The sequence below is a fragment of the Lepisosteus oculatus genome, chromosome 7 (genome assembly GCF_040954835.1).
Source record: "Lepisosteus oculatus isolate fLepOcu1 chromosome 7, fLepOcu1.hap2, whole genome shotgun sequence".
NCBI classification, from domain to species: domain Eukaryota; kingdom Metazoa; phylum Chordata; class Actinopteri; order Semionotiformes; family Lepisosteidae; genus Lepisosteus; species Lepisosteus oculatus.
This window is the reverse complement of record NC_090702.1, coordinates 49,378,652-49,522,830: the sequence shown is the minus strand read 5'-3', so window position 1 is coordinate 49,522,830 and position 144,179 is coordinate 49,378,652. Positions and strand designations below refer to the sequence as shown.

Genomic DNA, 144,179 nt, shown 5'->3' with positions numbered 1-144,179 from the left:
GTATGCATCGTGTACTGTACAAGTGAAATCACGAAACCCAAGTGCAAGAGACCGGAGAGTCCCAACTGATTGGGATGCAAGTGCTTCAGGATGGAGGGATTAAAGTGAAAGGAGTTGATAATGGAATAATTAATGACTGGCCAGTGGGGCTTCATCAGCCCAGGGCAGTCAGTAATGGAAAAGAGAAAGGAAGGGAGTCATTCCTCGGAGAATCCAGCTAACTGCATCCCTGGCGAAAAGCGGCTGCTGAACACAGCCCGTCAGTCAGGAAAGGAGAGTCTTGGACACGGAAAGAAACCAAATGGCCAGCCCCCCAAAAGGGAACCGAACAGGTTTGAAGGGCAGGCTTGAGACTGCAGCTTCTTCACAGAGTGAGACCAGGGCTGGAAGCACAGGCTTATTCAGCAGAGGAATGTGGAGATAAAAGAAGCAGAATTGTAAATAGGAAAAAACACCAGGGTGAAGTGAATAATGACGAGCTGCCATCAAAGAGCCTAATAAAATTGGATAATTACTAATTAAGACGGATCACAAAAAGGGGATCTTGTCAGCCAACCCTCGAAAACCATGAGCCCTTGGGAGAATGAGACGGTTTCCAAGGGCACCCACTAGCAGAAGGATGCTGCAGGATGGCTGTCGTGACAAATCCATTTTGAAAATCCAAAGAGACAGACGTGTTTTAGACGTATTTCGACTTATCAGCTTACTTGAGAACATGTGCATTGTGTTATTACACATTTTGTGCTCCAGTCAGCAGAATGCTGGCAATCACAGAACCGCAGATACTTTGGACTAGCTGACTGAGACCAGGACAGGACAATGAAACAAATTGTGGACTGTTATCTTCCCCACTGCTTGGGAAACACAGCAAGAAGAGGACGTGGCAGACAGTGACATATGTTGGACTTGACATTGGGAATTTCCGACTTCACACTCTCTTTCACACAAAACAGACTCCTCTGGTGCTGGGGTCATCATCACACCTCCATCAACAAGGCAAGCTCATTGAACGGCAGTGTAAAAGATCAAACAGCTCGAATCTCTTAGAGAATATACCCTTATTTCTTGTTATTTCTGGGTTGAAAAGAGTTGTTAAATTCGTAATATGAAAGATGTGTTTTTTAGTTTTTAAAAACTAAACATTTTTGCTTCGGAATGTTTATGACCCTGAATGTGTAGGCCATTCATGTGGCTGTGAATGTACGAAATTGAATAAACACTGACATCACATTCAGTGAAACAGAAGTAATGAGATTTAGCTTGCTCCAGTTACATTACTGCAGATTAGTTCAACAACATCATGTTTCAAGCTTGACAACTAAAAGTTTTTGGTTTCTGACTATAAACGTTACATAAGCAGGGCCCTGTAAAATTCAGAAGTGAATGAGAATTGGCCTCCTACCATGTATATTTTTTTCTTTTTATTTTCAATGGAAAACAATTCTGTTTTTATTCTTTTATAAACCTACTTACAAAATTATGTATTAGCTGTTTTCATATATCCTTTATGAGATAGTTCACAATAATCCATCCATACACAGTGTGTATAGAAAGTCACCACAACCTTTCAAAATTTGTACCTTTTGTTTGTACTCTGAAAATAAAAACAAATTAAATTAGGCTTTTTCCATTTTTATTTACCCACATTAGCCAAGTGAAAATAAAACTCTAAAACATTATGAAAATTAATAAATATTACAACAGTTAAATGCCTTATTTGGGTAAGTGAACACCCTTTCAACTGTAAACTAGCTCAGGTATAACCAATCAAATTACAAATCACACAACAAACTTATTGTCTCCCACATGTGATCAATTGTGGTGATTTTGAATAGTTTAAAATAAAAAAGCAGCTGTTTCTAAAGGATTAGAATCCACTGTGGGCAGAAAGGTGCTTTCAAAAGAACTTTGAGATAAAGTTGTGAAAAGGCACAAGTCAGGATACGGGTATAAAAAGATTCCAAGGCTTTAAGTATCCCATGGAGCAAGGAACAAGAGAAGGACACAAGCAGGATGACTCCAGCAATGAAGACAATGGTGACAACAATGATGAAACTGACATCAGTAATATTTGAAGACAGCAACAATGGCAGGAATTGGACATTTGCCATGATGTGACTGTATGAAAATCAGAGTTGAAAATGACCTGTATGATCCACCCAACTGGCTAGATTTACTTGATAGAAAGACCAGAGACTTAATTGCAGTCTCTGAAAATATGAGATAATGATTTCCTATCCATACCTTTTGTAACCGGTTCCTCCAATTCAAGAAAATATGTCGGGTGTCTATCCCCACAAGCAATGGGTGGAAGGCGGGGTACACCTTGGATGGGACACCAGTTAATCTCGGGTCAGACCAGGCCCTCAGACCAGGGCAGTTCCTAGAAAACAGTAATCAAGGACCACCCCAATCAACTGTACCCCCTTGCAACACAACATATCCAGGTGTCTCTAGGGATGGACAGGGATAAAGATACTGCAAATCAGATCTTGAAATAGCAACCTATTTTACTGTACATGCTATGCACCCAACATACTACAAGACATAACACCACCAACAACAGGGAAATTACCAATACTTTTTATGCACACGCACACACACACTCGAACACTCACACCAGGGCAAATTTTCAAAAGACTGTGGGAGAACAACAAGAGCACCCAGAGGAAAACCACACAAACACAGGGAGAACGTCCAGTACAAACTCCACACAGATACAGTAGCATCCCAGGTCCAGAATTGAACCCAGGGCCTCAGCTCTGAGGCACCAACGCTGTCCTGATAATGATCTTGCTTTTCAGCAGACCTACAGTATATAGACGGAGTTCACTGAGCAGAGAAAGTGTCAAAGAGCATTGGTTTGTGTACTCCAGGAAACCTGATTCATGCTTTTCCTTCTGCTGTAAATTATGTAGCTCAAAACCTAGAAAATAAAATCTGGCAAAGTAAAGGAGGGGATAGTATTATCCAATGAACACATTAGAAACTTCACTAAATGGTAAGACATTAGAAAAATATTTTCTTCAAAGACAATAAGAGAGTACACAATGAGAAACAGCAAATGTGTAGTTCCTGGTGGAGAATACCTGCTTTTCATGGAACTAACACATGACAATGATAACTATCTGGGACTGAATGAGATGCTGGCACAGCGATTTGAATAAAGAGTTTTTTTTGCAAGAAAGGATTGGAGTATGCATGAAGGGAGCAACGTATAATGAATGGTGAGTTGCACATATTTTAACACTAACTTACATTAATAATTGTACTGTACAAAATATTGGTAATTCAAGGAAAATCAAGAGGGCCTTGACAGTACTAGGATACATGGCATGAATTGTTGGACTCAGGTTGAGCACATCTGCAATGAGTGACCAGTGATTCCAGATTTTGTTAATAATACTATGGAGACAGACTGGGCTATCTGCTGCAATGATAATAAGTTATTTAGTAATAGAGAGCCATCTGAGACAATGAAAGAATTTCATGGTGAGCTTGGAGGATGATTTCTTCAAATAATGATGCAGGGTAACTGTAGGGTTATCTGAACGAATGAAAATGATAATTGTTTTTAATTGTAATTGTTCAAAAGAGAGGCAGCCATGATATAATAATAATAATAATTGCTTACACTTATATAGCGTTTTTCTGGACACTCCACTCAAAGCACTTTACAAGTAATGGGGGCTCCCCTCCACCACCACCGATGTGCAGCATCCACCTGGATGATGCGATGGCAGCCATAGTGCGCCAGAACGCTCACCACACATCAGCTTTCAGTGGGGAGGAGAGCAGACTAATGTAGCCAATTCATAGAGGGGGATTATTAGGAGGCATGGGAAATTTGGCCAGGACGCCGGGGTTACACACCTACTCTTCGAGAAACGCCCTGGGATTTTTAATGACCACAGGGAGTCAGGACCTCGGTTTTACGTCTCATCCGAAGGACAGCGCCTGTTTACAGTATAGTGTCCCCATCACCATACTGGGGCATTAGGACCCACATGGACCGCAGGGCGAGAGCCCCCTGCTGGCCCCACTAACACCTCTTCCAGCAGCAACCTTAGTTTTTCCCAGGAGGTCTCCCATCCAGGTACTGACCAGGCTCACACCTGCTGAGCTTCAGTGGGTTACCAGTTGTGAGTTGCAGGGTGATATGGCTGCTGCTGATATGTGAGTATAATACGAATAAGGCAGAAAAATGTCCAGGGAGCTGTGAACTAATGACCTTTAAAACAGCTTCCAAAGATGGTTGAGGAGCTGTGTCCATAAATAGATGGACGTCTGTGGCCAACATCAGAAACTTGTCATGAGAGAAGGGAGTGTTATGGTGAGGGAAGAAGACTGCTGTTTTATCCACACCAAGATGCACTCCAGAGTTTCTGAAAACAGAGGTCAGAATGAATTAGGCTCTCAGTGGAAGTTCTTCTAAAATGTTGATAACCTTTCCTGCTTCTGCAGTGAAATGTTAAAATGCAAAGTAAACTTTTTTGTTCAGAATCAGCCAAAGGGATACCAAAGATCGGGGTCAAGAGGCGTGATCTCAAAGGATTTTGAGATTCAGTTTTGGAAAGTCACGTGCCTTCTCCTGACAACCTAAATTGCCCCCTTGGGTGTGAATAAAGCATTTTGAATTGAATTTAACTTAGTAAGGGAAATGGCATTCTTTGTAATGGTCTAGTGAAGGGGAAAATCTGCACTAGAAATCAAGCTGTAAATGCTTTTAATGGGAGAGTTATAGAAGGACTGATAAGTCAATTATTAAATGTTCCTTCCCAGCATATTTTCCAATGTATTTAAATCTACTACTATTGCATTCCCTAGGCAGGTAATTAGATAAATGGGAATTGGAGGCTTATCAAGAAGCCAGTAGTATTATTTTGGCCATAATCATGGACTTTGTGGATTCAAGGTCAGAGAGTGCAGATAGAATAGTTTTGCAGGTGACTGAATAAAGAGTGAAGAACTAACTTGCAGAAATCCAAAAGAAAGACCACCCAATAGACACTGAGTGAAGCAAGGATCAGAGAGGGAAATTAAGTCAGAAGCAAGTTCAGGAATGTCAATCAGGGTGGAGAGACGGAAGAATCATCTCTTGGGAGTGCTTGAGACAGACTGGGCTGTGGATGGGCAGCAGGGGATTCACCAGAGGAACTACCGATATGGAGGAAACAGCAAGAAGACATAGATCAGTTGACCAATTGAAATCATTGCAGACTTGGCAGCCACTGACAATAAGATAGAGTGGCCACAGGGATCTCTGGTACAGTGAGAGACTACATCAGAGAGAGAGCGTCAAAAATGCCAAGTAGGAGGACATCTGAAAGACCCGTCTGAGCAGCAGGGGTGGACAGGCAGAACGCTGGGGCCAAAGGCACAAGAAGTGTTTGTTTTCAATCAAGATGGAGAGGGGGATTGGGGCAGGAGAAAGGGCAGAAGATAAAACGAGCAATCTGCAACCACAATTTCCTGTGTCTACCTCAGTTTGCACTCAGCACGTTTGAAGTGATTCCGTTCAGTTCTCATTAGTATGCTCCACTCAAGTGTAATCAAACCTGCTATGGGGCCATATTTCTGGGCTGACAGATTGCAGCGGTCATCAGTCTTTTCTCTTTGCTATCAAAAAGGGCTCTCTTGTGAAGGGCTAAGAATGGAGGTTAGGGTCAAATGCAGGTCAAGTGGGTACTTTTTGCATCAAGGCTATTGCATCAATAAAAGTGTTTTATTATCTGGGATCTCTAGTCTTCTAATTCCTCTAATTGCAATGGCGCACAGTGTGTCCTCTAAAACCGATGCCCTCAGATATATAGTTTTAAGAATACAGTCAGTAAGGAAGATACGGGGTTAATGCCAGGAGAAAGACCTATTCATTGTGCTGCCTGTCCTTTTCCTCCACATAATTCACTGCAGCTGCTTTAAGGTGTTATTAATAAACTGATTAATTCTGTTAAATTGTCCAGGCTAAGATGTCTTTGTGCAAATGCCCTGTCGTGATGATATGTATAATAATGTGGGAGAGATACGTTCGGGCTGAGGCATCTGCATCTCCTGTGTGTTACTCAAGCATTTGCTGTGGCGATATGGACAATTCTGCGTGGTCACTTGTCTAGACATCTCAGAATGAGACATCTCTGAAGAAGGTTATTATAAATATTAATACTGTATGTGAATTCATTTTTTTTTAAATAAATGTGATAAGATGAATGTACTTTATACTTGTTAAAATGAATGTCACCTTAACAAAATAGTTCATTGGACATCCACAATCTGCTTGATTAGAGGGTTACATACACTACACAATTCACAAAACATCTGAGGATAAATTAAACATTTAAACAGGTTCCAATTAACATTGAAACAAGGCAGGATACACCCTGGATGGGACACCAGTCCATCACACAAAGGCCAATTTTCCCAGAATCCAAACAAATTACAATTACGTCTTAGAACTGTGAGAGGAAATCGGAACACCCAAAAGAAACCCACAAAAAATAAACGGGAACATACAGTTTCCAGGACTTGTGTCCAGGGCCCCAGAGAAGACCTGAAAAAAAAATATCCTTACACTTACATATTGCTTTTCTGGACCCTCCACTCAAAGTGCACAGGTAATGGGGACTCCCCTCCATCACCAATGTGTAGCCCCCACCTAGATGATGAAATGTCAGCCAAAGTGAGCCACTATGTTCCAAACACACCAGCTCTCAGTATGGAGGAGAGCAGAGTGATGAAGCCTGTTCACAGATGGGGATTATTAGGAGGCCATGTTGGGTAAAAACAATTTAGAAATTTGGCCAGGACACTGAGGTTAACACCCTTATGTTTTCGAGAAACGCCCTGGGATTTTTAATGATCATGGAGAATCAGAACTTCAGTTTTACATATAATCCGAAGGACATCGCCTTTTTACAGTATAGTGTCCTCATCACTATACTGGGGTATTAGGACCCTCAGAGACGACAGGGTGAGCGCCCCCTACTGGTGCCACTAAAACCTCTTCCAGCAGCAACGTTCTTTCCCAGGAGTCTCCCATCCAGGTACTGACCAGGCTCACACCTTCTTTGCTTCAGGTGGGTTGCCAGTCTTAGAATGATGCTATAAAATAACTTGGGGAAAATGACAACACCAGTATTATTGATTTTATATAATTTACTTCTGTAAATTATAGCTACTGAACATGATCAGAATTTTCTTACATTTCCCGTGGTAACTAACATAGGAACTTGAAGTGAAGCACGGAACCATTCTGAAGATAAGCCCAAATAATAATTTGCATTCAGTAGTGTATGTGATGTAAACATGTACTGTGTACATTTTCTAACAATTCTTAAGCGAAGTTCTGCAGGGCAGACAAACAAAATATTAAGAGCCAGAGGGTCAAAAACACTAGAAAAATACTGCATTATATAATATTGCAAAAATAATGTACATAAGAAATGTCACAATATGAAATGTTGGGGTATATTTTGGAACAGTTTTCCTCAAGAACATCTATAAAATACCACAGGATTATTTTCACAAAGGAGTGCTAACTTAACACCTGTGGTAAAATGTCCCAAAACACCATATGTGAGAATATAATATTTTCTTGAGATAATAACACAGGAAATGCTCAGTAGGGTTTTCTAAATATGGGCCATTATAACAGAGACAAATGACCCTATAAACAAAAGATTTCATCAGCAGTCATGTCAGCTTGTGACTCAACGTTCCATTATAAAGGTGGGTGGCTGCGTCAACATGGGTAGGCTGCAAAGGAACAAGTCATAGGTTTATTCCATGCTGAAAAAAAGAAGAAAGAAAACACAACGTTTCGGCCATGGAGCCTTCTTCAGGTGTGAAGAAGGCACCTGAAGAAGCCTCCACAGCCGAAACTTTTTGTTTTCTTTCTTCTTTTTTTCAGCATGCAATAAACCTATTACTTGTTCCATTCCATTATAAATCTCATTTACATTGTCCTGCTTTTCAAGTGACACAGCAATCCAAAAGCCATAGCTGAGAACCCCAACCTTTAACCCAAAGGGCAGACAAATGGTACTGTCATTTCTGTAAGCTAATTATACACATTAAAAATAAAGTAGAACCATTCCTCTATATCACATCTATACCTGTTGATAAGGGTGTCTCCTACTGTGATATGTTAACCCACATTTTGCAGGTTTACCACCCACAGATGCAGCCTTAGTAAGAAAATTAAGCACAAATCTAGTGCTGTTCAATGACGTGTTGAGATTTCTGCTGAAGGTTCCTTTCTCGTCTGTCTTGTGGTGGAAGGAATGGAGGGCAGTTATTATAGTTTGTACTTGTACTGGTACTAGTTGTCTGCATAAAAATGGACAAGAAAAGTGGGGGGATCCCTTTACAGCTCTCTTTTCCTAATAGCTCACAAGGGTTCAGAAAGCTGACAAAACTAAAATAGCCTGAAATAAACCTTTCACAGCAACAGCCAGCAGCTGAGCACGCCTCTTGTGTTGGCAACCAGCTTTTGGTGTGAACACAAATGTTATGGAGGCAAACAAGAGTTTTAAATAGAGCAGTGCACAGCTGTGATGATTTAGTCCAGTTAGATGCCAGGGCAAGGAACAGGTGTGCTAGTGAAGGGGGCGGCCGTCATCACCCACAGACCCATCTCCTTTGAGTGCAGACTGCTGCAAACGGCTGCCGACAAGGGGACACCCTATCACTGTTTTAATCCACTTCTCTTTCCTGAATCTCAGACAGTGGGATGACCAATGTGTTGTGATCTCTCAGTGCGAATGTAATTTCTTCTGTGGTCTAACTGGACGGCTGCCAGCTCAAATCCAAGACGAGACACTGCTGTCATACGCTTAAACAAGGTGCTTCATTCAGTTTGGTCCAATAAAATACCCAGCTGTATAAATGGGTGCCAATGTCAATCCCTTTGGATAAAAGCAAATAAATTACACTGTAGTAAGGAGGCATACTGTAAGTGTAGGCTTATAGATGCACTTCAGGACACAGGAGACCTGGAATTTTACGCAGACTGACCCCAGAAGATTTAACTGCTTTTTGCCATGTGAAAACGTGGAATCTTTCATTGCTTTGAGCCTTTTTTGTATGGACAATTCAATATACAATGTATAGCCATTTATTCAGTATGTCCTCAATTCTTGGACTCATTTTCAGACAAATTTTAAACTAATTCAGTGATTAGTTTGTTAAACTGTAAAATGTTTTAAAGAAACCATTTATACCTGGGATCCTCCACCCTTGTGGACCAGGACTGGACAGCCCTGCCGTAGACACGCTGACCCCTCCAGAACCGGGACTGGACAGCCCTGCTGTAGACACACTGACCCCTCCAGAACCACGACTGGACAGCCCTGCTGTAGACACACTGAACCCTCCAGGACCAGGACTGGACGGCCCTGCTGTAGACACAGCGCCCCCTCCTGGACCAGGACTGGACGACCCTGCTATAGACACACCGACCCCTCCAGGACCGGGACTGGACGGCCTTGCTGTAGACACAGCGCCCCCTCCTGGACCAGGACTGGACGACCCTGCTGTAGACACGCTGACCCCCCCAGAACCGCGACTGGACAGCCCTGCTGTAGACACGCTGACCCCTCCAGAACCGGGACTGGACAGCCCTGCTGTAGACACACTGACCCCTCCAGGACCGGGACTGGACAGCCCTGCAGTAGACACACTGACCCCTCCGGGACCAGCCTGGGGACCCTGGTTTAGACCTCACTGTGAGCACTTTAAACAATTACATTTTAAAGAAAACAATAAGGGAACCAGTAAGATGGCATTAAACAAAAACACCCTCACTCAGGTGTTGGTGTGTTGTAGGCAGCATCTTTAAAATGGAAAAATATAGAGAACTCAGCCATAAAGTACAAAGAACAACTGACTTTATCTACAGTGCTGGAAAATACAAAGCAAAAACCAGAATAAAGGAAGCCAAGCTTCTTTTTGAGCTCCTACTTTTACTTATTCCCACTTTATCAATATTGCTGGGCACTAAGCTGCTTACCGACGTCTTAAACAACTATTTTCAAAACTCCATTGTCTTTCTGAGGCTGTTCTAGAAACACTTCCAAAATTTCAATCTTAACACACAGGCTCCTATTCCTATCCATCCCTCCATCCCTGGTGATATTGCACTGTAGAGGATCTGCCTTTTGACCTCTAGATAGCAGGCGTAACCAAGAGCTGGAAGCACTGGCTTCCTACTTTGTAAACTATCACCTGACCAGTTGAAGGGACTGAAATTTGGAATAGCACACTTTCTAATCAGTGCACATGTAATCTAATGATTAGTATTAATTGAAACTGTAGTATTGATTGATACATTTATTAGTTCATTGATTACTGGTTATCATTATATCACTTTTCTATCCAGCAATATACCTGTTCTTCATCTGTATTGCTTCTGCATAAGCTCTCACTGAGTTACACCATTCACACAACAAGGTTTAGTAGACGTAAGCTGACCTTGATCAAAGGAACTTGGTGGATGGCTGTATCAGAACATATAGTATAGATAAGGGGTGGAAGAAACTGGCCTCATTTAAACCTCTAGGAGGGGGTGGGTGGGGGGTTACTACCCACACAGGTCCAAGTGAGGGACACCAAGTTCAGCATCCCTGCATCCCAGGGTTGCCATGGTAACTCCCTTATTTGGCCACAGGTTCCTGTGATGAAGCTGCGGAAGTATCATGAGGGAAAAGAAAGTATCATCAGGTGTTGTCTTATGCAATCTGGGAGCAGAGGTGGGACGACTAAATGAAAATTAATTATTGCACTGCACAATTTAGAAAGTTACAGTAGAGGTAGAGGCAATAGTTAGCCCGTCACCCCCACCTGAAAGTGTGTTTAATGCCAAGGGCTTGTTCCTATTCTTCGAGATTCCTGTGGTTTGAGGAGCTCTTGTTGTGCAAATCAAGAATAAAGGAGGGAGGATTACCTCACTACTGTCTCTGGTCTGATTCATCTTTGGGGCTGTCCTGGCTGCTCGCCCCTGATCCTAACAAATCAACTTCCAGGAAAGGGTCAGAAGACCAAAGACAGCTGCTCATTCCCCACAGCTGCCTGGACCACATGGTCCAGGCCAGCGTTGCCACCTTGTCTGAACCTGCTGTGCCATCTCAATATATAAAACGTCCTGAGGTTGCCTGCGGCAGGGTAGTTTTACCTACTTGTATTGGTAACACCAAGGCTGTCCAGGTTTTTGGATGCTCTCCAGAGTTGTTTTGTTTTCAGTTATGTTTGACTTTCTTCTGAAAATGTTCTCACACTCTGTAAGCCCTACACCCTGACGTTTACCACATGTTTTCTTAGTCACTGGACTGTGAGGTTCTGTAATTATAGTGTCAGTTTCCCACTCAAGTCATGCTTGAATAACCAAAAGTGCTATATACCAGCACTGGAGGTGGAATAAAGGTAGACATTGTTTAACTGTACTGTAGATTACACTCTGAGGTAGCAGATGGAGAACAATTTAGGCTATTTAAATTAGGCATTTTGTTAACTATGTTCCAGGCTTTGGCAATTTTATATCATTGTTTTCTTGTCTAGTATGTTCTTGTAATTTTTTAAAATAAAATGGAATGTCAAGCACAGCAGCTGTTGCCCATGAATACTTAAATGGTCCAACCTGCTTAGTTGGCTTTTAGATTAAATTGATGTGGACAGCTGTATTTTGATACCAATCAATGAGCATTGATTTACCACTTATCATTGCTTGCACATAATCAATGCAGTGAATAACTCACTGGTGATGCTAAACTTTAATAGAAGAAGACCTTTCATAATATAGCATATCAGAAACCGAATAATGTTAAAAGAATAATGTTTTAGCTTCCTTATAGTTTATTTTCAAGAGGAATGTGGAATTGTAAGGGACAAACTCATATTCTATATCTAGAGTTTTACCGTCTCTCCCACATTACAGTGAGACTTCTAATCAGGACATCTGAGGCACTGTGGCATGAATTCATTGCAGATATTGTGCTGAACAAAAATAAAATAAATACTTTAAAAAAACATCCACGATCTACGCCCTGCATCAGAATGTGTAGTATTATAATAGATACTGCCATTGCATTATAATTTGTATTTTATAATAATTAAGAGATCACTCAATACGGAGCTTAAATCTTTTTTATTTTAATTAGTTTAGCAGCCTAGCTTCTAGAATAACAGTGGTGAAGAGCATTACGTTAAAAAAAATAATATAATACTTAATATTTAAACAAAACCGTCAAGGTGCATGATAAAAATACAACTTATCTTTTGACTTTTGTCACATTACAGTATATTGCGCATTTTATTATAACTGCATTAGACAGTGACTGTTTTTTATGTGCTACTGAGCTTTAAAACACCTTTACTGATGTTGTACAGTACAGACAGTACTGGGGAACACTGAGGAATAACAGTATTTCATATCGTATTTCAGAAGATAAGTTTGCAAGAAAAACATGACCAGACCCATTGAAGGGTATTTGAAATTCATCACAAGCTAACGACTATAATTCAGTACTATAAATGGTGGAGGGAAGATGTTATTTAATTTACCCTGTGATCCCTATGAACCACATGACACAAAGATAATTCATATGCTATTATTCATAAGCTAACTGAAAATGAACTACTGTATTTTGCAATTTATTAACTTTGTCCGCAAAGCAGCCTTCAGCTCTATTAATGCAGTTTTTCCATACTGTGGTGTCTCTTTAGCATACAGATGTGACACAAGAGATTCCATAGAAATGAGAGTTATTGTTGCCAACTATAATGTAGGGCTCCTGTACTATAGCTACTGTGTGCCTCAAAAGTATCAAAAGCAAAGAGATTTTTTTTTCAAATATAATGGCAGAAGAAGGGATATTAATCTTCAATAATTAAATACATAAATAGGAAAATTAATGAATGTATAAACTACCAAGAGGCCTAGTGGGTTTTTACCAACCACAGATACTTTCCATCCATTGTCTAAGTGCTTATTCCAAAGCAGGACCATGTGGCAGTCAGTGCTCTCAGCTAACAGTGGGCGCAAAGCAGGGAACACTCTGGGAAACACACCAGTCTGATGGACACAAACTCACACCAGTGCTAATTATCCTACCAGTATAATTAAGGACTGTGAGAGGAAACTGGAGCACCCAGAGGAAACCCATGTGAATACACAAGGGAGAACACACAAACACAAATAGCACCCCTGTCCACAATTAATGTAATGTTTAATGTTGCTTTATTAGCCTATATAATTCCTTGCATTAGAAATTCATCTTTTCACATACCCCAGCTTGCTCTTCATGAAACAGAGACAGGGAGAGAAGCTTGGGGTCAGAGCACAGGGTCAGTCATTGTACAGCACCCCTGGGGCAGTTGGGGTTAAGGGCCTTGCTCAGGGGCCCATCCTCTGCCAGCTGCGGGATTTGAACCAGCAACCTTCCAGTCACAGGCACACATCCTTAGCCACCGGTCCACCCAATGGAACACAGTGCCCTGTGAGGCAGCAATGTTAACCACTGCGGCACCATGCCAACCTCTCACAAATACCCCTAGAACCAAATGCTGCTCTTGGAAGATATTGACACAGGCACTAATACAACACATTCAGGATATTGAAATGCTGAGTGTCACATCTTTCAAATCACTCAAAATGACATGGGCAACGTCCAGCCAAATTAATTGCAATGGGCATTTTCATAAACCATAACAAAGCTTCATCACTGTAAGCCATAAAAATTAAGCTGTTAGGTGCAGATCTACAGTACTGTATATTCATGTCTGCACGGTTTTCCATTGCTTTTTCTTTGACTGATTTATTATTACATTACTGTGTTGAGAGTGTTCGTTCTGATATAGCAGGTCTTTGTCAAAGGGGAGGGCAATTATGCATTAAAAAGAATTTCCTCAGAAGGATTTGTCAGACAAGCCTTCTGTATATAGGTCACATCAACTGCCAGGAAACTTTCCACATAGTCACCCCCACCGGAGGCACTATCAGTGTCAGGCTTGTATCTGCAGCTCCTCATTGTTCCCTGTCCCTGGAGTGCAGTGATAGTCTCTCAAGCTAGCTTGTACAGTATAGCCTGTAGTAATCAGAGCATGGGCAGTGTGCATACAGACCTATAAAAGAGCCTTTGAACATCAGGATACAAGGTTCACAACACAGGGATTGCCTAATCTCTAGTCACTTGAAACAAATGATGTTTTTAATGCTTAGTGAACGAAAAATTAAAGATGCATGTAGAAAGTTTTCTTCAGTGTCAAAACATTGGTAACAGTACAACATATTTTTTTTGGCATACTAGTAAATAAAAAGCATGAGTAAGAAACAAAGAGCAAAGTCCAAAGTGCTATGATACAGTTTGGACTATAAGGGTTGTAGCACCAGTGTGCTATAGGAAGGGTGTCCAGTCCTGGTTCGTCTGGCCTGTTGTGCCTACAGTATATGAGTTTCTAGGTTCTCTTTAAAGCACCAGTACCTGAATTTATTGAATTGATCCAATAAAATCAATAGCAGGTAGATTTATGGTCATTAGGAGCTGAGACTAAATAAAAAAACTGCTGACTCAATGGTTTTGTGAGCAAATTACTCTGTGGTCATTGGTCTTAAATGTGTCTCTCAAGACACTTTCCTAAATTCTGCTCAACCCAAATGTCACATGAGTATTATTTTCTTCTTAAGGCACCACATGTGTATGTCCTGTGGATCTGAGTATTTATGATACAATATATCACTGGTAGCCCCAGATACCAGCATGCCAATGGCTTCAGTAAACCTCTACATGAGAGAGAGTTACCTCTGTTCCAGAGACCCTGTATTAACAGATCCTAAGCTTGCCCAATTAAGAGAAAGAGAACAGCACAGAGGCGAAGTCTAATGTGCACTCCCCAAATTACAAATGATACAATTACTGATGGAAAGCAGTCTATCTGCAATTATGGAGCCTTATCAAAGATTCCCTGAAAATGTAGATACAGTACGACTTATCATTTGCTGTACTTTCATGTGCTGCTGTTATTTGATCAATGAAATCCAGCGGTCTAGTTTAACAAGACCTAAAAAAAACCTCTCTCAATACACGCTCTCTTTGATAATAGTGATTCCCTTTTAGAAAATCTTCTGATGAAGCTCAAATTATACTGTGCTTAATACAGAGCTTAAAATATAAGAAACATCAAGAAATGTGAGTATTGGGACAACAGAGTTGAAACTGTTACTTCTTATTTACAGTCAAGCAATTTGTGTTTGTGATTATGCGATTGGTATGAATGCTAAGTACCATATGATATACCTTTTACATTAAGTTAATTACATGCATACGTTCGATCATATTAGAATAAAAAATACTTTGTTTTCAAGCCAGTGTTTTCAAGTGACCATAAGAATATACAGATAAGTAAAGTAAATTTCAGAGTATAAAAATCAGTATTTGAGGCATACCCTTTGAGGCAATTGCTCTATTGTATCTGCTTAATACTCTTTCTGTAATCATTTGAGATGCTCTGTTACAGCTGCTTGTTTCATTAGCGTGTACCATGTATTCTCATTTGCATTTACATGTGGAGATTGTCGATGTCACAGTGCATAATGACAGACCGCCCAATATGACTGGAAGCATTTCATTCTACATAAGCAAAATGTTTCTGGAAATGTAAGAAGATACATGATCAATAATTAGCCAGTTTCACTAGGAATGACAACACCCAAGATCAAAGCATGATGAACTATTATGGAGCGGATACTGGCTTAACCCACTTGGCTGAGGGCCGACCTCCTAGCCAGAGGACAAGGAGGCCAGGACCCCCCGGCAGGGTAACCAAGGGGCAGCTGCAGAGGTGCAGTTGGGGTGGAGTATTGAGGGAGGTGGAAATCACATTGGTATTTATAGAATTGGTGGAGGAAGGATGACAGGAGCGATCACTAATTACTGACAGCTGAGTACGATTGAGCTTGGTTGTTGTCATCCCTCCCGAACTTTGTTATAAACTCCATTCCAGAGACGGCCATGCTGGCCCAGGCCAAGATGTTATCTCTGCCATGTTTCGGAATTTGCTTTGAAGCACAAAGATGAACCAGGAGAGTTTTGGTACGAGGTGTTATAGACAGATGAGACGAGTGATGTTTCAAGTGATGAAGAGGTTAAATTGTAGAGAATCTGTGATGCATGCATGGGTGCCTCTGGAACTGTATATACAGTATGTATGCACAACAATGATAAATGCCAATTATTTGTAGCTCTGAACTGTGGGTTAAATTGTTTCCTTCAGCCTCTCACACTCACCTCTCTCCATTAACAGTATTTCTGCCATAGTACCTTTTTTGTACATAAACATGTTGCATTAATCTTAGTATTAGGGCTGTTACTGAGTGTATTTACTGTATGCTTTAATTAAAACAGCATTCATGTTCAGTGGATGTTCTTGTGCATTTGCTAGGTAGGTTCTCATTACTTTCATCTGAGCGATTGAAAAGAAATTATGTTTAGCTGGAGATCTCATTCTTTCCATTTTTTTAAGATATACTGTAGCATGTCTGACTTACATCTCCTTTGAGAAAATTAAGTCAAAATGTTCGTTCATCCATCTCAGGCTTGAGTCACGCCAACAGTGACCATTATTTCCCCACATGCTGGCAGAAAACTGACAAAGTGTCACCAGAGCAGAGCTGGATCAGTCAGAAAAATCAGCAAAGATCACTTTGGGATCTTGTTAGCGACAGCTGCTCTTGTGACTTTTGTGTGACACTCCTCCAATCAACACTTCCTCTCCTGTCAATCTCTGTGCTTGTCAAATGACAAATGGCGGGCGAGTGTGTCGGAGGAAGGTGTCTATGTGTCTTTTTTTCTCCAGAGCAAGTACAGGAGTCGCTGCCAAAGAGCTGAGTCATAAAACGTTTGGCGATTCCAAATTCTGTATTGTGTATAACAAGAAAAGTGGTTGGTCAAAAGCAAAAAGACTTACAAGTGGCTTTTATGCTAGATCCAAATTCAGATAGGTGATTCAGTGGAGCACACCACAAACCTCTTTAACTTACAGGACTGTAAATTTAACACATTACTCTACATTTGTTCTGGATTCTCATCGCTCTGAAATTAGATGGTGGTTCCCAGCTCTACAATAGCATTTTATACAGTAGTTTTAGCAAATTCATATTTTCAAAATGAAATAACTAAATAATACAAAACACATTTCAACCAACATAATATTTTTACCAAAATTTGTATGAAAGAACATTAAAAAGTAAACGTTGTTATTAAAAGTATTTTTGTCATTCATATTTTATTAAACCTTACAGAAAAGTATTTTCTCAGTTTTTTTTATAATAAATACATTTAATACAAATCATGAGTAATAACTACAAGCTCAAATGTTTTTCCAATATTGCTTATTAGTGGAAAGTGGTCACATTTGTTGTGTACACGCTGTGGTTACCCCTTTCTACAGTACATCAATGCATTTCTTCTATACTGTATACACAACAAAAAATGCTGATTCTTACTTGTTGTGCAACAAAGGTTCCTATTTAGCCACAGGCACTCACTGGGGTCTTCATATTGTATGTTCCAAATTCTGAAAGCTTGCCCAGGGAGATGCTTCCTTCACACCCTTTCATCATCTCGATGACTGGACGGTGCAAGACAAACAGCCTTACAGCTGTTGAAGCATTGAGGCTGCATTCTCAAATGCTGTGGTATTCAATCTCTGAGCAACAAGGAACTCCACAGAGTCACTGGTGAAACATGAACCAGAGGGCTCAAGTGGAGAGCATGGGGACGTGCATTTAAAGGTGAAAACAGGAGTATGTTCTGGATCAAGCTACCCAGCTGGGGTTTTGAAGCCAACACCTTGGTTTCTTTTGAGAGATGACTGAATGAGATACTTGGATCAAAATAACCCTTAGCAACCAGATGAATTAGATATGCCAAACGGCTGTGATTTGTAATCTCTCTCATTTATTCTGACGTTCCTGTGATTTCAAAAGTTCAGATGATTTAATAACGATTTCCCATGTTTATGAAATTTCTGAAGCTCTAGGATAGCTGAGGGGAGCATAAACAGATTTTCCCCTCTTCTTCTTTGTCTAAACTGTCATTTCCATAACACAAAACTGCCTGGTTGAGATGACATCTAGTCCTGTTATTTTGTATGAATATTTACAGTATATAAATGTATTGAAGGCATTTCATAATGCATTGAGATGGTATTGTAAATTATACCAAGTGTGACTCTCATTCATTCATCTTTGATGAAGTACAGTATTTAGCTAATTATACCAGTATGTGATCTGTACGGTAAGTGCTGTTAGAAATATACTGTATCAGCACATACTGTACATAAAACAAAGCTCTCTGTTCTTACGGAAGCAATTTCTGAAAGTCATTCCTTTTTTTATATCCCCTAATTTGTGGCAGGAACAATGAGAAAAGAAATAGAAAATCCATATTCAAAATTAAGGTTTAACTGCAGTGAATGTTTAATAAAGTTAGTAAAGACAAATTGTGCAAATAAAATCCCCACATTCTTAGTAGATTTTTTAATTAAATAGAATTGTTTAAACAACTCATGAACTGAAGTTATGAAAATAGCTCAAAGTTAAACCCAGACTTGCTTGGAGCTCCCAGATGATTCGGTTGAATTGTAGTCAGAGCTCAGAACAAACCAATATTTCATTTTTGTGTATGTTGATTGAAGACTAGCTTTCAAGAAACTGGTCTAATGTGATTTTCATCTGATAAACAGCTACCAACTGGGAAATGACTGTTCCGCCTAATGGCATGCTCTTTTTTTGCTTGTCTTAACTTGTTCTTCAGTTAAAATAATTTTTCAATGTATTATTGATCTGATTTTTTTCTGATAAACTACATTTATTATTACATTTACATTTAAGAAATTAAAAAAGTCATTAGAAGTTTTTGAAAAATGCTTTGAGTACTTTATCTCCCCTGGCATTGCATTATCAATCTCAAAAAGACAGAGGACTATTGGGTTATTTTCATTTTAATTAGTATAATCCATTATTGCCATTTTTTATATAGGAAGAAATAGGATAGAAGCATTTGTCCCCTGTGTAAAATATTATGAGATGGTGCATTGGAGCAGAACATAGTACTTTGAGAAATGTATTGTATAAACCACTTACAAGTATATATACATTAGATGTAAAATAGATTGCTAAAGGATATGCATGTAACGTATTTCTTTTAAGTCACATCCTTGAAATTCATTTTCACAACTTTGATGCACCTATTACCATAGAGTATTTACAGCAGTGTGAACAATTCAGTATATAGTATATATAAAATATACTGTGTACCTTATGGGATCAGCCTGAACAAATCACCTGGTTTCCATGCGGCATAATATGCGATGATTTGCAAAAGTATTCAGGTCCCTGCACAGTTTTCAGATTTTGTCAGGCCATGACGCTTTGATTAATATCGGTTTTATACCCAACATGCTAAACACAAAGTAAAAAACAAAAAGTCAGAAGAGAAAATTAATAGGAAAGAAAAATGGAAAAGTCAAGACAATATTCTTTACTGTGGCAAACCTAACTTAATTTAGGTGCATAAAATTACATTGCACAATTAGTTGAGTGGCCTCTGTGTGTGCAATAATAGTGGTTTATGTGATTTCAGAATGAACACACTTATCTTTGTAAGGTCCTAGTCAAGCAGTGAATTTCAGATAATGAATCAAACATGAAGACCAAGGAGATTTTAAAACCACTCAGGAATAAAAGTTGTATAAAGGCACAGACCAAGAGAAAGGTATAAAAACATGAAAAAAACTCATAATATCAGCATAGTAACATTGTTTAATAAGAAGATGGCACCTAGTCACTGCCTAAATCAGGCTATTCTTCTTACATTCAAACTGTCTGCATGTTTAGTTGCACATTGTCTATTGTTTGTTTGTACATTGTCTTGATGCACTGTTTGCACTTTGTTTTGTTTTTTACACTTGTTTTACAATCGAGATACTTTCTGTAAGTAAGAATTCCATTGTACCAGTAGCGGTTACATATGGCAATAAAGTTCAAGTTCAAGTTAAATAAGCTTAACTAAGGAGGAAGCAGGTTAGGGATGCTACCATGAGGCCAGCAGGGACTTCGAAGTTATACAGTTCACTGGCTGAAACAGGAGAAAATGTGCATCAGTCAACAACATCCCAATCACACCACAAAGCAGGCCTGTATGGCAGACTGGAAAACACACTTCAAATGGCTCTGTGGCTAAGGATCTGGGCCTGTGGCTGGAAGGTTGACTGTTCGTATCCCGCGGCCAGCAGAGGAATCCTACTCTGTTGGGCCCCTGAGCAAGGCCCTTAACTCTAACTGGGGTGCTGTATAAATGGCTGACCCTGTGCTCTGACCCCAAACTTCTCTCTCCCTTTCTGTGTGTCTCATGGAGAGCAAGCTGGGGTATGTGAAAAGACAAATTCCTAATACATTAAATTATTTATGGCCAATAAAGTGACCTTGAATTCCACATGAAGTTTGCAACTAAGCATTTAAGTGATACTGCAAATATTGTATGTGTCAACAGAGTTTGTGGTCAAAAGAGACTAAATCTGGAAGTTTTTGGTATTAGAGCAACTTGATATGACAGGTGCAAAATCGACACATCAGTCATTTAACACCATTTCTGCTTTCAAGAATGGTGGTGGAACCGCCCTGCCTTTGGAATACTCCACCTCTACAGGAACTGGAAAGCTAGTAAGGACTGAAGGACATGACAGAGAAAAGCAAAGGCAGATGCTAGAGTCAAACCTATTTCAGTCTGTTAAGGACTTAAAACTGCCGTGAATTTTCACCTTTCAGTAGGATAACGATCCAAAGACAAAAGCTACACTGGAGAGACTTAAGAATAAGAAAGTTAATGTCTTTGAGTGGTCTACTCAAAGTCCTGATTTGAATCCTATTGAGGATTTGTAGAAAATTGTGAAAACTGCTGTCCAAAACTGAAATCCACAGGCAACTATAGAGACATTGAGCAAACCTGCATGGATGAGTGGGGCAAAAAGTGCACCAAGCAAGTGTACAAAGTTGATACAGACTTACCCCCAAAAGATTTGTGGCTGTTATTGCTGCCAAAGATGCTTTGTCCAAATGTCAAATTCACAGGTCTGAATACTGACATTTACTGTAATGTATATTACCCTTAGAGGTCTTTGGTTGAGCATTCAAGTTTTGAATAAAATATTAAGCTTTCAAAAAATGTGCATAATGTACATCATTTTGAAATTTCACACAATGGAATATCATTGAAAAGGTCTGAATATTTTGCAAAGCACTGTGTACAGTACTTATACGTATAATGTTACCCATTTGATTACATTAACAGTGTATACAATATCTGCTTGATTACTAATCTGCTACCATTACTAATGGAAATGTACAGTATTTATGCATAGGAGTAGCATGAGCATGAACAGACCATTTTAATGGTACCTAGTTAGTACATTGGTGTTGAACATGCTATTGAACGAACATGCCATCCCTCTAATGTAATAGAGACATAATAATGGAGCAGTGTGGTGGCTCTGTGTCTAAGGTTCTGGAAGGTTGCCGGTTCGTATCTCGCGTGGCACGATCACTACCCCTCCTCTTAAGGGGGCTCCAGCCCTACCTTGTTTTCTCCCATTGTCTGCACCTATTCCCTTTTAACTCCCACTCCCCCTTAAAAGCCAGACGCAGACTTCACTTTGTGTTCCTCACTGAACTCTGCTTCGTGAGAGCCCGGGGTCCTGCTGCGTCTGGCTCCGTTATGGTTTTAACCTTCTGTTCCTGATTCCCTGCCCCACCGGTCCCGACCCGGCTCATGCTTTTAACCCTTGGATGGATCTCCTGGCCTTGGACTCTACTCTTCCGTCTGGATTCCCTGTTTGGACTTTGGCTTTGTTTGTTCGCCTGGACTCACTTCCCCAGGACACCTGCTCACCTCGGACACGCCCCCCTGTATCCAGACCCTTTCCTGCATGACTTTCTCTCTAGTGTATCTTCACAATTCCGGATCGCGTCGTCTGCATAGGGCCCGGAAAGAACTGCTTTGTGACACCGCATCCGGCAGAGGAATCCTACACCGTTGGACCCCTGAGCAAGGCCCTTAACACCAACTGCTCCAGGGGTGCCGTATAAATGGCTGACCCTGCACTCTGACCCCAAGCTTCTCTCCCTGGTCTGTGTGGCTCATGGAGAGCAAGCAGGGGTATGCGAAAAGACAAATTCCTAATACAAGAAATTGTATATGGCCAATAAAGCAATCCCTTATATTGCTGTGGGGGAACCAACTGCCAACAAGAAATGGGGAAAGGCAAACATGATGAAATGAATTCCCATCCGGCATGAGGTGAATTTCACTCTTCTTCATTCTTTCTTATTCAGGTGCCTGCTTCATCAACATAGGAATCACAAAGCAGAACCACAAAGCACAGGACACAAGTGGTAACAACTTTAGGTAGAAGTGTATTCAAAACTTAGAATGGGAGGCACTTCTTTACACAAAGGGAGGTGAGAGTAGCTTCCCAGCAATATTGTTAAAGTCAATATCCTTGCATTCTTCAAGTGATGGCTGGATGAGATCCTTAGAACAATTGGAGTACGTTCAAATGGGATAGTTAACTGAATTACCTCCTCTTGGGAGTAACCCTTCTTACGTTCTTAAAATTTCAATATATTCTGTCCTCCTGCATGCACGAACAGGGATTCAAGACCAAATTTAGTGCTGACGTTGTAGAAACCTCTGGAGTCTCCAGGTGCCTTTGATGCCCCGGAATGGACTTGCTAGTGCTGCAAAAAATGTTGAATGTCTGCGTTGAGATATCTGCTATCACACATGGAAAGGAGAGTGAGCCTGCAAATAAGACAATTTGCAATGACAATTTGCAGAAAATGTAGCTGACTGTGCCACATAATTTTAAAGGTGCCAGGACCCTTCTCTCTACACTGACTATCTGATCTCATACAGCTACCAGACCACCACAAAATAGGTAGATTAAATAATGGTATTTTTTTTTCTAATGTACAAGTTGTAATGACATCAATGTATCACTGTACACGAAAAACAAACAAACAGATTAGCCACCTCATCTCAAGATAAAAGAAGTAAAATAAATCCAGAAGTCCTCACATGTGGCACAATCCTGTTATGATTCACACAAAAAACATCCAAAAGCACCACTTTCCTGAATCAGCTCAGCCTGGTTATCCAAACAAGCCCCCCTCCAAAGTATCGAAGGAGGAGAGAAAAAACTCAGCATAACACTTCAGTTGTCCATCTTCCAGCTAGTATCTTTCCATCCTCACAGTCCCAAACAATAGACTCTATTATGCCTCCTCCTGCCCTGGTGCCTGCAACAAGAAACAGTGCTAAGGAGGGAGAGAGAGCCAGTACATTTTCTGGTTGGCCGGGTAATCCACTCTCCGGACATTTGCCACATGACCTGGAACTCTAGGATTTGGATGCGGGCCAAGGTTTTTGGGTGATCACAGGAGGTAGACAGATGGATCTCCTCTCACACCCTGAGGAATGTGTTTTATGTGTTGAATGTTGTATGCAGATGACCTATGATGTGCTTCTGTTGTGAATGCCTGAAGATACTTTGGCAACACTGTAATAAACCAATAAAATTGTTTGAATTTGAACTAACTCATGGAATACGATTGTATGGAATTTCCAGGTGTCACAGTGCCCTGTCCCTTCTTCCCTTCTCCTTTGTCTTTCCTCTGTCCCAGATCCAGTCCACAACTGGCCCAGCACCTCCACTCAACCTGTGTGGTTCCTCTGACTGTGAGGTGATTGCCGTTTAGGTCATTTCACAATCTGTCACTCCATTACTGTCCCCAGTGCCAATTACATAATGGTGGAAGGGAGACCTTATAAGGAGAAACAAACCTACACAAAAGAGTATAGAAAACAAACCACACCCAACAAATGTGTTGGCTATTATGTGCACAACGTACAGTAAGTAAATATGGCACATAAAATGTTGCTCTACTCCCATTTCTTTGACAATAGGAAAAGGTGTTTGAGGCTTTTTAAGATTTTTATCAAAACAATTCAGTTAAATTGAAACTTTAACTACTTTGTAAAGTCAAACTTATAAATAGCACTGCAAACAAACAAAAACCATTCTGTTCTGTCAGGAAACAAACATTGTAAAAAGATAATCATGTTGCTTGATTACAAACTGGGGTGATTTGCATAATAGCTCTCCCAGTGAAACTACCGGTGTAATTTTAAAATTATATTTGGATAATCATTATTTTGAAACTCCATTTGTTTATCACAGTTTTAATTAATTTTCTAGCAATTAAATGTTTTTCTTTGTGGAACTCTCGTTTTACTGTGAACGAATATTTGTTTGACCAGCCAATCAATACCAGTGGTAATCTGGCAACAATAATTCAATAAAAAAGGGAAACACTGTGAGCTGATTTCTCACTCAAGAGTTAGTAACCTGTATTCTCATAAAATGCATAAGAACATAAGAACACAAGCCATTCGATCCATCTAGCCTTTTTGGTAGTTACATGTAGTAGTTAACTGATCTGAGGATCTCATACAGATGTTTTTTTGAACAAGCTAGTGTATCAGCTAAAACAACAGGGCTGGGTAGTTTATTCTATACTCCCACTACCCTTTGTGTAAAGAAGTGCCACCTGTTATCAGTTTTAAATACACTACCATGTAGTTACCATGTGTGCCCTCTAGTTTGTGTTTTTCATCTGTGAAACATGACCAGTTCATCAGCACAACCAACACAGACACTTTAAACAAAAAACATTGAATGGCAACAAAACGTCTCTGTGATCAAGATGGGGAATTGTTTTTATAATGTATTTTGTTTGTCAAATCGGTCAAGGAACATGTTGTATGTTTTTATATTAGTCAGGAAAAAATCCGGGCCAGAGAGTAATGCTTGTTGCTTTATGACAGTCATCTTCTCTCACATCTCTCAGCCAGAAACATTCTGTTTCCTCAAACCACATGATCTTCACCATTCAACCCTGACTTCAGACTACTTTCTTTGGTATCAAAACTACTCAAACAGCTCAAACTGTGACAAAAATGTGCTTTAATTTCTCTTCATTGCCTCATTATTTTCTTTTGTCTTTTTCTCTCTCTCTCTCTCTTTCAGCCCTAAAGACTGTTACATTTAATTCAGGATTTTGCTCTTTGCCAATTAGATTTTCTGACCTATGAAACATTCTGACCTGTAAAACATTAAAAAAAGTAATGAACAAGTATGGAAAAATAAGGGCAGTTAGAAGTAGCAACAATGGTATAAAATGCAGTAAAGTAAAATGATACAATTGAATTGCATACTGGAGTTAAAGTCTACAGTTTAATTTAAACACTTTGGCAGCTGCTCCATTAAAATAAACAATTATGCAGATGATTTTCCCTTCTTCCACAGCTGCTAAGATTCTTTCCTATAAGTTGTATTTCCACCAGATGTTTCAGCGTAACACATTAATTATTGAACAAACTCTCATGTATGGTGGGGAACAATTATTCTCATCTGTGCAGATCTTTGCTAGCATTTCATCTTTGTAAACCATATGATTTCATGTTTTGGATTTCCATATTTTCTATTAGGGCCCCAAGACCTTTTTTATACTTTTTTGCTGCAAATATAGAACAGGGACAAAAAACAAAACATCAGCTTTTAATAAAACAATTTCAGAAGTACATTTAAAACTAAGAATGTGTGGCACGTCTTTACACAAGTGGTTTTGGGAGAGTGAAACAATGTACCCATGGTGTTGAAGGCAATGTCCTGGCATCTATCAAGCAACAGCTGGATCTTCTTCTTGGATCCTGTACAGTACCAAACAGGCTAGATGGGCCGGCTGGCCTGCTATCATTTGCAACCCCTCCCATGTTCTTATTACTCTCTCCCACTGGAGTGCTGCGGAGCAAGTTAGGGCTGCCATGGCAACCAGCCACACCTCCACTCATGTATCATCAGTGCCAATTGCCATGGATACACATCTGACCTGTCAGGAAAGCCTGTTTCACCCGTGGGCAATTCACCACAACTGTTGTCTCAGGTGAAGCACGCTATCTAAAGTTTGCTCTGGTCTCCGTCATCGAGTTTGCTGCGACCCTAGCTGTACACTTAGTTTTCTTCTAAGAGCATAGTTCTCGCTGTGTCTATTTCTGGATTCTTCACCTTTGTGGATCTTCCTTTGTGCTGCATTTCTGTGGATACCTAGCTTTTAACTTCGCCTGTTTGGATGCTCCCTATTCATGCTGCCTGGCTTGCTCTTATCTCGTAATCCTAACACCTGCCGTTTCATTTCTCAAACTATGATCTGCTGCTTATTTCCATCTCAAACAGTGGACATTGCACTTATGCACCCCCAGCACCTGAGAGATAAAATAAATGTTTTCATGGCACCACTCAAGTAACTACCCTAGGGGTCAACAACATACGGTATACAAAGGCATTTATCAAAGGCAAGTGCAATGAAACTGGCATATGCAATTAAAGACAAAGAATCCACAGAGAAATTAATTAAATAAACAATTAAAACTATGCTTGATTGTTGTGTAATTCTCTACAACTTGCCACTCAATGCATATTAGGCATAGAAAAATAAGATTCACAGCATTTTTTTTAGTGGGGCTAGCCTATTGTCTTCATAGGAAAGCTTGCATACTGTACGTGCCTCTGATCAAATTTTTCATGGAAGGGAAAGTTAGTTTGTTTTCTAGGTTACGGTCTTTCCTATGATAGTGACAATCTAGACTTCCACTGCTGACACCTGTACTGTATGTCTAGCAGAGATCCATAAGCACATCTGAACATGGTCTTAAAGTCGCAGGGCACGGTCAATCACCCAAAGGAAGATCCACCAATAAGTGATCTGTAAGGTGGGTACCAGAACCAAACCTGATAGCACCTCAGTCAGTCATTAACTTGTGATGTTGTGTTATAAATCTGTAACCCAAGTCATTTTTTGTTGGTTGATGAAAATTCTGAGCAAAACTATAGCTGGAACAAACAAAGTTCCCCTTTGTTTGCCTTGTGGATGGACCTCAAGAAGACAAACTGTGCATTAAGGCCAACATAAGCTACTAGCAACACCGAGTAAAAGCTCTTTTTCTCTTTCCTGTGTTAGCACCAGAACCCTCCCCACACACAGAAACTGTCACAGACCAAATCCACCCAGCTCCATCTTATCACTGTGAAGTATAAACTCATCAAGAAAGTTTGTGCAACGGATCTTTTGAGTATAAACTTCATTTTTCACATTATAATTCACAAGAGTTTAACAAATATTAAAAACGCATGTTTGATGTTTTACTCACAATAGTAAATGCATATTTACTTGTGCCTGAAAATACAGATACGATTTAGTTATATGAGACTGATAGAACCTACAAGCTAGAATGAAACACGTTAATAGTTGATGCATATCTTTGTAATCCCCAAGGGAACAATCAGCTTTCAGATCACAACAGATTGTTTCACAGATACATTCAATTGCATTTGTTGCTTGTTATGCATGTTTTTGTTATATTGTTACAAATGGAGGGTAAAAAAATGAGAGAAATATCAGAAACCAGCTGAGCAGATAAATCAATAAGTAAAATAAAAAATCATAATCCCCAACTTGTAAAGATTTTTGATAATATACCAGAGAGGTTGGTATAATTAGAGGCACATGATGTCTTTGTTTTCTGGCATAGCTTTGGTGAAAAGAGTATGAATTCAGGCTCACTGGGTTAAACAAATATTTATTAACAATGACAATGCATACACTAAATACAAAACATAATCGCATATCACATAAGATACACTATGTACAAATCTACAAATAAGTTGTCCCAGAGGCCTAATGTACTGACCATAAAGAAAAACCCCACACTGTCACTGAGTATTCAAACTCATATCTAATGCCTACAAAGGATAAAAATAAGAGAGAAGCTGCTTTCTAAACTCACCAGAATACAACCTGTGGTTAAATCTCTCTCTGTGAACCCAAAAGGATAGGGAACATATCTCCCTATTTTAAAAATGCACGCGCAAACCAAGTTTTTAATGAAGTGATTCTTGACACAGGAGTTCCCTAAAAACCACTGAATAGCAAGCTCACTTTACAAGGTTCAAATACTTAGCTCCAATCTGGTTTTCCAGGTAATTTATTAATTTTCATATTTATATTAACATAACACAATTTATTAACTTTATTAAAATGTAAGTAGGGTTGTTATTGACATTACAAAAAGTATCAATGGCATGCAAATCTGTTAAAACCTGTGCATGAGCTAACTCATGACATACAGTACAGTACCCCTTCTGAAAGGCTGCCAACCCATGTTGTAAACATGAAAACATTTCAACTTCTTCTAATTGTGTCAGCTTACCATTTAAAGGGGGCTTAAGTCCATGATTCTCATAGTCAGCTATTTTGATTTTGGGAGTGCAATATTGTTTATGCCATACACACAGTCTCATTTATATCAAGATTTGGTTCTTCTTTTCTTTTGTTATCTGAAGGAATCTATATTGGATTCTGGGTGATTTAAATAAGCCTCTGTCTTGTCTTCTAGGAAACAAAGATCCTCTTATTATCAGTGATCAATTAAATACAGGACTAGCATAAACATAGTCCTCCTCATAAATAAAAAAATAATGTAATTTGATTAATAAACAGTGCTTTATATTTGGAGGATTTATTAAAATATTATAATATTGAGATTTTAATATATGCTGGTTAGATTCGATACTTCAAAAGCTGTTGTTCCATGAAAAGTAATATGTTATTTTTCTGTATGCTGATTGGAGAGAAGTAAGACCACATTTGTACACCACTGAAGAAATAATTTTAAAGTTTGTGCTCTTCTATGGTTGAATACATCCACATAAAACCACCCATAATTTGATCTTGTCCTATTTAATTGAAAAATGATTTTTCACAGACATCCTGGATTTCCTGGTTTGTAGAGATTTTTTTTTAGAGGCCTTAGAGGGTGGTGAGCTACTGTACATGTTATAGTCTTTCAGAACTCAAATCAGGCTCCCAAGCTCAACAGTGGGGAAAAATACTATTTTTTTCTTTCCAATCCATCCATTCCAATGTGGAATCAGTGATTTATAGGTTGCTCAGAGCTCCTATCACGGAGTGGATAATGACTGTGATCACTTTCTACCAAATGTTATGCCAAGTCAGTCTGATATGTTTTCAGCAATGAGCTACACGGCACCTTCCAGGAGAGTCTGCACTGATCGCAGGAGGGATGTGACTCTTGCTAACAGCATTTTACCTGCTTTTCAGTACCATATAGCTGCATTTTTATTTTTAGTTATGATTGATTTTAAACATTTCACCTTAAAGCTTTAATTCAGTTGTTTTTACCAATTAATAAATCCATCTCGATAATGAAATGTATGGCACTACAGTATATTCACTTTGGCATGCCAGGTGTAAAACTGGTATTTATACAATCAATACTATATCAATAATTTGCTCTCAGGCTCAGCATCATTCCATTCGTATCTCTTTGTAGCCAGTGCCTTCATTTCTTATAATCCTTATCAATTTAATTTTTTGTCTACGGCACTGACTAAAAAAAGTCTTCAGCCCAACTAATTACAAATACCAAGCCCTGCCCAGCACTTAGAAACTGGCCTTCACTGCATAGGCGCCTGCAGCCTCTAACAATCAGGTAGATTCTCATCACCAAAGTCTACAGTATGTTTCCACTTTGCATTTGTCCTGTGTGTCAAAGTGTTTGGTTTAACCTCGCAGTTTCTCTCTAACCCTAGCCGGGGTTTCAACAGAGCAATCCTGCACTATCTCTGAAGCCCTCCAGTCATTAGGTTTGAAAATAATCAATAATAAAAAATAATATTTACAGGTTATAGCGATGCATTACAGGTAATGGGGACTCCCCTCACCAACCACCAATGTGCACCCCCCACCTGGATGATGGGGCAGCAGCCACAGTGCGCCAGAACACTCACCACACACCAGCTATCAATGGGGAGGAGAACACAGTAATAAATCCAATTCAGAGATGGGAATTATTAGGAGGACTTAGTTGATAAAGGCCAATGGGAAATTTGGCCAGGACTCTGGGGTTACACCCTTGCTCTGATCGAGAAATGCCCTGGGATTTTTAATGACCACAGAGAGTCAGGACCTCGGTTTTACATCTCGTCCAAAAGACGGTGTCTGTTTACAGTATAGTGTCCCTGTCAGTATACTGGTGCATTAGGACCCACATGGACCACAGGGTGAGCTCCCCCTGCTGGCCCCACTAACACCTCTTCCAGCAGCATCCTGAGTTTTTCCCAGGAAGTTTCCTATTCAGGTATTGACCAGGCTCACACCTGCTGAGCTTCAATGGGCTGCTAGTTGTGAGTTGCAGGGTGATATGACTCCTGGCTAAAATGTTCTGCAAACCAAAAAATAGGAGTTTAAAACAATCAAAACCATTGAAACCCCTCTTGGAAATTTATCTTCTTCCATACCTTGACTTCTATAGGCATTTTTTCAGTCAGTCAAAAAATGCTATAAAATGGTATTGAAATGAACGTCTACTTCACAGGCAGTGTTTAGGCTACATGAAACATGAAATGTTGATTACAGTTATACACCCAGATGTTTTCTAAAAAGTGCTTTTATCTTGAGTTCAGTAGTTTGGGAAAACCCTATGTCAGTAGACACGTGAATTTTTGGGGGGGCTTTATTGGCATAACATGCAGTCGAACAACAATATTTCAAAATCTATTGTTAACAACACCTGTTAAAGCCTCATGGATTTCTGGAAATCAATCTGGGCAAAACATGGAAACAATTTTAATCTTCACCAACAGTGTTAACAATGTGTTCAATTAAGAGACTAGTTCCTCAGCTGGAACAAGAACTAATAAAACCCACTGTGTTTGACATATTCTATTCGATTCATAAAGCATCACTTTAAAACTTCTTAAATGCTTTGTTTGAGTTTAAGGATTATAGTCTTTTTTTATTAGGAAATCTGTTCTCGCTCATGTTTTCTCACACTTGCTTGCTTTCGAGGCTGTCCAGGGAGGTCAAAGCCCAATACTGCACAGTACAATGGGTCTCTGGGAGCTATTGGAGGTCTGAGCTGCAGTCGTATTGTGGCTACCTGATGTGTCAATGCCTGGTGAAAAGATAGGGGTGGATTTCTTTTCAACATAGCCTGCAGCAGATGGCAGAAAAAAACACATCGATACCATGTGTGTGCGAGTGAGCTTCAAACTACATAATGTTTCCTCCAGTGGAAGATATTTTTCATGTTGGTTGAGGGTCTGATGCATCTCTGGAATGTGTCTGCCTTTTTTACATCAACAGCAAGTCCATGACTGGACGGGCTTGACATGTTCCCCGTAATTCAGACTCTGCCTCACAGAATTACAGATACGTAGCACTTTGTCCTCTGTACTTGAATCCAGGACTTGCTCAGGCTTGATGGGAACAGGTATGCAGAGAGTGTTGCAGTTGCACAGTCTCCTGGGAGAACACAGGAGAAACTCAGCCACATCACTACTGAGTAAAGCATCTGAAATATTTAGTTTGTGTGGCACCACCAAAGAGTACAGTGTGTGTGTGTGCGCTAAAGTAAACTGTCCCTGTAATTTTCTGGCATGAATGTATTGGTTAGATACAGTGATACGCGAACAATGCTAGTTTATGATGTGCAATTATTTTGTTTACTCATCATTTAAATGACCCTTTTACGTTCCAGTCAAATGTTCTTCCATTCTAGAGGACATTTCACTACACAATTGCCAGGAGTGATTCAGCTCTAATCTAACCAGAGAAAGAGATGAACAGAACTGTGGGACTGTACACAGGCTCGACAAAGGCAGCTTCTTCAATGGCCACTATGCGGAAACACACCCATCTGCACTGGGAATTTTAATCCCAATGGCAGCTGTTATGTCAGAATGAAGACACTGTGGCAGAGTTTGATATTCCAGTTCTTACCTGTTGCGTGGTTTTGTGATGAGAGGTTCCCTTCTTCAGTCTTTACTTGAAATTAGTTTGCTGTGCTAATCAAAATTGTCAACATAACCATCCATGTTAACTATTTCAGCAACGATCACTTACAACACAAACAACAAAAAGATTTTCTGCTAGTAAGATGATAAGGGAAGCATATTCACACAGCAGGGGGCTGTGAAACCTACAGTATTTATGGAACACTGAAATACTTCTTAAACGTAGTCTCTCTCCTGTCATTCCTTAGTTCCCAGTCTTGGGAAAGCAGTTCAAAGAAACATGTTCTGAAATATTTCTTATTTATACGAAGAAAAATATATTAAACCAGATACCACAAACCCCAAGATTATAACATGACATGAAGATGTACTTTAAACAAACTGAGGCTGAAAAAAAATCAATTTCATTTTTATAAAAAACTGTACTTTTAATGTGCTCTTAGTATTATTTCTAACTTATGATATAAAGCAAGATTTCAGGAGATCCCGGGCTTATTTTAATTTTTAAAGAGGCAGAGATTCATTTTAAAAACAAAATATCACTACAAATATTTTCATAAAATATTAAATGTTGTCTACAGTTGAGAAAATCAGGATAACAGTGCATGTGATGTGTATGATTTAAAATACTAGTATTCCTTATATTAGTTAATAGGCAAAAGGGTAACATTTATTGAAATAATTCTGTCCTGTGTAGGATTATTAATATTTATTTGCCTTTTTTGTGAATTTGAAAGTAGGACCTCATCTGAAAATAAGAAACTTGCATAGCATTTCAAGAACAATTAATTCCAAAAATACATAATATGTCAAAATGCATTTGAATGTCTGCTTAGCAGGGCCAAGGCCATTGCATAACAGAATCAAGACCCTGTATGTTTCAGACACTTCCTCATGCTTACGGTATGTTCAGGATACAAGATGCATTCCTGTCAGAAAGAGGTGTTATCTTTCATTGTTTAAAGAGGTGCACGAGATTAATTGGCCTTTTATTGTGATTCCCAAAATTAATGTCTGTGTCTTCTGCTGTCATAAAAGTGCTGTTGCCAGAAGAAGGCTCCACAACCAAAACACAATATACTGTAATGCAGAGCTTCTATTATTTTCCTTACCTTTCAGCATGGAATGAGTCTTTACCTGTTCCATCATTAAATCAAGCCATTTAGGATAATTGCACATACAGTTCAAACCACAGGTCACCTGGATTTTGTCACTCCCAGCCTAGCTGGTTTTGTAGGTCACCAAGAAATCATCACTCTCTAAGGACTTGGAACAATTTCATTGCAATCAATAAAGCACATGGTATACTAAATGAAACTAAAATCACAATCAAATCTTTTACCCCTCAATGGCTAGAGTTTGTGTGTTTAAACAGAACATTTGCTTAATTGATCAGGAACTGACAGGTAGTCTTTATCTATAGAAGTAGGTGACCTGTAAGCCCTTCCTGGACTGGGGATCTTCAGGACCAGTGTTTCCAGGACCTGCTTTTATACACAGCAGCAGTCTGATTCTTTAGCAGGCATGAGGTGGAGGTAGTGGATGCATCATCCTTCAACCGCCCATAAACACACAAGGTCATCTTGTCATTAGCTGCTTTGTCTCTCACCACTGTGTTAGTGCTGATTGTGACAACAGGTGAAAGGGATGGCCACTGTATACTTATAGACCAGAGCAGGCAGCCCTGGCATTTCCATTTCATGCCTGTTACTCTTAATAATAATAGCTTAAACTTATATAGTGCTTTTCTGGACACCCCACTCAAAGCGCTTTACAGGTAATGGGGACTCCCCTCCACCACCACCAATGTGCAGCACCACCTGGATGATGCGACGGCAGCCACAGTGCGCCAGAACGCTCCCCACACATCAGCTCTCAGAGGGGAAGAGAGCAGAGTAATGAAGCCAATTCAGAGATGAGGATTATTAGGAGGCCATGATTGTTAAGGGCAATGGGAAATTTGGCCAGGACACCGGGGTTACACCCCTACTCTTTTCAAGAAACACCCTGGGATTTTTAATGACCAAGGAGAGTCAGGACCTCGGTTTTACGTCTCATCCAAAGGACAGTGCCTTTTTACAGAATAGTGTCCCCGTCACTATACTGGGGCATTAGGACCCACATGGACCGCAGGATGAGCACCCCCTGCTGACCCCACTAACACCTCTTCCAGCAGCAAACATTTTTTCCCAGGAGGTCTCCCATCCAGGTACTGACCAGGCTCACACCTGCTTAACTTCAGTGGGTTGCCAGTTGTGAGTTGCAGACTGGGGCATCTAGCAGCACTGCAGCGGCTGGTGGTCACACCTCCGCCCTGCATTGACCACCGATGAGGCACACCTGGCTTTCATCAAAGATCGCACACTAACAGGGGCTCTGGGGTATTTAAACCCTGTTCGATCTCTCCTGAAGCTTGGTTGCCAGAGATCCAGACAGTACCTTGACAGAGCCCATGACCCCTGGCGGCCCTTCCTCCTGGAGTCCAGCGGCTGATGCTCCAGACAGCGCCGCCTCAGGCTGGCCCTGCTCTCCTCCAGAGGTGCAGTAAGCCTGGACTGTGACACCCTGGCTGTTGGGTCCATAACATCTCTGCATCCTCCCATGTTTCCTGGGGAGAGTTCATCATGAGACTTTGAGCCTTGCAAGACATCAGTCCATTTCTGTTCAATGTCTTAAATTAACCTTAGTGCAAAAAAGTGCTTGGTCAATTAGGGATTTGCTGAAGGAAAGATTTGCACTGGAATGTAGAGTAATGCTGGTGTTGCCTCACCTGCTAGGCCCTGAGAAAAGGAAACTTGGGCTAGATTGGATTGGATTAGGACTGTTCTTATGTCCTTATGTTGCTTATGTAGGGAAAGTGCTGTACATCTAAATCAATGGAATCTAATTTAACAATAATATTAAAGTTACCAAAAACAGGTGCATCACTTCTTTGTCTCTCATGGTTTTGCTGCTAGTTAAGCGGCTCTTTTAATGAGAAAGCATGTAGATGAAAGTCAGATGGCCACATGTGTGAACATGTGAAAGCACAGCTGACCTACACGCAGTTTGTACAGTAGCTTACAAGTTACACAACTGTGGTCTGCAAGGGCCACAGCCCTGAGGTTTAAGCAATACTTTAAAGAGATCACCTACTGTGTCTCTAAAATTATCCATATAGTGAGGCACCAATTTAAACTGCAGAAAAAGTGAATAAAGACACTGAAATCACAGCATTCTAGGGGCTCCTGTCCAGCAAAGGAAGTCAAATGAAAACACATGGTTTTCAAGATTGCCTCGCCCCAGCCTTTCTGCTTACACTTGGAAATACAAAAATCTCCTTTATTCATTTTTTCTTGTTGGGGGCAGGGGGGAAGAGGCAGAGTTTGTTATGAAGAAAAGGACAGAGATTCCTTAGTGGAGTCTGGATTTTTGAAGTAGACAAGACAAGACCTACTGTACATTAACACAGTATCCAAGCTGTAGAGCTCTACCTAGAATCCAGCAAGGAGCTTTTACTCCAGGTCCCTTAGGAGTCCTAAACAATTGAAGCTTTAGCAACAGGAACAGCCTTTAATTTGCCATAGCCAAACACCAGTCCTAAAAAACCAGAAGAACCAACTTATTCCATTCTCCCTCCATCTTTTTATGTGTTGGTTGCTAAATCAGGCATCTCCACTTCTGACATGAAAACACATTTAAAAATATGGGAAACATTTTCAAGGTTTACAATTCAACATGTAATATACAGTTCATGTATTTGCTGAAGCTAGGAAGGATAGTTTTTCTTCCACAGAATTGAATTTTTATATTCACAGTAACCTTAAAAATGCATATCTTTAATTCATTAGCCAGGTAACAATAATCTGGCATTCTTTCAGTTCCCAGTACAAGACTCCAGACATTGGAAGACCCTTGCAGACCCTTTGTATCTGTTCTGTTACTCTAAGACTGTGGTCTCACAGCCAGTATTGTTAAACTTGTCCACAGCTTAGAAAAACAACCTAATCCAGGTAGTGAGGGAAAATCCAAGGCCGGGGTCAAAAAGGCAAGCAAAAGTCTAGAACCAAAAGTCAAATTAGAAATCAAGCACCAGAGATACAAACCAAGAATCGAGATCAGAAAACAGGCCAAATCCAACAGCCAGGCAAGGTGTCCAGAACTCTCAGTGCTGACACAATACTAAGCACCACCTGACCGAAGAGCAGGGTTTAAATAGGCTTGGGGAGGGGAGGCATGGCGATGAAGGGTCATTAGGCTAGCAGGGATTGGCTATTGCCGTTTGGCTGATCTGCGCCTCTGCTGAACAGAAGGAGTAGGCCCTAGAGGGTGAGGTGCCCTCTGCTGGAGGGATGCTGTAACACATATCTGTTCCTGCCAGTCAGTCAGCACTTTCAAATTCTGCCCTCAAACCCACTTTTCTTTCTCTTCTGATTCTGTTAGAATTTGTATGTGCCTGTCTCTTTTGTTTGTTTTATTGTACAGCACTTTGAGATGACGTGCCGTGAAAATCAAGGTTATTATTAAAACCTGGAGAAAAAAGAATCAATTAGACAAATGTATAGCTCCAGATCAACTAAGCGATTCCCAAGGAGAACCTTAAATTCACTGTCTGGCAGGACAGGCTGACCCACCTGTCATAGGCCTGAGCCTCTGCTGTGTTGTTTTACCTCCTGAGAGGCACTTCTCAGCAGGCGGTTGTTACGTAATCACCTACTTGATCCTTGCAATGCCTCCAAAGGCAGACATCATAACACCACGCTTTTCCTTATCCTCATTACACTAGTGGAGAAGAGAAGCATAGCAGTTGTCGTCATGAGATATTGACTGATCTGAAGTGTAGCGGGAACCAGGTCTCATTACTATGAGGTGCTCCACAGAGATTAAATAAAAATGGTAATTACATTCTGGTTAATGTTCTATTGTACTCATTATCCTGGCTAAGAGTGGGAGGATACATTGTAATTGTCTTTAACTGGTAACTAAAGAGCTTTAAGGGACTAGGTGTAGAGAATGTGTCTAAGACAAGCTTCAACAAAATGTTACTGCCCTTCTTTGTGGTTCTGTGGCCAGCAACGTGACTCAATCAAGCTGTCTGCAGCTGAACCACAGAACTGCTGTTAAATCTGATTTCAGATATACAGTAGCTGGGTGCCATATCTGTCTTTAACTCATATTTTTTTCACACTCAGTGTCTATGGCATATCTGCATCACCTTTCACTGAGCTCTAAATAAACACTTTTATCCACCTCTGTCATATTCAATGCAGTATAATTTACTGTTCAATCGTTTTAGAGCTCTCTGTCCTGTTCAAGGTATAAATTCCTCTTACTCCCACACACAAAAAAGAAAGATCTGTACACTAGATTACACATGTACTGTACCTGTACTGTATATCAATTTCAAATCAAAATTCCCTAGCTGGAATGTTTGTATTTGTTGTTACTGTATCTCTAAGCATAAGAATTTAAGCTTTTGCCTATTGTACAAAAGACAAAGATCAGATATCCTCCAATCTAATTGAGACCTTCTGCAAAGCAGACATTAAGTAATTATTTAGGTCCTTTACAGCTCAGTTCTCATACAGTTAGTGTGCTCAGTCTGTAAGAGATTAAGCTACGTGCAGCAGAGCTAGTTTGGACACGATGACATCACCGCCCTCCCTGGGCATAGCAGGGACCTCAGCCGCCTGGGCTGGGGGAGGTCTCTTTAACACATTCAGCTGTTCTCTTGTTTCGTAACGCCGGGGACCCGGGTTCCCGCCCCAGGTGTTGTGGGACGAACCAGCGGGGTGGAGCGGCGGAGGGCTCATACGCACATATGTGAAGACACAAGGATATCCCATACACCATTTCTTGCTTCCTCCCTTGCCATAAAACACTGCAGCTTACCCATGTGTCTGCTAGTTGAGTCCATGCTTAGAAACAGAATCGCAAGATGATTGCGCAATAGAGAAATAAACACAGAAACGTTTATGGCCAGCAACCATGTCACCCTGCAACTCGTAACTAGCAGCCCACTGAAACTCAGCAGGTGTGAGCCTGGTCAGTACCTGGATGGGAAACTTCTGGGAAAAACTAACGTTACTGCTGGAAGAGGTCTTAGTATGGTCAGCAGGGGGCACTCACCCTGCAGTCTGTGTGGGTCCTAATTCCCCAGTGTAGTGACTGGGACAAAACAAAAGGTGCCGTCCTTCGGATGAGATGTAAAACCGAGGTCCTGACTCCGTGGACATTAAAAATCCCAAGAAGCTTCTCAAAAAGAGTTGGAGTGTTACCCCAGCGTCTTGGCCAAATTTCCCATTGGCCCTTACCAATCATGGCCTCCTAATAATTCCCATCTCTTAACTGGCTTCATTACTCTGCTCTGCTCCCCACTGAGAGCTGGTGTGTGGTGAGCGTTCTGGCGCACTATGGCTACTGTTGCATCATCCAGGTGGGGCTGCACAATGGTGGTGGTGGAGGGGAGTCCCCATTACCTGTAGAGCACTTTGAGTAGAGTGTCCAGAAAAGAGCTAGGCCGACAGAATTAGAAGGAGCTCAACTTGGACAATGTTTAATGTCTACAATGTGATGCTTGATGAAGTGCCACGAAATGTCACTGCTATCTCTCAGGTGCTGGGGGATATACAGTAAGAACAGAAGAAAGATTATAGGAGAGAGGAGGCCATTTGACCCATCCAGAATGTTTGGTAGTTACAGTAGTATTTTATTAATGCAAGAATCTCCTGTGGCTGTTTCCGGGAAGAAGCCAGGACATTGGCTTCAACAACATGGTTAGGTAACTTGATCCGTACTCCACCAATCCTTCGCATTAAGCAGTACTTCTTGTGTTTCTTTCAAACGTACTCCCATGTACTGTAGTTTCCCCTTTTGTCTCCTGGTGCTGTTTCATTGTTCATTCTGAAGAAGTCCACTGAGTTGGCTTTTTGAATGCCTTTGAGGGAACAGTTCTGACAGCCAATCGGATGGGCTTGAAGTATCACTCGTGCTGTGTAGTCACGTGTGAGTTTTATCTGAAAAGAGAGCAGTGCAGAGGACTTCAAAATATCAAAGTGCAAAACCTCTACAAAGGGTGAAAGGGCTGCATTGGGTGCCCTCACAGCACCCCCCCACCCGTTGCCCAACCACAACTAGCAAAAAAATGGTTAAACCACAGGCACCCTTATTTCATTTAAGGTGTCTTATTATGAGAAAACTGTTCGTGATAGTGCTTTCAGCACTCCTAACGTATATATAACATACTGTATATTTTAGGTTTTACCTTGGGTGGCCAAAATATACAGTATCTGTCAAAGGGCAGCATGTGACCCACAGATAACAGGTTGCCACCAGCAATGAGAAACAGGAGTTGAGATGATAAACGTGTTGTAGAGGAACGGATAAATGTGTAATGCCTACTTGATAAAGATGGTTGAGGCTCCAGAATGTGTGAATCTTTTAAACATCGGTGTAAAGCAGTCAGAGGTTTTAAAATACTTGGATTTGGTGGTTGAATGGACATCCAAGCAGTTGGTCTGCAGGGATGGAGTTGGGAAGCACTGCTACAGTGCTATGAAGGCTGGCAACATCTGACTGGGATCAGGCCGGAGAAAAGGATTCGGCTTTGATCAGACCGGCTCCAGCTGGCGTCTTATTGCAGCGGATTGTATTTGCAATTTGTTGAAGGTAGATCTTCCTCAAATGATTGCCACTTCAAATCTTTAAGAAAAACACTAATATTCTTATACTATTTTAGATTACTGGCGCCCCAGCTACAGTAGCTCTGTCAGTAGAGCACCAGACTCATAATCTCAGGGAAGTGGGTTTGTGTCCCAGGTCGGGTGCCACGTCCTCCATGTTGGAGGTTGGGCACCAGGCTAATCGCCCTGTCCCGTTAAAAACTAATGTTACGGTAACAGCGACAGGATGTTGCTGCCCCTACATGTTGGAAGGCATAATGGGCAAACATCCATCCATCCATTTTAGATGATTTACACTGTGCTCCGATTTAGCCCATCAGTACACTGTCCCTTGCTTCTCTGTTGATGTTTTGTGACATACCGTATGGAGGCCAACGACACCAGCAGTACTGGGGTGAGGTCCAGCATGGGTGGTGAAGTAAGGCAAGAACACCTTCCGCACACCGCAATGCTTTCGCCAGCGGACTTCAGCTTGAGAGAAAAACGACAGCGCCTTGGACTATCTGAATAAACATAAACTGAATAAGCTGAAACATCTAAAGGAAATTAAAAACATTTGAAAGCCTTTTGATATTTAGTATATTCTTTTAAAGCCGACTGATTATGCTTTAAAACAGTCAGTTTCAAGTATGTATGCTTGGTGATATAAAGCATATACAGTACATTAAAATAAACTATAATATCTATAATACTGAAGCTATGCCAAGAATAGTGTAAAATAAAGTGCATCTGACCAATAGGTACTTTGCTCTCTCCACATGCCCTTGTGTAGTAACAGCAAGACTATTTTGGCTGACAATCTAACCTTATGGACATGTCCTCAGATACAGTACGAACACTCAAACACTCTGCTCCTGGCTGGATCACAGAAATCTGTGCAGCAGCAGTTGGTAATAATATTCAATGAATCTCGGCAGCAGATACTGTATGACTGATAAGACTTTAACAAGGTGATTGTACTGTGAATGTTGCTTGAAAAAAGTCCTCATTGCAATAAAACTCCAGCTAATTGCAATGGCACCTTTAAAATCTTAAATGTATAACTGTAATATTACACATACTGTAGTAGATGTGTAAAACAGATATGAACTGTTTATGTACAGTGTATTTTTCTAGTTAAATTCCCAATAAAGACACAATTTTGAGTTGGCTGCAAATCTAAAACTCCGGACCTAATGTATGGCACTCCTCTATTGGTTAAACACAAGACGCTTACTGGGGATCATAAGAATAGACATCAATATGTGTGGAAATGTCAGTTAATACTGTAGACCTAAATTGATTCACACCATTGGATGGTACAGTTTACTGGAGTTTTTTTTTTTCCTCCAGAGGAAAAAAAAAAGAAGAAAAAAGAGATCATTTAAAAATTGAACTAAAACAATTACAGCTTTTAATGATAATAGAATACTATTTTCAGTGCCATTTGTTAGTTTGCAAAGTTGCTGGGTGTGGGTACTGTAGGTCTCAACGTGACTGTAGACAGACCTACAGTCCTGTGTTCCAGTATGGAGAGGGCAGTCTTCAAAGGTTGCAGGTTTTCATTCCAGGTGAAGCTCATCCACTCATGCCAGACAACTGTTTACATAGCTTTAGACATTCTCCCCCAGGTTTTAAGCAGTTAATCATTTAAATGACATTCAAGATCTAACGTCAGATAAACAGAGGATTTATCCCATTCTGAAACAAAACCCTGGGTGTTGTAAGTGGCAACATATGCCCTTATAGAAAGCTCTACCATATGGGTGTGAGTCCCTCAGGTCTTCTCATTACCTAAAAGCCAATATGTTACAGCTGAGTCACTATGCTTCAATGATGAGTGAGCAGACAAGGTGTCTGTGAGAAGGAGGTGATTATCCCCAGCGCCGTGCACTTAGAGCGGTGTGGTACTATAAACATTTTGTTTTGCAAACCTGGTGGTGCTGCAAAAATACATGCTGTAGGGGCAACAGGATGTCAGGAACAATCCTGTCCTGGCATGATTTATTCACCTTTGTCTGGAAACACATACAGGATTCACTCCATTTGAAAGTCAGGAATTGGTAATGAGCTTAGTAAATTAGATTTTACATGTGATATACAGATTAGACCTTTTGACACTTTTTTTTAGACATTTTATTCACTTTTGGCAAGTTTGACTACTGAGTTCTTTCAGTGTGATTTCATTGATACAGACTTAGTCCCCCAAGATGCCCCAAGATAAAGGCTCAAAAGCTATATAAAAGCTTTCTGAACATCCTTATTGTATGTGTATTTACTTAAGGCAATGCAAAATATAAAGATAGAAAATAAATATATATACAAAACATAAATAATGATAAAAAAACTACTAATAATGAAGTGAATGTTTAATTATTTTAATTGCTTTGATACTTTGCGTTTAACAAGCAAAGAACAAAAACTTCAACATCCTTTCAAGAGTAGCTTCAGAAAGAGAAGGTGTGCATCCAAAGAGATCTGTTTTTACTTGTTTTTTAATATTGTTATGAGTGTGTCTCGTGTGCCGCCTCCTGGCTAGCGGTTACCCTGGGAAACTGTCACCTTCTCAGGAGGGTTCATGGTTTTTCCTTCAGGTGATCTGCCATTAATGTCCAATTATTCCATTTCCTACTAGTTACTCAGTTTCTCTATTTGAAGACAGAGCCCGCCACCCCTTTTAGTTTTTACCTCTGCACTTTTTTCCTCACTCCTGTTTTTATCTTTCCACCGTTCTGCCTGTTCTGATCTGCTCTCCGGTACCCCAGGCAGATGCCTCAGCAGCCTCTCCAGGTGGTCATCTCACCCGGGATCCCGAAGCTCGTCTGCACCCCTGTCTGCGGTTCTCGACACCGGGATTACACTCCGAATCCTTGGGGCTCGGCAATAGAATCCCACTCCACAACCGAGGTATAGTACCTGAGCATTCTCCTTTTTTTTTCTTGGGAGCTCAGCCCAGGATTCCACTCCTTAGCTGATGTTGCTCAATTCCGTTGCCGGGCTGCTTCGCCAGGGGAGAGATCTCCAGTCTGGGCGCTGACCACCCATGTCGCTCGCTGCTGAGGCTGTCTGCTCGGACTTCGATCCAGATCACTGTGGTTCCAGGACCTTTCTAACACTGCCACCTCTGTTCCAATTCCTGACTGCGCGGCGATCCTAGACCTCCGCCCTGGATTCCCTGGCTTCTCATTACTGTGGTTCCGTCCATGTTCTGAAGGCAGCTTCTGTTGTCCAGGACCCCAGGGCTCTTCCCATGCAGTCCTGCTTCCCTGATCCAGATCATTCATTCCACTTTTTTTGCTTCTGAACCGGACTGCACACAGGCGCCTGACCTCCACCCCGGGGATCCCAGACTCCTCCTCTGCTGGCCTCCCAGTTGTGTGGTTCCATCCCACATTCAGGTGGCAGCTTCTGTCTGCCAGGCCCCCAGGGCTCTCCCCCTGGAGCCCTGTAAATCAGTCCTTGTTCTGACTGCTTGATTTCCCCTGGCCTACACCCTGGAAATCCTGGACTTCTCCCTGCTGGCCTCCTTTTCTGTTGGTTCCATCCTGCATCCAGGAGGCAGCTTCCGTTGTCCAGGACCCCAGGGCTCTGTCTGTGCAGTCTCCTCACCTCAGTGCCCAGGTTTGGTTCCTGTTTAGCCCTGTCCCTGGCACTTTTCTTTTCTCTGCCCTCTTCCTGGGCACCCCCTTGGCTTCTCTTTGGGGCAACTTCCTCACTCGGTTCAGGACTCTTTTCTTTCCCTCACCCTCCTGTTTCTCAGGCTGTCTGGGTTCTATTATTTCTTTCCCTTAATTTTCCTTAGTCTCCTTCCAGTGTCCCTGCACAGCCTTTTTTTCTGTCCTGTGTCCGCTCTGTCTGGAGAGCATTTCCCTGTGAGCTTGGTCTCCCTGAGGAGTCCTGTTCCTGGGCTCTGACTGGGACCAATCCTTGCAGCTGTGCTGACTCAGGGCTCTGAGAGTTGAGATGCATCTTCAGACGTGTCCTTGCCTCCCGTCCTTCACAGATGCCTCCACCAGCTGGTCCAGAGGATGCCTGATTCCGTTCACACCCAGACGCCTCAGTCAGAGAGTGAACCTGGCCTGGCCCCGTCTCAGAGGAGACCCCCCATAAGAACATGCACCTTGAATCACAGGCTCCTGGGCCCTCCAACTGGACCGCTCTGTGGGGATTTCCTGCCTCTCCAGCTCGGCGAGACACCTCTCGGTAGAGCCCCTGGGGTAAAGCTCAGCTGTGCCTTGAGGAGACTTCTTTACCTGTCTCTCGCACCGGCCTGTGGATTTGTGGCCTGGACCCCTGGCTACTTGGAGGGCTGCCTCCCAGATCTGTGCTTCAGTAGCTTGGTAGCTGGTTCCGTCCCAGATTCCGGTTGGCAGGCTGGGATGAGTGGTCTAGTTTGGGGAAGCACTTTGCAGTGTCAGCCTCTATCTTTGGTCGCCAGGTATGCAGAGAGCTGGGATCTCCCGGACTGTTGCTCTGCACTTTTCCTGCTGACTGGCTGGACCCTTTCCTGCTCTGCTCGCCAGTTCTGTTCTTTCCTTTTCCTTTCCATTAAGGAAATTCCAGTAATTCCAGTAATTAATTACTGTCCCGTGGCCTGGGCTGATTAAGCCCCACTGGACAGTAATTAATTACTCTGTCATCACCTTTCTCTTTTTTTTTTTACTTTCCCTTTCTCCCAGAGCATCCCAGCCCTCAGTCAATAGACTCCTTGAGTCTCCTTGAGTCTCCGCCACTCCCCGGTCACTTGCACTTGGGCTCTGACACATCACCACCCTTGTGGCAGTACCAGGCCGTGGCATTACAAATACAGGACAGAATGTCCAAGGCAACATTCAAACAATACAGGAAAAGTGGTCCCAAATTTTTCTTAATAAAGTCGCTTCCCTTAAAAACTCCTCCTTCCCACTACTTTAGGTGGAAACACCCTCTACCCATGCTTTTACATGACCTCTCTTGTTGTGGCTAATGTCAGTGTCCATGCCTCAACCATCAGGAAAAGATTGGGCAGGAGTTTTATTTTTTTATGGGAGGATAGCCAGGGAGAAGCCCATTGCTCCCTAAAAAGACCACTGTTGTCCAATGGTGTCTCAAGTTTACCAAAGAGCACCTGGCCAACCCAGAAAACTAAAAGAATAATGGACAGATGCTTCACAAGCCTTTGGTCACAATGGGAACCATTTTGTGTGGTTAAAACCGAACTCTGCCTTTCAACAGAAGAACCTCATCCAAACCAAGCTTTGTGGTGGGATTATCATGGTTTGGGACAGTTTTGCAGCCTCAGGACCTGGACAGCTACTACAGCATTCAGAGGTTGGTCTAACCCCATTATACAGCCCAAGCAATGACAGAAATGAATAAATTACAAACTACCATTCATACTCAGAAAAAAAAAATTTCTGTAATAAAGCAATAATCTTATGTATTAGTAAAGATTGAATTGGTAATCACACACTATAAAGAGCTTTTGTTCCATTTATGCTATGTACACTTTAATACTCTGTGTAGTAATGTTGAGCAATTTTTTTTTTTATCTTTGCAGCCCATAGAAGGCGATCTTAAGAATATTTTATGGTTTAAAACATAATCTGTCCTCACCTTATAATGAGTAAAAAAGTTGTTCACAGTGGAGAGTATGCTTTATACAGTAGCCAAATGGGAGGTTTGTCTTATGTACTGTAAAATGGAAACAGGTGATTTATTCCTAAACACCTCCATAGAAAATGTACATTGAAGATTTTTGCACCTTCATTCCAACAATACCAAACTCATTCTTCTGTTTTGTGTTGTTTTCTCATGTGCTACTTTCTTGTAGTTCTTATTAATTTCTGATTTAGGCTTTTGACCAGCTGTGCATAAAAAGTGATTAAAATACTGTAAGGCAAAGCAATTAGAGAAGCCAGAAACTCCTTATAAATCAAAGCCACAACATGATACTTTTAGGCAATATTACCTTCATAAATAAATAAATCCTATGGTGGTAGGATTTGATTTTCAAGATGCATCTGTATCACATAGAATGGAAATATAGCCTTTCTTTAAATACTAAATTAGACAGTAAAGAAGCAAAAAAACAACCCCAGGGAAGACGCTATTGTGTATTGGGTGTAGCACAGATGTGTATGCTACTTATTGTTATTGTCCTTCTTCTGGAAACTCATTCTGGCTGATAAAGCAAAGCAGATATCTGTTGAAGTATGTTTGGACAGCAGAAGAATTTCATTAAATCAACAAGGTCGGGGATATCTCACTAGATAACAGCCCCAAGTAAGTGGGGACCAGATGGCATAAAAGTTAACTGTTTTCCCCACAAATTGCAATACCAGCTTGTATCAGCAACACTATCTACAGTATAAAAACACCAAAAGCAAGGGATGAGATAGGAGAGACAGGAGAGTGAGTTACAGCTTTACAACCCACCTCCACAACTGGGTTTCTCCATGATGAACCTAAATCTATTAGATATTAGTCAATGAAGAACTCAAGACTACATTTAAAGAAAGGATTTAGATGTTTTCATATTTGTGGTAGTGAGCGCTTTTCAAGAGGCATCTGTATCACATAGATCAGAAATATAACCTTTCTTTAAACACCAAATTAGACCGTAAACAAGCACAAAAATCCCAAGAGAAGACACTATTGTGCATTGGCAAAATGTATCACTCTTGTTTAAGCATTCATTTTTGTCAAAGTTTCTGTCTTTTATAGATTCAGTTTAGAATACTTCACATGTGGTGAATTAGGTATTTTATTAGTTGTCTTACTTCCTATTATATACATTTATGTACAAATTTGAAAATAATTATATTACTATAAACAGCCCCTAATTGTTGTAACAAAGGAGTTTCACTTTTTAAAACTACAACACTTATTGTTTATCACTGCTGTGTTATTGTTGTCATAGCAACAGAGAACATCATAATGCAGTAAAGATGTTGTTGAAGATGTCAATAATTCAGTATTTTTCTAGTTCACGGAATTGAGTCCAGTTGTACATATAAACTTTGCCATACATCTTAAGGTTTTTTTGGAAAGTTCATCTACTGAATATTTTGTGAAAATCCTCCAGAAAAGTGCAAGTAAGTTAAACATACTGATACTGTCTAATCCATCTTCCTTAGAAGTTATACGTTTAAATGTTATATTCAAAGTTTAAACAATCACTTAGTTCAGAGCTTTAGTAACTTAAATCTTGTGTACAGCACGAAAATGTCATTTTCTTTTTCACTAATATATTTATGCTGTGGTTCAAAATAGTCTCTAAATGAGTTATGTGTATGAATATAAATTGGCCTTTGTACACTTACCATGCTACATAAGATAGAACTGTTTTTATGAATTCCTATTCAGTCTTGGTGGAATATAAAATCAAATACTTTAGTTAAAACTCAACTAATCTTAGCTTTTTAAAACTCTGTATGCACACTAGGACAGAGTAGGAAGTTAAAAGGCAGTTTATTCTTGGACAGCAGCTAATTGGTATTCATACTTATAACCCATTGCTACTATATGCTCTTAACACACACTTCTAACCTTGAAAGCTGTTTCTCCTGCTGCAAGCCTCTGTCTTTGTCTTTTTGTCTGTTCTATGGTTGTTGCAAGTTCAGGAATCTTACCATGTTGCTCTCTTGTGTGGTTGAGAATGGCCAAAGAGAGTGAAGTTTTGTAAGATTTATTTCTTCTTTACATCTTTTACTGATGTCTTCCTAGCTGGGTTGACAGAGCCCACACAGAGGACCTGCAGGAAATGGACAAGATATTTTCTAAAGACATTGAGGTCGCTTTCATCTCTCTTGACTAAACGGGGTCAGAAAGAAAACGTCTTGAAACAGAGTAGGTGACAAACACAGCTGGGGAATTAATGAGAGCTTAGAAATCTCTTCAGCCCTGAGAGCTCATTAAAGAACACATCAGCTCAAGCAGCAGCCATTAATTTAATAACAATGTCCTCTTTAAAACATTCGAGAAAAAATGAGGAGTTCTTGACCTATAAGTATTACAATCACAAACATGATTTTTATAATGTCTTTGTTTCAGAACCCTGAAAAATAATAACCATCATCATCTAGACTTTTGCAATAAGTGCTATTTTTCACTGTACTATATACAAGTATATGGTTTTTCACTGCATACTGAACACAAGATTTTTTCACTTTCCTCAGGTTTTTATTGTGGTTTGACTGTGCTTTACTCCATTTATCCATAGGAAAGACTTATACAGTATGCTGAAAGATAAATATAGAATGTGTTACTATGGTGCATCATATTATTCCCATGGTCCAGTCTAGTAAATTGTAGCAAAACCCCTGAGAAGCTATGATCAAGCCATGGTTAAATTATGATAATAAGTATACTTCAGTAAACTTTCATTAGGGTTGTTCTACATGTTTTAGAAACTGCTGTTTACTTTTGCATTATATACCCACTGGATTTGGTATGGCAAATTGTTTCTTTACTTCTGAATCCCAGTTCAGATGTCCCAAGTCGAGACATTTGAACAGATTGTCTTTCTGTTGCCCTTTTCCTCGCTGTTTGGCTCCAGGCTGAGTGGGAGAACAGAAAGGATGAGGCGAGGAAAAGCTCCCTCTTCGAGGCGCGCGGAAATCATGCACATCTATCGCTGCTACGCCCCTGGAGGGAAGGAGCTGACGGCAAAGAGCTTGCTCGAATTCCTCCACAAGGAGCAGATAGAAATCGCTGCCAGTGAAAGGACTGCGGAGCAGATGATCGACAAGTACGAGATTCATGAGAAAGGTGAGCTCTGCACCCTCTTACAGGTGATCTAGAGGGTGATCCTTATCTGTGGCTTATGCAGAGCCCATTGTTTTGAAACCAGCACATTTCATGTCAGATGTGCAGGACTGCTCAACATTAAAACGTCCTGAGCTCTCTCACAATCCCACTGATAAAGCACTCACTGATACAGTCAATCCGCTAGTGTCATTACCATTTTAAAATTATTTCTTTACTGGCTTAGCAGACGTCCTTCTCCGGGGCATTTAATTAAAATTCAATAGAAAAAACAATTCAAATTTAAAAGACTGAATAATCAATTTAAGTGGCTTGGAAATATAAAACCATTACACCATTGTATGACGACTCTTCACAGCTCTTAACCCAAGGAATTTTGGATTCATCTATTATGTTGACTGTGAAAACAAAGGAAGCTGTCTTCTGTTTTGCTCCCAGCTGTGCCCTGTGCTCTTTCCACACAACTGTTTCACAGTCTGGCACACTTATGCTTTGATCCTCAAAGTCTTGAGTTGAAGAGCCCAAAGGCTGATGAATATACACTGTCTGGAGGCCATATTCATAAAACATGAAATACCAGGATGTTTGTACCTGTCTTCAAGTGTATATTTGGTTTTGTAAAATAAACTTTATTTGAACAAGAATATTTTACCCCAACCCACTGACAACTGTATGTGCAATTTCATCTTTTGAGTTTAATATACATGGGAGCTCATAACTGAATGATGGAGAAGCCAATCTCACCCAGCTGTTTTAAATCACAATCATTACTGACGTTTGCTGTATATATTTAACTCTTGCACACACCTCTACTCACATTTTTGCCGTATTCATTTTATATGTGGACTATACAAACAACAAGCGGGAAAGTAAGAAAAATGACAATAAAACACAACAGTATGCTAATTGTTTCTAACCTTCCTTACGTATGGTCTCACTCATTCTATATGTGGACCTTTCTCCATACAACAAGCTGAAAAAACAAGACAGAACAAAAGAGAAATATTTTCGTTTCACACTCAACTCTCAGAGTCCCTTATCATTTTATTGCATTAGTTTATGTGGACCATGCTCCAAACAACAAGCAGAAAAAAGACACTACAAAAGAGAAAATATCGTACTTGTCTCCCCTTCACCCAACTTCATTATTCATCTATACAGTACATGAACCATGCTCCTCAGTATTTCAAGTCACATGCCTTCTTCCTTCCTTCATGTTCTTTAATTTGATCGTGACTTGTTGTTCTGTGCTCTATTCTGCTTCTGTTGCTTGGTTCTTTCCTCTCAGTCCCTGCTGCTCCCCCTGCCGTACCCTCTGTCCCAGGTATGTCCGGCGTCCCACCTCCAGCTTAGTCAGCAGGCGTCCTACAGAAGTTTAGTGCCTGCATTTTCTTTTACTTATAATATCCTCATGTCCATATTGTGCCTGTACGTTCCATCTATCCCTGTTTCTGCATTGGTGATTTTGGGCCTCACTTATGTTTTTGCGGGGGTTGAGCCTCATTGTCCCTCGCCCAGGCAGCTACCTCTTGACCAAGCAGGTCAAGCCAAAACATATTATGCTTAAATGCTCAATAAACATTTGCAAAGCATCTTATGCTTGGGTGTTGGTGGATATTGTCTGCACATAAGAGCTGACGTCTACACGGTAGGTGTAAAATAATCATTATATAATAATTATATACAGTAGTTTTGAAATCTTGCCCTGGCAATGAGAAATATGATAAAGGCAAACCAAGCTGAAGTCAAACCATTTGCACAAGAAAAATGGATATTGGAATGGGAAGAATGTACAGCAGAAAGCCGATTGAATCAAGCAAATCACTTTCATCCCTAAGAATTGCCTGCAGTGCTTAGAATATTTAAAAAGATACACGGAAAAGAGAAAAGGGGCAGAGTCAACAGTGCTCCGCTTCCCGAAACCCAACAGTTCACAGGTTCTGCACCTCTTAATCACAACAGGAAGAAGAGAGATTAAGTGCCTTCCTGAAAAGGTCACCCTCAATTCCAGCCGAAAGACCTGCACCTCAGACAAAGCACAAAACACGCATCAGGAGGATGTCAACCTCAAAAAAGCCAGTGAACATATTAACCCTAAATCTCAGATGCACAGCATTTGGGGAAGACAGTCAGAAAAATATGATGAATGATGGAAAGCTCTGGATTTAAAAAGTTTCCAAGGGTTAAAGAATCACTTCTGTGACTGGATATACAGTAGCTCCTGAGTTACAGTATTGACAGAAATCAATATTTATGACTTTTGTCTCTCTCTTCAGAGTTCAATCGCTTCTTAAACCATTATCATTTTTATGCTTTTATTTCAGCTTTGATATATAAAAACAAACACAAGAGAAAATACCACATATTTGTCTAAGGACTCCTTAAGACGGGAAATCAGAATTTCCTAATGTAATGTAAGACAGAAAGCTCTATGAGATAATGTCAAGATTACTTTGCAAGAATCTCTAAGTCTGAACTGAGCAAGGTCTTTTTTGACATGGCACAAGTCTTCTCTTCCCTCCATCTGCTTCTCTCTCTCCCTCTCTCTGTTTTATGACTCTGTTCTAATGATTTACAGTAACATTAACTTAATTTACTATAGTAATTCACCAGATCAGATTTGATTATTTGTGTTTACCTGCCTCTTAGCTCACCTGCAGACAAGCAATAATTTCAAATGATAGCCATTGTCCCAGACGTTCTTAATAAGGCCTTGAGTAGTACAGTAAGATGTGACTTGCAAATGTTATACTGCATATTGTATGGTCCCACACCGTTGTAACAATACAATGATGTGTCCTTGACTGTTACAAAAACACTAAATCACACCATTTCATGTGTAGAGAGTTGAATGGGCACATGTGATGAGACAATGTATCCCAATGAATGTCAAACATGGTAAAATCAACAAAGTAAATCCCAAAGGGGCCCCATTAATGAAGAGAATAAAGCCATTGGTTGGTTGGAGACTCAACTAAGGCAGCCCACTGTCACTGTCCATCTTGGATCTTCAGAGCTGGCAATTTCTAACCCCACAGGATGTCATAGCCAAGCACAGTTCAAGAATGATCCGGAAGATCAAAAATCATGGCATCTCACCATAAGCGATCCATCAACATCCTTCTTATTCATGACAGAAAAAATGCCCAGCAAAACAAACCACACATCAGCAATCCATCTGTGAGGAGGTGTGAGAGACACGACATGGCTGCCTTATGTAACAGAAATTAGCTTCATTGAAAAATTGTTGGAGGAACCGAGAAGATGTGTGGCATCTAGGGCTCAGAGACCAGTGAAAAAACATATGCTTGTCCAGGCAGTTCAAGAGGAATGGGACAGAATCCCACATGACAGTGTCTGTAACCTGGTGCAAAGCATGCGCTTCAAATATACAACTGGTATTGCTTCCAAGAGTGACAACATCCTGTGAATTTCGCATTAGAATCCCTGTAAATCATCCCTGTTGGTTACATTTTCCAGCCTTCATAATGAATTTACCTCTCTCTTGTGGGCTCAATAAAATGTCAGTGCACATGTTTCAGTGTACATGAAAGATTTTGTAAATTTCTTATGATGACACAATAGATGAATTTTTTTAAGGGATAATACATTTCTTTTGGTGCAGCTATTTTATGGTTTAAGAAATGGCTGGTTGAGATCTTGAAGGATGTCTATGATCCCTTCTTGTTTGTAGCTGTTTTTATGTTCAATGTAGATTCGGTTATGAAGGATAATCCTCTGTTTTTCCTTTATACATCTGCTTGTTTTGTTCTGTAAAATTCTATTTACACACTGTAAACGACATGAAAAGGTATTTCTGTTTCTGCTCACTTCATGTCAGAGATTAGCTTCCAGCAGACCAAGAGCTCAATCATCCCTTCATCCCTGAGATGTTCAATCTACAGTCCTATACTAGCAAAGAGAAAAAGCGACATGTTTGAATTATTGGAAGGCAGTCAACTCCTGTCCCTCAGCATATGTTTGTCACCACAGTCATTTGAAGTCCTAAAATATTATGTTTGCTGGCAGAGTCTATAGTGTTACTATCAAAACAGACTGACAGGGGAGAAATCCGGGTTCCTTGAATGCACAAATAGTGACCAACGTGCCTCTGAATCAAATATTACAAATGAGAACTGTTGAGAGATTACAAAGATGATCCCAGAGTACCTATGTGTTAAGGACAGGGTCTGTAGTCCGTGTCGGGTTTTCCTCTCAGTCCGTGTCGGGTGCACAAAATAACAGTGACAGTCCGTGTGACAGTGAGTAAGGGAGACAAAGAATGGCGTCCAAATCCAAGCAGGTCCAAAGGTAGGTCAGGGCACAGTCCAGGAGTTCATCAACAATAAATCCATCCTTTGACACAACAAGGTTAAAATCCCCGGGAAGGGGGAAAACATGAACACACGGAAAACATGGAGGATGACCGGGCGAGATCCTCCAGACCCCGGGCTCAGGAAACGGGAGGTTTCGGGGATGAGACCTATGACCTCAGGAGACGGACGTAGGGTATCCTGGTGCTAGGCGGGCCTCACGACATCCGTACCCTAATGTTGAGCCCCGAGGACTGGAGGAGCTGGACTTTAAATAGTGGTAGGCATAACAGGCTACACCTGGCTAACATAGCAACAATCATGGAAATAATGACAGAAGTAGTGGAGAGCCCTCTAGGGGAGGAATGTCGGCCGTGACATTATGCAGATGTTTACAAAGCCTTATAATGGAGTGTGATGAGTACTGATGAGTTTGATGAGAGCCCCAAATCACACATCGCAGGAGATTTCCATCAAGCCGGTGTAACTGTAGAGAATTGCTTGTATTTGCTAAAAGGAACTCCAGGACGGTTACTGTGATGACTGGGGAATGAGAAGTAAAAGAAAACCAGAGGACAAACTCAAATGACTTGGAAAATAATCCATCAAGCAAGGAGGCTGGAATAAGTGAGGAATTACAGTACAATGCTAAAAGAAACCCTCTTTTATTATTTATTTTGCTGTATTTGTTTTTGTGGGGAGTGAGCTGAAGAATTGATATGCTCAGGTTTTTGAGGGCCATAATGTTTTTTTTTTTAAACTTGGTACCATACTGTACCTATTCAAGGTAAACTTGTTTACAATTTATTTTGTTGTGTTCTCTGATATTATGGACCCTTAACCCATCACCCACGCCAGTACATTAAGTCCAGGGAGGACATAGCTGTGCATTTTGCAGATAAAGCTAAACAGTTGTGGATATCTGGCTCTGGCCAGGGGTCATTGACCTGGTCTCCTGACCTACTGTAGGTATAGTTCATTTTGGAGCAGACATCATCTGTTGTACGTGACACCACAGCAATAGATGAAAGGTGGGGCAACATTTTCAAGAAGAGCCACTGGACCATAAGTAGAATGTGGACTCTCAAACCCCCATTCATGGCAACAACATGGCTGGACTGAAACTACAGTATATAAACCTGTAAAACTGTTGCAATGCGGGATGCTGTGGGAGATACACCCTATGTGTGTCTTCTTCAGTGTTCTCCTCGAGAGACCATTTTCGTTACACTTAAACTCATCTCAAACCATCATTGGACTGTCCTGTGACTCCTTGAATCTCTACAAAGTAACCCTTAATGTTTACCTGCTATATTCAGACCATTTACACACCTACAATAGATCACAGAAATGCTCAGTTGACACCCCAAGTAAAGGTTATGTCTAGCATTCACACACTACTGTACATTTAGTAGACAATTTTAATGCTCAGCACTAGATTTTGGGAACCAAGTCAGGTTTAGGACGACTGTTTTTTTGCTCCTTTCTGAACATTTTTTTTCTGAGACTCTCTGGGGTCTGCATGGCGCAGTACACCGCACGCTGATTGTATCCCAAAAACTATGTCGGTCGGATCATGAGATGTAACCAAGCATTATTGAATCTCATTTACTTGGAAGAGCTTTGATCAAAGGTCTTGGTTTTTTCCCACTCATACCTTTAGGTTTGGGGAACATGTCAAAATCTGATGCCCAGAGAGCCTCAGATACAGTATAGATTGTGGAAATACTCACTTGACACCCCAGGAAGGGTTAGGATTGGCATTAACACACTGCTTTGACAATTGTTTAAGCTCAGTGCTGGACTTTGGGGCTCAAGTCAGTTTTAGGACGGGACATTTTGTAGTCCTATCTGATATGTTTTTTCATAAACTCTCTGGGGCCTGGGCGGCGCAGTGTACCACGAGGTAGTTGTATCCCGAAACTGAATCGGTGGGATCAAAAGTTGTCTCCAAGCATTATTGAATCTCATTTAATTGCAAGAGCATTGATCAAAGGTCTTGATTATTTCACACTCATACCTTTAGGCTTGGGGAACATGTCAAAATCGGATGCCCAGAGAGCCTCAGATATAGATCGCGTAAACGCTCACTTGAAACCCCAGGTAGGGTTAGGGTTAGCATTCACACATTACTTAGACAATTTTAAAGGTCAGTGCTGGATTTTGGGGCCTAAGTCAGTTTTAGGACAGGTGGTTTTGTAGTCCTATCTGAATTTTTTTTTTCAGAAACTCTCCGGGGCCTGGGTGGAGCAATGTATCGCGCACTAGATGCATCCCAATCTCATTTAATTGCAATATTATATATGAAATGTCTTTGAAATTGTTTCCCACTCATACCTTTAGGTTTGGGGAACATGTCAAAATCGAATGCCCAGAGAGTCTCAGATATAGATCGCGGAAATTCTCCCTTGACACACCAGGTGGGGTTAGGGTTAGCATTTACACACTGCTTGAACAATTTTTAAGGTCAGTGCTGGAATTTGGGGCTAAAGTCAGTTTTAGGATGGTTGGTTTTTTGCTCCTGTCGTAAAAAGTTTTTTCAGAAACTCTCTGGAGCCAGGATGGTACGTCGTACCTCACGGTTATTATATCCCAAAACTGTGTCGGTTGGAACAAAAGATGTAACCGAGCATTATTAAATCTTATTCACTTACAAGAGCTTTCAACAATGGTGTTGACTTCTTCCCACTCAAACTTTTTGGTTTGAGGAACATGTCAAAAGTCGATGCCCAGAGAAGTTCAATTACTGTATGTTGTACCTGGACTTTTTCTATATTTGAGACAGGTTGTTTTGGTTATAGTTTCACTAATCGTTCCCTTTAATACAATGACAAACTGGTGGAATATTTTGCTTCTGTGAAAATTGGCTCTGGTTTGAGAGTGTGATAAATATATTAACTTTAAATCTTTAGTTACTTGATCATTCTTTTTTTATTGACTTTTTATCTACTCGTTTCTATTTTGGCATTCATCGCTTCACTTTTGATATTGCTCTTGCAGCTCGGCAGGAGAGAACCATGACGTTTGAAGGATTCCTCAGGTTCATGGAGTCAAAGGATTGCTCGATCTTTAACAAGGAGCACACTACTGTCTACCAGGATATGGAGCAACCTCTGTGCCACTACTTCATATCATCTTCTCATAACACTTACCTCACAGGGGACCAGCTTCTGGGACGAAGTCATTTATTTGCCTATGTAAGGTACGCCCTCAGGATGATTCATAATGCAGTGAGAAACAAAGAGGAGCTCCACAGTTTCAGAGCTATTAACAGATTTGATTATATGAATGTTGCCTCTACTCAGGGAAAACTATTACAATAGTTTAAAAAAATAAACAATGCCGAATAGAGACACAATAATTATGCCATAAAAAATTAGGAATTTACATTTTTATTGCATGCTTTCCCCCTATAGATTAACAGTATTATTTCTTAGACCAGAGGGACAACTATCTAAGTGAATGCCTGTAAACAATATCTTTCCATTACTGTAATGTTTTCACATTCTCAGAATCTTTATTACGTATCTTAATTTGAAGTTATGCAAACATTTGACAACAGGGAATCATGAGCCAACAAAGACTTTTCACCTGGCAGGTTGACAGCGTGTTGATTTTTTTTGTTGGTCTTGTAGGTTATTAAGCCATCAATTAAATAGTTTGTAAAATCCATCTATTACTGTGAGACCTGCTACCTAAGCTGGTATGAGCAGCAGTCTGGAGACAGGGACGAAATCCAAGAGTAAGCCCTGAGCAGAGCAGACTAAACTAACTGGCTAAAGATATGGTCAGACAAGCAGAACAGAGAAGAAGTATAGGGAAAATCCCAATACAAACCCAATGAGCAGGCAGGGTCAAAACACAAAAGTCAGTTCAATCGAGGTCATGGGGTGTAAGGGTCAAAACACAGACCGGACAGCCAAGTTTCGGGGAGAGAGTGAGAGACATGGTTGAAGACAAAAAGGAATTTAAACCATGAAAAACAAGCAAGCCGTGAAAAACAGGTCAAGATTTAAGAAATTACCTGATGACTATGCATACCTGCTGGTGCAAGTGAATTACTTAATAACTAATTAGGGCTTGATAGGAGTCTGGGGGTTTTGATAGTTGTCCTGCTTCAGTGACTGAATAACTGGCAGACTGAGTGGTGTCTCAGCCAGTCACAGCGGTACTAGCGCTGCATGAGCTAGCGTTCTCACTGGTACTGTATGTAAACTGTATTATTTTTAGAAATCCCTTTATTCCTGGTAAGAGTGGTGGCTTTCTGCTTACGAGAGTCAAACCTACTGTATAGCCCAAGAGCTGGGAGACATCTGGGCTAACCTTCATGAGCCCTATTAAGCTTCTAACAATTTTTTGCTTCATTTTGTACCTATGAATTTAAATGTGGGTGTTTTACATGGTAGATCATAGCCTACCTTTACCGAAAAGTCACTTTTGCGAACTGTGTACATACAGCCGGGTTCAGAGAGACTTATATCTGATTTTTCAATATATTGGATATTCCAAGGGGTATCTCAACCTCCATCCACGACTAGAGTGGCAGTCAGTTGCCATAGATACGAAAAAAAAAAGGAAAAGATTTTGTTGAGAGATGAGTGTAGGGTCTGTAATGTGTTGTCTCATACCTGCAGTAGGTACATTATGTGTGTACAGTAGAATACCCAGGAAATTCTTTTTAGTACTCTTGCAGATTTAACAACAACAGGTTTTTCAAAGCCCTGACTCATTAAAATGAACTCCCCCCAGATAATATAATTTTTGCAGCTGCCCAACATTTCATTCTTGCCTGTTCGTGCAGAGTGTTTTGTTGTAAATATATTAGCTCTGTTCAGAGAACATATTTTAATACTGCAGGAATCCTTGCTAGATTTTAAATCTTTGAAATTAGATCCAATTGCTAAAGATTCAGGTGTTAAATAAATATGTTCTCAGTTCATGGAAGCGAACAAGCATTGAATACATAAAATAGATTAGTTAAAAGAGGGATACTTAAAGAAAGCTTTCTCAGACAGCGTGACCTTGTACTAGTGGAGAGATGCAACTACAGTACATACTTAATAGTGTGGTCAAAAACTACTGTCATAGTGTAACTGTCAAAACAGCTGCATTAAACTAATTAATTTGATGCAGAGACAAAACAGTTTAAAGTTGCATTATTTAACAAATAAAAGATTATTTGGTGTCACTCACCTGGCTGATGGAACGGCAGGCTGCCAGGACCCACCTCTCTTCATGAGGAATGAGCCAGGGAGCTGCTACGAGGGTGAAGATGGGGAGGAGTGTGAGAAAGAAGCACAGAAGGGACGCTTAGCGGTAAGATATGGCTGTGTCAGAGACTGGGAGCAGGTGATTTTAGAAATGTAGCCTTCTCTTGAACTTCTGTTTAAAACACCATGAGGTTAAAATGTAATTTTTAACCATTGTACCAAGACCCAAGACTGCAGTCACTGTTAATGCAGTGTTCACTGCTGATTCAGTGTAGAACAGCCTGTTCTATCTACCTAGTCTTTGTATTCTGTTTACTATCACACAGTATCCCTGCTGTGAGCAGAATGAACACTTCAACGAACTCACAGATGTGTAAGTATGAAGCATTTCAGTCAGCAGGATGGATTATTTTTTTCTATTCTGATCTTTTTATTTGTTTCTGCTAGTGAAAAAGTGACTGAGATGCATTCAAGACCTACAAAATAGGCTGTCAGTAGAATGGTAGAATATAAAGAAAGAAAAGTACAAGACGTTTGACAGTGGATATTGGTTCTAAAATTGCACATGGGAAGCACTGCGCTTTTGATAAACCTATTAATGAGAGTCTAGGGCTGATAAATTGAAGACTCTCATCACGGGTTCTGAGCACGCACTGCAATACTCCCTAGTCATCAGACAACTCTGCTACAGAAGAATTATACACGACAGCAGTGTCCTGTAGTAAGGCTGTGCTCTGCCCCTGCTGGGATTCAATCCCGGTCACTCTGTAGCCAGGGGAGAATTACGCTGTGACACAAAACTAGCTCCTCTGCCACAGCAGAGCTCTACAGTGTCCTGACTTCAGAGGGGGTTGATGTCACATCTGTAATTGGCTCAGTGGATGACCTCTGTTACATCTGGACAACCGAACTACTTTTGGAGCAGTATTGTTATTTTCAGAAACAGTGTCCCTAGTTTGTAGTGCAGTGACGACTTCAGTAAAAGCTTTCATTAGAGTCAATCTCATGAAATTACCATTCATCTATTTTCTAACTGCTCAATGCAATACAGGGTCGTGGGAAAGCCAGAATCTATCCCGGCAAACAACAGGCACAAGACAGGGAACACCCTGAACAGGAGGCAAATCCATCACAGGGCAGACATAGACACCTACATGCATATACTCAGTCCAGGCCCATTTTTCCCAGAAGCCTGTTAACCTACCGGTATGTCTTTGGACTGTGGGAGGAAACCGGGGCATCTGGAGGAAACTAATGCAAACATGGGGAGAACATACGAAACACACACAGGTCCAGAATCCAACCCAGGGCCCACACTCTGGGAGGCAGCAGTACTTACAGTACCACTGCCTTATCCGCATTAAATTACCTTCTGAAATATTTCATTGTTTTTTATAAATGAATATAGACTTGTCTTATTAATCTTTATTGTCAGTTGTAGTGTGTCACGTTCGTAAACCTCTCCTCTTAAGGACGCTCCAGCCTTTCCTTGTTTTTTACTCATCTCCTGCACCTGCTCCCTGTTCCAGCCCCCTTTTCAGTTCCCCTTAAAACCCAGACGCTGACGCTATTCCGGGCTCTGCATTGGTTTCCGTACCAGGCGAGTTCCGGACCTGGAAGCATCTGGTACCGTTAAGGTTTTAGTTCCTGTTCCTGTTCCTGTTCCTGTGCTGGTCCCGACCCAGTTCCTGTTTTTAACCACGTTTGTCTTGGATGGACTGCCTGGCTTTGGACTTTTGCCTCCTTTCGGATTCTACCTTGGACTTATTCCTGGATTGTTTGCCTCGGCCACACCTTCCCCGAACACCAGCGCACCATGGACATGCCCCCTGTTTTCATTCCCGACTCCCGCATGCTTTTTCCCCGTGTTTTCCCCACTCATCCGGATTGTGTCGTCTGCATAGAGTCCTAAAAGAACGCTTTCATTACATAGTGCTTTGTTATCACTGACAGAGAAGAATCTGTCTCCCAAACCAACACTTTTTAACATGATAGACTTTTCTTGAATTCTAATAGAGAGTTGTGTGGTGCGGACATTTACTGTATAAAACACATCATGGGCAATAGCTGGTTAATATTGCGGAAAAATTGTTTATATCAAATAAACAACTAAGCAAGAGCTTGAAAAATTCACTTTATTTGCAAAGGCTAGATTAGATCAATTCCAGATTTATCATATGCCCTCACTGTCAGCTCATTGTAATTATGTAAATATTTATAGTCCATTCATTTAATTTTTTCACCCCGATGTATTGGTGAGAGCTCCAAGGTAGAGTGTCTAGTCTGCATTTTTGAAGGTACATTAGCCATGAGTTATAAGGGTGTAATTATTGCTTCATATTTTCTATTTCTAAAGTGTTAACCCATTAACCTTGCCACTCTCTACTCCATAATCAAAGCAAAGAATAAAAGAAAATGTAAAGTAGAGGAGTGTGTTAACTCCCTCTCACTCCAGCCTTTTCATCTGCTCTGCCATAACTTCACATGCCAGATTTCAAAGAACCTTCCTAATTGAAAAGAACAACCTAAAACGGGCTGATTGTAGCAGAAAATGAGTTTTATTGCCCTTAGACTCTGGGGACGCCATGCTCCCAGCTTGTGAAATACAGCTTTCTTTGTTATTCTTGTGAATGCAGTTTACTTAGTTAATGAGTCTTTCACAGGGTGCTTACCAATTTAAGTCCTTGGATTCAGTCTCTGTCCTTGTTTTTTTATCTTCTGTCATTCAGATTTCTAGCTAGATATGCTAGCAGTGGTGACTTATACTTACCAAAATAAATGTATGTTACACATTATTAACAAGGTCTGGGGCATCTTTTTTTCTGTCAAAAAAAACATTGAGCTGTTAATGTTTCAAAAATTAAAAAAAAAATCAGAATAACTGTAATCTCCCTAAATAGCTTAATCGATTCACTTTGTGAAGATTCTTTGAGACAGTTCCAAGTTACGACGAATGGTATTGATTTATTTGTATAGCATCTTTCACAAAATGTTATTTTAATTTTAAGAATGCATGAAGCAGAAGCATTAAGGTTTTAAAAAAAAGTTATAGTACAGGTTCAAACATACAAGTTAAATAAATATAACAATCTGAGTACAAAACAGAAATATTAAAACGCAATTTTAAAATAAATTTCAAAATGACTCTGTATGAAGAATGCATCTGTTTTACTTTGGCTTGTCATTTCTGTTGTGGCAGGTTGGGTGAGAGAGACATGCAAAGTAAGAACAGAAGTGGGTGAGATTAGGATCTGACTCTTTTTTTTCAAATTACTGTTAAAAAACTACATTTCTTGAGCAAATCATGACTGATATGTACAATTAATAAGTATCATATTCTTAAAAATGTCAATTCAATTCTAGCCTCTTGGGTATTTTAAAGAAATAGAGTTTTGAACCTCTTTGGTTTGATCATTTGTCAGGTGTTGTTTGGTAATTAGACACTCATTAAAGAGCAGGGAACAAGAACTTGTTTTGTTTTGGCTTCAGTCTTAAGAGTCTTTGTCACTTACTTCATCCCACCACATTCTCACACGGAAGCGCACTCGTGCTAATCCCACTTCTGAGCACTTCTGCTAAACGACAAGGCTCCTGCCAATCTGCCAACCACGACATTCCACCAATGAGCACACCTTCTCCCTCGCACAATACTTAAACCCTCCAGAAGCCTCTGTTCCTTGTGTGGCATTGGTTGTTCTTTAAAGCTTCTACCTTGCCTTGTTGCAAACCTTTATTTGCAAACCTTCTCCCTCGCACAATACTTAAACCCTCCAGAAGCCTCTGTTCCTTGTGTGGCATTGGTTGTTCTTTAAAGCTTCTACCTTGCCTTGTTGCAAACCTCAGAACTTTCCTTTGGCCATGTCTACTGTCTTGCCCTTTTTGGATTGGAAGCCCTCTTGTTGACCTTCACTTTTTGTATCACGGATCTTGCCTTACTTTCTCCCGGACTGGGAACCTACTCGCTGACCTTTTGTTACAAACCTCAGAACTTGATTTGGATCTCGCCTTGCCCTCATACCCAGACCCCCTAAGTTACCGCATAGGGTTCATCTTCCCGTTTGCTCAGTGGGTCATCTATGACGGTCTTTAGTTATCAGTCAAGTAGAATTAAAAAAATAAACTATTCTGTTAAAGAATAGCAGGCAACTCTAAAGCTGAAAGTAAAAAAACCCATAGCTGAGAACCTGGACATACCAAAATGAGGAGTTTGGAAGGCACTGAAGAATGGGGTGTCTAAGAGAAACATCTACAGCTGATGACGGGGGAGAATGATCAGAGTTGTCAAGGACAGCCTTTTCATCAGCGCCATGAAAATCCGATTATAATTTATGGACAGAGGAGAATACGATAACCTGTATTAGAGGTAATGTCATGACCAGGGCATGCATGGTCACCTCTGGAACTGGTTTACCCATCTTTATTGATGTAACATCTATTCTATTCAAGTAGGATGAAGTTTGTAGATTGTAGAATCATTTCTACAGTACATGGGTAAGTGTTCTTAATACTTAAGTTCAACTTGAAATCTCTGGTGTGAACAAAAGGTAGCCTTTGAATCCTCAAATTCTAAGGACCTTAGACAATGTAACCATGAACAATTACATGGGTAGAGAGTTCTATTAGATAACTTAGAGTCTTGGAACAAAATGCAGAACATCCTTTAGCCCTCAAGGACCAATGTTCCCTTTATTGAATCATTACCTCTTTAATTGATCAATTGCTTAAATAAGTGTTCCTGATCTTTGAATGATGGATAATTTAGGGTCACCTATAAGAATAACTAAATTAGGGCTCTTCAAGACCAGGGCCTGATTTAGATTAGTCTTTTTTTCTAGTAGTGGGAGGTGGTCATAAATTAATATTTATATCCCATTATTCTTAGCAGCTACTGCTTGCTCTTAAAACTGTCAATATGCTAGAAGATGTAGGATTGATGTGACTTTGAAATCTTTTGAACCTAACCTGGAGAGTGCACAGCACATACTGTAGAAGTATAGATGAGTGACTGCTTAAGAATTGTGATATTTTTCCTAGTATTTTGATTATATATATATAATAAATGACCTTTTTGAAGTAAATACTGGATAAACCAAGTATGACCCACCAAAGCAAAAGAGTCTGACACCCCTGGCTTCGGTAGACAAAATAAAGGACTGACTCAAAACTAGTAGTAGCAGTAAAAGGCTCTTCTCATACTGCTTGTGCTGACTTTTTTAAAGTTGCTTGTTGTTGCTGCTGCTGTTCTGTGTTTGTTTTGGTGATTCCTTAATGTCTTTGTATCGGAGCATACATGTAAATAAGCATTTCATTGCACTTGTGCATATGACAAAATAAACTGAACTGAAAATTATATTACTGTATTTATGACTAAGCCTATAAGTACAATCAATTAGAGGATCAAAGCTAAGCACTAATGCTGTGCAGTTTTGCTGCTGTTTCTATGAAGTGGATTTCATATTTGTAAGCTTCATTACAAAGCTAATGCAGTCATGAAAGACACATTCTGGTGAACTCAGGGAGTGTTACTGTCTATTTCTCTCTACTGTTCTGCCTTTGGGAAAGCTGACAAAACTCTGGCCAGGTTCCAACTCCTTTCTAGCCATGAAAGATTGCTCCTGTGTAAAACACTGACAACCAACCAATAACAGAAAGATATTGGCGACCCAGGTTAAGGGCTGTGAGAGACAGCAGGTATACATTTTCCAGTTCCCTGTCTTACATTGACAAATGGTCTGGGCAGTAAAATCGGCATTTTACTGGAAAGATTCAAGTGAAATACCCGGCTCTAGAGTTCAACAGCAGTGTCTCACCTGGAATTTGAACCCACAACCGTCCATGTTCAAGTCCCTAGCCACTGCTCCACACTATTGGCCTGTACCATGATGTGTTCCACTGATTATTGAAAGAGGGCCTTGGGCCAGTTTCTCCAGTACCGGCCTAAGAGTGAGCTGAATTGTGTATGCTGTTATAATAAAACAGTTTCTTGGCTTAGTGTACATAACAGTGTTAACATAAGCGTGAGTGTGGCTAGACTTTGCAGGAAAACGATGTTGCTGCAGCAGGTGTTGTTGGTGACCCACTAGATATTTTCCCCTTAATGAAACTAAATATCATTTTTTACTCCATCACTGATCTGCTGGTGTATGAAATGGGTCCTCTCCTATACTGTATGTGAAAGCATTTCAAGATCCTTTGGGATGAAAACTGCTGTACTCTACAGCTGTAAGTTATCATGTTATCATAATTTCAATGAAGGATATTACCATATAATGTGAAATAAAAAAGCACGTTAAGATAATGGAGATGGACAGAGGCCCAAAAGTACAGTACAGTACATGCCACAATGGTGTACTCACTCTTAGTAACTCAATATGGAAAAAAGATACTCTTAACATTGACCTATTAGTATTATAAGTGACAAAATCAATGATGGTTAAAGATGTATTAAAGTGAGAGAAGAGCTAATGATGCCAAAATTAAAATCCAGGAGGGATGTCCTCTTATCATCTTTTTTTTTTCTGTAAACCACTACAAGAGAAAGTGTATTGTGGATTCATATGAAATCTTTCAAAACTCTGGGTAGGGAGATTGCTGTATGTGTGAAGCCATTTCTGCTACGTTAAGGCAAATCTCCAAAAAAAAAAGTCAGGAACAGCTTCTTGTCTGTGTCAGCATCCCCTGGCATCCAGGGTGCAGAGGTTGAAGGAAACTTTTCAAAGTGCCTCTAATACCGCAAGTATTAAAATAACTCTTTAGGTGCTGTTTGACTCAGAACACCTGCACTGGAAAGGATAAGCTCTGTATTACAGTAAGTTTTTTTTTTCTCTGCTCAGCTCCCTACTTTATCCTTCGCTTGTGATGTTTTTTATTCCTTTTTGTCCCGATGCCCAGTGCTCTGAGGAAAGGCTGCCGGTGCCTGGAGATAGACTGTTGGGATGGGCCTGATCTGGAACCTGTCGTCTACCACGGTTACACTCTGACAAGCAAAATCCTGTTCCGGGACGTCATTGTAACGATAGAGCACCATGCGTTTGAGGTAGGGGGCGGCATGCCTTTGTCTTACCGCATACAGAGAGAGGAGCACTGTGGACTTGCAGCATGCTGTATTTGCTCTGCAGGTGTCTGACTAGCAATTGCCTGCTGTCTCCTGATTATAACTACTTTTTTTCCCCAAAAAATTTCATTATCTCCTGTCTGATCGTTGCACAGATTACTTTCATGGTAAAAAAAAGATGAGACATGCATGGAATTTAGAGGATTTTTTTTTATCCTGCTATGTTTTATTTTGCCCCAAAGTAAATCTGTTCAAGGAAATTAAACCGTGTGGGTGTCAGTGAGGGGGGGTGGGGGAGGGCAGCTGAAGCATGTGTTGTTGAATGCCTTTTTTTTTAAGATTCCTTGTGGATTTATGCAATTATTTCCAAATCAAGCAAATCTTGGTTATTTTTCTGTGTGTTAAACCAATTTGGAAACATCAGTCCTTGACTGCCAACTTATACCAGCAAACAAGAGGTGCAGAAATCCTGTCCTCACAGGCAGGCACTCCCTCTCCCCTTCATTCCACATAGTGAAGACAGCAGCTAGGTTGATGCAGGGAGAACAGATGCGGTTCTTTCTGACTATGCAGCATCACTGGCCTCTGCAGCTCACAGAGCACTGACCAGGTAATTGGGGACAGGTTGAGGATGCATCTGGTGTTACAGTACCAGCATCCAGCCACCAGAGGGCACCCATACCGCCACGGCCTACCTCATCTACTCAGAGGTGTAGAGCTGCCAGGCTTCATTAGCCAATCCCAGTACTCTTTCATCACCACGCCTTCCATCTCCAGCCTACTTAAACCCTGTGCTCGGTGCCAATCTTGCTCAGTATTGGGTCTCACTTGGTGAGCTACACAGTTGATACCCCAGCAAGTCTCCCTCGACTGCTTCTTGGTTTATGGACTTTGGGATTGTCTTTTGACCATGATTTCTGGATCTTGTCTTGGGTATTGTATGATTTGTCTCTCTTCTGGCTTTTGACCTTTTTGCTAGTCTTTAGACCTTGTATTTGGATTTCACTAATCATCCTGTTAATGTTTTCCTTGTCACCTGCATAGTGTCTATCACTTTCTGACTAGCTGGTCTCCAGCATAACGTCTGGTTGACTCAAGTCCTTTCTTTATTCTTGAGGAATCTACTGGAAAAAAAAATCTTGTCATAGATGGCTAATGACATTGAGTGGCAGTGTGGAGATCTAGAGAAATGTGGAAGATATATTCTGAAACAACCAGATGCATCATAGGGCTGAAGAGAATGTCCTGCATTTCCTGGCTGAAGGAATTACAAGAGAAGCTGATTGTAAATTCATTTTTATTTCCCCAAAAAATCTGGGTAGGGGATTGTTTGAGGCCAATTCTGTCATGTTCTGCTACTGTTTTCATTAGAGAAGATGTGCAATATCAGATGTGTTTTTTTAAATCTTATATAGAAAATTATGAAGAGATAGCCCTTATACAAGTATATCCTTAAAGATAGTCAACCTGGCAGACTTCTTGAGAGCCAACAGTGAACCATGAGCCAGAGGACACAAGTGAAAACTGTTAGTGCATTTAAAAGTGAGAACGGGAGGCACTTCTATACACAAAGGGTTGTGGGATATCCTGGCTTCTTTCAGGAAAGAAAGGCTGAGATCCCAATTGGGTTCTAACTATCAAAAGGGCTAGATGGGTCAAATGGACTCCTCTCGGTTGTAGCGTTTCTTCTGTTCTTGTGTGATATGAACTAGTGATCTTAGGTGCCTTCACAGGCTGAGCCACATTTGATACTAATGATCTGAAAGATACTGGGCGCTCTGGTTTCCTCCTACAGCCCAAAGTCAACCTGTATTGGATAATAGTTAGGAGATGGATGAAAAACGAAGCTAAAGACTGTTCTTTTAATTAAGATCTCAGTAGATAAACCTAACCACATAATGCATAAAATTGGTAGATGGAAATCGAGGAGCTTTTGACATTATCCTACCGATCTCAGTATCTCACTTGAAGAGGAGTTCAGAAACATTATAAAAAAATAGGTCATAATTAAGTAATCTGATCATTGTGTGGTTTTATTGCTTCCAGAATATCATAGTCAATGATAAATGTACTGAAAAGTTTGTTTTGTTAAACTGTAATCAACATTGTTTTGATATCATTAGGGAAGGTGTACAGTATCAGTTGCTATGCTGAAAAATAGTTGTAATGCATCTAGCAATTTCAGTAGGTCCTCATTAAATTTTAGGCAAACTGAGGCTAGCAGCAGTGGACACAGTGCAAATGAGAGAAACACTTGATGAAGGTCACCTTGGACAGACTTCCACTACCACAGTGGTCCTATGCTGTGGCACCCTTCTCTACAGACCTCCTGGTAGGAGGGCTGGGGCACAAAGAATGCTATTGTGAGGGGTTATTACAGATGCAAAATAAGCACTCGCTCCACATGCCAGCACCACTGCTCCTGTGAGTCCTTAAATCTAGTGGGAGGATGACCGCTACAATATAAAATGGCCATATTACAGCTGTAATAATGGAATATACTGTAATTGATATCTGTTGGAACTTACCACTTGTTTCACTTTGGTGAAATAAGTAAGCTTTCACAAAACCGAGACTTTCACTTCAATGTTCTTTTTCCAGTGGGAAAATCAATACTGGCACTCAGACAGATCTGTCTTCAGCATGGCCTGGCCATCAAAACCGCTCTGCCTCAACATTGTTTTATTTGAAAACTGACAGGATATGGACATACTCCGTGTCACCTGACTTTCTTTCATATAATCCTCTTACCTGTAAGTCCCAGAGAGGGCTGAGCTGGGCGGACCCCTGCGAAAAAAGATTGAACTCGGCCTCCTCGGGGCCATTAGCCCTACTCCTTTCGGAGCAGGGAAAGACTAAAGCCAAGAACTGCACACCCCAGAGCTGACCGTGATCTACAAAACCCGATTCGTGCTTACAGCTCTGGAAAATACCAGTTCCTTCTACAAGCAAACGCCAGTATTGCTGAGATAAGTGACATTCTGTACAAGCAACAGTGGCTCACGTACAGAAAGCCAAGGGACAAGGGAGCCATTGTGAGAACCCATGTGAACAACATAAATTAGTATGCGCATCCTCTTAGGAAGCACGGTTTCACAAGCAAATACACCATAGACAAGCCGTCATTTAATGTAAGTGAATTGATTTATAAACGTATTGAATTACAGGAGGCACAGTGGTCCTGGAATTACAGGAGGTCCCTTGCAACTCTGGGGCCCTGAGGTACTGTGTGTGTGTGGAGTTTATATGTTGTCCCTGTGTTTGCACGGTTACCACTTGGAGCTCTGTTTTACTCCCACATGTCAAAGACATACTGGTTTGAGTAATTGGCTTCTGGGAAAATTGGCTTTGGTGAGTTCCTGTGCCTGTGTGTTCCCTGTGGTGGACTGGTATTCTGTCCAGGGTGTTTCCGTCCTTATGCCTGTTTCTTGCTGGGATAGGCTCCGGCTTCCCCCTGACGCTGTATTGGATAAAGTGGTTAGAATATAGATGGATGTATTGAAGTGTTCTAGATAGAATAACCATTAATTGAAGGGATTTTAAAAGGATTTTTGAGGAACATTTTAACACTACTGTAGGTTGAAAATTAAAACTGCATGAACTGTTCAGTCGGGTGATTTTTAGCAAAATCTGTATTCTGGTAATTCTTATTCTGAGAACTTCCTTCTGCTCTTGCACGTACCTTGGAAAGCTACAGTGACATGTGCAATTATATGAATTGCAGGACTGCCTGCCTCAGTCCACTTGCATTATGAGTTCGCAAATTCCTATTAGACTCACAAGTCTGCTGAAATTTTCTTTTCCAAAGCCTTGAAGAAGACATGACTGCTCTACAAGATTTGCCTCCAAGCAGATTTCAGCTGTGGCTTATGTACAGTAGTTTTAAGATAGTCCACCATGCTTCACACTATTCTGTTTTCTCTGTGCTAGTGAAATTCTAGTAACACTTCCCAAAACATTATACAGCTTGTAGGCTTTCATTCATCAGCACTTAAACAGAAAATTTAAAAGAAGCTATTAAAATTAACCAGCCAATTAATCAATTAATGAGCCAGTCTCTCAAATGAAATGCAGGCGCAAATTAAATCAAGACGGACTCGCTTGCACATAGGGAATTGCACATTTCTGGCTTAATGCCAGCTTTCTGTTTACCACTAAGTGCCTTTTTTCTGTTTCTTACAAAAAAAACGAGAGCAAGAATGGAACTACACCACACCCAGTTGAGTGAAAGTACAGCATGAAAAAATGCACTAGAAAATCAAAGAAGAAAATAGATGAAGTGGAACACTTAATTAGTCAAGCTAATATTGATGTTTTCATGAGGCAATTAAGGAAATAAGCCTCTGCATGTGGAAGTGCCAATATTGAATGGGGGTGGCCAGGATCAAATACTAAGAATAAAAAGGCAAACAAAAGCTGAGATAAACTTCACGACTGAGCACACATAGCAGATGACGTTTTGAGCAAACAAAATGGGGAAACTCAGTGAAGAAGCTACTTATTGGGGGAAAAAGAACAGGGTGTTTATGTTGACACATTATTTATATCCTCTAGACAATGTAGTGAAGGCAAACAAAAAATGCAAGGGTATACAGTCAGAAGCAAAGAATTCAAATTGACGGATGTTACGTGAAATCGTAAAATAAACTAGCAAAGCCTCGTTTAGAGTTTTAAGTGTTTTGGTCACCACATTATAGACCAAATAACGCTACTCAGGAATCCATCCAGTGAAGAGCATCCTGATTCCTTCTAGGACATAAGGGAATGTCCTGCACTGACAAGCTGAAGGAATTAAACCTTTCTCCTCTCAAAAAGCGGGGATTACAAAGGGACTTGATACAAGTATTCAAAATCCTTAAAGGCACTAATTTAGACAGCCCACAGGAGATCTTCCAAACAGAACACTTTACACAGAGTTGTCCGAGTATGAAACAAGCTACCCAGACATGATGTTGAAGCTGATACCGTTGTTTCTTTTGAGAACCCCGTTTCAATTAACGACTGACTACCAGACAGACGAGATGGGTCCAATGGCCTTGTTCTGTAACCATTAGTATTTTCTTATTGCTGGCATGAAGAAGGGAAGGGAGCAGAGCCAATGATACAATATTCCAAAGGGATAAATTGTCATAGGCGGGCCGAAGTTATCCTTGCATAATACTTGTATTGGTGGTGGTGGAAGGGAGTCCCCATTACCTGTAAAGTGCTTTGAGTGGAGTGTCCAGAAAAGCACTATTTAAGTGTAATAAATTATTATTATTATTAAACTAAGACCCCAGGAAACAGGAGTCAGATGCCTTTATTCAGCTATTGTGCCAGGATGGAAGGTTATAAGACTTTTTATTTGTTAAAAAGCAATGGGGGAGTTTAGTATAATTCAGATTTTGTGACACCACATTGCTGTAAATGGAGGGTGGCATAGTGCTAAGGTTAAGGCTTTAGACTTATAAAAGAGGTTATATTCAAGTCCCCACTGCAGACAGTGTTATTGTGCACCTAAATGAAGTCATACTGTAGTTACCACAGTTGCTCAAGTCCATTCAGCTGTATAAATGGGCCTAGCATTGCTGGGAGGGGTTACTGTTACGACCACTGTCTGTAGTCCGTGTCGGGTTTTGGTGCAGACCCTTACTGTGATGCAGTAAGAGCTGGAGAAACTAGGAGGCGTGGTATGGGAAAACACACAGAGGAGACAGTGAACAGGGGAGACAAAGAATGGCGTCCAAATCCAAGCAGGTCCAAAGGCAGGTCAGGGCACAGTCCAGGGGTCCATCAATAATTAATCCATCCTGGGATACATCAAGGTTAAAATCCCCAGGAAGGGGGAAAACATGAACACAGGCAAAACATGGAGGTCCTAGTGTGTTGAGCCCCGAGGACTGGAGGAGCTAAACTTTAAATAGCAGTACACATACTGTAACTGGGTACAGCTAGGGAGCTTAGCAACAATCACAGGACTAATATCTGGAGAAGTGGAGGGCCCTCTAGGGCAGGAATGTGGGGTGTGACCGTTATCCGGTTGCTGCTGGAAGAGGTGTTAGTGGGGTCAGCAGGGGGTGCTCACCCTGCGGCTCATGTGGGTCCTAATGCCCCAGTGTAGTAATGGGGACACTATACTGTAAACAGGCACCGTCCTTCGGATGAGACGCAAAACCGAGGTCCTGACTCTCTGTGGTCATTACAAATCCCAGGGTGTTTCTCGAAAAGAGTAGGGGTGTACCCCGGCATCCTGGCCAAATTTCCCCATCGGCCTTTATCAATCATGGCCTCCTAACAATCCCCCTCTATAAATTGGCTTCATTACTCTGCTCTCCTCCCCACTGATCGCTGATGTGTGGTGAGCGTTCTGGCGCACTATGGCTGCCGTCGCATCATCCAGGTGGATGCTGCACATTGGTGGTGGTGGAAGGGAGTCCCCATTACCTGTAAAGCGCTTTGAGTGGAGTGTCCAGAAAAGCGCTATATAAGTGTAAGCAATTATTATTATTATTATTATTATTATTATTATTATTATTATTATTAGGGATAACCCTGTAATGGACTGGTGTCCTATCCAGGGGGAGTCGTATGCTTTCTTGTCCACTTAACAGTACAGATATTGGGATGAACTGCCCTAACTCTTGAATTTACTTTTCCATTTTGTGACTTAATGGTTGAGACACTGCTACTGTATTTTTTTTTTGCTTTGGATGGTTTGAATTGAAAAACAAGTTCCTGTAGTCACATGGCATTTAAAAAAGTTATTATGAGCTTGATTGATATTCATATTTATACTGTGACAGTCCAGTGCAGTACCAAGTAATTACTGAGCAGTTACACAGCTAGTTGTCTCATTTGGTGCTAAAATCCAATTTGAAAGGTAGAATATCTATCAACTGGCTTAAAAAGAGCCTCCGGTTTCTTCCACATAAGCTTAATTGAGTCCAAAACATCAGACCTATAGTACAGTATGATGGTGATAATGTTAAAGAGCTGAAGTGTGTTCTGTGTTCTGAAATGTATATTTCCTTTATAGAAACAAAACATCTTGCTATGTTTTGTGCTTTAGAGCTCATAATGAGCTACATATCAAAGTATTTTGAAATGGAACTATCAATTTTAAATTATATACACTCTATATTTTATATATTTTAAGCTCACAGAGTACTATTGGATAACTGTAATGAGTATCAGCATTAAAGTCTGTTCAGTACCAAGATTCAGACGAGACTTACTGACTCTACAATCTGCAGGTCTCCCCCTACCCTGTGATCCTTTCCCTGGAGAACCACTGTACACCTCCCCAGCAGGAGATAATGGCTCGCTACCTCAGAGGAATCCTGGGAAACAGACTGCTGGACATGACTGTCAACAACAACTTCTCCAGAGAGCTGCCCTCCCCCAACGTGAGTCTCTCCCCACCTGCCCCCCAGTTGTTCATGTCTTCCTCTTCTTCGTTTTAGAGAACCTTCGATTTGTCTTCACTTTGTATACAACATTGTGAGAATCCTGCAAGTAAGGCAGATTTTAGGGTTATCTGTTCAAAAAAAGTTTTTTTTCCCAACTTCTGATTTAAAATACAATCATGGGTAAAATCAGAGGGCTTTACTGTGGTGACACAACGAAAAAGATTTCCTTCTTTGATTAAATGAAATATGGAACATAGATATAGTATATCTCATTTTTATAAAAAGGAGGAGTGATAGTATCTAGCATTATTGTTGTTCAGTCGTGGTTCCTTGCGGAATATTTATTTTAGCTCTGAAAATGTAGTGCTTGGAGATATTAAAGTTTGAATGCATAAGGCAAGCGATACCATGTCTACAGAAAGACGTGGGCAGCTATGATGTCTTGGTGCTTTATTGTGGTTTTGTTTTGTGTGGTGTTATTAAAGTGTTTTATTCTAATACTATGAATGTTTCAAAATCTATTTTTGATCTCTTATGACTTACAGTGTAGTTTGTTTCTTCCTCCTCTGATACTCGTGGAAGTTTAATTTTATTTTATCGACTTGGGGAATTTCTTTCCCCATTCTTTTACTGTGTACAATTCCGCAGATTGAGCGGCACTGCCCAGGTTCAGCACTTACTGCATGTAATCTCTTAGTGCTGAGCTGCAGATAGGGTGCCTTGACAACATTGTAGAACTCGGACCCCTAGCAGCTTTTATGAGCATCTCTTTGGTATTTTGAGAGTAACAGATAAAAACGCACAAAAGGGAGAAGGGAATTCTGCTCCTTGTTTCACTGGTGGCTATTTCTCAATTTACAATAGGTTTAAATTGAGTGGGTCCTTCAGATGTTATGAAGAGGTGCCCCTCGAGGCTCTTTGGAATTACTGTTCTATACCCACCACTTTGACACCCATGCACTGAGGCCTGAAGCTTCTGCTGCTTATTTGAAAGGAATGCCTTCTGCTCCTGCTCCTTTACGTAGCTGATACTTGGCATCTGTAACGAACAGTTCTTTCCGGACCCTATGCGGACGACACAATCCGAAGAAGTGGGGGAAACACTAGGAAAACGGGGCTGAAAACAGGGGGGCGTGTCCAAAGTGCGCTGGTGCACGGGGGAGGTGTGGCCGAGGCAAACAATCCAAAAGAGTAATCCTTAGAGGGTATCCAAAAACACACGAGTAAGTCCAAAGCCAGGAGATCCATCAAAACAAGGAATTAAAAACCATGAACCGGGTCGGAACCGGTGGATAGGGAACGGGAACGGAGATTAAAACCTTAACGGGACCAGGCGCTTCCAGGTCCCGGACTCGCACGGTGCAGAAACCAGATGCAGAGCCAGGATGAGCATCAGCGCCTGGCTTTTAAGGTGGGCTGGGTAAAAGGGATCAGGTGCACAGAATTAAATCTAAAGTGAAAGGGCTGGAGCACCCTTAAGGAGGGGGGACTATAATCGTGACAGCATCTCCTGTTCAAGGGCTAGTATTGTCTTTCGTCTCCTGATTTTTTTTTAAAAGTGCAGCCAGTTTGGATGAAGGTGACCAAAACACATCAAGGTGTACTGCCATGTTTGACACTACTGTACTGTACATAAACAGTATACTGTATGTGCAGATGCCTATTTGTATCCCTGTGTTTGGGGTGCAGCTGTTAGCCTTGCTGCCTCACAGCACTGGGCTCTGGGTTCAATATTGGATCGGGGTGCAATCTGTGTGGAGTTTGGATGTTCTCCCCACGTTCACATGGGTGTCATCCCTGTGCTCTGATTTCTTACCCCAGTCGAAAGGCATACTGGCTTCTGGGAAAATTAGCCCCGGTGTGGGTTTGTGTGTCTGTGCTTGTCTGTGTGTGCTCTTGCTCCAGGTCCCCTGTGACCCTGAATTGGATGAAGCAGTTAGGAAATGGATGAATTGATGGATGTTTGTGGGAACTTCCCATTGATCTACATGGCAAGGACAACCCGAAATTGTGTATTTGTCAGGCATGTCATTTTAAGAATCCTTACACTTATATAGTGCTTTTCTGGACACTATGTGATGGCAGCCATAGTGCTCCAGTACACTCACCACCCACCAGCTTTCAGTGGGAAGGAGAACAGAGTGGTGAAGCTAGTTCAGAGATGGAGATTATTAGGCAGCCATTATTGGTAAAGGCCAATGGGACATTTGGCCAGGATGCTGGGGTAACACCCCTACTCTTTTTGAGAAGCACCTTGGAATTTCGAATGACTACAGAGAGTCAGGACCATGGTTTTATGCATCATCCAAAGGATGGCACCTTTTTACAACATGTCTCTGTCGCTATACTAGCGCATTAGGACCTACATAGACTGCAGGGTGAGCACCTCCTACTGGCCCCTCTAAGGTACTGGCCAGGCTCCCAACAGCTTATCTTCAGTAGGTTGGGTTGCCAGTTGTGAGTTGCAGGTTAATATGACTGCAGTTTAGGGAATGACACTAATAGACTGAAAAAAAACTGAACCTTTTCAGTCTTGAACAGAGAAGACTTTGAGGGAATCTGGTATTAGTGATATTTAAAATCCTCAATCCACCCAGAGCACTTCTTCAGGATGAGCATTTAAAACCAAAGCAGGAGCAGGTCTTTACCCAACAAGTTGTACAACTGTTCTCACAATGGTTTCATTTAGCTTATGTCTGGTATAAAGTGATTCACAATAACAGCTGGTGTTGAAACAGGTACTCTGATGACCCTTTTGTATATACTGTACACGGAAGAACTTCTCAGTATTTTTCTTTCCATTGTTTTTTTCCATGTCTTCAGGCCCCATGTGCCACCTGAGGAAAGGTTGGTCTGTCACAAGCATAGCTTTAAAATAGGCACAGAAGGCAGCTTTGTATGCAGCACAGCAATTCCAGTGAGGCTGAGCCTTAACACAGAAGACGGTTTTCTTTTTTTTTTTCTTTAGCTTGACCTTCAGAAGGTGGGGAAAAATAAAATATCTCTGCAAGATAGCCTAATGTCCGACATTATGTGGAACACACATTAGTAAAACAAAATCAAGACTTTACTTACTGTGAGTGGAAGCCAGTGTAGAGCATGAGAGTGAGACGTCCTTTTTTGTTTTAAATCTGTTTCTCAATCTGTCATCTTCTGCACTAGCTGTAACTTTGACAAAGCACAAGATATTCCAATTAAATTTTTAATCTTCAAAATCTCTCAGAAGTTTTTGTCTTTGTCTACAATAATAATGGAGTATTTGTTTTCAATTTAGCCATCAACTGGAATGAGAAAAAGGTGTAATTCACAAAATACTAACAAAAAGGTCATTAACTCTTAAGGTTAACTAGAAGTACTGTATAAGTGTTAGAATTAAATACCTGAATATATTTTGAATGATTAAACCTAGGTTTTAGGTTTCAAAACTTATAAGTTGTTTCTGTTTCCTAAATAAATACCTCTTATATGTTGTTGAGGTAGAGAGCAGCTTGTTATTGACAGTATAACGAACAGTTCTTTCCGGACCCTATGCGGACGACACAGTCCGACGGAGTGGGGAAACACTGGGGAAACGTCATGCAGGAAAACGGGGCTGAAGACAAGGGGGCGTGTCCAAGGTGCACTGGTGCACGGGGGAGGTGTGGCCGAGGCGAACAATCCGAGAGAGTAGTCCTTAGGGGAAAATCCAAAACGCAAGGGTAAGTCCAAAACCAGGAGATCCATCAGAACAGAGAATTAAAAACTACGAAGGCCGGGTCAGAACCGGCGGACGGGGAACGGGAACGGGAACAGAGGTTAAAACCTTAACGGGACCAGGCGCTTCCAGGTCCCAGACTCGCACGATATGGAAATCAGAGCAGAGCCCGGATGAGCGTCAGCGCCTGGCTTTTAAGGTGGGCTGGGAATGAGGAACAGGTGCAGAGAATAAAGTCTTAGTGAAAGGGCTGGAGCACCCTTAAGGAGGGGGGACTATAATCGTGACAGACAGCATATTTCATATTTGATCAGACACTTTTTTTGTGTGTCTCCGGTAAAGTAAAACAGGAAAATAAATTCCTGTTCCTCTGGCTCAAATGAACATCTAACACCAGTATTTTTTTGATCCTGAAGGGATGCAGTCCACCTGGTGTTATAGGTAATTTTTATCCTATGATATTGATTCAAATTAAGTGGAATGAAAACCACAAGACTCAGTGACCTTCCAGGAACAGGAATGAACACTAATGCCCTACACTGACATAATACAGGAACTAAATATTTTCAGTCTTAAACAGAGATATGACTGCAAGAAAACCCGATCCACAAATTCCTTGACAGTCAAAACACTGGACATTTCCAGAATCAACAAATTTGGAAACTGAAAATTAGAGGCACTTCTTTACACTAGGGGTTGTGGGAGTATGGAACAAGCTACTCACTGATATTGATTAAGCTGATGTCCTGTCTTCCAGTAGAAAGTGGCTGGATGAGATGCTTAATTAGCTACTAAAAACCAAACAAGCTGTAATGTAATTTTCAGCACTGCAGATTAATCTTTTAGGGCTTCATTTAGCTGGTTTAGGAAATAATCCATAGTTTGCCTAGTTCTCTTATACTGAAATCCATACATTTAAGTCTCATAATCAGTGTAAACCAAGTAATGCAGTAAGAAGGACAGTGCTGAGTTTGGCTTCCTATTTAAGTACTTTGATTTCACCCTTAATCATTAAATGCATTTAAATCTAGCCATCCCACATAGAGGAATGTAATAGAACAGACAGATTCATGAATGCACAATGACAGCTGCACAGGAGCATGCAGTTGGATCTATTGGTACTTTATGTAATGGCCTGAACCTGCAGGGGGAAAGACTCCCATGTTGTTGGTCATAAAGGTGTTCCATTTCCATCCCCCGTTATACCAGTGAGAGGCACAAAGGAATAGACAGAAGAGCTGGACCTAAGAGTATTTAAAATAAGTTCTGCTTTTCTTTGTTGGTGGGATGAAATGTGTATGCTCCCCCTTCTGATGATCAATCACAAGCCTGGCTCCAGACCACTTTCTAGTGACAGATGCTCAAGGTGCTTATGGCATTCTATGTGGGGGCGAGATCACCCTGATAATGGTTTCATTTTGAACATGACATCTTTCATTCAGACCTTGTTTGTAGTCTTAGAAACTTGCTCCATACTTGGTCTTTAAGGCAAATGAACCCCAGCGTGTAACTGACAAGCACAGGGACAACTGCTTCTTGCATAACTGGTAATTAAATTCAATAATATTCTCCCATTCCTTCTTATCTCCTCCTACCTCCCTCAGTGCCCTTGCAGCTGCCTTTGGCTCTACTGCACAAGGGGTGGTCCTGGCTTCAATGTGTACAGAACTAGGCTGTTGTCTTTCAACCGAGTATCTTGAGCCACTGAATAGCTGCTATCTCTTTGCCTTCCTGGAATACTGTATGATTCATTATGTTCTGAGGTGTTGTCTTCATTTTTTTTTAATTCTAGCATGCTGGCATGTGTAACAAGTCAACAATCTCCCCTTGCGAGGAAGATTTTCTATGCTTTCAAATATTGTGTTTATGTCTAGCAGTAGAAAAGACCAATAAAACCGAAAAAAAACAAATCAACAATACAAAAACACAGGTCAAACCTCTACATCATATTGAAAGGGTATTATTTTCATTGTGAGAGGTATCTCAATGGCTTTGTGAAACTCTATTCATCTGGGGCAAAGACAGATTTGAAAGGCTGTAATTTTTTACTCCAAACAGCTTATCTCAGCTCTGTAAGTAAGTTGTCTCGATGGGTAGTATTTAAATTGTTGATCTTGTTTAGAGGAGAAAAACCTCTGTGTTACATTGAACGCATTGGTGCTCTTCAATAAAAGCGAAGCAGGACTCTTCAAAAACAGAAAACCTCTGAAGAAGTGAAGGTCACATGTACTGTGTGACGTTTAATTGAAATTCCTCTTGTTGTGATGAAACCATGTACTTTTTCCCATTGTTCACATGATTCATTAAAAAACGGCTTGGCTGGTGTTCAGATCTTCTAGGGAAGGTCCTTAATTATTAATACATGAGGTCTTGATCATGTAGTACCTCTCAACGGTACAGTAAATATGCTCTTGGTAAGACCATAGGCAGGCAAGTTGGCTGTTTTTCTGACCGAAAGCTGAGAGTTTGCAGTGTCAGGTTGCTTTTGCTATGCTTTCCTATTTTCTTCAGAAAATTCCCAGGTTCTTTTAAGGTAATAGAAATGTTTCTGGTAATCCAGATTTGGCAGCAGCATTGTCTATTTTCACAACTAATTATTGTTACAAAGCTTCCATGAATGATTAATTAAATAGATGCATATGCAATATTTAGGACATTAATTCAGAAACAGACTGTGAAAGAAAACCCCCATATGCGTAGGCTGTAAAGGAACAAGTAATAGGTTTATTCCATCCTGAAAAAAAGAGAACACAAAGTTTTGGCCGTGGAGCCTTCTTGAAGTGTGAGGATAATTAAATAATTACATTAATTTAAGAAAGTTAATTTAAGAGTGGGTGGGGGCACTATGCTGTAAAAAGGAGCCATTCTTTGGATGGGATGTAAAACCGATGTCTTGACTCTCCGTGATCATTAAAAATCCCAGGGTGTTTCTCAAAGAGTAGAGGTGTTACCCCCATGTCTTGGCCAAATTTCTCCCCGTCTTTTAACAATCATGGCCTCCTAATAATCCCCATCTATGAATTGGCTTCATCACTCTGTTCTCCTCCCCACTGATAGCTGGTGTATCGTGAGTATGTGCCAGGTGGGGCTACACATTGGTGGTGGGAAAGGAGATTCCAAATTACCCGTAAAGCCTTTGAAAGGAGTATCCATCATTCCGTTAACTTATTAGAGTGCTTTTCTGATGTAAATGATGATAAAGGTTATTATTAGTAGTAGAAGTATTAATTTAATAATAATACAGCTCTTCCAGAGCCAATCTGCCAGCCACAGTATCTAACTTACATGATGCCCTTTAAAAACCAACATCAAGATTGTCCATGACTGACCGAGTGTTTCATATCAGTCATCAAACACCTATTAATCATTTAAGCAGCATTGATAAATGGCCCAGAACACAAAACTCTCCCGAATAGGGACAATGTACAGTATGTTGGAATAAGAACTATTTCTAAAAAATATAATTTGTTCTGGATGCAGAAATTTCAACACTGTACTATGAGTGGCCAAAACTAAAGAACTCCGAATTCCTTTTGTATCTTGTATCTGTGTATTCGATAGAATAGCGAGTCCTTTATTGCAACCTGCCTCAAATCTGATGAAGCATAGTGCTTTGTGATGATTATGTAGTATTTTGAGAATGCTTAAAAAATAGTTCTTTAGTCTAAAATTGTCAATGGCCCTAGGACACAGTTGCATTAATATTCATCCTGTGTTCAGTGCAGTCTGCCAAATGTACTTAGCTGAGAAGCTAGGCAAGCCCACTCAAGACTAGAAAGTGACTTGACTTGGCAGGAAAACCCTATATTTACTTAGCACATTTATTCCACCCACACAATTCTTCTGTCCAATTACGAGCAAACCCAGTAAAGAAAAAGATGAAAAAAACATAATGTTGTGGGATTTTTATTTATTTTTTAAAAATTGTTCTTAGACAATAAAGGCCACAATTTAGTGTTCCGCAATAATGGAGTGTGAGCATACACTTTAGTGACAGTCAGAGCTATCAGTCTCGCCTTTTTTATGGCATAGAGTGCTTTTTTTCTTCCTAGTTGATCAAAACATTCTTATTTTATTATTGTTGAGTTAATTTTGTTTCCATTTATTGTTAAATGATGTACTGTAATTCTAGAACAGTACAGCTTCCAGAATAAATTCAGCATTCTGGCAGTATTGGAACCCCCCATTGTTTAATACCTGTATATCAAATACAAGATTCTGCTTGAAAGTGTAAGTCACTTTTTTTTCCCCACATGAAGGCCATTGAGATTGTTTAGATCCATAATCTTCTAAATTGTGAACTGCAGCAGTCTACCAAGAGGGATATTTGAAACATGTATTTCTCTTCCTTGGTGTTGAAAGGAACAGGTTTTAAGACACTTTCTGCACAAGACAAGACCTCAAGACAACACTCATAAGGATTTAATTGGTTTGGTGTCTTGACTGCTGGATTTACTTCATCTGCAGGATCTGAAATACAAGATACTGATAAAGAACAAGAAAATTGGCCTCCTGCAGGACAACGTTCTGAGGACAGGAACAGACAGGCAAGGGGAGGTTGGAGAGTGTGAGGAGAGTGAAGATGAGGAGTCTGAGGAAGAAACACCTAAGAGAAAAAAGCATTTTTCCAAATCGGAAAAGACGGTAGAAAAGAAAGTAAGTCAGTGACAGAGATAGACAAGTGACAAATACTCAGTTTGTGTAGCTTGTTAACATACAGTATCCAATACTGAACAAGGTGAAAACTGTCACGAACAGTTCTTTCCGGGCTTTATGCAGACGACACAATCCGGAATAGTGAGGAAACAGTGGGGGAAAAGTCATGTAGGAGGAGACGGGAATGGAGACAGGGGGCGTGTCCTTGGTGTGGAGGTGTCCAGGGGAAGTGAGTCCGGGGCGAACAATCCAAGAAGTAGTCCAAACGGGGAATCCAAAACACCAGCATAAGTCCATGACCAGGCGATCCTTCCAGGAGAATAAAAAAGGGAACCGGGTCGGGACTGGCGGGGGGGAACAGGAACAGAAAGTTAAAACCTCAGAATAGGGACCTGAACCTCAGATGAACCTCTCAAACAAATTTGACAATTTTTCAGTCAATCAGTTTTTCGGTTTTGACAGATAAAAGCTTTAGCTCCTACTGTTTCACTATATTGGTAGACAGAACTAAAGAGATTTCTTTCTTTTTTTCTGTATAGAAAGTGAAAGACAGTGAACAGCTAAAGTACAGTAATTCCTAACTTCAGCCTAAGACATATAAAGGTGGTCTTTTTAGATCATGTGTGCACAACTGACTTGGTTTATCTACAAAGTACACATTCTACATTCACCTCCTGGAACACTGCAATCATCTTTTGTCTGCTCGCTTCTTACTCAAGATGTTCATTTTGAAAACAGACGGATGTTCAGCACAATTCTTCTTTCTGGCACTAAGCGGCCCGATCCATTACAACTCCAGTCTGGTTGTGCCTACTGTATGTACCCAAACTTATGGAAAACAATGACTACTCCAGCACTTTCCCTTGTTCACCAGCTCATTTTATTTTTCATTTGCTTCTCCATGTTACATTTTCAAAAATGCTAAATTCTCAGCCAGACAGGCATCCCCACTCCTTCAAAACCATTAAAAACTCTCTTCTACCAACCAGCAGTGTAAAACCTAACACCTCCTCCAGGAATGGAAGAAAACAAACTGTAGAAAGGAGTAGGTGCTTATGACACCTTGGGGCTGAGAAGCATAGTGATCACATCCCTGGTCTCATGATGGGTGGGTTGTGGGTTTGACTCCCTGCTGTGGTACCCTTGAGTGAGGTAGGTACCCCGGTTGTGCAGTCCAACCATCTGTATACGTAGGGACCAGCTTTGTGAGGGAATACTCACTGCAATGGAATGGTGTTCCATCTGGGGTGTGTGGGGGTGGGTCATATGCTCACTAGAACACCACAGCAACCAGGGTAAGCTCTGGCTTGATGAACCACTGTGGCTCAGATATGGAAATTACCAACCCACTCATGACACTTCTTCTCCTTCCATATGCCCATATATCTGGTGAAACTCAATACATACTGTACTGTATGAATGTCCAGCTCACCGGTCAATGTGAGCTATGCTCTTATACGGGTGAAACCATTATCTGTGGCTTTAACTTCGACTATATGTACGCAAAAGAAGAAATCTCTCCACCCCCTCAGCACTGTGAAATAGAAAAAGTTAATTAATATTCATTCACATAATTTATAGTGACTGCATGCTCTTAACATGCACCATAAACCTTAAACATGTTCCTTGAAAGAAAGATTGATTCCATGCTGAACAGTAAAATAGTAAAAGACCACAAAACTTAATTTTGGCTGAGGAACTCATTTTTTATTTGACTTTCTTTGCAGCTCACATGCTGACACAGCACCCCACTTGTACCTCGATAGATAGCCCACAGTTCTTAATCATTAAAAGACCTATTTTATTCCCCCTTTAAAAATATAAATGTGTCACAGCTGAGCTTAGTTACAAGGTGCTGGCTGAATAGTAAATCAGAGTTGTCTTCTGAGTAATTAAGTCAGTTTTTTCAATATCAGTTCAGCCCCATCACCCTTATGCCACAGACTTCAAATCCACTCCAGCTGTCTTTAGTATTAAATGACCCTAGAGCCGATGCCCCAGAGAAACTCCCAACTCTCTCAGCTTCAAAAGAATGAGAGAACTGCTTATACTTCCATTCTCCTTCCTCACTCCAATCCAGCTTGTGAAAACTCATCTTTCCATCAGTGGCACATCAAAGGCCACGGCCAGTGGGGAAAAAGATGTTTTGTACACACATCCAAGGAATTGGGAGCTTATTTAAACCAGCATCAGAGGTGCAGTGTTTGCACTCTTAAAGCATGTGTCGGCAGTCACTGTTCATTAAACAATCTGCAGAAGACAGTAAGGGGGTTTTCAGACAACATTCATTTCAAGGCATTGTTTATTAGGCCATTGGATTGTGCTGTCATATTATTTTTCCTTAAAAGTTATTTTCATCACAATGAAAATGCCTTGAAGTGAAGGGGCTATGTTGCCTCAAAAATATGAAGTGTCAGCTCTGGGAATCTCATTTAATGCGCCTGTTAGTTCAAATTGTGCATGAGATGTACAAGTACTGTTTGTGTTAGTTCTTACTGTACATGGGGAAACAGTTTTATTTGCAAGTGGAGTGTGCTTTTAACACTTAATTCTAGATTGGAGTGGAAGCTTTAGTTGGTGACGTCAGGGCCCCAGCAATCCTAATACTGTATCTCTTTTTAAAGTAAAACAAACCTATGGAACTAAAACCTAAGGAACTGTACAAAATGAATTTGAATAGCAGGATTATCGGTAGCACTACAAGAATGGCAGAGTGAAGGGAGCACAGCCTCAGTTGTTATATGTTTTGCGATCAGAAAGCAGATTTCCAGGGGTACAAAGTTCTGTCTACTTAAACAACTCTACAGAGTCCTGACATTACCCAGTGTTGTGGTTGTGCATCACATATTAAGGAAGAAAACCATGGTTCCAGAAAGTGATGTCATTGACACAGTGAGCTCCCTCACAGAATAAACAGCACTGTGACCTTAAAGATAGCTTATTACAACCAGAAATGTCAGCACTGACATCCCAATTGGCTTGTAAAGGCTGCATTATACTGGATGCACATTTCAGCTCCCATCAACCGTATTCACATCTAGTAGAATTGAGAGGCAGGACAGAGGCAGATAATGTCAGGAGAACTAGCTGTTTTCCATGTGAGGCACAGCCAAACTCCTAGCCAAAGCTTTTTAATTCACTTTGTGTAACTATCCTTTTCATGTGGTAAAAACAATTCCCCCATCCCTCCTGTCACCTGTGTATTCACTTTAAGGTTGCAAGAGACAGTCCGGCTGCCAAAACAAAGAATGAAATGATCTTTACTCTTGACATGAAGAACAGGTCGAGAACTGACAAATTACTCTACCAGTTGAATTAAAGGTTTTAAGGGCAGACTTTAGGAAAGCTGGTTGCACAAGCCCAAAAGGAATTCAGTTAGGACACAAGATTCAGTAACACCCCTACTCTGACAAACAGTGTCCTGTGATCTTTAATGACCAAGTAGGCAGCGCGTCATTGCATCATCTCTCTCAGCGCCTGCCTTGAGTCACCTCACCGGGGCATTGATTGAGAAATGTTGGAAAAAGTAGAAAGAGCACCACCTACAGATCCACTAACACTACTTACCCTTACAGCAACCACCAGGCTATCCTTGGAGGTTTCCCATCTGGGACTGACCAGGCCCAACCTTGCATAGCTGTTATGATCCAACGAGATTTTAATATACTGAACAACATAATGCTACTGTACTTAGAGTTACAGTATGTGCAATCTGTCGGTGATGACAAGTGGGGAGCGCATAGGCGCAAAAATAAAAAAAAAGGCACAGAGACATCTTTGACTGGGCAAATTAATGAGATGGGGTGCCCAAATCCTTTTCGCACAGGTATTGGAGATAAAACCCCCGGGAGAGGCAATTTAAAATATCCAAACAAACTTGTCCTACACGTATTGCTTAGTAAACCAAAACACAGGCACCCAAAGTCAGAATTGAACGCAGAATCCTGGCTCTGTACGACAGCAGCAGTGTCCACCACAATATCCTGCTGCCCTAAATGTAAATTTAAGCTTTGAGGAAATAGGAGGCAAACTTTGTACTTGTATCATTGCCAAAAATATTTGTATTCTCCGACATTCTGAATTGATCTAATCTGTGCTGGTGTTTAGATTTTTTGTTAAATTCTATAGTAGCATTTATGAATTCAGGAGAGAGTTCTTCATTTCTTTCATTCTTAAACATTTCTAGCTCTCAGAGGATGTTGCATTGGAGAGGAATGTGCAGTAATTCACTTCTACAGCGTTCACTACATTAACCCTTCATCACTTTAATCGGTTCATGTGGTACTGCCAGTTTTATTAAAAAATGTCATCCAGCCTTTTTCCCCCCCCACAGAGGTTAACGTTTTGAAGCGTTTGTGAACACAAATAGTGATGAGCGCACAGAAGAATTTTGAATCTTTCATCTTTTTCTGGTCCCATGTTGTTATACCCAGTTTGAACTTTTCCAGGTTTTTTTATGCTGCTTGTACTATAGATTCTGAATTATTCATCTATTCTGCATTCCCCATACTTTATGACTTTATGACGTTTTTTTGATAACCTTACTTGGTGCAAACATTCTGAGAAAATAAAATGGCAAATAACATCTCTTGAAGCTAAATTGAAATAAAAGTCTTTGTACAAAGGTACATATACTGTTAACTTTTGTACAATACAGCTGGACAGAGTTTGATGGCAGAACTTCAGAGGCTTTCCAACTCACTAGCTGGTGCACTTGTTTTTAAACTCATCTTTGCTAGCATTTATCATTTGGAGTGTTTCAAATTGTGCATTTTTTTTCCTACCTATTAGGATTTTAGGATTTCTCTCTTTTCTTGTCTTTGTCTTTCCTGTATCTAAGCAGAAGAAGAAAATCACAGTAGCCATGGAGCTGTCTGATCTTGTCATCTATACAAAGTCCGTGAAATTCATCAGCTTCAGTCATTCCAGTGGGAACCAGAAGTTCTACGAGAACACTTCGCTTGGGGAGAACAAGGCCCGTAAACTGGCCAGAAACTCAGGTAGTCATGGATACTGTTTGGAAAGAGCAAAAAAAAAAGGCATACCCTTTACAAATGACAGGATGTGCAGATAGATGTTAACTCTTTTTAGTGACACGTTTTAGTGATTATACACTAGGTGTTCTTGCTACTGCTTGGATAGTTTAAATTAAAGGGTTTGTCAGAAATTGTACAAATATAAAGGTAGGTGCAAGAACAATAATCTAAAGAATAAAAAAATATTAATTGATGGATAGATAAATAATAAAGAAATGTCCATAAATGCCATCTTTCTTGCAAATTATAACGTGAGGCATCACCAGTCACATCTGGCTTCAGCGTGTGGTACAAGGGGCACTACTGTGCAGGTAAACCGATAAAGCTCTTGCTGTTTAGTGCTCCTTACATCACAAAGTTGGCTTTCCTACAAATGGTTGACTCTCCAAAGGGACCAAACGTCTCTAGACTGTCACGAACAGTTCTTTCCGGGCCCTATGCAGACGACATGATCCGGTAGGTAGGGGTACACGAGGGAAAAGTTCATGCGGGAGTAGGATCTGAAGACAGGGGGGCGTGTCCATGCAGTACAGGTGTCCAGGGGGGAGTGAATCCAGGCGAACAATCCATATAGGAAATCCAAACGGGTAAACAGAAACAAGGGCTGAAGTCCATAGCCAGGAGATCCATCCGGAGGGGGGGAACAGGAACCGGGTCGGAACCGGCGAGGGGAACCAGGAACTAGGAACAGAAAGTTAAAAGCATAACGGAGCCAGACGCAGCAGGACCCCGGGCTCTCACGATACGGAAATCAATGAGGAACCAGGAGTGAGGTCCACGTCTGGCTTTTAAGGGGGAGCGGGAATAGGGAACAGGTGCAGACAATGGGAGGGAACGAGGCAGGGCTGGAACGCCCTTAAGAGGAGGGGTTAGCGATCGTGACATAGACAGCAGGTACTTAGGAAAGTTCCTGATGCACATTTTGATACTGCCAGTTGATGGCCTTTGTTCCTATTTTAAGTTTATAAACCCCTACGTCATACAGTATGACATACAGTACTGATTAATTCTGGCAGATCTCTTTGTCCAGCCAGTCAGAAACAGCACCCTCCCAGTGCTTTCACCAACAAAAATCACTAGCTCTCTCCTGGCTTAAATACCTGACAGAGACAAACCACTGACCCACAACATTTCATTGACAGTGGCATCTTGTGACAATCACTGCACTTTCCCTCAGCATGATGCACAGCATGAGTTATCCAGTCTCCGACTTCAGATAGGATTACTGTATTGCTGATTTGTAACAGTCTTTGCTGGAGGAAAAAGGTCTGATACGAGATTGGATGTTGTCTGTCAATCTCGATCTATTCTAAAAAACGGTAAAAAAGAAATTCAAAAACTTCTTTAGTTAAAAAAACACAAAGAAGCACTCCAGCAAAAATTGTCCTCAATGACAGTGGAGTAAGGAGAACATATTGATTGCTGCTGTACTCATGAACAGTTTTATTCTCTGAGACCACATGAATTTTCACACATGGTGTGTGAGTGTGTAATAATGTTTAAAGGGTATGGTATTTCCAGCTATAAATACTGATCACACAAAGTACAGACAATCTAATACCATCTGCTGATGCATCTCAGGCTTGACTCATCATATTCTCTCAAGCATGCTCAGTGAAGGAAATTCAGTTTTTATGTGTGCTGTGGATGGATTTTCTAAAAAACAAAATGTCAGCCAGCTATGCTGAATTGAAAGGGGTCTTTTTTTGTTAATGTAATTATCATCCTTTTTGCAATTGCTTGTTTTCTCCTCTTTGTTTTGATTACACCTTAGCTCAGAGTCCGACAGAATGAAACTGTGTTATAATTGTTACTTGAGTAAAGCCAATGATATTTTCATATTTTTTTAGTGATTATACAACAGTTCTTTTCGCTGCTGCTTGGACATTTCAGATTATGAAAGGGTTGTTACATTGTGACTATTTTGTCCTTTGTTCTGCAGGCTGTGAGTTTGCGCTCCACAATTCCAGGTTCCTCACCAGGATCTACCCAGCTGGATCTCGAACGATGTCTTCTAACTACAACCCTCAGGAGTTCTGGAATGTTGGGTCACAGCTAGGTAGACATGCGGCCTTCCCAGCCTCTACAGCCTTTTGTTTCTTAACTTCTATCATTCACACCCAACTTAATCTTTAAATTCACAAAGCAAACCTAGCTTCTGCTTAAAAAAAAACCAAACATTCAGCTGTCAGTTAAATCTACATACTGCACGCAAACATTAAACATCAAACAGATCGATGTGAATGGTGGCTGATAAAATATCAGAGACGCTTCTATTCCGAGAAACACACAGTTACTGCAACGTCTTTCAGCTCAGACTTAAGCAAGTTTTAATTGCTTAAGTGCCATAGCTTCTGGGATTTTATTCTCTTGTTTTGTCACCAAATAATGCGCTACTGTATGTAAGGACCATGTGTAGCATAATTGCCACATTAAGTTCCTTGCTTTTAAGAACATTTTTCATCCCTGATCACATAGACACCCGATGTTAATCTCTCCAACACCACTGTGAAAGTGAGAAACCTTGAAAACTCCCAGGCTCATGTCAAGCCTAAACTGCTCCTCACTCCAGGTCTTTGGCAGCAGTGAACTCCCTCCTCTGTGTGCCAGGCACAGGGGATAATTGTTCATTAGTTTCAAAGCTTCTGCCTTGGGAATTCCAAAGGGAGCTTTCATTCCCTTTTCTGAAGGGAAAAAAAAACACCGGGTCCTTCAGTCACTGTGCTTTAGCCAGAGTGCTGGACATAAGTAACCTAACTTGTGTGTGTTGGCAGGTAATCTGACCAGCCCTTTAACTGTAGTGCCCGTGACCTTCACAAACTCCAGTTGTATTTCCAAACTCTACAGTGTATGATCAAAGATGTGTCATCATGTATAATAAAAATGGGTATGAAAGAACACCATTGGATTGTGTGCAAAACCAAGACATCCATACATTTTCTAATCTGCTTATTCAGCACAGGGTCGTAGGGGAAGCAAGAGTCTTTCCCAGCAAACAACGGGCCCAAGACAGGAAAACCAAGACATATGTCCCTTTTTTACCCAAACTGAAAAGCATTATAACTAGGAAAGTATTTCAGCACTATAAATATATGGATTTGAGCTCAGGATTAAGGCATCATCATATCTAATGCATTTTTTTAGCTTCAAATGATTTTTTAAACTATTCTGAAATATATTTTTCAAACCTCCCTACCTTCTATGCATGTACTATCTATCTTTTTGCGCCTTCTCAAATTTACCCAGAAGACAGCATCTATCTTTTTCTTTGCTGAAGACTGCAGAATACACTTTCATGCTCTGTTACACTTCTGACGTATGAAGGCAGTGCATTGCCATGCTGTGAGGGAGAGGAGAGAGATCAATTAAGTATAAATGATTAATAAAAATGAATGGAATATCAGGCAGTACATCAAGCACAAAACACTGATCACAGATTTACATATTCTTCAAAGATAGTTTCACAATAGTACAGCATAATGTGTATCAAATGTCAACTCTATTAGAATTGCAACTCATATATCTGGAAACACAAATGTTCCTCCCCGATCAAAGGACTGAAACAGCCCATGGATGACTAAAAGAAATGGCTTGATGGGATTGTGAAGCCAGCAGCCAAATCCAGCCATACCCTGCAACTCACAACTGGCAGCCCACTGAAGCTAAGCAGGTGTGAGCCTGGTCAGTACCTGGATGGGAGACCTCCTGGGAAAAACTAAGGTTGCTGCTGGAAGAGGTGTTAGTAGGGCCTGCAGGGGGCACTCACCCTGTGGTCCATGTGGGTCCTAATGCCCCAGTATAGTGATGGGGACACTATACTGTAAACAGGTGCTGTCCTTTGGATGAGATGTTAAACCGAGGTCCTGACTCTCTGTGGTCATTAAAAAATCCCAGAGCGTTTCTCGAAAAGAGTAGGGGTGTGACTCCGGCGTCCTGGCCAAATTTCCCATTGGCCTTTACCAATCATGGCCTCCTAATAATCCCCCTCTATGAATTGGCTTCATTACTCTGCTGTCCTCCCCAGTGATAGCTGGTGTGTGGGGAGCGTTCTGGCGCACTATGGCTGCCGTTGCATCATCCAGGTGGGGCTTCACATTGGTGGTGGTGAAGGGGAGTCACCATTACCTGTAAAGCGCTTTATAAGTGTAAGCAATTATAATTAGGTTACTGGCAACTAAATTAAGAAGAATAGAATAGAATGGCATCCATTTCCAATCTATGTTCTTAATAATACTGTAGAATGTACACCTGAGACTATGTAACAGGCATAGTTAGGAGTTGTGTAAATTTCCTCTTTAATCCAGATTCAGCCACTTGATTCTTGCAACAAAAAATGAATATAAGAATGTACGAAAGCTTGCAAATAAGAGGAGGTCATTCAGCACATCTAGCTAATGTATAATTAGCAACTATCAAACTCAATCAGTTGTGTGACATAATTTCCCATTGAATGCATCGATTAGAAATTAGAAATGGTGTGCTATTCCCTAGAATGCAAAACAAAAGATTATGGAAAGGCCAGATCTACTTGGAAAATAAAAAAAGAAAGACTTTGAATGACAGTGTGTATTTACTCTGCTTGAGCAGCATTATAATCAGAAATGGTCATATTTGTCAGCATGGTATGGTTGTCATCTGACAGTTCAATGCTAAGGAATGTGGATATACTGTAACAGGAATGTGCCTTTGAATTCTAATTGGAAATGTGTACCAAAACTGCCAGGCCAAATGAGCTTGACAGCTACAGGGCAGTCACTCTCCCATCTCTCCCAATGAAAAAACGGAGAGAACAGGAAAGCAACACATCACAAAAAGCACACAGAACCATATTGAAGTCCTACAGTTTGCATTCAGAGAAAGAAGGGGAATTGTCGAAGCAATACCCGCAATGTTAAATCTGTTCTTTCAGCATCTTGACCAAGCAAAGGTATTTATAAGAATCATGTTGATTTTTCCTCGACATTTAATATAATACACCCACTGTTGGTTGCACAGTAACTCTCAAAGAGCATCAATTGAAACAGTAACTTAAAACAATGGGTCCTATACTTCTTAACAAACAGGTCAAACTGGGGAAATAGTTATAGTATCAGACACTACACTTCCACTGGATCGACACAGGGCTGTATCTTGAGAGCAGACACACAAACATCTCATCAAGGCCTGCTGACACAGGCCAGCCGACACTGGTCAGCTTTTTAAAGGATCCGGTCATGGGCCCAGTTTTAAAGATTTTATTAAATGGTGTGATGACTTGTCTTTGAAGTCAAATGTCTTGAAAATAAAGGATCTAAAAATAAGAAGCAAAAATAATCGGGGGTCTATCAGATCAACTTAAATAGCCTCTACCAGCAAAGGGTTGTAAAGAGAATGATCAAGTGTGTGGCTCACCCCCTCAATTGTGAATTTACATTCCACCTATCTGTGAGCTGCTTCTGTGTCCCCAGGTGTAAAAGTAATAAGCTCAGGATCTCTTTCATCACCACTGCAATATTTCTGCCAAACTACTGTAAAAGTAACTTTCTTATCTCCTGTAACACTACTGGACCATCTTCCCTATTGGTAGTGTTTGTCTTTCTTGCTGTATTGTTGTATTGGACTGCGCCGTAACATGAATTTCCCCCAGAGGATAATAAAACCTGAACTGAATTGAAGTGTATTTTGCTGTTCTTGTCCCTCATCTCTTGTGCTGTCCCAGTATGGTCTGTTTTTTTGCCAGTTGTACTCTATTCCAGTGAGTTAGTATGCAGACTGTGTACAGTGCTATGCTGTGCATGTAGCTGAGGGGTGCCATTACAGCAGCTAGAAAGCTGAAGATCTAACTTAGATTATGCTATATAAAAGGCGTTGAATCCCATTATGGTGTGCTTCATTAATACAGTCCTACTGGTGCTTTCTAGTACCATAATGTATTCTTAAAAATACAGAATAGAAAAGGCAAAAAATCTTATAATTATGAGAAATTAGACACTAGGCTGTGCTTCTCACCTGGTATTACCTTTTCATTCCAGACTTACTACAGTACATACAGGTACAGTATTGATAGAAGGCACTAAATGGAACTGGTGATGGCTTTGGAAATCTGGTTGGAGGACACTATTATTTTGGGTGAACTAAGTCATAATTAAGAATTCATTATTTTTATAGAGCTTTTTTATCCCACAGGATCCCAAAATGTTTTACATACTGTAGAGGAAAGGACCTTCTTCAGCCACCACTGAAGGGCAACACCCAAATGGGTGGCACATGGTAGCCATTATGCATCAGTAAATCCACTACTTAATAAGTCAGGTAGAGAAGGGAGAAAGGTTTTCCTTCATCAATTGAATTACAGTAGATAGCAGTTTTAAGAAGACCGTATTGTCATATATGGGTAAAGTGGAATTTACCCAGGATACCAGGGCAACAAAGGGTACTGGCCATTGCATACCACTTGGAGCTGCAAACTGGTTTCGTTCTGATGACTCTCCACTACTGACCAGCCCCAACCTTGCTTTGCTTCTGAGGTTACAAGGTGGGCAATGTTGCTAGCAAAACAGACAGCCACTTCAGGACAAAGACATACAGTAGAGCCACTGTTTGACAGTCTGGATCTGAATCCTGGAACGGGTTCTCTGCTACTGTTTCTAACAGCAAACAATCAATCAATCAAGGATTTATTGATCAATGTACGAACAGTCTAGCATACAGCGGTGTTGTCGGCAATGAAATGCTTTGTCCGTGAGCTCATTAAGAGGGACAGAAGAGTAGAAGGACAGGAATTTAGAGGGATTAGATTTAAGGAAAGAAAAAATAATAGGATACAATAAATGACATAATTGAAATTTACAATACTATTTACAGATTGTGCGAAAGTAACACAAGGATAGGAGGTATTTAGCGCTCTTCATATGTGCAATAACAGACAATGTGAGTGGAAAAAAATTATGATCCATTTCTTCTTTCTTATGAGATTACTGCAATACTAAAATCAGAAGTGTCGATAATTGGATGTCGAGAATTGTAGAGGTATTTGTAATTGAATTGATTCTAGGCTCTTTTAAATGTGTTATTGCAGTGCAGAAGTGTTCCGAGTCCAATTCTGCTGCTCCTACTCTCACTGGACATGACTATAGTAAATGTGCAAATTAAATCTGTGAGCAGTCAAAGAGCATTTCTCCTGTCACACCCACTTAAGAGGTTTTCAATAGACTCTAAATGTGCTGCGTGGCCCATGTGATCATCCCTGTAATGGAGCAGGACTACACAGCACTACTGCCGTGATAAAGACACTAAACAGCAGGCACAGACATCCTGCTGCAAATATACTGTACAATAGGGCTGGCGAGGGATCAACTGGGAGTAAACGAACTATGCCAGCCTCCAGAGCATGTGAAAAAAGGCACTTATCACCTCTCTCTGTTCTCTTCTGCCTGTGAGGCTCAGTGCTACATGCTGTGCCAAGCTACACTAACCCCTAATACAACAGACAGTACCTCCCTGGTGCCTCCCAGGCTTGGCTTACAGCCATAACCAAAGCAGCTGTTCATCATACTGTAGCTCTTGCTCTGCCAGTCCTACTCATCGAACACTAAAGGTTACAGCAATGATTCCTAACATTGGAAGGCTGTGGTTTGGTTTATGCTAAAATGTTTTCTTACAACATTAGCAGAAAAGAGCAGCAATGTTAATGTTAACAATAATGTTAATGTTAACAACAAGCTTTTTTTTCCCCGTAAAATCTTTCTTGGATTGTTTTTAGTAAGTTATTGGGATGTCTAAATACTTTAAAATTCCACTCTGATAACTGGACAGTGTTTTAATGTGACACAACTGTGACATTTGGACAATTCTTGTAGTGTCTTTTTTCATAGGAAAACTTTCTCTGTCCTTCTGTCATTTCCTGTTAGATTCAGTTGGAGTAGTTTATGAAAAGGACAAATAATCTTACAGTGGACTTTGAGGTGCCCCAGGTCTCTCAACAATGTGAAAAAACTGCATTTTATTATACGTATATTTAACAAAATATTAACTGAATATTGTGTCATGTATTCTGTACTCTACTTACAATGCTCTACCTGTTTTTAAAATGGAAAAGAAAAACTGTTGACAAATTGTGAAAGAGTTTCTGATATATTACTTGTGTATTGGGCTGTGATACATTAGCCAGTAGTGTGCCATGCAGTTATTTTAAGATTGAGCTCAAGTTAGGAATCATATTTTGACTGTTGTCTCATAGGTTAACTGCTTATTATGCCTTATCATAGCTCTGTTATGATTTCGCTCTGCATCAATATCCACTGTACTGTGTTTTTCCATAGTAAGATGTAATTAATGGAGAGTCAAACTCTTGGTCATTGCCTTCAGTTTTTAACAAAAGTTCCTCTGGAATGATAGCAACTAAACTCTTCCTCAACTTTGTTACTCAAGCTCAGAATTCTCCATGGCCTCACTTTCTGAAAGAACTATCAGGACCATTGTAAGCCACTCTTTTGCTCATGTTTGTTTTCCTGCATCACTTCTTCTTCCTGTCACGATTGTAGTCCCTTTCCCTTAAGGGCGGTCCGGCTCGTTCACTTTTTAATTGATTTTGTGCACCTGCTCCCCATTCCTGCCTCCCTACAAAAGCCAGATGCTCACTCTGTTCCGGGCTCTGCATTAGTTTCCTGAACCAGCCGAGTCAGGGACTTGGAGCGCCTGGTTCCGGTCCCCCCTTTCTTCCCCCCGACTCTTCGCCGGATTCCGCTTCTTTGCTTTTAACTTTGTTTGGTTCGTCTTGGATTTATCACCCGGCTCTGAACCTTCACCTGCACTGGACTCCCTTTTGGACTGTTTGCCTGAACCATGCCCACCGGAGCACCTTCGTCACGCGTTCCCCTGGTTCCTCTACCAGCCCAGTTCCTCGTCTCCCTCCCTTCCGGATTGTGGCCTCTGCATAGGGTCCTGAAAGAATGCTTCGTAACATTTCTCATCTCCACCTCCAAAAGCTGCCCCTTAGTTATCTCCTCACTCTGCATGGTGACCCTGCCCTCCTCGTCCTTTGGCCAGGAAAAGCCAAGAGGATTGAGATAAAGGTTCACATGCCTGATCACCCAATAACCCATACAGTAGATGCAGAAGTACCTTTCCAGCCTTTACAGCTATAATGAAAATACGCAATGCATCTAATAGGAATTGGCATGAGTACACCTGGTTCAAAATATCAGTACTATTATTAAATGAAAAGAACTTAGGAATTTAAAAAATACGTTTGGAATAATCACTTCTGTTATGACTAAAACAAAACACCAATAAGTACTAATGATCATGGGAAAACAATACAATTTATACATTTCTTTTTATATGTAAAAGCATACTATATGTTAACCTGATGTGAACTACAGATACAGTACATAGAAGATATAATATCCATTTCTGCAGTGCAACAGATATTTTGTTCAACTTGTAAAATATGAAGTTGAACCTTTTTTGGTATTTTAAAAGAAAGACAGACAGTGCTTTTAAGAAACCGATTTCCTAGCAAAATGTTGTCAAAGGCACTCAGCTTGATGTGTTCATTCTTTTCTTTGCAGTGGCACTGAACTTCCAGTCCCTGGGACTGCCGATGGATTTGAACAACGGAAAGTTCCAGGACAACGGAGGTTGTGGATACGTTCTGAAGCCACATTTTCTGAGGACTAATGAGACGGGTTTTGATCCAAATTGTCTACAACAGAACTTCAAGCCTGTATATCTCCTCATCAAGGTACTGCCTGCATTACAGTGCCTGTTTTTAACTGACTGCTTTATTAGGTATGCGAGTTTACAAAAACATTATCCATTGGCTTTGGTAAACAGTTTTCCAATCAGTGTAATCAATTATTGTAGACATTGTAGATATTTGTTGAAATATGCACATATATAGAAAATTAATGGAAATTGCATTACACATAATTTGCTTGTTTAACTTTAAAAGATGTTGTTTTTAACTTTTGAGATGAGCTATGTTATAAACAGTTTGGAGCACATATGCTTAATACAAAAATATACAGTATATTTTCTAATTATTGACAGTTAAATGTGCTCTCCTATTGACAGGATCTGGATTCACTACTAACATTTCACCTGTTTTTACTAATTCTGACTCATTTACTGAATTGTGAATTTGACATTTGCTCCGACTGCAAGTCAGTTAGTCTGCATGGGAATAGGGATATTCACATGTGCACATTCAATAAAAAGTCAAGGATGCTGACGCAACACTGGAGCAGGAATTTACAACATGTGTACCTGGTACTGTAAGTGCACTAGACCAAGGCTTTCCTGTTGCAATTCAGTGGTTCAGTCAAACACCAATTAAGATGGATAAGAGCTGTGAGTCAACTACTGAGCTTTCGTGGAGTAACTCACCTGGCTGAATAAAATGACAGCCTGTCCATAGGGACAGTGATATTAAAGTTTAATTTCCTCCCAGGTTTTTGTTTAAAACTCAATTTTTCCAAAGAAACATTGGAGTAGGTTTCGTAGGCCTCCTTAAACCAACAAAATCTTCAAGCCTGTGCAGGAAGGTTAAATTAGTGCATTTAAATCCTCACTGAGGTACTGTAACACTTTCCTGAGGCATTGTGCTGTTGATGATTTAATGTGATCTAAAACTCCTGCTGCACTGCTGCTCTTAAGGACTTGACTTCCAGTCACAATGGTCTTATTGCACCTGAGCAACATTTGTGCCCAACTCTCTGAAATTAACATTAAAAAGATGATGACCTGGAAAGACATGAAAGACATGAAATAGCTCTGAAAATGTTTGTGATTGTTAATATTTTTCACTTATTTCTAGATTTGGTATTTGCATTATGATGAGTTTGATTTTATCTGTAAATGTATGCTTTTACAGATCTGACGTGTTGTTCTTCTTTAATGTTTGTTGATGAATTGTATGTTATTTGTAAATGGAGAACCTAAGACACAAATTCACTTTTAGTGGACAACAAAGTTAGTCTAATTTAGTTTGCAATTCTATCTGCAAGAATAATAATTGCTTACACTTACATAGCGCTTTTCTGGACACTCCACTCAAAGCGTTTTACAGGTAATGGGGACTCCCCTCCACCACCACCAGTGTGCAGCCCCCTCGCTACTCCCCCTCTTAAGGGCGCTCCAGCCCTTCCTCGTTTCCCCCATTGTTTACACCTGTTCCTTATTCCAGCCCCTCTTTAGTTCCACCTTTAAAGCCAGACGCAGGCGTTTGCCCGAGGCTTCTCATTTAATCCTGCTTCGTGAGAGCCCGGGGTCCTGCCGCATCTGGCTCTGTCGTGGTTTTAGTTTCCTGTTCCTGATTCCCTGCCCCGCCGGTCCCGACCCGGTTCTTGTTTTAACTTCGGATGGATCCCCTGGTCTTGGACTCAACCTCCCGTTTTGGATTCCCCCTCTGGATATACCCTTGGACTGTTCTCCCTGGATTCACTCCCCCTGGACACCTGCACTCCTCAGACACGCCCCCTGTCTCCTGACCCTTCTCCTGCATGACTATTTTCCCTATTGTATCCTCACAATTCCGGATCGTGTCTTCCGCATAGGGCCCGGAAAGAACCGGATCGTGACCGGTGCCTGTTTACAGTATAGTGTCCCCATCACTATACTGGGGCATTAGGACCCAGATAGACCCCAGAGTGAGCGCCCCCTGCTGGCCCCACTAACACCTCTTCCAACAGCAACCTTAGGTTTTCCCAGGAGTCTCCCATCCAGGTACTGACCAGGCTCACACCTGCTGAGCTTCAGTGGGCTGCCAGCTGAGTAATATGGCTGCTGGCAATCTGTAAGAATATTGAAAAACAGATTTCTGACTGGACCAAAAATCTTTGAAAATCCTCTTCTAAATCACTTTAGAAGAAAGTTTTGAAATCTCCACAACAGGATGGCATTTCAGTCTTCATCTGCAGTTAATTGAAAATTGTCTACCAATAGAAAACACTTCTGTTCAGGCCATTTCAAAAGTAATGATCAGCAAAAATAGTGACCAGGACACAAACTTCTGATTTTTACCAGAATCATTCTCCAGGTTGAGATATACTGTTTGAAACTGTTTGAAAATCCCAAGTCTAGCTTCTTTGATCTCCTTTTAGATGAGTCAGTTTGTCACTTTAGAGGACTCAAAAGCAATTTAGTGTTACGTATATGAGATGTGACTTCAATAGAAGCACTCAGTTAAATATCTTTAGAATTAAATATACGCAGAAAAAAATAAATAAGAGCCTAAATATGACACCAGCAATAAAGATAATTTTAAATGATCATACAAATAGTTAACTCCAGTAAGCACAAGCATGAGCCAATCCAAGCTGAAGGCTTCCCTCATGATCCCTTCTGATCATAGACTTACAATCATTGTTTCTTGAACCATGATTTCTCTTAATCTCATAAACTACGCTAGACTGATAAATGGGCAGGAGGAATCTAATGAAAAGTAGGCTGTTTCCTGATTTTGGTGGATGGCTGGTTGACACTGTTCCCTCTGGAGCTGAAACTCCAAGATAAATCACTAGACTGTGGCAAGAGGTGCCATCTTTTGTACAAGACAGGAAACTCTCTGTGCCCATAATGGTCATGAAAGTTCCCATGGCACTTTAAACTTGCTATTAAGAGCTACATCCAAACTACTCTCATAAACATGGTCTTGCTTAAGAGTCATCTTACTCTTCTTGCATAAAAGACCCACTCCGGGTCTCCTTTCAAACAGACACCTGAGTGTCAATGGGAATTCCAGACTGAAAACAAATCATGAAATTAATGGTCTTATAATGGTCACAATTTCTTAAAGTTGTACAAAGCTGTGTAATGCATAAGTGCATCATTAAAACATAAGTGCAGCAATGTGAAGCAGTGAAGGTCAGGAGAACATATGAAAATGGGTTTTAGCAAGTTCCAGATTACTTCTGTTTTTCACAGCAGCCCACCTTAATTTTCTCTAGTCGGATTCCACTGAGCTTTCCATTATGCCTCCCAATACATTGCAATTTAGAATTCATCGTACAGTGGGAGTAAAGGAAAGGAAAAATGTAAAAGGCTAAGGTAATCACCTACTGCATGTTATACCGAAAATGTCCCACTGTATTGCTTGACAGCAACCAAAAACAAGAAACAGTTTCATCATTTATGATGAAATTTATGAGAATGTCTATCACAAAAGGACCAGAAAAATCCAGTTACATAACAATCAGATTATCACTGTATTAAAGACGTAAATAATGCAAAGAGACAGATTCTAACTGGGATAGGGATGTACAAGCAAACCTGCATTACAGAGCTGCTCCACTGACGACCCCCTGTCTGTATTGATAAGTCTGGTCTCATCTATATATTCTCTATAATAAATAATGTGTTGGCAAGTGATCAAGGGAAATAACGAAGTCATTTACTGACTGATATAAAGAGTTTTAATCATATTGATGCAGAGCAATACTCCACTTCTTGTTCCCTATAGGCATGAGCTTTGAATGTCAACATCTATTTTTATTTCAGAGCAATTAGTTTCTTATATTTTTAATAATGCTGGAGATGTCTAAGAAAACAAGAAAACACACCAGTGCGTTTCATGCAAAGAGAAATGACAAATAACTGAAAATGTTTCTTAAATGTGGTGGCAAAACACCTAAAAATAAATGGGATTCATTTATTTGATTACATCTTACCTCCTATTTTAGATATAGCATGTTCTTAAGAATACTAGGGATTTCCGCATTTCAAAATGTTCAAAGACAACATTTTACACTTGACTGAACGAAAATGATTTTGAAAGACTTAACAAGACTTGAAGCAGTTCAGGTGGGGAGCTCCGTCAGCATTTGTAGGCTGCAAAGGAACAAGTAATAGGTTTATTCCATGCTGAAAAGAGAATAAAGAAAACACAACGTTTCGGCTGTGGAGCCTTCTTCAGGTGTCACACGTCGTGTTTTCTCTTTTCAGCATTGAATAAACCTACTGTATTACTTGTTCCTAAATAAGACTTGGCGATTTATTATTCTTTTATTATTCTTCACTGTATGTACTCTTCCTGTTTGTAATTTAAGAACATTGAAAAGCTTAAGTGAGAGAATTCCAGTCTGCCTAACTACAGGAAGTTCATTTAGTAGTAAGTAGCTAATTGATCCAGGAGGATCTCATCCAACTGTTTCATTAAAGATGTCAAGCTACTACAGTAAATTGGCTTCCACAAACAGTACTTTCCTTTTATATCCTCTGGTTCGAGCTTCCCTATTTATTCTGAGGAAATCCACTAGAGTGACTTTGTCCATGCCTTTGAGGATTTTTAATATTTGGATCAGCTCCCCTCATAATCTTCTCTGAAATTCGCAAACTATTCTCTCTTTCAGTCTGCCAGTATCCAGTAGGACCTTACGTTAAGATCTGGAATGTATCTTGTTGCTCTTCTATGGAGTAAATCACTCATTTAAAGGGGTGACCTTCATTGTACTCACTATTCTAATTTATGTTTACATCTTACAATTCTACCAAAGCATCCCTTTATTTATATTCTACACCTTCATCTGTATATTTTGTTTGCCTTTTAAAATTCCTTCTCACATTGTCTATGTCTTTTTCATAAATAGTCTCTTGCCTCTCCATGTGAAGTGGTCTTCCTTTTGTATTGTTTCCAATAGGGGGTTAAGAAAATTGAAAACTACAGAAAATAGTGAGCAGGATAATCAATAGGTAAAATCAATAATCATAATCCACAAATTTTAGAGATCATGCCAAGAATATACGTGAGTGGCTGGTACAATTAAAGGCACCTTATTTTTTATTCTCACAGTCACAGCTTTGGCGATAGAGTAATAAATGAGGCACAATGGCTAAAACACATTTTTATTAACAACGACAATGACACACACCTAAACAACACACAACAACATACAAGGTACCCTCTCAGAGGCCTACATCCTGCCCAATGAGAAAAAAGCCAAACTTCTACCAAGTATTTAAAATCCCGTGTAACGCCAAAGAGGCCAACCAGAGGGATAAACCTGACTTCTAAACCAAACAGGGTACAATCTATAGTTAAATCTTTCTTCCTATAAGTCCGGATCCTACAAAGTGAATAGGATTCTATCTCTAAAAAATGTAGGGGTGGTCACAGATGTCATAAAAATGCAGGCAAAAAGACTGTGTAAACATGGGTCTGTACAGCTAAATTGCTGTGTTCCGAAAATGATAAAAACATTCAAGTACAGTGAACTGCAGTCTTTCAGGAAAAGTCATATAGTAGTTTCAAAAGACAGCATACACCAGGCTTTGATACAGTCACACAGACAAAATTCCTGTCAGACTAGACTCCTGCCAGACTGGACAAAAACTAACATGCAACCCCATGAATGCCAAGTAGAATACCTTTATCTCCACCCCCATCTCCAGCTGATGGACAGGAAGTCCATTTAATCCGTTTACAAGCTCTGTAATTCTGACACAACGCGGTTGTGGACAAGGACAAGGTTGTGGATGCACAACAGGTAAGACAATTAAAAACAACCAATACCTGTTCATACCCATTAAAAGCACAAAGAAAGTGACGTTGCTCCAGGATGATAAGGGCAATAGGAGAACAAGTGAAAAAACGTTTATGGCAGACTTCCACAGAGACCATGTGACGAAGGTGTGCACCAGCTCTTCTTCACAATTCTGTGTTGTTTAACTATTTTATAAAGTGCTTATTCCTCATTTGCTCATTTTATTTGTCTTAATTGATTTGTCGCGTCGTTAGGCATACTTGTTTCAATTTTAGCGCTCAATTCACTCTTCTTTGCTGTAAGCAGCATCTCTTTAAATCTCATTCCTTCAAAATCTGCTTTCCTAAAATTGTAAACTTTTGATTTGGACTAAATCTTAAAGTGTTGAAGTGTAGTTCAAAGAACACCATATTAGGATCACAGTTGCATAATGGTTCTCTCATCTCTCTTTGCCTCATTCTGTCTCAATTGTTTATAAAGATGAGATCAATATAATATTTTTTGTCCTGTAGTTGCTCTGACAAACTGGATAGGAAAGCATTACTTACTGTGTCTACAATTTCAGCGTCTGCTGCTAACATTCTGTTACTAACTTTCTTTTATTCTCCCAGATGGGTAATTTGCTTTGTAAACAGGTAAAAGACATAACACAACGCAAAATACGTTTAACACAACCTGAACCAATACACAAATAAAAGACAAGAAACAAAACAGAAATAAAGTAAAATATACAATCTGTGGTCCAAATTAAATGTTAAATGCTGAAGGAATAAAGGATAACTTAGTTCTATTGTACTTGAATCTGAGTAGAACAAATCTATTCCCAGATGGAAGGCAATCAAATTCACTATGCAAGGGGTGGTCATGACAGTTAGATTATATGGGCCTTCTGCACTATTTCTTTGATGTAGAGGACTGTAAGTGGTAGATATTGTGCATAAGTAAGTTTGCTGGTCACCATTCTGCTCAGTCCGTTTTTATTGTGTATGTTAAGCTTATCAAAACCAGGCTACTGCAGTGAATGTAAGCACATTCAATTTAAGTTCTATAGAATAAAGTTATCGTTGAAGCAAACACATTAAAAGAGCAGAGCTTTCTAAGGAAGAATAACTGTTGGCTCTTCTTATATATGGCATCTTGATTTTCCTAAGAGGTTAGCTCGTAATCAACAATAGTGCCAGGATATTTATAACTGTTGACTATTTCTCACTCCTCAATGACTTGGTTTTGCAACTGGTAGTGCACCTTTCTACTGTATATTCAATTATTATATCATAGGTTTTCAACACAGTTGAAGGAAGAGTTGTTACATCAGTCAACAAAATAATCCACCACGGGCCCTTGATCTGTGTCTACGTTTTGGAGGAGTCTGACAGTGACACAGGCATCAGCAAACTTAATGATGTATCTGTCCTCAAAAGAGCTTCTACTGCTGTCTGTATAAAGAATGTAAAGGATAGCACACAGCGCTAAGGAGACCCAGTGGAAAAACAAAGCTACTTTAATATACAGTAACACTATTTTTCCTTAATCTTTGTGATCTGTTGGTCAAAAGCCAAAGATCCCACCTATGTATAATATCAACATCTACATTAAAATTTGAGAGTAATCTCTCCACTAATATACTGTATGTGGTTGAATGGTGTTAAAGAGTGATGAGAAATTGATAAATAAAACCTGACATGTGTCTTGGGATCGCAGTCTTCCTTCTACTGTAGATGTGAAGAGATTCAATGATGTGAATGTAGCATCTTCTCAACTCCTCTGTTAGTCCTGTAGGCGAATTGCATGGAATCCAGTGGTTGTTCTACCTGGTGGTGCACATGCCCTTTAACATTGTTCATTACTAAAGAGGTCAATGCCACCAGGAAATGCCACAGGCTATGAGAGGAAAGTTAAAGACTCCTAACACTATGCATGTGTTACAGTCCACAGGGCTCAAGGGAGATCTTGGAGAGTTGAGCGGTAGCGAGAAAGGAAGGGGTGATGGCTTCAAGCAGGCAAGCCACCGACTGAGATCAGAAGTTAGTCATCAGTCAGAAAAATAAACGGAGAGTAGAAAATCCGTCTTGTTTACTGGTGGTCTCAGAAAAGGTCCTGAGAGACAGCAACAAGTTAGCTGAAGCTAACAAGGTAGCTTGAATGCCCGGGCTCCGATGAATGGGAGAATCCTGCCTTAATGGGATGATTGCCTTTTGCATTGGCTGCTGGATTGAAAGATATTTGGCTTGATTAATAGGCAGCCAGATCTAGTTCGGGGCTGCATCCACATGTGAATGTGCTGGTTGCCACTAGCAACGGCAGGATGCAAACTGCTTCTAGTACAGGTGTAACAGAACGTTTTTTAGAGAGTCTTACCCATTTGAATTGAGAGACTCTTCATCCCTGTAGGTGAAGCTTCCCTGACATTCGGTTATCTATGTTTCTGTAATTCCATTTCCATCATTTGACATCTGTGTGTGGCTTTAATAATCACTTTCCCTGAAGAATACTGGCCCATAATTGACAAAATGAGGACCAGGTCATCCTACAAACCAAGATCTCTGTCAGTTATTGAAAAGGTCAAAAGGCTGGGTTTTAAATGACAAGATCAACAGTCATGCAGTAATGTGTTCTAAGTCTTAATCTGTTCTGTGTAGATTTTTTTCAACCTGGCAGTCTTGGTGCAAAGTGTATGTGTAAAATAAGTGAAATATTAGGGTTTTTTAAACTGTTTAGCAACAAAATGACAATTTCTTTACTTTTTTAAGGGTTATCAGAATTTATCTCAACTGACTTTTCCCTTTTGTCCTTCATACTGTACTAATAAACATCTGATAATAAAACTCTTCTGACTGTTCCTTAAAGTTAAAATCATTAAAGGGAATGGAATTCAAGAGATCACTGTCTCATGATCACATGTGGCATAGAACAGAAAATGAAACTTACAGGAGTGACTTAGGGATGGATAATTCACCTACTCAGATCCACTATGGTGAATAGACATAGAGATTTAAGCTTTGCTCTTATGATCCTACTTATGAATCATTGGTTTGTGACTGGAAACCAATTGAAACACAATCCAGATCAGTGATAAAGTGCTCCAGCAGCACTCCATTGGAGAGGACACAGGGTCAATGATTGAAGTGCCTCCATGGAAAAATCCAAACTTTTGTAAATTCCTCAACCTTTATTAAGTGATCAGAGATTTCATGTTCCATCTGGTGATGGCTGGGTCCGAACTTATTAAATCCCAAAAATCTTCAGTCCTACAGCATGTGTCCATGGATTTGCTTTGCAGTGAGTCCTTCTAGGAATGAAACATTGATGAATGCTGGTTGATCAAGCTTTGAAATTTCCATCAATCAATGGCCCTCTAAAGTGCAAACCAGGGTTCATCATCCACAGACAGTGTTATAAACAGGAAATTAAAAATTGTAAGTAATGCACATGAATTGCACTCTCCAAGTTCCAGAGCTTTCTGAACAGACTTAATAATAATACATAGTTCAGTTTCCAATTCCTTAGGCTTCACAAGGAGTGTTAGTCTGTCTTTTTAGCTCTCTTATCAAGGGGATTGGCCACTTTCTTTTCAGAAGAACCAGAAACCATACCTTTCTTGTATGGAGGAGGTAAAAAAAGACAAGAAGCTTTCTGTAGAATCTTTAGAATCCGAAATCAGTCTACATACTCTCCTTCACCAGTACTTCGCACCTGAATCATGCTGCAGCAGGAGATTATGTCAGGTCTCTGAATGTTTGGTATTGAGAACAATTAAACTCTACTATTACTATTATTATTTGTCAAATCTAATTTAACAATAACCTGAGCCTCGATAAAATGAGAACATTTTATTTTAAACCAAGTGTAAACCAGGTGAATGCATGTATTTTTTTATAGTGTTAAAGCATAGTCACTAATCTTTGAACAGGGAAAAGCTGAAACTATACTGTAGGTATTTCAATTCCCTGGTGCCTCACGCAGGAGCTATGAGCACTTAGCAAAGCTTTACCCCAGTCATTTTTCACAGATAACATGTACAGTATGCGATCCATACATAATTAAATATCTGTTTGTGACCGGCCCTATTCTATTCATCTTCCTGACTCATATCTAAAATAACATACCCAAATGAGCGGTTTGTATATAAAGAATTATTTATATCCTCAATAAAAAGTCAGCAATAAATATGAAATCTCCACTTTGTATATTTATTTTATGTGAATATCAAAAATCCTTGGAGCACTCAGAAAATATGTCCTGTATATCGTTGCTTTTATTTTAATGAATTAAGCAAATCCAAATTTCAAGGGTTTTTTAATGATTGCAAGTCCAGGGGATGTCAGTTTGGGCATTGTGTCATTTTGCTCCAATTATAGTATTTGCCTCTGCTTTGGATTCCACTCTTTAACTACAGTAGGTCTGGAGGTTTTCACTCCTGAGAATAGAAGCCTAGAGTTCTAGAGTTCTAGAGTTTCCCTGAAGACATGACGTGTTAAACCACGACTCTCAAAGAAGAGTATTTGAAAAGGGGAAAAAACTTGCAAAAGGTTCCCCAATGGGCATGTCCATCATTGTGGGCCCACCTGGATCAATGCCCTTTAGTGGTCACCACCCACTGTGGCATCACAAAATGTAGTGCTGATTACAGATATTGTAAGGCCCATCAGAGTAGGCAGGATTATTTTGTTTTAAAAAAGGCCACACATTATAAGTTGTGTTTTAATGGGTAAATCGATGTTTTATAAAACAAGGTATTGTTCTAAAATACAAATGAATTCATTGTGGAAAGCTGTAAGGAGGCGATGGAGAAGTCTAAGGTTATACTCAGATTATTCTTTTCATACCCATAACATGCTATCTTTGTACTCCTCCAAAAAAACGTAGTCATTTGCATCAAACAGAAAAGTATTTTCTGTGCTTGGTAAATGGCTATATTTAAATGACATAAGATATGAGATAAATGGTCTTTGGACTGTGATTTATAAGGAACTGTTCAACTGAAAGTGACAGGACATAGTAGCTTTGATTCCCATACAGAGTATGAGATGTTACAAAGTCCAGTCATTATGCCCAACGTAAGGTCTAACTACAAAACACTGGGTATGGCTTCTGGGGGTTGCAATCGATAATGAGCCATGTGTATATTCTTCACAGCATTCTTTACATGTGTGCTTCAGTCTTCCACCCTGAGCTAACTGCCCCTCCACCATCAGCAAGATTCTAGATACAGCCATAGTGTTGAAGCGTCATTTCAATCCTTTGAAACTGTAGAGCCTGGGAATCACAGACTCACATGAAATTCACTTGACAGATCACCACCAGTCAGTCCGATTAAATGGTAAAATCGGCCTAACCCTTTTAAAGTGCAGAGAGGCACGTTACATCCTGAGAAGCTCAATGACTCTAAGTGCTTTACAAAACTGAAGCACATCGTATTTGGCTCAGATTGAAGGAGTGCTTGAAGGATTATGCATACCCTCTTTAGACGCACTTTATGTTTGTATTTCTGTATTCCATTAAAAACCTGGTCCACATAATGAGGTTGAATTTGTCTTTGAGCAGGGAGACTCTAGCACCTCAGCTGCAGATAAGACAAGGCAGCAGACTCTGTAATTACTGTACCAGGATGCTTTTCCTACACTTCTATTGTGCTGTGCTGCTCACTGCAAGCCTGCATGTGGAATACAGTATTAAATTACCCAGGACACCTGATATCACATGATTCAGTCCTGCTATCTGCAGAACTGGTGCAGATACAAACTCAATTTCTAGCTGGAAGACTTGCGGTATTAGAATTTCCCTTGACTCTATTATTCATTGTACCTATGTTGACTGAGAGAAAATCTTGCACCACTTCGGATAGATAAGACAGATATACAGTAAACCCCTTTGTGTTAAATCCCTCATAATTCTGTATTATACAATAGTCACTTTAATACAGAAGATGTCAAACGTATTGAGGACTTGTTAAACCACTGTTCAGTTAGGGAAGCTCAACAAATCTGAATTTAAATTTCTGTCTTACAGTTATGCAAATTCCATTCTTCTCATACCTACCTTATCATATAGAATTGCATTCATTTGGAATGATGAAATCAGACTCTTTAAGCTAATTATTCTGTAACCCTAAGTAAAAAATACCAATAAGCATTGCTTGTATTGTGTGTGTGGTGTCTGAGTGAAATCTTTCAGAGCTCTCTCTTTAAACTGCGTTGACATCTACAACATATCATACCAACATACTTCTGTCCTGAAGTTCCAGATATTTTTTTATTAGTAAACCCAGCTTTCTAACTGTTGAAGAATAAAGTGCCTTTTAAATTGTTTTTTTTAATCTTTATTAAGGTTCAGTGCATTGAAGTGGATACTGTTATCACAACATACTGACAACCTAATGTAGGAAATGAGAAGGAAAGGATTTAGTTGACTATTTTAGCCAACTTTTGCTAATATGGTTATATTTTGTGATACTAACAAGAAAGCACACGTAAAACTATTAGAATGACAGGTAAATGAAATAACATAAGAACTCAGCTCTTAACCTTTCATTGCAATCCATCTGAGGGTCTATGAAAGCCAAATTAGAAGGATGGTGTTTTGTGAATGAAATAACCACTTTAATTAAATCCTGTGAAGCACAGGAACAGAATGCAATACATTATGTTTGTTGGCCATAGGGTGCCTTGGAGCATTATGGATCTTATAATGTTATGCATTCGGTACATGGATGGAATATGGCATGTAGAGAACTACTACGACTGAAGACTAATCTAACGCCAATCAGTTTTAAGAAAAACGGTTTATTTGTATTCCAAGTTGAGTTCAATGTCTGAGGATACACTAATTTCAGTGCTAAAATATAGAGATTTCTTCGTTTTTAACTGAACTTAATTGTTAAGGAATTGTCAAACATTTTTTTTAAATAAAGTACACATAATATATATGTGTTAAGAGAAAGAGGTTCAAGTTTCCTTTTTTAAAGATTTCATTAAACTCTGGTTTTTCACTTTATGGGTGATCATACTGTACTGCTTTCATGAAACACAAAAATATTGAGAGTCAGGCTTTGATGAACATATGCAGTTATTTAAAAAATGAAGTCATTGATGAATAATGGGCTTCTAAGTGCTTCAGGTATTCATCTACTTGTGCAGTTCTTTCTTGCAGTGCTGATGTCATATGTTAAAACGGATTTTGTTGACAAGATAGTAAAACCTCTTAACCTTGAAGCTTTTAGGTTACATTGCAGTTGACAAAATAATGTCACACTTATTAGCATAACTGCAGATTCCATTTACAGCTTTCGCCACGTGGAGAAATGGTGTCAACCCAAATGCGAAACAACATTCTCTGAATACTAAAGAGCAATAACTCACAATATATCCCATCTATTGCTTAGCTGGATTTTATATTCATTAGGAAAGCTGAGAATTGTGAGAAATCATGAATGAGAAAAGTTGAAACCTCACATGTGTAATATATTGTACAACTAATCTGTATCCCAAAAGAGTACAGTACATCAGATGCAAATAGTTTTTTTTTTTTATTTTGTGTTTCTGTAGGTTATAAGTGGATATAACCTTCCTGTCCCCAAACACAGTAAAGGAATCAACCCTTATGTCCGTGTGGAGATTCATGGAGCTCCTGCTGACAACTGCAGGAAACAAACAGACCCTGTAAAACGCACCTGTGAGTAAGAATGTGCCTCTTCATCTCGGAATGTTGCAACTGCCTTTGCTTAATAGTACTGTATTCCCTTGCAAAGCTGTAGGTCTAATGAAAGGTATTGTAAGCTTGTACTTTAAAGGAGACAATTCAAAAGCAAGGTTATAGAAATCTGGTCTGTAGCAGCTGTACCCATAGCTCAGGTAATCCTGCCTTGAAATATGGTTGAAGGTTTATGATAGTGTTCAAATGGCCAAAGAAATTGTTTACTACTTTTGATGGGCAGATCAGATCGTTGTTGGCTAATTAATATAACACAATTCAGCAAGCATCACCAAGCATTGATTGGATTGTTAATAATTAACAATTAACAGTCCAGTTGTGAATGTGCTAACACAGCTTCTGACCGTTTAATGAAAGCCTCTGCCGTCTGTTTCCATTAAAACCATTTTGACATTAGTACACTTAAAACTCCTATAATCCAACTTGATTTCGTCGTTTGTGCTGGGTTTCTTGGGCAGTTTTGCTGAACAGAGAAAAGAGCACTTTTTACTAATCTGCAGAATTAGACCACAAAGATGATGACATTGTAGGCAAGACAGGTCTCAAGGATTAAGTGCTGTGCACATCAGTAAGTAGGTGAAGCCTATATTATGAGCCTCATAGAAAACATCCAAAGAACAACAGTAATTACACCAAGCCACAGCTGGCAGTCCATTCCTCAGTATTATTATATTAACCTTAATTGGATAAACAAGGAAATTCTTTGGGACTAAAGTACCATCTTACACTAATTAATAAACAAATAACCTGGTAACAAAGTCTCTGATGGTTTAATAAAGCTTTTAATTGATTGAGAGATGACTGGATTGTTGCTTTACATGAGGACAGCAGTAAAGCAGTGTTTAAAGAGCAGCTTTCAAAGAAACGTGCAATCAACTGACTCATGAAAAAAAAGTCATTCATCAGCAGCAACAAAGTTCTAGTTTCTATAAACATCATTTGATCATGTGACCTGACAGTGTTGTATTACTTTAGCAGTATGATCAGCAAATAACAAAGAAACATTGTCATGTGTTACTGGGCATTAGTACAGTATGTAGGAGCTGATCAATAGAATTCAATGAGCTGTGGAACACTGTAGGAAATATAATCCATATAGTTATATAAAGAAGCATGAGAATACTTCCAAACTTGAGAAGACCATTTGGCACATTTATCCTGCTTGGGAATAAGTGGATGGGATACTATCCAGCCATCTCCTGAAGAAGGAAGGGAATCGGCTTTAGCAACATGGCTGGGTAGCTTGTTCCAGACTCCCACAACCCTTTGGGTAAAGAAACGCCTCCTGCTCTGTTTTGCTCATAGGTTCCATTACAAATAAAAGGACCCAGCCCCCCAAAAAAGCCAGCATTTTAAAATGCTACTAATTTGTTAGACCACATGTAGGTTGCTTCACATACAGTATTCTTATGTCTCTTTTAGAATATGTAAATTCTTAGAGTCTAAAATCCCGCCACGAGCAGTGAGTTGTGGTATGAGCATAATTGCTGGTGACAGCAGGACTTTCCTTTGAAATTGGCTCTAAGCCCCTCTTCTCTTTTTATTCAGAATTTAGAATCACCGATTTTTTTTTGTTATCCATGAATATGATAAACTCATGAAAGGCTCAGAGATACAGTCCCTGAGATCAGACACAGGCCAGAACAAGGACGTCTAGGCCAACTCCTGCCCACCTTTGACTAATTCACCACCACGCATCTATGGATGGCGTTGAGCTCTGTGCAGGAGCTCCAGCGCTGATTGCAGAAGAGGTGCCTCCCTCCCAGGCAGCAACACATGCATGCATGTGCCCATTAGGCCACAGGGGGCGCTGTGCAGCTGTGAGCCAAGAAACATGGAGGTTGATCCTACCCTACCCTCGCTGGTGCTCATCTAGTTGTGCACAGGAACTTGGGGAATCCTTGTTCGTACTGTAGATCATAGAGTTCAGCGTGTGCTCAGGAGGGTACCTTTTTCCAGTTGAACTGTTCAGAGGACTCCCAGGTTCTTCTTCCATCCATCCATCACTTTTGAAATCCATCAAAGTGCTCAATGCCTGACATATCGGATGTTGGTACATTTTTTTTCCTCTATACTATAGATTATGACATTTTTACAGGCTGACACAGGCATTGCAGTCTTTATTGTCCAGTGATAAGATAAACATGTAACAGGAAGAAATAACCTACAGCAATATGGTCAGTCAGACAGATTCATGGAAGAAAAAAGGTGGTGTGAACGCGAATTACTTAATTTACAACCCTGTGAGATATTTATGGAATGGGTTTATATCGCTATAAAAGTAATTTATGTTCTGTCCAGTCTCATCTAATGAATAAAAGCTATTTTGCATTGTCTAAAGTACTTGCACAGACTTTGCTTGGTCCTCTGGGCATGAAGCAATGTCAGAACGAGGTTTGATGCAGCAGAAGAGATTGAAAATACACACTAAGGCCGTCACTAGAGATTAAAAAAAATAACTTGGTTTGTTTTAATTAGATATTATTATTCTTTTGAAATCTTAGGCTTTGTTTCAAGATTTCCAAGTCTCTGAGCACTACTTCATCTTATTAGGCCAGGATGCTCTTTCGTCATTGGATGTGAAAACTTTTGTATTTATTTTTAAACCGATTTAACCTTTTCAAATCTTTCAATCTGAATCGCTCTCCTTATTGTGCAACTTTCAAAAGTCAGGTTTTAGTACAAACGTGCTACAGGCTGATTTGATTGTAAACATATAAAGTTGCATCAATGCCTTGGAGACATTTTCTTACAGGAACAATTTTGTACATTTTCTGTTTCACTGGTTCTGCTGAGTCATCTAAATTATCCCAGTCCCCCTGTTTCTACAGAAATAACTTTAGAAAGGAAATTTAATAAAAGCCCTTCACATCAATAGTTTATTTACTTAGTTCTTTATAAAAAGTTTGCTAGGAAAATTAACAACAATAGTAACTGTTAGACAGAGCTTTTCAAGGCACATCATTTCCAGGGTCTGTACAATAACACAATTAGACAAAACACTGAAGGCATACAGTGTTAACAAACTGCTGACAATTTTAAAGCTCACATATTTTTTTCCCATGAATCATCTCCTACATGATAAGCACACATTGAAAGTATAAGAAAAACTAAAACATAATTTTCAAAGAATTGTGATTTTGTCATCGTTCGTTACACTGACGGGGCATTAAAACAATCACAAACAACTGCAATTTCCCTGATAGGCCAACTGAAGACTGCCTGTCTATCCCTACTGCATTAGATTTGCATTAATCTAGAGACATTATTCCAGTGTACTATGCAGCGCAATACATTCTCACTGGTACAGCACAGTTGCATGCAATGAGTTAGGCACAGCAAGGATTATATTTTAATACCATCAACAGCACTAAAGTCACCTTTGCATGCATGTTGGAAGCCTGTGAGCATAGCCTTGGTCTTTACTCAAAATTGTTTCCATATATCAGACAGACATCTGCAAGATGCAGAATCCATGTGACATTGGTCATCAGCATAGCTGTGGAACACAGGTCCATGATGGCGAATGATTTAGCCAAGAGGCAACATATACATAATAAATAAAAAAGGCTTCAGTATAGAACTGAGTAGAGTCCCCTCAACAAATGGAACAACATCAGATTTAACCTTAATGAATAAGATTTATGAATAAGATAATAAATAAGTGAATACAAACAGGAGCCAGACTAATGAAGGAGTTACCTTTGAGTAGGTGAGGTACCAATGTTAGGAATAAGTTCATAGCAGGCTAGTGCAGTCCTGTCACTTTAGAGAAAATGCAATCTAATCAAGATATTTCATAGCTCATACCCAGCATGTTCTACATATATTCCAGGGAAGGGGCTGGGTCACACAAAGGGGAGAGGAGAGGTTTTCACTGAAAAAAGGAAGCTTTCATTTAGTTTTCTTAAATTGAAATGCCAATCAGTTCACAGCATTTCTCAGCACATCCAAACAAATGCTGTGGCTTTTGCAGAGCAAACAGAGGTCTTGTCTCCTGCTCAGGTCTTTCCTCTTAATCCCTCAGAACAAAGCACCCAGTCATGCATCTTATTTAATGTGCTCAGTCACGCTATCAAAATTTTAGTTATTTTAATATAACTTCCTTTCCTTTCTAGACAGAATGGTGAAGAAATCAAATCAACTGCTGAACCCTGAGATGCTTTCAATAACCTGAAATTAGTACAAATTCTGTTTCTCTTTTATCGTAGGTGAAAACCGCAGTAATTTAATCAGAAATGGGACCCAAGCAATAAACTAAATATTGCAGAATTGAAGAGGCCAGTGTTATTTTTATGTCCTGAAATGTAACGCTGACGCCTTATATCTTGAAAGCAATATTGCAAATTGTGAGCTGCAATTTCTAAAAGGAAGCCAAGAGAACTTTGCTCTTTTTCCAGCAAAACTATCATCTGTGAATATAAAATTCATTCAAATTAAGTGGTTTCTATCTGCAAAAACTAATTGTGCCTTTTAAAACACTGCAAAAAGGAATAGAGCTATAAAAAATGCTTTGTTTTTCCATTTCAATTGGTACCTTATTTAGAGCCGGGAGATCTCAACAGAAGTCTATCCCCTTTGCCTCAGGAGTAGGTTGTGATTTATTTAACCCACAGTACTTGTATCTTTAAAAGTGACTTCCCAGTAACATGAGGCTAATTTAGATGTCTTTTATCAAAGGAGTTCATTTTTAGCTTTCTGCCTGCAGCAGAGACCTGGTGTGTGTTGGGAAAAAGGCAGTAAGGACAGTCCTGTGACTTTTTTGTGTTTGTATTAACTCTGTGACTTAGATAGACTGACAAAAAAAGAAATTCTCCAGAGATTTAACGTTACAGTACCTAAATAAATTACTGGGAGAGGTAAATTTAAGCAGCTACAGGTAAAGTCTCCTCAGTACTGAATTCCTAACTTAGCTTTTTCTACTGGTCTGTAGAGTAATGGGTGAGTCCTACTGTCTGTGTTAAAGTAAAAGCTATTTATTGCTGACACCTTCCTCTTAAGCCATTGGGCCTATCTGTAAGGCCAGGGACTCTAAACTCATGTCTAGTAGAGCTTAAAAATTTAATACATTTTAAGCTGATAAGATAAACATTGATCATTTTTTTCTCTTATTTGCATGCAATCAGCCTTAAATCCACGTTGGGATGAAAACATGAACTTTGCTATTCAAGTGCCAGATCTTGTCCTAGTGCGCTTCGTTGTCAAGGACCAAAACAGCATCCTGTCTGACGATTTCATCGGACAGTACACTCTGCCTTTTACCAGCATGAAGAAAGGTAAACTCGCTCCAGCCATCTGTACATCCTACTTGGCGTTCTAATTATTTTTGATAAACAAGTTTGGGACGTTCCCTAACACTGGTCTGCAAAACCAGCCAATATTCCTAATTTTAAGATCCCCAAACCTGTATTTCTTTGATTTAGAGAACATGAACCAGGACTGCATAGCAATGCAAACACTCTACTATATATCACTGTTGAGGATTAATTTTCTATCAGTGGGAAGCTGGTTGCATCATATTTGCCTTCTAACATCCTCAGTGCAACGTGTCATTTTAGCGTGTTTAGACAGGTAAGAGGTGCAAAGCCTTTTCCTGTTCATATCTTTGCCATCAAACTAGGAGACCTTGTTCTTCCAGTTACCTTCTCTCCCTGCTTTCTTTTAAAATGTTAGTCATCAAGGTTGAGCCTATCTGTGAATCCCACAATGTGCCAAATATTTATATGTTCGTGAAAGATGAATAGTGTTCTATTAAGTTACTATTTTGACAATGCCATTTCCTTAGGTTAACAATTGACTTCTTCACAGCATCCTCTTGGGACTTGCTAAATTTATGTGCTGGTCATGTGCTGCATACAATATCTGGCTTTCAACCTGTTCTCCTGTCCTGCACCTCTGTTAAAAGAGGGTGTGTCAGGATTAAATATTCCAATATTTTTTGGAAGGGTGCTGTCATAGGTCACATTTCCCTACTGCAGTCAACTTAGTGTGCACCATTAGCAACATCCTAATAATGCTGAAACAGTTTTGAGCAGCAGCTGATATTGTAAGCACTGTTCTGTCGGCTTCTCATTCTATCAACAGTCCCAAAGGTACTGTATTTCACACAACTGCAGTTGATTTTATTTTCTTATCTTATGCCCATCCATGCATTCTGTTTATGGAAAGGCATAGCCTGACTGTGCGGTGCTTTGGTCTCGAGGTTTCCTTGATTACAGGAGACGTGCAGAGCTGTGCTCCCAAGGACAACTGGTCGGCCAGGAAACTCTTGATTCCAGAGCAGCTTATAGCTGTGCGTGCTTAGCCAGACAGAGTCCTCTCTCATCACTTTGTATTGTGATTGCATCCACAGGTTACCGCTGGGTTCCACTGAAGTCAAGGGAAGGTTACAGCCTAGACCCAGCTTCGCTCTTTGTTTATGTGTGGTACTGTTAATAATGCAGGTGCTCCACACATCCATCTCCTGGACTATGGGAATCATACTAATGTTCCTAAGGTCCTTTTCACCTCTTCACAGAAGGGAAATTGTACATTTCCTTCTTTGACACTTGGCATTTCATTAAAACATAAGCCATGCACATCCACTCCTCCAAAAGTGTATTTTCTTGTTGTTGTTTATAATTACAGTTATTTCTGCCCATCTGTGTCGTCTGCTTTCTGAAGCAATCCGGAGGTTTGACACACATTTAAAATGAGGTCCTTGCTGAAGGTGGCTTATTTAGGGTCTCCATTGATGTATTACTTTTATGTAGTATTTCATTCATGAAAATTAGACAAAGTATAAGGATATGTTTGCTTACGAAAAGAGCAGGATAATAGTGGTGAAAATCAAGGAAATAAAATATACTGTAGGTAAATTGAACGCTATCATTTAAAAAACAAAATAATACAGATTTGAAATTGGAGTTTTATGCCTCCATGTTAAATTACTCTTGGACCAAAACGATATTTTGTGAAAGGGTGCAACATCCGTCCTAATATTTACTAATCTATCACACTGGACTTTATGTCACGTTGTTGTCATGGAGTGAACTTCTTCAGCTTTATGGTGAGCTGCCATTCCTTCCATATAAGCACCACAGGCACAGTTTGTCTTGCACATTTTTCTTGACAAGAGCTTTGTAAATCCAGCTGATTTTGTTAAAAATACTGAAGAACAATATGCTTTGTGCTATCATTAAGGAATAAAGGAAAAAGGTCCCTATTGTTAAAAGATAATACAAATACACTTAAATGTCAAGCTTTTTATTTTTTATTGGTAGATATAAAGATAATACCAGTTTACTAATTTAATTAAAGTATATTTACATGATATTGAAACCTAAATATTGTGCACTTGCACTTGCTTTATAGGCTTACAGTTAGATGCAATATAGTGCCTTTGTCCTTTTTATATGTGTCCAAAAACAACCTGTTGATTATTTTGTGGTTGGTAGTCAACCACTACCAGAGAAATTCAGCTATTGAGGGGTTTGTGTGAAGTATCACGTTTTTGCTAAATTTCCAAAAAAAGACTAATTCAGAGCAATTGCCCAGAGAACAAGAACTTGGATAGGGAAGAAAACTTCAAGATGTCAGTTAAAATACACAGCACGGTGTTTAAGACTGAGGGAGGAAATTGGAACAACAGGAGAAAACCACATGACCTCTGACTCTTAAGACAGGGTAACATGCAAAGCCCAGAGGCCGGAACTGAAGCCACGACCAGTAACAAACAGTTCTTTCCGGACCCTATGCAGACGACACAATCTGGGGTTGAATGAGAATACAAGAGGGGAAAAGGGCATGCAGGAAGCGGGGGTGGAAACAGGGGGGCGTGTCCAGGAAGTGCGGGTGGTCAGGGGAGGTGTGGCCGAGGCAAACCATCCAAAACAGAGTCCAATGCGAAATCCAGGAAAAGCAAAAAGTCCAAAGTCGGGCGGTCCATCCGAGACTGACAGTTAAAAACTGGAACCGGGTCGGAACCGGCAGGGAGAACAGGAACAGAAACTTAAAAACATAACGGAGCCAGGCGATTGCAGGTCCCGGGCTCGCACGATACGGGAATCAATGCAGAGCCCCGAACTGAGTGGGTGTCTGGCTCTTTAGGAGGGCGGGAAGGAGGCTGGAACAAGTCCGAAGTGAAAGAGCTGGAGAGCCCTTAAGGAGGAGGGACTACAATCGTGACACAAGGGCTGTATGATTATCACCATCCATTCTATTCTGGGACACATCGATGGTGAACCCAAATTCCTCATTTATATCAGCGACTGCTTTGGTATTTCTGAAATCACAAAGGGGATGTTTGGGGATATTTTAATTACAAAGCCAAAACACAAAAGAAAAAAAGCCTCAACTCAAGTGCATTTAAAAAAAAAAAAACATTTTCTCTTCTGCACTCACCTGTAATTAGAGTGCTGTAATCGAGTACAGTACATGTCAAGAGCTCAGGGGTATTTCCCAGTTAACGGTTTATCGCTGCTTGAGAAACTGAACTATTAGGTATTTGCCTGAAGTATAATGTGAAATATTTTAATAAAAAAAAGAGTTCTGCAGTACAGCTAGCAGGTATTTTTTAAATTAATATCATATCTTTTTTAAGACTTCTCTTTAGTCTCCCAAAAAGTCAGACAGTGTCCTCTAGTGTTTAAGCAGTAGACATGCTAGTAAACCCCACGTTTCTGAAATACTTTTAATTCCAAGAGAGTAAAACTCACAATAAATAAAAAATAAAAATAGGTATAATCTGTGTTTTCTATGAAACAGCACAGGCTTTTAATACAGTATATGTTTTCACTTCTGCCTTTAAATATAATCAACACTAACAGCAGGAGAATTCTAATGTAAGAACTTGAGTGCTTTTTGTGTTTTTATTGTGTTTCTGAAGGATGACTGAGTTTATTAAAAGACTAATTGGGGCTATTTTTATGGATTTTGGTTCTGGCTATTTGTCTCCATTAGTTTGCTTCTGATCCACTATGGCTTTGCCTCCGACACACTGAAGTTACATAACCCTGCTAGGAAACACTAATAAGAATGAGCCACTGGTTTGAGGTCTCTGTTACTGGTTCGTGCCTTGCTGCACCAAAATGGACATCAGGTGCCACTGAACAGCCTGCAGAACATACAGTACAAACATAAACCATCTTGGTGGACTAAAGATTTGGCGATGTACAATTTCTGAAAGGCCAGGGCAGGGGGTTGAAATGCCATTGGACAATGCTGTTTGCATGCTCCTGGGTTAGCTAAAGAGTTGTAAGTCATTCAGCTCTAATTTTACATTTGCAGTGGCAACAGGTGCCCTCCTATTTTTCACTGTGACACCATACACCATGGAGAGATGAAACATCACAATACTCATTCTGAAAGGGCATACTGTACATACAAAGGACAACAACAATGAACTCCACTACAAACACATTTGGAACCCTCCCCTTGGTACAATCCTTGTGGCAGTGCCCAGTTAAACCAACACATCTGTGACAGAGGCTGTCTGTGTTATGTCCTTCAGGAGGTACTGTACATTATCACAATAAAAACCAGATGGATGCCCTATTTAGTCCTAACCTGTCAGATCAGGTTTTGTAAGAATATGTTGCATATGCCATATGGGATGCACATTGAAAATGACAAAACCTTTGTAGTGCTCCCTGCAAAACAAATTAAACAACTTAAACACATCTATGGGTCATTCCAGCCCAAACAGAGTGTGTCCTCACAGAAGGCCTGGCAGATTTCCAATATTGAATGGCCTCTCATTAGCTAAAATTAAACCCACATCAATTGAGCAATACTATTGATTGGCTGTAACATCAGATTATTAAAATCAAATAGAAAGGAAACCATCTAGAAAAATTATTGACAAGCAATAGTATCTTTCTTTCCTCAGGTGTTAAGATCTTGGGCAGAGTACAGGACCGAGCTTTTCAATGACCTTCAATTTCAGTCATTGATGGGAAACACTTAACTTTCAAGCAACATTGCTACATTCATAACCTACGCAGAATAATAGCACACAGAAATACTAGTTTTTGCCTTTTAAATGAGGTCCTTTGTAGGTTATTCTTTGGATGCCGATTGGCCAAATTGTAAGCCACAAAGTTGCTGCTAGGCTGCTGCTCTGCACACATCACTCTGATCACATCACTCCTATGCTTAGAACATTGCACTGGCTTCTTCTGAATTTGTGAATACACCTGTACTTTCTCCATCTTTAAACAAAAAATCAGGTTTTCGCTCTCTGGCTCCACTGCAAAATTGTATTCTGCCTGGCAGCACCTTTTTAAACTTCTTTAAGAATTTGCAGCTGGACCCAGACATATGAAAGACCTTGAAGACTGTGACTTCTCTCTTCTCTCTTTTCACTACCTTTTCTATCTGTCTTTTCTCTTTTTCCTTTATCTCTTCCAGATCCCTGGTTTCCTTTTTTCTACTGCTTTTTTCCTGTTTTTTACATTATTGTTTGATTTACACAGTTTGTTTAAGAAACAGGTCTTTCATGCCATGATGATTGGTCACATTTTTTCATTATTGTACTGTATATGGTACCACTTAACTTTCTTTCTTTTCCCTGAAAAACCAATAAACAAACACACTGGAATATATTGGTTGCTCTTCTGGAATATATCAGTGGTTGCACTGATTCCAAAGTAGCAATATCTTCCCTATTAAGTAATAACTAAAACTTACTAGTGTACTATTGATTTGCATTGTACTGTGTAACTGTTTTACACAACACCCCTTGATTTAAATTCTACATTTCTGAGTATGTATGGTATAGCAAATAAAATGTTTTGTCTGCTTTATATTAAATGTTCATATTTTATTGCTTCCCGATATTATCTAGAAGCTGTAAATAATGTGTCAACATAAACAGGCAAGTCTCTTTCATAAGAACCCTCTTCAAACTTAATACCCATGACATTTTAATGTCAGGGGAGATACAGCTTTAGTCAGTGTGCTTACTGCCTCCCAGTTGACATCAGAACATCTGAGACACTAGATTTATTTAAAAAAAACTGAAAGCGTGTCTTTTTTAATTCCAGTCCTCACAATTAATGGTAGACAAATTTGTTGTTGCAATTGCCTTGTTTTCACAGTATTCTAGGATCATGATGCTATGATGTGTGAAGAGTGTTATATAACATCAAACCTGAATTATATTGATGTGTCATGAATCTCCCCAATGCACTCAAATCAAAGCCTCAAACTAAACTTGTGTATAATACATTAATAGCAGAAGTAGAATTATCAATCCCTTGTGCTTTTGTATTTAAATAGGTCAGTAAAACCTCTTCCTGGAAGGAGTAAAACAGAAGGATTTCAGAACTTTGGGGATGACCTAACATGACCTTAGAAAAGTATAAGTGCTGATTTTCAATGCCTTGTCCTTTTACGGTAGACCCCAGAATGGTAGCTTTCTATTTGAAAGAAATAGGAATACACATTCTATTTGAATGTGTATCCTTTCGAATTTTTCAATTCGCCAGGCAGGTGTGCAGGCTGGTGTCTGAACCAGGCTGTGCACCAGGAAGGTCGCTTGCTTCTGAAAACTTTCCAGACTCTCCTCGATGTTTCTGGTGATGAAAATGTACTAAAAAAAACATAATCGTGGAAATGCCCAGAGAGTAAGAACCATATGCTAAGCATTCTTTGTATGAAGCCACACAAAATTTGCATTTTCCCCAGGAGAATAAAAAATCTGAATTCTGAAATGAACATGAAGCTCTGTGGAGTATTCAGAGGTGAAACAATATAACAATGCTCTAAGAAGAATGGAAAGGAGAGTTAGAGCAGTGCCAAAGAATACAACTTTAAATCATAAGAGTAGTCTCATTTTGGCAAGCAGATTTTTTTTTTTTGTGGCTACTGTGTTTTAACGCTCAACCCTCAGTGCACCAGCCTTGGCAGGATTTACAGACATCTGCTGTGCCGCTGGAATAATGCCCAACTGCCCTACAAAGTGAAGATCAATTGAAGCAGTAACACTACAGATCCCATAAACATCAGGAAAGCCTTTTGAATTAGCAGACACACTTATCAGGTATATGCAAACAGAGATGCAGAATAACAGTAAAGGAAGTACAGCTCAGGTCAGAAACAACGGGTACTTTGAAAGAGTAAATTGCAAATTTTTAATCACTATAAGAGTATACGAGAAAATAAAGTGACTACTTTTATTCATGCAACACAGCACAGGAAAACAGTGGTTCTGAATGAAAATGGAGATGACCCTGATAAAATTAATTTCCTATTTGATGTCTCTAGAGGCTGTAGTCAAACTTAACACAGACTGCAGCTTGCAGAATGTGGACTGACCCTGATCCTGAGTCTTGTGAAGGAAGACATTGCCTATATATCAGAGTCACAAACACTCAGGTCCTCTCTGGCCATTTCAGCATCTTCCCACATCAGGCAGGACCTGAATTAGAGCTACAGTATACTTGATTTATTAAATTAGATAATAGTTTAAGGCCTACGTTGCCAGCTGTTAGACAAAAGCTGTCTGTAATAACAACAACCCAACCAAACAAGTGCAAGTTTGATTAGTAATTAAGCCATTTTTGACAGCAAAATTGGTTATCATCAAAACTGCATTATGCTTAATTAAATTCTGTTCGCAAGACACCTGAAAGTTGTCCCAAAGGCCCTTATTAAATCATAGGTTTCTAATCAGCGTTAAGTTAAAATGTGCAGTAAGGATGGAACTTTTTGAGTCTTTTTTTTTAGTAGCACAACTGCTTACTATTTCCTAAAAGTGTGGTCATCTTAAACGTTAATGATGCAAGCCCATCAAGAAAAACTGATATTAAAAAGAGATTTTTCCCCCTCTTTTGTTTGGGAAATGAGTAAGGATTGCATTTGTTATTAGATCCTTTGGGGAGTTTTTTGTTTGTTTTGCACCGTAGCCGAAATCTCTGAAAGTCACTCCAATGGTTTGAGAAAAGCTTTGTTTTGTCTTTCACAGCCTGCCCATCATGATCTGTGTGTGTTTCTTGGTAACATTGTAGGCTGTGCATCAGCTGTGCACCATAAAGAAGTGACGAACCTACTGTACTGGTGAACCGGTGTTAAAGTCCTCCGTCTCGAATGTGAAGACGAAAGGGGATCTTTCCCTGTGATTGAAAAGAGGTTTGAAGGGTACTAGGAATGGAAGCTGGGAGATTATGTGGAAATTGTCTTTTCCCCTTTACATCACATAACATTATACTCCTTTTCTATAAGAAAATGTTAGTCTAAAGTTCTGTCAAAAATCTAGTCATGTTGGGTCTATGTTGGATGTGCAGGTGAGACCGTTGCGGTTCTGCGCGGGCTCGTGCCCTCACCACCACCCCGCCAATTCATCCTGCAACACCTGGGGCGCGATCCTGGGTCTCCGGCGTCACGCAACAGGGAACCAGCCGCATGAGCTAAAGGGGACCTCCCCCAGCCCAGGCGGCTGAGGACCCTGCTACGCCCAGGGAGGGAGATGGCGTCACCGTGTCCGAACCAGCTCCACTGCACTGGACAGTTTTGTGCTCAGTGGCTCTGATCTTCAGAGGAGATGCCTCTGTGATCTGGTCTAATCTGAATTGGTTCATCTGAAAAGGTGGGGGGGGGGAGGGGACCTTCTGATGGGCTGTCACAGCTCACGGTAGACTGATATGACCAGCAGTTCCCAGTGTAGGAGACTGGTTATGAAAAAGTCTTAGTATTTATGGCGACCCATTCATTCCATTGTCTAGTTAAATCGAAGAAGCATGAAAAAGGCCGGAAAATCTTAAGGCTTAGTTGAAAGTGTAGAATTGAAATCAAGAGATGTGATGTTAAAAGTGTAGCACGACAGACATAAAACTTAAATCAGCTCAAGCATTTGGCTGCTACTGAAAAAAGAACTGGCTTTGAGCGACTTGCAAAATCTGCAATAAGCTTTTCTTCATAAAAGCAGAGCTGAAGTGACAGGCTCATAAGGCTTAATGCTGACTAGTGTCCCTCACTTACAAAAGCAATTGTGACCACGAAACAGCTGAACTTGAAAAAAATATAGCAGCCAGAGAAAGATCAATATCCGAAAGCTACAGTATTCTAAAGGTAAACTGCAGAACCAGAAATTCATAGAAATCTTCACCGTATCTACAGTAGGTCCCACAAGAATAGGTGGTGGTGAATTTGATGATTTCTTAATGACTAACAAGTATTTAGAAACGTAGAATACAAAATGTTCAACAAACACCAGCACAAACACAAAAGGCATGGCATTCATAGCATACTGCACATCACAAAACCCATCTTATGGGTGGGAGCAAGTGTTTCTGATCCAACATCCCAGGGCTTTAACCTCCATTGGAACGTAGCTGCTGAATTTCTGGAATATTTGCATTTTCTCATCTTTGACTAAAATACCACCAGTTAAGAAAGAAAACATGTTGAAAAGATCACAGAGGGATCACGAAAGAACACCAGCGATTCAAAATATTAAGAAATGTTGTGTAATTGAAAAAGTTTTTGGACTGGGGTATAGTACGGTGTAAAAGAGCTAAAAGAACAGAACAGTGCTTTCATATAATTTTAATGATTCCTGCTAAAAAAAAAAAAAAATTATACCGATCAGAGTTGGTACGAAGTTTAGCCTTCCCCACTTACACTCTCCCATGTAAAGTATAAATACAGTACCTCACCTCCTGAGCTACCCTATACGTGTCTTTCCTCAGACTCCTCCCTGCACCCCATCTTCATTCTCACAGCGGCTCCCTGGCTCATTCCCCAAGATGTGAGGAGGGTCCTATCAACCAAGCAGGCGAGTAAAGTCAAATAAACACTCAGTATCTTCTCGTAATAAACATCGGCACCGCATTGCATCCATTAAATTTGACCAAACCACTGAAAAGTGGGTTAAGATAGAATCCAAATCTGTTGGATCTTTTGCTGCCTTGTTTAATTTTTCTAATAAGGCCAGTTGTGTTTTATGTAGTTCTTCCCTAATTTAAAAAAAGATTAAGTTCAGCAGCAGCAGCTTTCAGGTTTTCGGGGTTTTTTAAGATTTATTACTAAGTGGGAAACACAACCTCTGAGGCACAGAGGTCATTTGCTGCCGGACGGTCACCTCATCACACAGAAGATCCTCCTCAGCCAGCTCTTTCACAGTTCTGTTAGCCAGGAAGGAAATCATGGGACACGTGATTTCTATGTCAGCCATATGAAAATGAGCACCCCACAAACACAGCAGAAGTGTCCAGTTTTGCCACATCAGTGGTCAAATTATCCACCTTAGGCAGCGGTGTCTGCATCAGGTCTTGTATGAATCAGAAGGCCAGAGGTACCAAACAATGTTGTGGTGTATCTTATAAATGTTGTTTTGACATCACATACTCTATTTGTAAGTGTTTATCGTCATTTTCCAGCAATATGGGGAAGCTGAAAGACTGTAGCCCATATTCATAATTGATAGAATAGATATATACAGTACACTGCAGGTATACTCACATACATTGTGCACTTTGACTATGAGGTCATGACAGTCAAATAATCTAAGCATAAACAACCGAGAGCTATTAATTAAATGAATCACCCAGCTTTGCATGAAGCCACAACTCTGAAAACAGAAAACCACCAATGATGTAACAAATTAATCTTCAAAGGTGCTGAAACACTGTAATCTCAGAGCCACTAAGCAGGTTTCAGTGTGGAGGAGTGACAGCTCTAGACCCACCCTGAGATGGATTTCTTATCAAAGTAGGTCTTGACACCATTCTGCAATTCACTATAATCCAAGGAAAATAAGTGCTTTGGATGGAAAATAAAATGCAGGTTCAGCAGTGTACAGTATGTGTTGCACATCTCCATTATGAACTGGGGGTTTAGCTATGTAAAGATATAATTAATTTTCACTTTATGTCAATCTTGACATACCTTGAAACAGAACTAAATATAATTATATTGAATATTTTTGAGAATAATAAAATTATAACCCGGCAAACAGTATACAGTATGTTGTACAGTACTGGGAAGTTGTTGTCAAGTAGAATGTAGAATAAAGCAAGTCTATCTACAGTATCAAATGCAGCAAGTCAAGTCTATTTGAATTATCTGAAATGGATACAGTTTCAGAAGAAGATTACTATTGAACAGTTTTTTTTCTGCATAAATTGAGTGAAAAGAAACGAACAATATAAACTGTCTAAAATGTTTACACAGCAGTGGACATATAATGTCCTTTTCATTTTGTTGCAGGAGTCTGCAATGTTGAATACTGTTTGAAATGAAACAGTCATCTCTATCTGCTTGGAACTAACACTCTGCATGTTGGATGTTGGAAGTGCTGATGGCAAAACTTCGACTTCAATTAGAAGTAAAGGAAATTGTGGTCACAGAAACCACTGTAGCAGCAGCAATAAACTGGAGTTCACCCAACTGTGATGCTTTGACTTCTTAAAATACAAAGGGAACCAATCTACAATCCACAAACTCACGTGCAATCTCCATAAATGTAAATGTTTCCTGACAAAGAAATGTATTAATTCCATTCTCAGTATATTGAAATGCATAGGGGATCCCATGAAGTAGTAGTAGTAGTCAGAATTTTCAACTACTGGAAGTGCAAAGCTATAAAGTGTAGTATAGCTGTGGATTATTAAGATCACTTTATTGGCCATATACAATTTCTTGTATGACGAATTTGTCTTTTCGCAGACCCCAGCTTGGTATGTGAAAATGAGACACACAGACAGGGAGAGAAGCTTGGGATGCTTCAATGCTGCTAAGGTCAACCTTGTTTATTTAATCCGGAGACTGTGGGAATGTGAAAGCTGCCATGCTGAAGTTTTCTCCCTTGTGGTGACACAGGATGTGTCATGGTTTTTCTCACTAGTCTCCTCTGTTCTCTGACCTCCAGCACCACAGCCTGCTTTCTCCAAATGGTGTGTCATCCAGGTGGGGCTGCACATTGGTGGTGGAGAGGATCCCCATTACCTGTAAAGCACTTTGAGTGGAGTGTCCAGAAAAGCGCTATATACTGTAAGTGTAAGCAATTATTATTATTATTATTATTATTATTATTATTATTATTATTATTATCCCGACCTGAGCTTTGCTGACCAGCTGCCCCTGCTGGATACTGGCCAGAGAGCACCTCCCCGAATGAATCGTACAGGCATCCTCTCTATGTCCACTAGAGAATGTAAGTCATGAAAGTTTACTAGCACTGCTGGCAAATTGGTTGAGGATTCTGTGGCGTCCAAAGGCTTTCCAGGTGCTTTAAAAAGCACGGTTCGTTTCTCTGTCCAGCTTCCCTCTCTCTCAGTGCAGGACATTTTATCTATCCAGCCATTTCCTAATCCAGTGCAGGGTCTCGGTGGGGGAGCCAGAGCCTATCTCTCCAAACAAAGAACACAAGGGGAGATACACGCCGGACAGGACACCAGTCCATCACAGGCCACACACAGACACAAACACACTCACACCAGGGCCAATATTCCCAGAAGCCAATTAAGCCACTGTGCCCTCATGTTTTTGGACTGGAGCACCCAGAAGGAAACTGTGTTTGCATGGGAGGAACACACAAACTCCACACAGATAGCGACCCAGGTATTGGGCCCAGGACCTCAGTGCTGCAAAAAAGCAGTGCTAACAACACCCACCATGCCACCCAACGTCTGATCAAAACCCATTGAAACCAGCTCTAATCACAGACATAGCGAAAAACGCAAAAAAAAACAACAACTAGTGCACAACGTCAGTTTAATAGCAACACACTCTTGCAATTATGTTTCTTCAGTTCTTCTTCGGCTACTTTCAACTTGTAAGAAATAAAGGGTCCAGTTAATAAAATAGAAATTGAATGGAATAACTGGTTGAAGATAAAGCAGAAACAGTGGACCTTTCCTTTCATGAGCATTGTGTCTGTAATCACCTCCACAGATGAAACAAGGCAGCCTATGATGACTTGATATACACTATCTTTCTGTGGCAAACAGAAATGCTGGAGCCAGAAAGTTAATGCGGAACTGGAAGATGTACATTCTTCTTCCACCATATGAAAAATGTTTTGCTGACATATTGTTTTGATATATACATTATTATAAATGACACCCTGTAGGGTTGAAAGCCGAAATTTGTATTTTCTTCTCTCAAAATATATATACATGTTATTTAAGAGTTCTTCCAACAACAAGAGAGAATGTTCAGAATCCATCTGAACAAATGGTGCACAGGTATAAATGCTCCACATACTATGTACAGTACATTACTACTGTACCTACAGGACTGGCATGACCTTTCGATCTCCTTGTCCTACTCAAATATTTTTTCTGCATCTTTCATTGCTTTTCTGCCCAAGACCTCTTCTTGATTAGTACAATGTTTTGAAGTTGGCCTTCCACTTACCGTGTGACTGTATTATTTAGTATAACATCTTCTTTTTAGAATCTTTTTTTATTAGGTTTTTATAAAGTTTTCCTGTTCATTTTTGCAACAACCCTTGTTCAAATCAAGACCAAAGTTCAACCACCCTGCCAAATAAATGAATGAAGGTGACGAAATATATATTTTGAAAATGCAAAATCCAAGACAATTTTTAGGAATCCTCATGAGTGAAATATACAAATGGAAACATTATTGATAATCTAACAAAACCAAAAGCCTGTCTAATGAATATCTTATCATGCAACTGCTTTTGTAGAACTATCCAAACATTGTCAATCCACCCACTGCCAAGAAACCTCGTCTTGATGGGGGTAAAAATGTGAGACAAATGTCTTTTTTCAATTCAATTCAAAATATGATTGAAATGAGTACAATTCATCCCCAGGGGGGCAATTTAAGCAGCAAGCGGTGCCATATACAGTACAACACAAGACCAAAAAACAAACACAGCAAAAAACATTGCTAAGCAAAAAAGTATACATACAGTAGATACTGTATAACAGCAAACACAGAAGTAATTGAAAGTAACAGTGTGTAGTATTTGGGAAGATTTTAGGACGTGCACATTTGTGTGTGTGTGTCAGGTGGGTGGCGGATCTGCCCAATAGATATCATGTTGATAAGACTTCTTCACAGTCATTGTTTGCATTCCAGACAGCCTCTGGAGCAAAGCCGAATTTTCTTCTGTTTGTCTTGCATTGTGGACAGCGAAAATGTCTTCCTGAAGCCAAAAATTCAAAAGACCAGTGAAGGACATGAGATGAGTCTTTAATGATGACACGGGCCTTGCTATGGATCTAATGGACATATCAGGAGTCGTCAAGGCTCACCAATGATTTTGGAGTTGAGGTTTACAACATTTTGAAGGTGATTTTTGACTGAGTGAAGGGAACCAACCGATAAGAGGAAAGTTTGACTACTTTTGATAAATAAATGTTGAAAGTTTGATAGAAAATGTTGAAAGAATTATTTTATGGACACCAAAATGGACTCAGTTTTCAAGTCCTGCTGGGATTTTTTCACAATGACATCTGTGCTCTCAGTGAACTTAAGTTTATCATTAAACATATCTGTAACCTTGAACTACGATACGGACTCACCATGGATTGTTGGGGGAATGGTTTTTTTCCCAGCAGTTCAAAATACTTGCCGAACAAAGCGGTGATCAAAATGTTGCTTATCACATGAGGTAAGAATTTCTCAAAGGCTGCCCCTGCCTCTGTGACCTGTATGTAATATGAAATAGGTGTTATATTAAACTACACTGGGTAACGCTAATCTGAAAATGTTGCTAGTGTAAGAATAATAATTTTACTGTTCGTTCCACATCCTTTTGGAAGGGTTCTGTGTGACACACGTGCTCAGCATACCCTTGCTTTTTCCCATTGTTTGGATTCGCTGTTCAAGAAATTGTATTTGAACCAAGTAAATGTATTTGTCATTATTTCTAACATAGAGCATGCAGTTAAATTTGTTTTCCAATTAATCTTCAAGTGCACCAAATTATATATATATATACTCTGATTTTAATGAATGAATGATGAGCTTATATTTCTATTGCCAGTTTGTTTAGAAGAAGGTAATTGTTTATTGTAATGTACTTGATAAATTTGTTAGGAAAATGGATGGAATTGTGTATTGGAAATAGGAGTTTTGGAAGTGATTAGCATTAGCCCACATTAACTTGAGAGTTTACTGCGTTTAGACCTTTGGTTGTATATCCAGACTGTTTATTTTAAGATTAAGTGAATGAGTTGGACAGTTTTAATGGGTTTTCAATATCTTTATACCATTACACTGCGCACTCTCGCTGGTTGACTCCACACACAGAGATTGACTGCCCCCTTGTGGAGCAAAATAGACATGGTCTCTGCCGGGTCGGAAAGAACCTGCCTTCCCGGGTCGGGGGTCAGTAACTCAAAACCCTCGTCCACAGTATATTATTTAATCCCGTTATGTATTCCTATCCTATTTAAAGACCTGAATTAAGAAATTAAAAATTAATTCCACACATATTTACAAGAACTTGCATGACGAAACAAAATTCACAAACCAGAAGATTATTCAGTCCATTTGTCCGGATGAGGATTGATAGTTTCTCCACGTTTTTTAAAATTCTTGTTCAACCAAATTATTTTTTTAGGTCGTATACGCATCAAGAAAAGGATATTAAAAATATATAGATTTTTGACATACTTTCCCATCACGCGTTGTTCCCAAGTATTTCTAAAATAAGAGAATTAGCCAACAATTTGTTTACTAAATATAGAGTTGTATATACATATATTACAAAATAAATTATAACAAATTTAGACAAAATTAAAAACTGGGAAGCAGGCAGATGACACTAAACATAGACAAGCGCAACATATTGTACGTGACAAAAACTATAAATATAAATTAGGAACAGGTAAATACAGTTAAAATGGTACTGCTGTTCAGAAGTTATCCAAGTGAAAAACCAGAAAAACTCTCGGCCACTGCTGGGATGAAGAAACATAAACTACGGTCTTGAACAGAGAGGGCTACGAGGAAACTTGATTAAATGTATTTCAAACTGACAAAGTCAAATCTTTGTACTTATTCTAAAGACTGCTCTTTCGCATGTAAGTACTTTTGATAACTGATTTAAAACTACAAAACCCCATTCTCTTAACGAACTTTCTACGCTTTACGGCAACTGCCCTTAACCTTTCGGAAAAAGGAAACACTGTCGTAAAGCAAAGTCACTGTCGTGCTTGCAGCTCAGGAGTTTACGGTTGTAGACGAAATCCACGTGCGTGCACTTCTGGAGGAGCAGGAGCTGGGGTAAAGAGATCATTACAAATAAATTAACGTATGGTGCCAAACAATCATACTGATAATAGAACAGTTGAAACTAATTGAAGAAAAACTAAACCTTAAATCTGTCAAAATGCTTGATTGGAAACTCCGATAGGCTGGAAGTTGGTTTTGGGAGTGTTTGAAAATATTCCCTTATGTTAGGGTCGTAAGAGATAGCTAAAATATTGGATGACTTTTTAGTAATTTATTTAATAAATGTGATTCGTACCCAGTGTGAAAACTAAATATCGCTCTCTAAGACTCTGAACTGTATTATTAGGTCAGGCAAGCGATCTGGCTATACTGTACGTACTTCTATCAGCATTTTATGTCTGAATCTCATTACGTTTTTTGCGATAGTGATACCTGGAGTAATAGCTGGCTCGTTTTTATCCAAAAGTAAGGGTGACGTTAGTAAAGTATTCGTTGGGTACTGGTCAGTTATAAGAACAGTTATAATTGAGAGAAACATTATCATGTGTGTAAAAGCTGATAATTACCTTGTACTTATGGTACTTGACCAGAAACGTAATCTGTTTAGTGCTCCTTGGTCTCATTTTAAAATCACCTCCACATAGTTTCCACTTTTGCTCTGTGGTTCGTGTTTAGCTGTTAATTCTGAAGAAATCCGCTGGGTTAAACCGTTTGGTTATTAAAAGCCTTCGATTCGGATTGTTATTTATTTAATATATTTAAAGCTAACTTAATCTGTCATATTGAAAACGTTGTTGTTTTACTCTCTTCTGTCTTTGTATTTATCCCATGAGTTATACAAAATGTAAAGTAGTAGTATATTTCTTTCGGCAGTACAATAATTGCTTACACTTATATAGCGCTTTTCTGGACACTCAAGGCTCTTTACAGGTAATGGGGATCCCCTCCACCACCACCAGTGTGCAGCCCCACCTGGATGATGTGACGGCAGCCATAGTGCGCCAGTACACTCCCCACACACCAGCTATCAGTGGGGAGGAGAGCAGAGTGTTGAAGTCAGTTCATAGATGGGGATTATTAGGAGGCCATGATTGGTAAAGACCAATGGGAAATGTGGCCAGGATGCCAGGGTTACACCCCTACTCTTTTTGAGAAACACCCCAGGGTTTTTAATAGCCACAGAGAGTCAGGACCTTTGTTTTACGTCTCATCTGAAGGACGGCGCCTTTTTACAGTATAGTGTCCCCGTCACACAGGGCCCACACAGACCGCAGGGTGAGCGCCCACTACTGGCCCCACTAACACCTCTTCCAGCAGAAACCTCAGCTTTCCCAGGAGTCTCCCATCCAGGTACTGACCAGGCTCACACTGCTGAGCGTCAGTGGGCTGCCAGCTGTGAGTTGCAGGGTGATATGACTTCTGCAAAACCTCCATCATGTTCTAGTCCTGAAAGTTCGGCAATAATATAAAGTTATCTTAATATCAATTTGGTCTAACCAGCGAACCCGGCAGATATTATATTTTATACTGTAATGTTTGTAATGTCAAAACGGGTACCATACAAAACATTTAAAGAAACCTAGCCTTTCTACAGACAAACAGAATATGCCCTCTTATTGATCTTAAACTGGTAACATTCTCTTTTTTGTCAGTTTTATGCAATACAATCTGCGGGAAGTTGTACCCTAGTTTTCTTCTCTTATGGGTTCCTGGGGTAGTTCGGCTAAATTGGCGCGTCTGCGTATCGGAAGAGCCGTATTCTCTGAATCTTCCCCACCATACATCCTTATTCTCTTACCTGAGTTTAGGCGGATACAGTGAACTTGCCTGAGACGCCGCCAAGTAAGAGCCGGCTTCCATTTCCAGACGACTTCAGGATGGCGAAAAGCTTGAGGAGCAAGTGGAAGAGGAAGATGCGTGCAGAGAAGAGGAAGAAGAACGCTCCGAAGGAGCTGGCGCGCCTGAAGGCGGCCCTGGCTCTGGACGGGAAGGGCGACGTCTCCATGGGCGACATGAAGGAGGTGGCCACGGTGGTGTCCCCGGAGACGCTCAAACACAAGACACGGGACGTGCCGATGGAGGAGGAGGCCGGTGAGTCGTCCTGTTTCAGCATCGTAGGGCTGTTGAATACTTAAGAAGAGGAACTCGATTCAATTCAACTTTATTGATCATTGTACTTACGCCGGTGCATGGAGCAGTGAAAAGTGTTTCTCAGTAGTCACTCAGGTGCAGTATGTAAATAGAACAGAAGATAAGACAATAGACAGTAACACAATAGCAATGACAGTGTAATAACATAATCTGCAATCAAAACTGTGCAAATAGAAGCAGAAAAGGAACAGGTAACAGTGCAGATACATTACGAAGTTCAAGTGTGTAGGCTGCATTTGGCCACTTGGGAGACCATGCCTTCTTTCTCATGGAGAATTGATGTCTTTTGAAGTTGTTGGAGTGGTAGCCCTTTTCACACATCAAGCCTCTGGATGTGAGCACAATGTCATTCCAGTTTTCAAGCAGAACCTTTTAAGTCTGTAATTTACATGCAAATAATGTGCTGCTTTAAGTCCTTCCGTTTAGCTTTGTCCTTTTACAGTAATTGAGGAAATTACGAAGCTGTCTTTCCTCTAACAAAGGTATGCCAGCATGTTTAGAGTTTGCTGAAAGCAAGTGTCATTACTGTATGACCTCAAAAGAGTCGGATCACACTGCATTAGCCTTTTCTGTTATAAGGTTAATTCATTAAGATTTGTTTTAATACTTGGTAACAGATTTTCACTGGTAATAAGCAATCAGTAAAATAGACGATGCTGTATCTTTGATGTAAGAAGTTTCATTCTTACATCTAAATGATAAAAAATCATGCTTTACCAGCCAGCACATAGAATTCCACCAGCCGGGTGTCTAAAAAAGTGAATTTTGTACTTTGTGCAGCATTGCTGCTACAGTACCCTGCATTAAAAGCACCACACTATTTTTTATATTTTCATTCAATGTTTTGAAACCATCCTGGCCTCTTGCATTTATCGGAATCTATCTTTGCAAACTTAATTTGTCCTCAACATCCATGTTGTGACGGTAGCACACAAAACATTGTCAGTTGCCTACACATCAGATCACTTTATTGGCCATATACAAGCAGCTGTAATAGTTTCTTCAAGTGACAGACTAAATACAACAAGAGCTGAATTTCTAATTCCCCAACCTGCTGCTTTTTCTAAGAATATAAGAAAAGCAACCAACTTGTTAGTTAAAAACGAATTCATCTTACCATGGCATCTTTCAAGAACCATCTGGATATCATCTTCAACAATATGGCTAGGTGTCTTGTTCCATAATTCCACTACTGCGGCTTAAAATGTCTTCAGAAGCCTTGTGTATCCTGCCTTATATACAGTATATACATGCGACAGTGTATATGTGCATTGTATTTGTTAAATATAAGTTCCATATTCTTTTTTTCATGATGACAGATTAAGGGCCCCGACTGTAGTTTGTGGGTAGTTCCCAGTGGCAGACTGCAAAAACGCCATGCGGCAGGCTTTCACAGCTGGTATTTGGTACTTAAGGTTTAATCAATAGTCCTGTAAGGTCAGGGTGTACTGCTTAGCTCCAGCTATACTGGAAACAGGCCAGAGTATTGCCCAAAGAAGTTCTGTTGTTTTCAGTGCTGCTGGCATAAAGTCTTAAAATATTAACAATTGAGTCATGCATCGTACTTCTATGTGTACCCAACTTGTTTCCTTTCACACACGTTTTCGTCAGTCTTTAGGAAATAAGGGGTAATAGCAGTACCCTGAAGTGTGAAATGCATGAAGATTGTTGTGTGTGTGTGCAGAGTTGTGTGCGCAGGGGGATTGACGTGCCCTTGCACGTCCTGGCGCAAGCCCCATGCGGTGGGCACTGACCCTCTCTCTTTGCCCTTGGCCGACAGAGAGCACCTCCAAGATGGAAACCGACAGCCAGCGCAATAAGAAGACTCTGCAGGACGAGCACGGCCAGTACCCTGCTTGGATGAGCCAGCGGCAGATGAAGAAGCTCAAGCAGAAACGGGGGAAAACGGGGAAAGCAAAGAAGCCTAAAGGACTGGCTTGGTGAACATTTGGTCAAGGGGCGTTGTGTTAGTATAAAGAGCACGAGCATTGGAGGTCAGGTTCCTACAGACTTATCCTTTGCAACCTGATATGCGTACCTCATAGATCACATCAGCTTCTCTGTTTTGCCTGATGGGGAAACAGTTGCTTTAATCTAGTGACATTGTTTAAATGTTGCACATGTATTGGGCAGTGGTACTGTTAATTATGTGTAATATGCGTATATTTGAGAAAACGCAATCTAATAGGCCATTTTTGATTGTGCTTTGTTTGGAAGAGATTTCAGAGGGGGGGGGCGTATGTATTTAGCAGACTGCCTTTCGTATGTATCTTTTAAATTGATAGCATCATAAATAACCTTGGTTGAAATCTCATTGATTAAATCATAGCACTGATGTTCTTACAAATTTTCATCTGTATAACATTGCATATTATAACCTGATTGGTGAAAACCAAGAGCCAAAGGATATTTTAACCACCGAGCATTAATTGGTTATTCCTTTCCTGGGTTTCAAACCTATTGCAGCAAAACTCTCAGCTCCTGTGTAGAGTCTCCTGGCTGTTGAAGGGGAACTGCAATGCTATTTTAAAATTTTGGTGTTAGAATTAGAATTGATGAGTGCATTTCAAACCACAGTTAAAGTGAAGTGTATACAATAATTTGTAAGGATCTCCAATTTACATCTCAAAATAGATTAAGTTTCCAGGTATGCGCAGCGGCACGTTCTGCAGTTCATAATGAGGGAGCAAGACTTCCGGTGAGGCGAAGCAGACCTATTACATTGTAAACAAACAGGCTTGTGGATACATCTCTTCTAATCCAATAGAAATGTTGCTCTCAACGTCCAGACGATTTTGCTCAAATACAGCTTACTTGTTAATTTTGAGTACAGATCACATTGGAACACTTCTGCGGTGAAATATCTGCTCCACAAACTGTACTTATTCGCTCGTACATCTCATTACATCAGTCCTTACAGGGACTAGTGAGCACGAAGGGCCGCCTCACGTCACGATTCGTGTGAACTCTCACTCTGTCCCGTGGCGAGACCAGAGGTGTGCGACAACATGGAGACTATACAGTACTTTCACAAAGTTCACTATTTTGTGCTTTAATCGGTACTGTAGGTATGATGGGATTAATGTTCCCTTAGCAAATTAAAGCAGTCTAGAAAGATAAAGTAAGGCTTCAGTTCAGTTTATCCCAGGAATGGCTATTTAAAGACAGGAATTTGGGAATTTTTTTTTTTAAAGGTACAAACCTCATTGTAGGATTTGTACTAATACAAGAAGTGCACATATCCATACCAATCTTTAAAGGGTTGAGAAACTCATTCCAGTCTGTAACTGCTGGAGTTTTCAGGTGCTTTTATTGTGATCTATAATTGTTCGCATTTACTTTTATTGTGCCTGTTTGTAGTCTGATACAGATTACTCTGATGTGGTCCGTGTAATGACAAAATAATTTACTTAGCTGCTAGCATACAAATGTTATTTTCTATTTTTTTATGATGTGAATAGTTACCTTTTTACATTGTTGCCTCAAGGCATTTGAAGAACTATTCAAAGTGCAGTATATTTGCATGCAGGATATTTTTTTTAACAGAATACTTCTCAGCTGTATGTGTTGCTTTTTATTTGAAACTAAAACTTGTGTTGTTTAACACGAACATTCAAAACTTAGAGCAGGCCCAAGACCTGTAGGAGGCGGTGATAGCCACTGTGCCTTTTTACACAGGGGGCAGCAGACAGTACAACTAGCGGGTAAGACTGAGACATTACACTTCCATATGAGAAAAGAACTGTCAGGATGACTCTCCAGCCCTTTTGTTGTCATGCATATAAGTTTCTTCAGTTTTCCTAGCACAAAAAGCTAATTTAACAAAGTAGTAAAAAATATTTTAGTGTCTCCTTTTCACACATCTTTTTCACACCAGTCTTCTCTCTTGATTAATCTGCAAGCGCTAAAATGACTCCGTGAAAGTAGGTACGGTACGCGCAGGGCTGATCTTCTTTCTGTGACATTAAGAGGGTGAGAGAGGACGTGCCTCCCCCCTTTCCCAGCTGGGATGCTGGTCCATTACACCCACCCTGATCGCATGTACAGCTGGGTGGGCTGGAGCAACTGGAGGAGAGATCCTCACTCAAGGGGGAGCTGTGCTGTGCAGCAGGGTCTTGAACCCATGCCCCCACCATTGGCGAGACCAGAGAATTACACGCTACGCCTGTGAGGAAGTAACTGAGGTAAGATGATACTGTGTGAGTGTTCTCTATGGAGTCAACTCTTCCCTTTCAGGAATGCACCTGTACAGGTTAAGTCGTCGGTAATGGGAGCGCATTGGAAAGCTTTCTTTTCAGTGAGTGTGCTAGTGTGCACACAAATTGGTCTGGCATCCTCGTGTGTGTGACTTTTAATTTGTGGTAAATTGAAGGTAATGTACTTTTTTAAAAATTGATCACAGTGCATGTTGCTGCCACATGTTGTTTGAGTTCCCTGTTTTGTACAGGAGATCTGTTCATTCACCCTGTACATTAGTGATCCAGTGGATCTGTGTATTGTTTTGCAGTGTCTCTTATTTGAATTTATAATTCAGTAACGCATGGAAGCCTCCTTGGTGTTGAAGCTTTGGCAGGACAGAGCAGGGAGGAGTGTACAATTGGCCATATTCCACACATCATTAGTTCTAAATATTTCTGATTTGAATATGGCTAACTGCAGGTTTAATAGACAAAAATGAACAGCATAATCTATAGTACTGCAGGAGAGTCTAGGGTTCTGATGGATACAGAGCTCCGAAGCACCACGGGGTCTTCGTCTAAGATTTCCACAGGAGGGATTTTGTGATGCCAATAGAATTGTCACACATAGTCACCTTAGGTAAAGTTGTTGCTTGGAAGCACTTGGACTGCTGTGGTATATTTTTAGCACATTATTGTGTTTATTTAAGTCCTACCTTTTTGTACTGACAGCTTTTGGTGTCTATAATGTTTCAAAACAACAGCTAAAGAATTATTCTAATCTTTTATCAAGAGCTTTTCACATCAAACGTCTCAATGAATAGCAGAAATGAATGCAGAAAAATGGTTAAAAGGATACCTATAACTTTAAAAAAATGCTAGTAAATTGTTGACTTTTTGATTAAGTATTAAAAGTAATTAATTAAAAGTAAGTAATTTATTACTGGTATGATTTGTTTATATCTTGTATGAGAAAGGTTTAATTTAGGATAATCCAGAATTTAAGAATTCTGTTAGCTTTGATGTAGTGAGGTAAAATCATGCCTTGTACTCTGAAGGTATTAATGAGTTTCACTGGCCATTGAGTATTTAAATGTTGTCAAGGATTTTTTAGGAAGAATGAAGACAGTTCTCTAAAGCCATTAGTTTTCTTGTAGCTCTAGTGAGGTGTTATGATATAGCAGTTCAGTTAAAGGTATAGTTTTTGGCATTTGTTACATCATAATGACACCAACTGAACTGATGGAGTATTTACTTTAGGAGTATATGAGATTAGAAATACAATATTCATGTTAAGTCACACTTAGTTTAGAAGTGAAAATGCATGATACTGTACCTTTAAGGCTTGACATTATACCATATCACTCACACTCATCTTTTTTGAACACTGCATTACAAGCCTGTTAAATTAATAAATGAGTGATGGGTACAGAGATAGATGATACAAAGCTCGGTGTTCTTTTATTATCTTCAAAACTGCCAAGAAAGCAAAAAACAAAGCTACAAAACATTAACTCATTGCCCTTGGTGTATAATTTTGTTGTATCCCTTGATACGATAATTAGTTTTTTCTGCTGTGCTCTGATTACATTTCTGATTTTCATAGCAGTTGTAAATTAAATGCGGATCGGAGCAATAAACACTGAAAAGTGTAAATCTCACTTGTAATCTTTTTTTTTTTGGCAGCAGCGTTTTTTGTTAAAATTACAAGTGAGATTTATACTATTTCAGTCCTGGTCTGCCTTTTAAAATATCAGTACTGATGGACCTATTGCTGGTGCTCTTTCTTCTAGTCCAGAATTTCCAAACTAATGGTTATGGTTAACGAGCGTGCCTGGCCAACTGGAATCGTCTAATTGGGGTTATTGCTGCAACGTGGGATTTAGTCTTTTGGTGTCAGGTTTTATGTGCAAGTTCCCCTGCCATGCTATCGTAAAAGGTGAGATCTTTCAGGGTATCTATATAGTGTCTGTGTTGCAGTGCCCTACCAAACTAAATAACTGTGTCCGTCATTCATAATGGATGATGTGCATTTCTTATTCCTGATGAAGGTTGTGCAACCCTGAGTTTATTTCCCTAGTGCTGAAGGGGAAATACTCTGAATAGGAAACACAGAATGCAGGGCACATATGCACACCATGTATGTTACTGTAGTCAGAATATCTTTCTGAATACAAAGACGGTGGCACTGAAGTACTTGGAAACTTGAAAAACCCATGTAAACATGGAGCAGAATATGCAAAATCTTCACAAAAGGCAGTCCAGAATCGAACCCAAAGCCCAAGAGCTGTGAGACAGCGGTACTAACCTCTATGCTGCCCTACTCCCATTTCAGGCATCAGACATTTATCCGACGATTATGTGAGTGCCTTGATCAACATCTGTAGTTAACATCATGTTGGACGGGCTCAACAGCTAGGGTATGGTAAATTCTCAATTAGAAAAATATTTTTGATGTTGTGCCTGGCTGGGAGAAGGCACAGTGTGCTTCTCATAATTCAAACTACTTTTGTATCTATTCGTTAGTTCCAAAATATCTTTGGACATAATAAGTATTGATCATGTCTTATTTCATTTTAGTCCCCTAAAAATCATATACTGTTTTTGCGTAAAAAATCCAATCTCCCCTTTCCTCTAAAATCTTTACTATACAAATATTGAAAACGTCTTTTGTATTCTTTTTCAGGTCGTATACATAAACAGAAAAAGGAGGTATTCTTTTTTTTATTTAATCGTTTTATTAAATGTATCGACATGTGATCGGAGTTTGTCTAAGGGATGTTAATTCTAAGATCAACTGTAAACTCTCAGTTCTTTGACATTTTTTTACTGTTCCAGTTACTGTTTTTATGTTTCTTTTTAGTCACACTTTAGATTAAGTAACATAGATGATGGTTTGTTAGTAAATTTATTCAACATCGTTTACTATCCTGTGGGGTCCTAGAGAGTGTAATGTAGCATCTGTAGACATTCATCTTGGGTTGGGATATGGGTGAGATTAAATTACTCTTTATTTTTGTGGGGTTTTGTTAACCTAGACTTAGAGGAATGGTCTTTATTCAGTGTGAGTCATTTAGATCATATTTTACTCCACATACTTTTACTGTGTCCTCTGTTCTGCATTTTAAACACACTTCCACATAGTTTCCACTTGGTCCTCTTTGCCAGGACCCCTGGCTTGTGGCTGTTGTCATCACACAGTCAAGCCCCTCTTTGAGTACAGCCTGAACTAGAAAGATGGCAAGTAGGAGCTCTGGCAGCCCATTTTGCCCTGGGTTCCAGTTGGTTCGTGAGGTAGACACCTCCCAGACTGGGCAATGCCAGGAGCAGAGCTGGCATTGCTCGATGGAAAAGGCATGGAGCCCCCTGTTTTACACTGTGCACTTTGAGAGTGGAGGTAATTTAATTTTAGATGGATGCAAACAATGTAGCTCCTATACAGTATGCTCTTCTGTTTGTGTCAGGATTGCACAGCTGAAGCACAGACTGATGCCCCAGTATGCCCAGTGAATATGGCTCAGACAGCGAGGAGGCCAGGGATGAGGAAGAGGAGTTGAAAGTAAGAAAAGTGAGGTTTGACTAATCAGGACATTTGGTTCTCCATGCTCTTTTGATGTCCGGAACCAAGTAAACTGAAGCTTTTCCACTGACTTGAATTCTTTTCAAGGTATTATGACTACACTTAAAAACCTTTGCACCTCATTATCTATATCTCCATTATCTCACTTGTTTTTCAGTGAGCTGAATTTTATTTTTCATGTTCTAAATAACTGTACATAATAAATAATTTGCATGATTTTTACTGGGTTTGCAATAATGCATTCCTGGTTGTTTAGGGACTAAGGCCCCAATAACACAGAAGTGTTGCCTCTAGGTGGTTTATGTAAATTTTGATAATCCATTATGCAGATATACACATAAAGGATTAGTTTGCTCTCAGACATGCATAAAATCTAAGTCTGCAGTTATCACAAACTGGCAATAGTATTGCAACTGAAATTGCATTGGTAGTCAGGGAAAAATAATTTCAAATTGAAAGTTATCTACATTTATGGGCAGAGCCCAAGAATGAAACATATTTTAAGCGTCTGAATAATTTTTGAATACAGATATGTCCAACACTGCAACACAATTCCTATATCGTATTGGACACAGTGTCATAAATCAGTTCTTCAAAGAGGCTGTTCTGCCTAGGATCACTTATCTCTGAAAAATGGTTATTTTTCTCCCACTGGATGCTGAAAATTGCTAATGATCTGCTCATATTGTGGAAATACAGTATATAGCTGACAATTTTGATGCCTAACCATGAGCCAGAAAAGTGTAGCATAATGTTTACTTAAGAAAAAAGGATTTATAAGAGATGCAGATATTTTACCTTTACCCCAGTAGGGAGTTCTATAACAACGATGTCACTAATACTGGTGTTGCGATTCTGTCTGTGTGTCCAAGGATGTTTACCCTTCACATCTGACCTCTGCCTACAGTAATTTGTTCTTAATGTCTCTTGCACTTCAAATGCAAGATAGATCGGACAACAACCACCACCCCAGGTTGGATCTTGCCATGACTTAGCAAGCACCATGCTTGTATGATAACCTGCAATCTTCCAGCAAACATGAATTCCTCCTGGTCTTCATTTAGGAAGTCAGTCCTTTTAAGAACTATGTTACATGTGCCTCATAATTGTTACCAGTGTAGGAATGGTTAGTAAAATAATAACAGTAAAACTAAAGTTAAGTATCCTTAGAGCAATATACTGTAAGTCAGGGGTCTGTTACCTTTGCTCCTGGAAGACCCAAATCTTGGTTCCGGTGAGACGACCATAAAATAATTTTCTAAAGAAATTGAATATTTTAATTGTGATCAATTAAATGGGCAATTTGTTAAATTAAGTTATTTAGAGATCATTTAGAACTAAACTCTGAGGGACAGACGTCTCTCAATTGAAAAGATAATGTGCTTGATTCATCAATAGATCACAGGTGTTTCCAGTCTTTAGAAACCTATAAGATTTACAGGATTGGGATTGTTTGAGAGCAGGATTGGAGAGCTCTGCTCCAAATATTTTAATGTCAAAAGCAATAGATAGATAATACTTTATTAATCCCATAGGGAAATTGATGGGCAATAGACACTCACAGACTCAAATGATACATATAAAAACCCTTAAAGCTGGTATTATATCCTGAGAAAGTGTCTGAATTTAAAAGCTACTGAATCCAAATCAGTAATTTTGACAACTGCAAGAATTTGCCTTATATACTGTAGTATATAAGAGTTATTCTGTTATCAGTGAATTTTGCTTTACCAAGAAGTGTAAATATGCTTTTGTTAAAACTCTCACATAAAACCAGTTCCAACCACTAATTAATAAAGTTATAATGTTTTCTTTCCAGAATCTAACGCAGACTCTAGGTTAATTAATGTTTATTAATGAAATGTGATATCAGTAATGACTAAAGGTTATTTCTGAAACAGTTAATATGTGAATGGGGAACAGTCATGTTAAATATAAATATAAATTTAAATAGTTCAGGTGGGTAGCTGCGTCCGCATGCATAGGCTGCAAAGGAACAAGTAATAGGTTTATTCCATGCTGAAAAAAAGAAGAAAGAGAACACAACGTTTCGGCCGTGGAGCCTTCTTCAGGTGTGAGAGAGACAGGGCAGTAGGCAAAGGTAATGTAGCGGGAGAACAAAGGTTGGGAGGGAGGAGGAGTGAGAGGCGGGAGCAGGGGACAGAAAGAGAGGCCAATCAAGAGGTGTGAAGTCAGAATGGGTGCAGAGAGGTGTGAAATGAAACTTCCAATGAATGGAGAGAATTTAGATGAAAAGTAGACTGTCGTTAAGTGTCTGGCCAGGAGACAGGTGTAGGATGTTTGTAGCTGTATCTGGGAGGCCTGATGCCACAGGTAGGATGCCTGTGAGTAGGATCTGAATGTGACTGTAGGGCTAACCTAAAACTGGGACTCGGGTAATACGTAAAAAGGAAAAAAAAGAAATAACATTGTTTTTCAATTCAATTGTCAGTACTGCTCTGGAAGGCCACCAGCACAGAATAACAGGTCACCTGTTATTTTTAGAAATTTTCGAAAGTTGAAATTGGGGCCTGGTGACATTGCGGTCTGAAATACGTGAGGTGGACCGATTAAAATCAGTGTCTTTATGATGTGAAAGCTTTAACTTGTATTGGTTTCACTGTATTCCAGCCGTTCCAGGAACGCCTGTCACTAGAGCCATGAGTATGATGCCCATAGGTACCGAAGCCAATTGAAAATGTCAGACACGATGGGTATGGAAGACTATAGTACAGCATGTGTGAGAAATGATTACTGGGCCATGCTTTTCTGAAGAGGTATCAGAAAACATCAGCAGGCCTCAAATATACAGAGTCAGTGTTGCGTGGTATCACACAGTGCACACAACCCACTTCAATCCCTAGCCTCCTGGACACCAGCAGTAATGAATTCCGATAGGCATTGCAGGATTCATATGGGAGAGTGCCCTTCTACATATCTGGGAGGCAGGTAAAAATATCTGACAGGAATACTTGCAGAAGGAAATCATTTCATATTGCTTTCCCCGGGATTGGCCACATTAGAATGTATCTGAATCAAGCAAGTACAGCGAGACTTCTCACTTGGTTTGTGACCTCATGGATCTCATTATAATGTATTATAAAGCGATTCCTTTAAAATTTTGAAATAACAGTAATCAGTATTTATAAACATTTAGTAGCTGGAACATACGTGTAAAAACGTTTAGTGTCCTGACAGTCAAGAAAGAGATTTTCAGTTTCATGACATAAATAAATGCTTGATAATTGACGAGTCCCTCCTCGGTACATGAATGTTTTTACAGCTCCAGCTGTACAAAAGAAACAATATAACAATGAGTTTCCACACACAGCATTTGTTTCGGTTGCACTTCTTACAATGAATTTGGCATCAAGGAGAGCGAACATTTGTGACTGTCCAGAGGTTGATTGAACAGGGATTGTATTAGGACGGGTGCACATCCTCATTCATACAGTATCTTTGATCTAGATTGTGTTATACTCAGTGAACTTGTCAAAACAGGAAGACGTAGAGCACTGCATAAAAGAGCCCTGGCAAATCATATTCATGGGTGGGCAAATGGCTGGGAAATGACTTAGTAAGGATAAGCCAAACTCTAAATTATGAAGATGAAATGGGAGATCTTGAGCTTTGTTCTGATCTCGCCATTTCATTTTTAGATGCTGTGTCCACTTGTCTTGCCTTAATCACCATTAAGGCTCCAAATGGCCAGGTGAGAGGTCACACATGCAGGTATAAAAACAGGGAGTGATGACATCAAGGGGAGACGTAGACACACTTTGGAAACAGGAAGTGATCAGCCATTTGGGAATGTGAGAGAGAGGAGAAATGTACTGTTCACTGCTGTCCGCCAACAAGGGAGTTTGGCTTTAGCAAATCACTAAGAAGCGGAAGAAACACAATGTCGCAGCTGTTGAGCCTTCGCTGGGTATCATCTCTCTAATTTGTAGTGTGGAAATTACTTTTACTTGTTCGTTTGCAACAGGTGCACACTGATGCAGCTCCACTCACAAACCTCTTCAATTAATGTTTGTTATGCGCCCAACCTACTCCACGCATTCAAAAAGATAAATGAATGGAGTACAAAAGTCAATGAAAGTGATGATTGCATAAGTATTCAAGCTCTTTAGGTGCACAAATTTAGCTTAATGAGTCACACAATTAGGTGAGTAGCCTTTGTGTGCAATAGTAGTGGTTCACACAATTAAAGAATAAAAACACCTGTCTCTGTGAGGATATCTGGTC

The 144,179-nt window shown here is 40.0% G+C and overlaps 2 protein-coding genes across 9 annotated transcripts; both read left to right on the top strand.

Annotated features, from left to right (window-relative positions):
• The first annotated feature begins 46,596 nt into the window (after nucleotides 1–46,596).
• On the top strand, nucleotides 46,597–125,271 carry LOC102688374 (1-phosphatidylinositol 4,5-bisphosphate phosphodiesterase zeta-1). 7 transcript variants are annotated; one of them, XM_069192674.1, is made up of 14 exons: nucleotides 46,597–46,696; nucleotides 47,328–47,450; nucleotides 48,160–48,371; nucleotides 55,682–55,883; nucleotides 64,783–64,927; nucleotides 72,178–72,330; nucleotides 80,495–80,683; nucleotides 85,524–85,683; nucleotides 87,662–87,778; nucleotides 95,271–95,443; nucleotides 108,725–108,851; nucleotides 114,017–114,166; nucleotides 123,560–123,645; nucleotides 125,079–125,265. In XM_069192674.1, the coding sequence occupies exons 3-14, from the start codon at nucleotides 48,182–48,184 to the stop codon at nucleotides 125,103–125,105; spliced, it is 1,719 nt and encodes a 572-aa protein (XP_069048775.1). In that variant the 5' UTR covers nucleotides 46,597–46,696; nucleotides 47,328–47,450; nucleotides 48,160–48,181; the 3' UTR covers nucleotides 125,106–125,265. The 7 variants fall into 7 exon arrangements, with proteins under 7 accessions (XP_069048775.1, XP_069048777.1, XP_069048778.1 ...); XM_069192676.1 differs by having other exon boundaries at nucleotides 85,527–85,683; nucleotides 125,079–125,264; XM_069192677.1 differs by lacking the exon at nucleotides 72,178–72,330 and having other exon boundaries at nucleotides 125,079–125,271.
• A 4,710-nt stretch (nucleotides 125,272–129,981) lies between these two features.
• On the top strand, nucleotides 129,982–134,523 carry llph (LLP homolog, long-term synaptic facilitation factor). 2 transcript variants are annotated; one of them, XM_069192673.1, is made up of 4 exons: nucleotides 130,022–130,076; nucleotides 131,282–131,375; nucleotides 131,834–132,116; nucleotides 133,957–134,523. In XM_069192673.1, exons 3-4 carry the CDS (start codon nucleotides 131,903–131,905, stop codon nucleotides 134,118–134,120), a joined length of 378 nt encoding a protein of 125 aa, XP_069048774.1. In that variant the 5' UTR covers nucleotides 130,022–130,076; nucleotides 131,282–131,375; nucleotides 131,834–131,902; the 3' UTR covers nucleotides 134,121–134,523. The 2 variants fall into 2 exon arrangements, with proteins under 2 accessions (XP_015207501.1, XP_069048774.1); XM_015352015.2 differs by lacking the exon at nucleotides 131,282–131,375 and having other exon boundaries at nucleotides 129,982–130,076.
• The last annotated feature ends 9,656 nt before the right edge of the window (nucleotides 134,524–144,179 follow it).

What these genes read in the sequence shown, in the direction of transcription:
- llph (XM_015352015.2), top strand. Translation starts at nt 131,903, where the DNA reads ATGGCGAAAAGCTTGAGGAGCAAGTGGAAGAGGAAGATGCGTGCAGAG. An exon ending in GCCGATGGAGGAGGAGGCCG is followed by an intron (nt 132,117 to 133,956) that starts GTGAGTCGTCCT and finishes CTTGGCCGACAG; the next exon opens with AGAGCACCTCCAAGATGGAA.
- LOC102688374 (XM_069192675.1), top strand. Translation starts at nt 48,182, where the DNA reads ATGAGGCGAGGAAAAGCTCCCTCTTCGAGGCGCGCGGAAATCATGCAC. An exon ending in GAGAGCTGCCCTCCCCCAAC is followed by an intron (nt 72,331 to 80,494) that starts GTGAGTCTCTCC and finishes CTTCATCTGCAG; the next exon opens with GATCTGAAATACAAGATACT. An exon ending in AGACCCTGTAAAACGCACCT is followed by an intron (nt 108,852 to 114,016) that starts GTGAGTAAGAAT and finishes GCATGCAATCAG; the next exon opens with CCTTAAATCCACGTTGGGAT.